Source organism: Odontesthes bonariensis, chromosome 21, assembly GCF_027942865.1.
Source record: "Odontesthes bonariensis isolate fOdoBon6 chromosome 21, fOdoBon6.hap1, whole genome shotgun sequence".
Classification (NCBI taxonomy): Eukaryota; Metazoa; Chordata; class Actinopteri; order Atheriniformes; family Atherinopsidae; genus Odontesthes; species Odontesthes bonariensis.
In genome coordinates this window covers 14,833,724-14,968,006 of record NC_134526.1, presented here as the reverse complement: position 1 = coordinate 14,968,006, position 134,283 = coordinate 14,833,724, and the positions used below count along the sequence as shown (strand labels likewise).

The window sequence follows — 134,283 nt, the reverse complement described above, 5'->3', positions numbered from 1 at the left end:
TATTTTCTTTTTCTTTTAAACTTTTTCTGTCATCTTCTAATGTCCTATAATTGGTAACATCCCACTCCTGACATCTATTTTTTAATGGAGTGGTTTTCTGCTGCGCTGGTAGTTGGTTGTTGTCTGATGTGAAGTTTGAAGGGTGTTGTGATATCAATTGCCTGAATGATCAAAGACATGGCTTCAAGTGATTGTTTGAATATTAGAACCTTGATTTACCGTCTTGTAATTTGAGCAGTTTTCAAAACCTCCATCTATAGTAATGTCTTCATATTACTGAAGTATTGGATTAACCTTCTCAGGTATAAAACTGGCTGCAGAACAAAACAGCTGGTAGTGCCATCTTCTATATATGGCTTTGTGTTTGTCTTTGACAGTTCACAGCAGAATTAGACTGTTGTTACATTCATTTTATTTAAAAAAGAGGAAATAAGTCCGTGTCGGGTCAGTGAATCGATACATACGCTTGGAGCAGCAAAGTTGCAGGCTCAGGCCATGTAGAAAGGTTGAAATGTGCTCTGCATTGAAATATGCAACTGATTAGATTAATAAAAACACAGAGTGAATGCCCAGCTTTAAGATTAAATGTGCTTTGCTGCAAAATGCAATGGTTGCTTGATGGAGATTACAACAACCTAAAGCTTATTTATTGTTAGTTGTTGCAAGTATTTAGCCTTTTACTGTTTTAACCATCCCTCACTGGCAGTTTGAGAGAGGCGTTTCTGATGCTATACAGTTGGATACTGCTACAGTGAAAAGCTAAGTGAGTATCTGAAATGTCCATTTTTTTTTCTTCCATCTGTTGCTGTTTCAAAAATGCAAAAAAAAAAAAAAAATGTTAATGGTTCCAAACAAAATTGTGGACACACACGGGATCACAGCTTGTAAGTTATTTTCATTGCCTGTTCAGGGTCTATCAACTCCTGTTTGTGTTGTTACTCATTCCATCAGCAAAAGGCTTTTAGTTTGTGAGAATGATGGTCCATCTTACAAACACTGCTCTTCTGAGATCCAGCCACATATTTTGTTGGACTGTGAGGTCCATCTCAAAACCTTTAACTTGTCTCTTTTCATGATGTTTGTGACATTCTTGTGAAAGCCGTCCTTTTTTCATCTACAGCGTTTCCTGCTTATCAGCCCATGTTTAGGTGGCCACATAGATATACGTTAAGTAACTAAATCTTATTAAAAAAATGCATTGTGTGGTGATGGCACTTAATCTAGTACAATGGAAAACAAGATTTTCCTCCCCTTATTTGATGACCAGGGTGTGCTGGTCAGGGGTTTTACATGCTCTTTTATGGGATCCAACGTCACGGATTGATCAAACTTGCTGCCCCCATCCCTTTTCAAACATCACAAAAAGAAACCAATAGTCTGATACATATTGACTGTTTGCTGCCCAACAGAGGTGTCCTCTTTTCTCTTTTTCTTTTAAAACGCTGAAGTCGACTTGTTGTTTTGTGTTTACTACACTGGTGGGAGTGTAATTTCCATGTTTTATTTACTGGCAGACTGTCAGAAAGTCAGCATGTAAATCAGCCCAAAACTCATTGATTGCATGTATTTATTTACCCTCCATCATTTATTCATGGTTTGCTTGTTTTTACCTTGTTGAACTACCAATATTAAGCACATATACAAAGTGGCCTGTCAGAGATGGCTTTAGAGTCTCATGGCTTACGGATTATGGGTTTAGGCTTTAAAAACTGTATCTATGTGGCCTGCTTAATGTTTGCTCAGCAACACAGAACACAAAACACACAGGCGGGGGACAGATGGCTGTGTAAGGACAAACACTGCAAGTGGCAAAAAAAGGAGAGGGAACATGAGAAAGCGGGGGATTGCTTTCCTGTGGCAGCAGCAGTGTGTTGCCATACACAACCTGAGACGCAGTCACAGACACAGAGCTTAGACACCTCCGGGCCGCAGCAACAAACCCTGCTCCATTACTGCGTTCCCTGCTGATAATCAATGTTTATGTTGAACGAAACAGAAGCATTGTTGAATATTGAAACTTGCCATGTGTTTTTGAGCTTTGTAATTGAGAAAGAGATTTGTAGATTATTCAGAAATGAAATATAGACGGACTTGTATCGAGCAAAACTGATTACAAGCAGTACACTGTTGGGCTTTGTAGTGTTTGGTGTGCAGTTTTATTTACCGTCAAGAACTGATTTATATTACATTGGAATGTCTGTGTAGTGACATAGCAATATGTGACCAACAACTTTGTGTGAATGTGAGCAAATAGTGAGAAATCAACAAAGGAAACTGAGATGAATGCTGCAATGGAGAGGGCTTTCTGGCTTAGACTTTCTGAAAACAGCCTCTGAGAAAATGGTCTGCCCACTTATTTCACATAAAGTGTGTTCCAGTAATAATCCCTTCAAATCACTGTCATGTTATGAACTCTAGGTGACAGTTTTGCACTCTGATACACAAACTCGCCACAGCTAAGTTGAACAGATCTGAGATCGGCCTCAAGGAGAACAACCTGAGAGAAGAAAACAACAGACCTTTGTTACATAGCAGGTATTAAAGAGGAGAGGGAGATGACATCCTCTTTGACTTTAATTTACTATGTGACAGAAGGGCAGGTCATGAAACACAACTTGTGTTGTTTATTCTGGAATTTGTTTTATGCTGTTACGAGAGTTTGAAATGATTGTTTTATTTTTAAGCCAAGAAACAGTTTGCAAAGCAAGCTTGATAATGTCCTGTATCTCAGCCTTATGAGTCCCACTGAATTACAGCGGTTGAAGGTCACCATGTGCACTGTATATCTGTGCGACCTCCATCCTCTCTGTTTAATCTTATATATGATTGCTCCACTGTAATTGTGTATGGATTATATGAAACCTGAGCAACAAAAGCAGCTCAGATCCAGAACTCTGCCTGAATGAATGGGCAAGGGATTTATGTTTAAATCCCAACAAATGTAAAATCTTTTAAACTATTTCTGCATGTAATGTAGATCTTTGCTTCTTTGTATTCAATCCTTTCCAAAGTTAAAACTCATTCATTCTTAAACTAATCCTTAGTTGGATAGCTGAACAGATATTTGACAGTAAGAAAGATCTTTTTAATGCATAGCCATGAGGTGGCAACACTCCTGAGTTCTTAGTAGGCCTTTAAAAAACCACAAACGTGTAGGAGCATTACTTAGCACAATCCTCATCTGCCTCCTTTCTCGTTTTTCAAGAGAGTTCATATGGAGAACTGCAACATTTAAGTGTCACTGCATACCTGAAAGGCTCAAATAACCATTTCTGTGGCTTTATGCCAACCCAGCAGGGGTCAAGACTCCTTTATGTCCAAATGTTGTAACCATTGCACATGTGCATTCTTACCCAACTCTTTCATTTTTCCTGACTTCCAGAAATATGATGGCGCACATACAAAGAAAGATGGATCGCAGCAGCTCTGGAGCCATCAAACAGAATGTTGGATCTGCTTTGTTAGAGACCTACATAATTAAACTGTGACACTAGTGGGGGGCTGGAACCATTATGAAGCCTTATGGCTGAGCTAAAATAAACTGACAAAACTGCAAGAATTTGTGTCTTTGCAGAAAAGCGTGTGAGCTGTTTGCAAGACATGTAACTCACAGCAATACTCATAAATCTGCATAGTACAAGACATTCTATACATTGGTAATTTGGTGCATGTGTGCAATTGAACTAATTACGTTAGATAGCTTTACTGAAAGGTCTTACACAGGTCAGTGCTTTTTATATGTGAGGTGCCCCTCCCATGTTTTGATAATGAATAGCCTTGTTTGTGCATGCAATCAGTTTCATAATATATAGCCTGTTGGACCACTAGGTGGGGTTTGTATTAAGATGACAGAGATGCCCCTCACTTGTTTCATTTTTGCCTCTAAATCTCCTTCAGTAAACACTTCATTTTTTTTCTTCATGCAGTCTCTGGATCTCCCGAGTCTCCTTTGGCACAAGCCATTTGCCTGCTTTCAGCCAGCTCCAAAGCATCTCCATCTCATACTGTGCCATGGGGGTAATGTAAGGTCATTTTTGTTGAAATCTGCCACAGATGGTTCATCATTAAGGTGAGAGGTGCAATGAAATATAGCCATGAGGTGTAACAGGCTGCGATTCATTCAAGGGTTACTCTGTATAGAAAACACTTTAAAGTCTCTTTCACTCAAAGCAGGATCTGTTGGCTCTTTGTTTCAACCTTCTACAAAGTTTTCACAGCAAAAAAGAAACATCAGAATATCCACTTTGTCACAGCCACTGCTGCTACTCCAGGGCCAGCTTAAGTGTTTCTTTTCTTTTCCTGGTTTTTCCTTCCACCAGCAGGAGGGGATGCCATGCTGCCCTGACACACCAGTTTTCTATTGTTTGTTAATTATTCTTTCTTCTATAAATATTTGGTTGCTTCCCTTTTTTCTGTGCCAGATTGTTTTTGCATTAACTGCGTTATCCTGGTCTTTCAGAGTCTTATCATCTTGTTTCATGTTTTTGGAATTTTGGATTGTTGGATTACGTCATCCTAAAATAAATATATTTTGGATTACCATCTACTTCACCTGTCACTGTGTATCCGCTCCGGGGTCCACACTTCTCATCAAACCGTGACAGAACAATCTGGCCATTATGGACTCCGCGGATCCAAAGTCTGTGCATCAGGCATTGGCGGCCCAGGGCGCCTTATTGGGGCAGCATGCCCAGGACCTCAGGGGCATAATGGATACGCTGGAGACTCTGAGTTCCAACGTCGCTGTTCTCTCTCTGAGGCTGGAACAAGGGCATCTTCAACCTGATCCATCCCCAGTAGCTGGTCCACCGGCGCCTTCACCTCCTCTCCGTGAGCCCCATCTCCCGACGCCAGAGCGCTACGCCGGGGATGTCGGAGCCTGCGGACCTTTTCTGCTCCAGTGTGCTCTGGTTTTTGAGCTGCAACCCCTGATGTATCAGTCCGACAGCGCCAAGGTGGCATACATCACCAGTCTCCTCACCGGACAGGCCGCGCAGTGGGCGTTGGCAATGTGGGAAGGCAACTCCCGGCTCTGCGCTTCCTACAAGCGTTTTGTGAATGAGATGCGAGGAGTTTTCGATCATCCCGTTCGGGGAAAGGAGGCTGGCGACCGACTACTCTCTCTACACCAAGGCTCCAGGTCAGTTGCAGAACATTCAATTGAATTCTCCACCCTAGCAACTGAGAGTGGCTGGGGTCAACCGGCCCTTATGGGAATTTTTTTTCGCTCTCTGAATGAGAGTCTAAAGGATGAAGTGGCTGCTCGTGATGAAACTGAGTCCCTGGCTGAATTAATAACCCTTGCACGTCGATTAGACAACCGCATGCGGGAGAGACGCCGGGAACGTGACCGAAGCCGCGCTGCTTCCTCGTTTTTCCCGTTTTGTGCTGCAGCCTCCAGACAAAGGGCGACCAGCTCTGTTCCAGAGGTGGTCCCTGCTCCTGTGGTCCAGGCCGCTCCGGTGGTCCAGTCGGCTCCTGAGCCTATGCAGCTGGGAGGGGCCAGATTAACCCCTGCTGAGCGCCAACGCAGGTTTCAGGGGAGACAGTGTCTTTATTGTGGCCAGCCAGGGCACAGACGCAACAACTGCCTGAGTCTCCCAAAAGCCTAGGTCCACCTGAGAAGGGGGATACCCAGGTGGGCCGAAGCCAAGTTTATGTTTCATCACCCCCTCGAACTCAATTATCCGCAGTGTTACTTTGTAACCATATGGAGGTGCCAATAAGACCTTTTGTTGACTCTGGGGCTGATGAGAACTTCATGGCTGAAGATTTTGTTAAAATGCATAATATTCCTGTGTTTTCACTTAATAAACCTCGCAATGCAAATGCTTTGGATGGTAGATTACTGTCTGTAATTACTCATCAAACTGTTCCATTATGTCTACGTATTTCTGGTAACCACCATGAGCTTATTAGTTTTTTCATCATGCCAGCTCCTCACACTCCTGTTGTTTTAGGTCTCCCCTGGCTTAAACTGCATAATCCACACATTGATTGGGCACGTAGCACCATTTTTAGTTGGAGTGTGGCATGCCACAGCAACTGCCTAAAGTCAGCAGTTCCTTTTTTGTTGTCTTCTGTAGCTCCTCCTATATCACCAGATCTTTCTGGGGTTCCCACATGCTATCATGACCTAGCTGAGGTATTTAGTAAACAGCGGGCTCTCTCTCTCCCTCCACACCGTCCCTATGACTGTGGAATTGACCTTCTTCCTGGGTCTCCACTTCCCTCTAGCCGTTTGTACAATCTGTCTCGTCCGGAGAGGGAAACGATGGAGAAGTACATTCAGGAGTCTCTGGCAGCTGGTGTAATTCGCCCCTCTTCCTCCCCGGTGGGCGCGGGTTTTTTCTTTGTTTCCAAAAAGGACAAAACCTTACGCCCCTGTATTGATTATCGTGGCCTCAACGCTATAACGATAAAAAATAAATATCCCTTACCACTTTTGGATTCTGCTTTCCACTCTCTTCACCAGTCCACAGTTTTCACTAAACTAGACCTACGTAATGCGTATCATCTTGTCCGCATTCGGGAGGGGGATGAGTGGAAGACGGCATTCAATACCCCTCTTGGCCATTTCGAATACTTGGTTATGCCTTTTGGTTTGACGAACGCCCCTGCTATTTTTCAATCCTTGGTTAATGATGTGCTCCGTGATTTGCTTAACCGTTTTGTTTTTGTTTACTTGGACGATATTTTGGTTTTTTCTCGTAACCAAGAGGAGCACTCCAGGCATGTGAGGTTAGTTCTCCAAAGACTGCTGGAGAACAGACTATTCGTTAAAGCCGAGAAATGCGAATTTCACGTTCAGTCTGTTTCATTTTTAGGCTTCATTATTGAGAGGGCACAGCTTCGCCCTGACCCAGTAAAGGTCCAGGCAGTGGCTGAATGGCCTGTGCCAGAGAACCGCAAACAGCTCCAACGTTTTCTTGGGTTTGCTAATTTCTACCGGCGCTTTATTAGAGATTTTAGTAAAGTAGCCATGCCCCTCACCCAACTCACCTCCACTTCTCGCCCATTTGCTTGGTCTACAGAGGCGGCACAGGCTTTCCAAGAACTCAAGACTCGGTTTTCTTCTGCACCAGTCCTCATTCACCCTGACCCCACGAAACAATTTGTTGTGGAGGTGGATGCCTCAAACAGTGGTGTGGGAGCGGTGCTCTCGCAACACTCTAACCAGCGATTACACCCCTGTGCCTACTTTTCTCGTCGTCTTTCCCCAGCAGAGCGTAATTACGACGTGGGTAATCGTGAGCTGTTGGCAGTCGTCCTAGCTTTGGAGGAGTGGAGGCACTGGCTGGAGGGATCTGAGACCCCCTTTTATTGTTTGGACCGACCACAAGAACCTGGCCTACCTTCAGAGTGCCAAGCGACTCAATTCTCGACAGGCTAGGTGGGCACTTTTTTTGGGTCGATTTAACTTGACCCTTTCTTACAGACCCGGTTCCCGTAATGGTAAACCTGATGCCTTATCCCGCCAAACAGAGAGCCAGCCATCCAATGATCCATCTGAGCCTGTTCTTCCGGCTAGCTGCTTTGTGGGAGCAGCCCATTGGGAGGTTGAGCGGCAGGTCAAGGAGGCCCTCTCTGGTAATCCGGGTCCTGGTAATGAGCCACCTAATTGCTTGTTTGTTCCCGAAGGTGTCAGATCTCAGGTATTACAGTGGGGGCATTCCTCCAACTTGGCCTGCCATCCTGGAGCTGCACGTACACTTGGGCTCATACGTCAGCGGTTCTGGTGGCCCACTCTAGGCCGTGACACCAAGGAGTTTGTGGCAGCCTGTTCCATCTGTGCCCGAGGTAAAGCCTCTCACCAACGACCTGCTGGTTTACTGAATCCTCTTCCTATCCCCACTAGACCATGGTCCCACATCGCACTAGATTTCATCAATGGATTGCCTCTGTCAGCAGGTAACACCACCATCCTGACTATTGTTGACCGTTTTTCTAAGGCTGTGCACTTTATTCCTTTAACCAAGCTCCCTTCTGCTCTTGAAACGGCTGAATTACTGGTTCAACATGTCTTTCGTCTCCACGGCATTCCAGTGGAGATGGTATCAGATCGGGGGCCTCAGTTCTCCTCCCAAGTCTGGCGAGCTTTTTGTGGTGCGTTGGGGGCAAGGGTGAGTCTATCATCCGGGTACCATCCTCAGACCAACGGCCAGACGGAGCGAGCCAACCAGGACCTGGAGGCCGCACTGAGATGTGTGTGTGCTCGTAACCCATCCTCCTGGAGTATTCAGTTACCGTGGGTGGAATACGCCCATAATTCTCTCTCCACATCTGCCACTGGTATGTCACCTTTCATGGTTATGTTTGGTTTTCAACCCCCATTATTCCCTTCCCAGGAGGATGAGGTCGCCGTCCCCTCGGTTCAGGAACACTTGCGACGGGTTCGCAGAGTGTGGCTGGAGGCCCGGGCCGCTTTAACTAGGTCCGCTGCCAGGAACCGCCGCCTGGCTGACCGCCGGCGTTCTCCCACACCCAATTATCAGCCTGGACAGATCCCACTGCTGTTCGCCTGAAACTCCCCAACTCCCTTAAAGTTCATCCCACTTTTCATGTCTCACTGTTAAAGCCAGTTTCCTCCTGCGCACTTGGCCCTCCTGCCGAGCCCCCTCCTCCCCCCCTGGTTGTGGATGGCCACCCTGCATTCGCAGTCAATCGGATTTTGGATGTGCGTCGACGTGGCAGAGGTTTTCGTTTTCTGGTGGACTGGGAGGGTTATGGGCCAGAGGAACGCTCTTGGGTTCCCCGCCGGTTCATTCTTGCCCCTTCCCTTATTTCCGATTTCTACAGGGCCCACCCTAACAAACCCGGCGCACCGCCAGGAGGCGGTTGTCGGAGGAGGGGTACTGTCACAGCCACTGCTGCTACTCCAGGGCCAGCTTAAGTGTTTCTTTTCTTTTCCTGGTTTTTCCTTCCACCAGCAGGAGGGGATGCCATGCTGCCCTGACACACCAGTTTTCTATTGTTTGTTAATTATTCTTTCTTCTATAAATATTTGGTTGCTTCCCTTTTTTCTGTGCCAGATTGTTTTTGCATTAACTGCGTTATCCTGGTCTTTCAGAGTCTTATCATCTTGTTTCATGTTTTTGCAATTTTGGATTGTTGGATTACGTCATCCTAAAATAAATATATTTTGGATTACCATCTACTTCACCTGTCACTGTGTATCCGCTCCGGGGTCCACACTTCTCATCAAACCGTGACACACTTCTCATTAAAATCTGTCATGACTGCATTTATCATCAAGATCCAAGCTCTCCCTGAAACCATTTTCCTTTCTGCATACAGTCTGATATTTCTGAGTTACGTTGGGTTACTTTCTCCTAAAGCTGTGTATATATTTGCATGTAGATATATATGTATATTTTGTTTGGACAGTGAAGCTTTTACCAATTTGTATTGTTCTCATTGCATCTCACAGAACTAATATAAAAGCATTTAGATGAAGCATTTTTAGGGGTTGTTTTATGTGTGCTTTTATTTACAAATTACTAACATTTCTAACAAGGTTATGTCAGAATAAAAAGTGGAATTTACCAACTGTATTTTTAGAATCGCTCAATTTAACTCCCCTTTTCTAAAATATTCAACAGATTAGATATAGAACATTAGATGTTTGTAACATTAGTAAAGGATTTTCAAACTTTTCAGAAAAGTCATTATTTATATTATATTGTGTATTTCTCAATTTTTGTCTCTCAGCTACTCATACTTATTGCTTAAAGCTGCAGTCTGCAACTCTTTTTCAAGCATAATGCCTGGAACTGTCCAGGGATTCTGAAAGTAGTACATTAAATACCCCAATACAAAAAAAAAAAGAGTTCTCTAGGTCCCCTATATGTCCTGCTAGGTCCCTCCAAAGCCAGCAGGTTTGTTTACAAAATTGCAGACCGGACCGGTTAAAGGTAACCAATCAGGTTACGAGCTGGGCTCTGCTGCCTGTCAATCACCGATTGTGCACGCGCGATACAAGGTAGGCTCGTCCCCACGCTTATTTATCTAGACCAGGGGTTCTCAACCTTTTGCAAGCGGGGCCCCCCCTAAGATGGTTCATTGCAGTTGGGCCCCCCCCCCCTCCTCCCGACCCCCCCCCCACCCCACCACCACCCTTCACGGCCCCACCCCCACGACACCACCTTAGATAGATAGATAGATAGATAGATAGATGGATAGATCGTTAGGCTATTATTTTCAGGCCCACATTATTATTATTATTATTATTATTATTATTATTATTATTATCAGTAGGGGTAGGTAGGCCTATCATTATTACTAGGCTATTGTTATAACTGGCAGTAGCACCAGACTTCTAATGTGAGCTTGCAGGCATTATTATTATCATTATTGTTGTTGTTGTTGTTATTATTATTATTATGGTTATTGTTATTGTTATTATTATCATTATTATTATTATTATTATTATTATCAGTAGTAGTAGTAGTAGTAGGCCTATTATCATTACTAGGCTATAGCTATATGATATGAGGTTACATGCTCTTATTATTATTATTATTATTATTATTATTATTATTATCAGTAGTAGTAGTAGTAGTAGGCCTATTATCATTACTAGGCTATAGCTATATGATATGAGGTTACATGCTCTTATTATTATTATTATTATTATTATTATTATTATTATCATCATCAGTAGGCCTATTAACATTACTAGGCTATTGCTATAACTGGGAATTGGCACTAGAACTCTGATATGAATTTATTCTTAATTATTATTATTACTAGGCTTAATAATAGGCATATCATCTGCATGTTTTACAGAAGCTTTAATGTGAGACCTGAGCCTGCTTTGCCTTGCAAAGATCCTCAATTCTTGGTGCAATGTTTGACAAACACAGCCTCAAATCATCCTCGATTTGTGCACGATTGCGGTATTTCGTCTTAAGTGCAGTCATTTTTGAGAATCCTGCCTCACACAAATATGTGGACGCGAAAGGGAGGAGAATCTTTAAGGCGACGTCACAGAGTTGAGGGTATTCCTGCATCAATGATGCCCAGAATGACGACAGAGGGCAGGAGGTAAAAAGTTCCCTCAGCCTACTGTCACTCTTCAGCTCAATAAGCTGTTCCTGCATATCAACTGGCAGTTCCTTTGCTGTGCACACAAATGGATCTCGAACCCACGCAAAAGAGCGATAATCCTCTTTAAAATGCGTTGCAAATTCTTTCCTCATTGCAGACAGGTGCTCCGACGCTGACTGAAACAGAGACGAGAAATTGTGTGACGTGCCTGCATCAGTGATGAAGTCTGCAAGGCTGGGGAACATGTCGCAGTTCCCTCGACTGATGCGGCCATGCCAGAGCTCAATTTTTTGTTTGAAGGCGTCCACTCTGTCTGCAAGGAGCAAAATATGAGTTTCGCGGCCTTGCAAAGATAGGTTGAGGCCATTCAAACGATCAAATATATCGACCAAATAGGACAGAGACGCAAGCCACATAGTGTCATCCAGATGCTTCGCCAGATCTGATTTGATATCTGTCAAAAAACACTTCACCTCCTCTCGCAACTCATACAACCGCTGTAACACCCGCCCCCTAGAGAGCCAGCGAACTTCAGTGTGCAGAAGCAGCTGTTCGTACCCTGAGCCCATCTCCTGGCAGAGGATCCCAAACAACCGAGAGTTTAGCGGCCGTGATTTAATAAGATTTATCATTTTCACGGCTTGGTTTAGCACGGACTCAAAGAGAACAGGCATTTTTTTGGCAGCTAATGCTTCGCGATGGACCATACAATGTGTCCATTTCACAAGAGGTGCTACATGCTGAACGCGAGCAGCTAGGCCACGCTCGCGGCCCGTCATTGCCCGTGCACCATCCGTGCATAGGCCAACGCATCGGTCCCAAGTCAAACCATTTTCACGGATAAAAATATCAAGAACATTGAACATGGCTTCTCCTGTAGTGTGCGACTGAAGAGGCCGGCAAAACAGGACGTCCTCCTCAATCGCCTTGTCCCGCAGATACCTGACATAGGTGAGGAGCTGTGCCTGCCCAGCAACGTCAGTGGATTCGTCCAGCTGCAGCGCGTAGTAGGGACTCTGTTTTATTAACTCTATGAGTTGCTCTCTGATGTCATTAGACATGTCTGAAATCCTCCTAGCTACTGTGTCATTGGACAGTGGTACTGCACCGAGTTTGGCAGCTGCACTATCCCCTATCATTATTCTGCACATGTCTTGCGCGGCCGGCAAAATGAGAGTCTCGGCAATTGTATGCGGTTTACCCAGTTTAGCTATTCTTTTAGCCACTACATACGATGCCTCCAAACACTGTTTAGACACAGTGCTCTGCACTGAAATGGTTGCCTGTTGCTGATGGAGGCCATCAAGCTTTCTTTTAAAATATTCTGCCGGTTTATCTTTAATGGCAGCATGTTTTGTTTCGAGGTGCCTTTTAAGTTTGCAAGGTTTCATGCTGTCGTTTGCCAGCACTTCGGCACACACGACACACTGAGGTCTCAGATCAGCCGTGACTGTAAATCCAAACTGCAAGTAAGCTTCGTCATATCTTCGAAGCTTTTTTGCAGCTGGTGGCGCGTCTGCCTTGTTGGCCCTAGAAATCTCTCCATTTTTGTTAGGCTAATTTGGAAGTGTGGATATGTTGAGAATCTGGGACTACTCAGACGGAACTTTTGTACGTTCCTTAATACAAGTGTTTAACAATTTTGCAGGCAATAAAGATTTTATTTTAAGATATAAGATTGTAGTGCGTGAGTGAGTGTATGAGTGTCTTTTGTCGCGTGTCATGTGTTGCAACACGGTTAAAAACCCTATTAGCTAAGTGCACGCCTAGCATTTAAAAAAAATAGCTAGGGCTGCGATTTGGATCATTTTTACAAAGGCTATTTGTGGTATTAGTCTTTAAAAAGACTGTTTATGTTTAGTAAAGTATATCGATATCAAGACTGATACCAGATAGACTAGCAAGAGCTGGCGCAAGTGAACTTGGCAAGAGACTAGACTAGAGTAGAGTGAAGCTTGACGTTTGTGTGCGGATGCTTATATAGGTTACGATACGTTACGTGACGTCGCAAGCTCAAAATACTACCCCCTGGTAAATTTGAAATGAAACTAGTCAAACAATAGTCCAACTTCTTGCATTTTCGAGGAGGGAATTTTCGTGATTTTTTTTTTTTTTTTCAGATTTTTTTTTCAGATTTTTTTTTTTTGCCCTCATCCTGTAGTCTACTCGCACCCCCCCGGGAGAGTGTCCGCGCCCCCCCAGGGGGGCGGGCCCCACCGGTTGAGAACCACTGATCTAGACTATTGAACTTCATTACGGGCCAATCTACTTACTGTGTCTTCCATGATCGCAAATGACAGGTGAGTTGATGAATGAGGAGTCGTGTACGAGCATCTGGCGTGCACATAGACGTGCACGAGTTCTCATGTGTTTTGATGGGGCGGGACAGGAAGTTGAATAACTTTTTATTTTTCGGTTAAAAAATAAGCATTTCTTGCATTTTGCGACTACGGAGGTCACCGTTTTCAACTTCAAGCGTTCTGATAGATCATGTAAACTCTTAAAATGCCAAAAATCAGGACTTTACGTATGACAACAACAAATCCTGCAGACTGCAGCTCTAAAACAACGACTGATCTATCCAAAGCATAAAACCAGTCCTATAACAGGACACTACCCAACAAGCATGTTTGAACGACTGGAATTCATATTAATTACCTCAATTGGTTTGGCTTTAAAACAAGCTTGAGTTTATTTCCTTTGTCTCTATGTTCTTGTAATCAAGCTTTCCCCTCTGGAGCTCTCGTTGCATGACCCTTTAACAGCTCTGACCCTAATCTCTTGACAGCAGCAGGTACAACTCGATTAAACTTTTATTTATTCATCTGCAGTCTATGCACCAGAATTGCAACATTCCGAATATATTTATCCCTCGGTTCAGGAGTCATGCACAGTTATCTTTTATTCAAATCTCTAAACACTCTGAGTTTCTTTTTATTAACCCAGTACCCTGCAGCGAAGCTGCTGAAAAGAAAACAGTCTCTCATATTCAAACAGAATTCTGAAACAATCTCAGATCTGCACAAATTTGGGTTAAAAAATAAATCAAAAAAATATAATTCTTTTAATTTCAATCTGAAAGACACATGTTGAACAACTGCACATAAGATAGTGATTCCTTTCGGTAGTAGTCACTAGAAAACACTTATTTTGCAAGCATCCATCCATAGTTAATACTAAAACTATAAAAATGCTTTGAGAATCAAAGAGACTGCAGGCTGATGCTCTACTGTTCCCTTTTCCTTGCAAATAAGAAATTATGTTAGTGACCTCTTTCAAGGCATGTTTTAACAGCTCTTAAGCATGTGATCAGCAATTAAATCACCCCTGCTGGGAGTAGGAAAACAAATCACTGTACTATATGCACATTTATATATATATATATATATATATATATATGTAAATAATTTGAAGATTCCACTTTGTCCTGTTTTATAAGCTTAATTAATTTGATTCTTATCGACTAAAGGAATTAATTGAACTTGATTCCTTATTCATTGTGTGTCTGTCAATGCAACAAATTGAACTAAACCTGAGTTCCGAGCTCCCTTTAATCAAACAAATTTTCTAATTATTTATTTTCCTCAAGTTATGTTTTGCAGCTGACACACAGACAACCAAAGGCTGAACAAAACGGAGTTATAATCTTATTTTACGATTGAAAATCAGAACAAACAACATCTTCAAAGCCAGCTACAACACCTTGAAGATGACTCACGGTTCTACAATGAACATATTTCTGCTGTGTTTTTGGTTGAATAATTTCCACCCTTTGGATGTAAAAAGTAGCAATGTTCTGATGAAACCCAGCGGAGTGCATTTGCAGACACAAATGTCTCGCTACCAGAATCCATTCTAATTGTCATTGCCATCATTCTAATGGTCCGATAAGTGATACATTTCATCCAAACAGTTTTCATACAGCACTCTGTGTGACCAGACTCAATGCCTCTGGATGCAGCATAATTTAGCTGAAAATGAAAGTGCATGGGTTTATTTTGGCTGTACCTGTTGAGAAGGATCATCTGTTTATAGGAGTCACCCTTGCATTTGTCACTGCACTCTGTGCTGTAAATCAACTTAGATGCACTCAGATAAAGTGATTGTTCATTAAAAGGAGTGCATCTGACTGGGAGCATTTCACTGCTATCATTAGAAATGTATGAATTCAAGTCCGTCCAACCCAAATAATATACTGCAGCCTTCCTGTCAGATTATCTACTAATATATATACAAAAAATCCATCGTTATTAGATACAGAGGGATGTTGCTACAAGCTATTAACATCCTGTCTTCCACTGAAAGACAGAGAAACCATCTTGAAACTGAATAAAAGTCGTTTATGCAAGCCCTCCTCACCAACATTTTACAGGTATTAATGACATTGGGTGCAACTCAAATGAGCTGAAAACAGCAAACTGAGATTTCTTTGTTCCTTTTAATGTTTTTGTGCTGCCTTTTGATCTATTAAGCTTTGGGGAACAAGTAATGATTTGTTCACATTAGAGCATAGCATCTTAATAGGTATGCACGTCAAACTGCAAAATTTGAGGCTCTTCTTTTTTTCTACAGTCATTGCTGAACAGCACTTATTTTTTTCACCATTTTTTTATGTTTGCTTTTTGTTTTTCACTTTTTCAGCCTTGATACAACATTAGAGTTTCAGTTTCCTAATGTACAGGATTTACTGTGTTCACTTATCACTCAATAGATCAGAAAAACAGAAAAACAAATATTAAGTCGTTATGTGGAACATATCAAAAGCCATAAGGACATTATCTAAATCTTAGTAGCTGTCATTAACTCACCCTAACACGGTAGTAAACAAAAAAAAAGATGGACCAAGACTGGGTTTCTTTACAAAAAAGGTTGACGTTTTCCTTTTTCTCTCTCTCTGAACGTTGAAGAGTTAACAGTGTGTTTCTCAACACTCCCTATGCGAGTGGAAGGGAGGCTTGATGAGAATTGCTTTCATTAGCACCTCCAGTCAGCTGTGTACCTGACAATCAATGTATGAGAAGCCATTCTCAGAAATATACAAACAGGCTCTTTGCCATCAGGGTAACACGACTTTGATTTGCAGGTTGCTGAAGATAAGGGATTCTGCCATTTCAATTTTTTCTCTTTCATTCAATTTACTCTCACTTAATAATTCTCCATTTTGACTGATGAATAGTTAGCAGCACAACAAAGCATTTGTATCAAGTGTGACAGAATAAGTTCTTAACTACTCTGTGTTATATTGTTATGAAATTTGTATCAATAAAATGGAAGTAATTAAACACTAAGCAATGTGTAGTCTTCTATTTCTCCCTTCATTGAAGGTATTAAGCTTGAACTTGGATCATGGTGCTTTGGTCACAGTGATTAAATTCATGCATGTCCCAGAATAACATCTAGCTTAGTGCTAAGCAGTTGCAACCAAAATATCTTCTACTTTTATCTGCTACTTCACACACTCACTATCTCCAACTAGCCGTCTCAACAATATGCTCGAGTACTTTAATAAATCAGCTATTTCTCTTGTAGGTTTTAAGCGTGATTAACAACAACATGCTGAATGAAATTGTATTCTGTGCACCCATCATTTTTAGTACAGGTATAATGCAACTGCACACATGCTAATTTCCATAATTATTTCAATGCTAAGCTCCACTAAAAAAAAACACTTCAGAGCATCTTTATCTCTCTTTTAGCTCACTCTCCCAGACAACGTATTTGATGTGGTGTCAGAGATAGTCCAAGTCTGGCATATTAAAGGAGCTGGTGATAACCACTCTGCATGAGCTCTTCAGCAGAGGCTAGGCATACATGTTTTGATGATGAGCAACAAGAAGAGCTGGGAAAAAGAGCTAAGCAAAGAAACATTAAAAAAGAGACAGGAGTAGATGGGTATGGTGAGAAAGTGTAATAAACTGCGGGCTGTATTGCCGATAATTCAGTGAGACTGTTGCTTGAAGGTGAAGGCTTTTGAGATTGAGGTTTCTTCAAATGTACACACATACACTGGGGGCATCTGAGATCATATATATTGCCTCCTTCAAATAACTCTGTCTCTAAACTATCTTTTTGATCAAATCACTCAATTAGGCTGTTCTATGCAATCTGCTTTTGAGCACAAGGGTTATAATTGATAGAGTACTTGTTCCCTTCCTTTCACAGAGCCTTCCCTGAGACTGATTTGATTCCCAGATTTAATTTGCATGTTAAATAAAGTGTCACCTTTAGAAGGAAAAAACATTTAATGAGACATCTCTTTGATCATTTAAACAAGAGAAGAAAAGACAAATAGATCCCATCTGTGTCAAGATCAGGTATCAACGTGGGTGAGAGATGTCAAGATGAGGTGCTAACATATTACAAATGGTATGTCTGTAGAGAATATCAGAAACAGGCACGATGTTGGTCTGCAATTTCCTGGTAATATCCTGTTATATCTCTTTTGCCTTCAGGAGGATTAAATTGTTGAATGATACTATGTAAACAGTTTGATTTGCCTTAATTCTCTTCACAGCATAGATGAATTGGTGTTGTTTCAACACATGACGTTATTGCCTCATAAATGTTGTGCATATTGATAAAGTTATCACTGTATGTTCTGTAGATGGTGGTACTATATATGTACAGTAGACCTCAAGCCTGATGATAGAAAGCTTCTAACACGTATTTGTACCACACTAAATTACTCATCTGTCAGTCTTAATAGGCACTAAATCCTCAGCCATTGATCTCATGCGTCATTTCTCAACAATCACCCCTGACTGAAATGTAGCATGGCAGAAAGTAAGTCACCCTATGAAAAACCAAACAATGAGTCATATCTCTTCCCTTTGAGTCAGTCAGTTTCAATATGGAGCCAATTTTGTGTTTGACTGTTTGTTTTGCTTGATAACCAGCAGGATTCGCTGGGAGGAGAAAAAAAAGTTCACAAGGTCAAGTTAAGGTCTCTCTCTCTATACAAATGCATCATCGATGGCACAATCTCAAGCACCTGTGTTGAATATTATCTTTTTTTGTCTTCTTTTGTGAGACACCAGACAGGCACAAAGGAAAGAGAGCAAACAGCACAATTCTAAATGTAACTGATGCCAAGGAAGCTCATGTTTACTGTGTGTGTGTTTCAATTACTTTAACCATCAGAACGAACCATTACATTCTATAACCTGGCTACTGCAGGTGTCTGCTGTACTCAAACATGTGCCATAATCCTTGCAGCAGTCTCCTTACTTTGCAGGGTCATCACTATGGTTGCTAAATGCCATATATGAACTTTTAGTCTTTCACAAGGACACCAGATCAGTTGGTGAGCAACAAGAAACTTCTCACCTCCCTCTATCCCTGTCGAGCCAGATGTCTCTCAGGGTAGACACACTGTACTGTGTCCTGTTATCTAAGTCCGTCAGAGACAGACGAGGCTGCACAAACTCTCGCACAGCATGAAGACCTCACAAGGTGCATAACTGTCCTCAAGTTATTTACGAAAAAATCAATAGCCATATACTTACCAATAAATCCAAAATTCATTCTTATTTTTCCATAGACATTCACGTGTATTAAAAGACACAAACAGATTATCATTTATAGAAAACAATTTAAGTCTTATTTCCTAATATAAGATTGTATTCTGTGATACCAATGTAATGGGATACAAAGATGATGGGAAATAATTTGTGTGCTACACATAATTAGTAGTCTGTTGGTTTAGGTAATTCTACCTGTAAGGTTCAGGGACATAAAGCTCTACTGGGGCAAATCCCCCCCCCCATTACTTAAACAACACCTCTTTTATACACTAAGTTACATTAAATTGTTTTGCTATGGCCCCAATTCCTAAAACTTCAGCTTGTATTTTAAATCAGATGAGTACAAAGAAAAAAATTAATAACTAAAAACAAAAAACTCCATTTCTTACTATTATATAATTTATCCCAAACTACTAGCTTGTCAAAACTCCCTACGTGAGATTTTACTGGGGCACACCTACGCCCTGGTTTATGCTTTTGCCTACCACCAGTCTATCTTGTCTGCCATCCAGACTTTAACATTGGGCGATCATGGAACCCGTGGACAACCCTATTTTTCAGCCCATTTATTGTCCAAACAGGCTTCACATATGAATGTTGGCTGGGCAGTTAATAATTCTGTTTTGCTGTGTTTTAAAGTGTCTATATGTCAATATGTCGCTATATCTTGTCACACTGCTCTTATCACGAAAGTACATAAAATTAGTATTTCTCGGACTCTTTGGACTTCTGCTTAGTTTTAGAACCACTCCTCTTACTTCCATATATCATTCTCACTGCTTATTACCCAAACATTTACTCTCATTTGGAGCTTCTTTTAAGTCATGCTAAAAGTGTTGCATATGGATGATAATATGAGCGCATCAGTCACTCCGCTGCTTTATCCCTCACTGAAATATATACATAGGGATTGGAGGAATTGCCATGGAAATTTATTCTAACATTCAGGGTCTCTGTGAATCTCACTGACCATGGTGGTCACCTAATAGCATTGGTTATATCCCACCCAGCTCAACCCTTATCAGCTCAACGTTATCCTTGAGATATGCTGTGAGCCCCTAATTGCTCCTGGTGGTTGGTAAATTGCTGTCCTCGGTGTGTGTTTCTGGAGAGCGAAAAAGAGCCCATTTTGAAGTGCACGGAATAAAAGTTCTTTATAAATTCAGAAAAATGATATCCTTACCACTTTGAACACTACCTGTTAAACACCAGCCTGTTAACTCTATCTCTGTGAGCATGTGGCACCTCTATATGTAACTTAAATCACTAATAATTTACCTAGTTTTTGTTTGATTCACTTTAACAGTCCATGTATCAGGGATATTAATTAAACAATATTATTATAACCAATCTCAGATTTCTCAATGCCCGTTTTTTTGCCTATTCAGGGTCATCGGGGGCTGTTTCTGTTGCCCCTGGATGCCCCAGATTTTGAGGACAACCATATATGCCTTCAGTCAAGCCACACTAGTTAACCTAATTAAAAACCATGCAGGCACATGAAGAGCATCCAAAAAATGAAAAAATATATGTCCAATTATTTTCCTTTGGGAAGAGAAGTGTTCTGAAGATGAGCTGCTGGTGGTTGATAGGATCAAGTACGAGATTTTGCAAGCAGCAGCAGAGCATCCAAACAGACAACTGGCCGCTGTGCTCATTGACCTGTGTGGGTACTTTCAGATGTCAGCCTCCTCTTTGCCTGAGTGGGTCACATCCTCCAGCTCACCAGTCAAATGAATCATGGCTAAATTGTATTGCCTGAGGTAAAGCAAAAATGATCCACAGAGAGGTGACACTGTACTGGCAAATGGAAACAGCAATATAAGAGGGATCAACCTGATAAATTCATCAAATTTGACACCACAATACACCGAGTACCACTTGAGGCACAGCGGTGGATATTAAAAATGTTGTTTACCTCTAATTCACCAAATTTGAAAACATCTCCTGCAAATTATGGAGGATATTGCCTTCGGATAAGCCTTAAAGGCTGTTTGTCTCACATAGCTGAATGATGCATTTGGCAAATGCCAGTAGACAACATCTGGACATTTTCATTCCATAAACCTCATCAAACATGCAATGACATTATCACCTATTCATGGTTTGTTTTGCCACTTTTCCTGATAATTACTTGGCAATTCTGCATGTGTGCAGGAGATGTGAGGTAGAGCTAAGTGTATGTGCTGTGTTGTGATTTTTGGTTGTTGATATAATTCGTTGCAAAGATTCTGTTTTTGAATTTGTTTCTCTAGAAACAGAATTACTTGCCAGCCTGTGCATTGTGCAGCTGCGCAAAACAAAAACAAAACAACCTAGCACAAGAACTTTTGGAAAGCAGAGACGTTTCAGCTCGTGAATTTTCCCACAATTCTTTGATAACACAGAAACAAACTTACATAATGTGAATATAATTCAATTTAGTTCACAATCACAATTTCTTTTTCATGAAATTCTTTGAGTGAAATATAACATTGACACATTGTTAAAAGTCACAGCTCAACATTGTATAGTTTCGGAGGAACTGCAAAGAGCCCAAACTGACCCAGAAGCCCAAATTTCTTCAGTCTGTAAAATGTGTCTGAGTACTGTACTGTGTCTCCCTGACTGTGTACAACAAAAATCAGGACAGACGCATGAAGACAGAAGCACGGGTCTTGCAGTCACATGGACACTTTAAATTGACAAGCTTTTTTAAGGATCATGATTTGATTTTGCTGTGAGTCTCAGTCTTAATGCAAAAAAAGTAATTTCCTTCAGATGCATTCCTGTGGGACATAACCTTTGCGCTCATCCACATGATTACAGTGTGAATATTTAAATCAGAGAAGACAATGGAAAAGACTGTGACTTCCCGGTTCTAGCTATGCCTCAGACAGTGTTTTCTGTCTGCGGGCATGTGACAACTTTGTAATTATCTAGCTAGCTATAAACTCAAATGCCAGACAAGAACTGAGGCTACATAAAGGCTGGCCATTAAAATAACACTCCTCATTAACTTCTATTGAATACCACAGGTCTGACCCATTGATCTATTCTTCCTGTGGATGAATTAGAAGCGAGAGCTAGCAGTTCTCTGATGATATTGTTAAGAAGAGCAATGCTTTGAAATAAATGCCGATGCCAGGATGCTAACGTGTGCAGAGGAGCAATGCAAACATAATGATGTGTAATGTTTTCTCTGGTCATCATTTTGGTATGATAACATATAAACATTTAATCATTTGTGCTAATATTGCAATTATTTGGCCATAATCCAAAATGTACACATTTATAGTCAATGCCAATCCTTCTTATATGTGATGTAAGTGGTCACCGAGGGCACCATATCCTGTCGCAAGTCAAATTTATCCCACCAGATGTTCGAAGTGAAGTATCAGAAACAACTAATAGAAGAAGACGTTAAATCAAGATAAAGGTAGTTATCTATTCTTTTGTGTGGCGTCTCTCTCCTCTCGTATCACTGTGCCATTGTCTGTGTAAGAACTTATGGGAGCAAAATAAGCTGTTTTTTTAGCCTCCTTGTTGCTTTCAGCTTTACATGATTTCTTTGTTTAATTCTATTAATGTAAAGGCCTATACAGTTTGCATTATCATCCATATCTTTTACAACATAGTTCACAGTTTAGGGGAAAATGAATACAGTTGTTTTGTTGAACATCTCTATATATTCATTTTCTACACAAAGACTTTGAGTCATCATATTTTGACTATGTTCATTTCATTCCGTGCACTGATTTTAGTGACATTCCAGCTCATCTTTAATGATTTTGCTTTGAAGAAAACAAACAAACCACAAAATATGTACATTTTACACTTCTACTATATTCATCATTTTGACATTTGTAAAATACAAAGATCTGTTTCCATTAAATTGATGAACCACTTTTCCTTTTTCTGTTTTTTCTTTGGGTTTTGAAAAGAATTAAGCAGTATATGTATTTCCTGCCAACAGTTTATAGAAAGAGTGAAAAAAAAAACATAAATAGCCGTTCAAGTGAAGGTTATGTCTTGAATAAAGATTCCAACATTTACTCAAACCCCACTCACCCGACCTCCACCGCCTCCTAAGTTTCCATGTAGCAGCTTGTGTGCTGGCTCATAAGACGCACATGTATACATGTTGCGGGGGTGTTTCGAGAAATGCTGATATGATTTCAGATTTGTGTGATTATTCAAAATTCCTATCCAGTAATTTAGCAGGAATTGTAATAAAACCAAACATTAGCCTTTGATGTTATTTGATTGGTATTCTTTAGTGCTTCATTAGACTTTTTAGGTATGTTCTCTTTGGAGGATTTGGAACATTTTAGGGTATTCAGTCTCCGTCTGGGTGCCAAATTGATCTGCAAAACAACAAACAGATTTCATTGCCATGCTAGCACGGGCATGACTATTTGCAACTCAATCTAACCATCTTTTCTCAAGGCCAATTTGCTTTTCCTACACAAGTCTGCAGAGAGCTGGAAGTCTTTTACAGCATGCAGTGAGTGATAGACTGGGTGAACTCAGGGCAGGTGTTCAAGGTTTCACTCAGACATGCCAGGCGCATAGATTCAACTTGAACTTGAAGGTTTGTGGGTCTTCCAAAGGGGAATTTGTTAATCAGACACTTCATTTCTAACATTTTAGTGAATTATCAAGCAACTCTTTTGTGCTTTTTCATTTTTAGTGTAAGATGTATCATGCACTTAAGAAATGAATTCACCCACTATGTGAAAATTCAAAACATAATAAATTCAAAACACACCGCCTTGAGATGACTTTAGTCAGGAACACTTTGTAATTTTTTTTGTAGAGTGGCTTGCAGAGGAGGCTGCAAAGATGGGCAGGTGAAGGACTTGGTTATGTCTGCACTGAGATATCCTTCGTTGAAAGTAAACTCAAGCCCAGGAGCAGGGCCGTCAACAACAGTTTTCACTACAAAAAAGATGAAAATCCAAAAATGATAAACAACAGAGAAGCACTGTTGAATCACAAAGACAACACCTGCAATGGGCAAACACTGTTGATGCACTTACAGAAATAGTTGAGATCACCTTCATTGATCCAGATCCTTATGTGAATGTCTGGATGGGACAAAAATAATGAACAAATGAGATTGAGAAAAGGTGTTCAGACAGGCCAAATCTCTGCTGGGTTTTAGCTGCCTGGGGCGGGTGAAACCCAGTAATGGTGGAGAGGAGGAATCATGGAATGTTATCATTATGGAAGGTTAAGTCTCTTCATCGCTTGTACGGCTGACAGATCGAGCCAACACAGCTAAGAGCAGCCCGCACCTCAGATTGTTCCACTTATACCTGAGATTGCTCTAAAGTGGCACCAAAACGCCATGAAAAAAAGGACCAATGCACAGAAGTAGTAGAACTATGTCCTGAAATTAGTCAGCTTTAAGATGGTGTGATACTAAGGGAGACATGTCCCGGCACCCCCTCACAAAATCTATAAGTTTGTACCAAAAAACAAGAGTTCTACATGAACTCATACCTTTGAACAATTTGAACAGAATCTTTTTCAAACTGATCAAAAATACCAACATGTGGATTTAACGTAGCAAGACGCATTTGCCTATAATTTGTGTGCGCCCACTTTCCATCAGCAATCCCTCACTTTTATGTTCCGCTGAAGCGACTGGAAAGTTTTATCAATAAACTCTGCACATTTAACAAAGAACTGTGGAGTAATTTGACAGAAGTGGCAGCAAGAAAATCAACACGGCTCAACAAGAGGTCCAGGCTTGAAATCGATGAAACAAATAGGAAAAAAAAGAAATTAAAGGGGAAAAGAAAGATGGTGGTTTTGGTTGAAGGATATTTACTTGGATCAATAGTCAGAGGATTAGAAAGGAAGAGTGCGATGGCTCGGGGCTGCATCTATTTCAGCTTTTCAAAGCCAGCTCTCCATGAAGTTGAGCCGTTGCTTTCAGTTTTTTGAAGTGAGTGTAGATCATGAATCGTAAGTAGTTTTCTTGAACGTGCTTTACAATGTTTCGCAGGAACGACCATGTGTTTATGTGAACAGTGATCTTGTGAGGATCACGGTTTCCACATTTTGGTACGTCATTCAGAATCTGACAGACGAGGACTTCTTGCAGCCTTTCAGAGGTGCTCTTCAGTTTTCCTTCCCGGAGATCTCATACTTATGTTGCAGAGTGCACTATGATGGTGTCAGTAATGATGGGCCATCAATGCGGTTTGGCTGCACAAGCAGAGATGTGTGATTAGCGCCCACACAGCAACAACACTTCTATCAAAGTCCACTGTTTGCATATACTTGCGCTTCAGATGTGGCTGCTGATAAACCAGCAAATAGATAGTCTCAACAAGATATAAATACAACAAATATTTTCAAGATACAGCCACTATAACTTATGATTAGCACAGTAATATTTCCTCGTTATGATATGGCCGTATTGAATCCAGAAATAAAAGATCTACGAGTAAGACTTTTGAGCAGGGTTATTTTCTTCTGGCAGACAGCTCTGGGAGCCCCACAGATATTTCTTGGAGATTTGTTCCATCTGGGGGCGCATATCACACAGCGTGATTTATGAGATTATAAACAAACTGGTCCCCCACTCTGTTTTTTAAGCTTCTGCACTGAATCAGAGGAGAGAGGGATGTATTTGTAGGAGTTGATGGATGCTCGTGATCTTCTGATCTGGGGAAACTGTCTAAATGTGGATTAACCTGTCACATAAAGATCCTCAGCCTGCAAGAGATTTCAGTGTTCACAACATTTTATTGTTCATCTATGCAGTTATTTAGATATTAATCTAGCATTTTTTTTTAAAATAAGTTGAATTCTGTTTCTAATGTTTATGAGAAACTTGAAAACTAAGCAGTAACAAACTTACCAAGAAACTCTTTAATCTTGGGCTTGACAGGCAATTATGCTGCAAATAAGCCCAGATGGCTGCTGGCGGTGGTGAGGCTGTTTTAACAGGCGCTTGTGGAGTCATTGCAGAGGTGGAGAATGTCAGTGTAGACGATGGCGGGAAAATAGAGAGAACCAATGAACCATATCTGTGAGGTTGATATGTACCTATTAATCTAGATTGAAAGTACTTATGTGGTACATTAGTAAAGAAGAAACTCAGACGTAAAAAAGCTAAACATATTAAGGAGTGATTGTTTTTATTCAATCTGTTCATTGAAATCTGTTCATTTGTTACGAAATGGTAAAACAGAACATGATCTTTTTATGAGTCATCCAGACACCCCTTAAATGATTCTTACTTATCAGATTATTGCAGACTCTTGTCTTTTTCCTTTTCAGATTTTTGTCTTTTTTGTGCATTCTTTTGTAAAGCATTACACAATCATCGGTTATGAGAGCGCAGAAGTAGTACAGTCCCTCTGATGACGGAGCAGCAGAAATAATTGGAGCTTCATCTAAAAAGGAAGTAGAGTGATGGAGTTAGTATTATAGAGGAAGATTAACTCACCTCTAGTACATCGAAAGTAATGACTAATGGAGTTCTCGCTACTCGTCACAACAATCCTACACGCAGATACAAAATATCCTAGAGAGATCCTTATGTGTGTTCTGTGTGCAAACAGGCATTAAGTTTCCCTCTGCTGAGTGGTGATGCCACCTACTGGATTAGTTGTGGTTGTACACCATTTTCAGAGCAGAAAACATCTGTTATCACGAAGGCTTTAAACTTTGAAATAAGGTTTTTAACTCATGCATGGCTGTCTAAACTCTGGAGATTGAAATGATCCGTCTTCTGAGCCGTCTTTAGTGGTTTCAATTTTGTTTTTTCAGGAGAGATTCCTATCATCTTCCCTTCCCGCAGCTGCCTCTAGACTTCTAAAGCGCTTCTTGGAATATTGATTCATTTTCAAACAAACTGAATTCCACCCATTGAATGGTGATGTTTTGACTAAAACTGATTAACTGATAGCATGAGGTGCCTAACAGGTGCTGGTTGTCAGTATCAAAACACCTGCATTTGACTCAGATTTCTTAAGAACCCTATTCCATGTTGTTCTCCAATGTCTGTGTCCATCTTGGCTATGCTGTATTTTTCTAAATGGAAAACCAAACTTTGAGGAACAAAGGGAGCACTGTGTCTGCTGGAGATATTCGTCACCTGTGGTAACACTATGATGTATTGGAGCTGGGATTACATGGGTTTAGGAATGCGAAAGTTGACAACTTGGACAAGATGGCTATTGTTGAGGGTAACACCTGAACTGGTTGTAGAGTTGGTAACTGAAGAGGGTGAGATGGAAAATATCTCATTTCAGGTCAGAAAACAACTCTGATAGATGTCCATAAGCATTTGATCTCATATTCTTGAAAAAAAGACAGCAAAAGAATGCTCTTTATGATAACATGGCAATAGTAGATTCCAGTGGTTTTTAATGTAGGTCACGCCAAATTTCTGTCAAAAGTCTTTTTCTTTTAGGTTTTGTATCTGTTTCAAGTAAGATTTAAAGTGTTCAACAGTAAACCCAATCATCAGCTTCAATGGTTGTCCCTTTCTTACCAGTTAATTCTATTTTCTTGCCTTTAACTCAGTCACTGTTATAAGTCTGAGTCAAAGACTCGCAAAACACTTCTTTCAGAAAAAGTGTGGCAGTAAAAAAAAAAAAAAAAACTATAACTATAACTGACAGTATAACAAAACACTCTTTTCAGATGCTGATGTTACAAGATGTTCCGATGTGAGAGCTTCTGTTAACAGGGCTCCGTTGGAGAGATCACTGGGGGGTCATATTTTTCAAACAAGAAACTTTAAGACCTCTGCTCTCACAGCTGTTACACAGAATCAGCTGTAAAAGATCCAGGTAGGGACTTTAAGAGCTGTGTGTGTTACTTCATTCTCAGTCCAGATGGGATGCATTAGGGAGTCGCCGTCTTGTAGCAACTTTGTTCTCTGTGTATTAGGTGGCCAACAGCTGGGAGTTTCAAATCTCTCTCTTCAAAAGCAAGAAAAACGTGGAATAACATTTGGAGGGTTGGGAATTCTTTTCACACGTGTCAGGTGCATGAAATGCAGGGCGGTGAGGGAATGTGACTAGAATAACTGGAAAGCAAGGGACCCCGTGGAATGCACAAGAACCCGCTGTTCAGCTGTGGAAAGGGGAGCCAGAGAAGGGGAAAAGTGTGGTTATGTGTGGCAGTGGTAATGCCTGGGGCAGGATAAAGTGTACACCGTCAGATTTAGAATGATTGCACTAATAAGTGAGAATACACTTCCATCACTTCTCCAGTCACTAATATGTGCTATTTTTCTGGTTGATAAGGTTCACAAATTTGCATATCTTGAAGGGATGTAAAAGCAGTGTGAGAAAGATTTATATTCTTCTCATCCATGCTACGCATTTAGAAATGCGAAATAGCAACAGTTATATCTGGTGGCTGGGTTGCATACAGGGGAAAAAGTCGCATACAAACTCTATGTGCAGAATAAGATGTCATATGAGTTGAGTATGAGATGGCAACTGGTATTGAAGATTACAAATTTTGAAAGTGAAATGTATCTGGGGCAGTGGACATGGAAAAAGGTGACCTAATCTTGATAGCCTTGTTTCTGCTCAAGATTTGCAGAGTGAGGCTGCTCTTATATCACAAATATAGTTTTGTCTATTGTAGTTTTGATAATGCAGATTAAAGTTTGATTAACAAAGTTTAGTCATCCAGTCGGACATAGCATTTCAATGCATATGGAGCCTGTTCACATTTATTCTAAGCAGCTCGTGGTGCATCAACAGTCGATGCTTTGAGTTTGTTGAATGGCTTAACATCATCAGATAGTCAGGTGGTTACACTGCGCATGGAATCATCATCATCATTAGTAGCAGTGGGCTTTAGCCTGTTGTCCATCCCTTGTCCTTAATATCTGCTCACTATTGAGTCCACATCTTTGTCTTTTCACATGAAAAGCATCTTGTTTTATTTCAAGATTTTGAAGGACCTGTGAAACCAGGAGTCCATTTGACCCGTTTAAATATATCAATAGGACTGTTTTTACGCTGTGATGAGCTTTACCCTGGTAGTGCTTTAAGACTTTATTAAGAGGTAAAGCCTGACATACATAATAAACTTTGTATTTTAAAGGCAGTGTTCACTTATCCAGTTGGGAAATTAAATATATTTCCAATAATCACTACATGAACAGCTGGATTTCTCATATGAGTGCATGGGTACATTGGCATGTCATTGTGTATTAATATTTTCTACAATAAGCATTTGCTTGTGAGTGGCTCCACGGTGCATTGTAGTTATTAAAGTCAGTAAGAAAGGAGTCTTTGTCACAGCCATCATCTAAACCCAGCCATCCTGTGCCAGAGAGCCCAACTCATTTTTACCACTGCATTCCTGGGCTGTTTGGTAAGCCCATAGGGGTCCTTTTCCATCTCTCCACCTCCCCCCATCCGCTCCCTTTTGTCTGGATCTCTATCCATCTTCATTTGAGTTCTGATGGGAGCATTAGTTTTACACACACGTTTCAATCACTTCAGAAGATTTACTTTCTGGGAACATACAACCACTAACTCCCTAATAGTTACCTAAATTCAGTCTTACCTTGCACTTCAAGCCTTCACGCTTCAAAGTAACAGCTACGCTGTGGCGATTTTTCCGTATGTTCCCAAAAGGAGGGCAGTTCTCACTCTGTCAAATGAACACACACATTTAATATGATGTCTTGTGCAAAAGTTGTATTGTATCTCTTATATTCAAGACAGGGACATAGTTTATTCCTTATTCCCTAACCCTAACAGAAACAAAACAATCTTAATTTAAATGTATAAATTTCATTTTAATAGCAGGTTCGTTTCCTTAATTAGTCCCTTGAAGGGGTTTCATACATCTGTATCTTATGTTCTCTTTACTTTGTTTTATTTAACTTAGCATTAAATTCTTTGAACATTTTCAACAGTTATGGTCTAATCTTTATACACATCATCATCATCATCCTCCACAAACTTGGCTGTAAAGTTCTTTCCCTGCCCCTTGTCTTTTATGATATGGGCCAGCAACAATGTCCTCTCTTTTTTGAAAACATTTCTAAGTTCTAAGCTCTACACTGATGTTGAAGACTGAAAAGTATGAGTCATTTTATACCTTATCTATCTGCTTTGCTCACAGCCCTTACAGATGGCCATTTTTTCAACACAGGCAGACAAATAACGCTACGCTTTGAGTGAATACTGATTAGCTGAATGTAGGCCTCACTCGGCTACAGCCAGAAGGGGTCAACGGCAACCAACTCCACAACAAAGAAGATGAAGCACCAGAAACTATAAATAGCAAAGTAGCACTGGTGGGAAGTTCAGACAACAGCTGCACTGGACAATCTTCATCATTTTAACACTGAAGACTCATTCACACTAAAAGAGTTTAAACCTACATTTTCATATCCCTAACGAATATTGGAGGTTGCAGAAAGAAATGCTCTAGATCTGAGGCTAATCTGTGGCTGAAACGAAGGCCACTGATCACTTTGTGTGAAAGCTCCAAAGAAGTGATATGCGAGGCTCGGAGATGCCTCCTGTACCTGACTGTATATCTGGTATGTTTGATATTCTGGAGCAGTCGGTGGAGGAGTTGTGACTGTGAGTGAGCCATCAGCAAGGACTACAGCTAATGAGAACGCAAGAGACAGGGTCAGGTGACACATGGTTGGGGATCAACCTGGACAAGGACAATAGATAAGCAAACAACAATATGAAGGCGCGCAGCTGTTCTCAGGAAAAACAGTATAATACAGTAGACTTTGTTGGTTAGTTAGTCAGTTTGTCAGGTGGTGTGAAACCACCCAAGCTTCCTTGAAGTTTCCCTGCGTGCAGGATCATGACTCAAGATGCCGTGGAGAGAATCTGTCACTTCCTCCTGATTAACCAGGAGAGCAAAACTGACAGAATCAACAAAAATCTGCTTGTGGTTTGTATATTGTAGCATTAGAATAAAGAACGATACTTGTCCAGTGCAGCAATAGGACCTCACTGAAAGTCTTGAAGTCTAAACAAGGTTTTAGTTTCACTCCGCCACGAAGCAGATTTTTGTCCACTTGGTCTTTTTCATCGCAGGTCAAAGGTAAAGGAGCAAAAACAGCGCTAACACAACTCAGAGCCACCTACATCTCAGATTGTTCCACATAATTACGAGACCTTCCCTCCCTCTGTGTCAGGAGAAGAGACAACTATAAAATCCATGAAGTGGAACATTCGGAACTGATGTGATGATCAAAATTTGTGCAGCACAGTGTGCTCCAAGCTCTGGAGGGACAGTTAAGGGGATGGATTTGATGCTGTAATCAGTTGCTGTCTTCTCATCCACATCATGCTCTCAGTTTGTACTGTCTCTTTAACTGTCTAGTGTGTTGCTCCCCACATTGTTTTAATGGCTAATAAACAAACAATCCATTCATTGGATAGCCAGACTTTCCAAGAAACTCGACCATATGTTCATGCATTCTTTCAGTGAAAGAGCCTATTTGTGGTTGCATTTTTTCCAGTTTCCCATATTTTACTCTCTTCTGTCATCTCTCAAACATTTTCAGTTTTTCTTCCTTCATTTCTCCTCTTTACTTTATGTGTGTTTCTCACCAAAAACCTATCTGATAAAATATCATATGGGCAGAGAGCCGGACTGCATTGTCCGCAACCTCTTTAACAAAGATTAGATGGGAGATTTCATGAAAAAGCCATATAGATTATGCAGGTGGTTGGTGGCAGAAATCTGGACTCTTTTCTAGAAAGCTTTTGAATATCTGAAATGAAATCATAGACAACAAACAATGGAAGTGATGTTAGATTGTTCTTGCTTCAAAATGTTATCCATCTGACTCTATTGTCAAACAGTACTTTATTCATGGGCTTGTAGAACCACTCTACTTTGATATTGTGGTTACCATGCTTTGTTTGATGTTTTCTTTGTAGGCAGGGATGCAAACAGCATGTGTACATCTTCACTTTGGTTGGAGTTGTCGATCAAGTTAATGACGGCGATAACTGTGACTAATCATCCCATTTCAAGCTGCAGGTGGAAGTTCAGCACATTAACTCTAACTTCTGCCAGTATTCCCTTTAATCTGACAGCATCTGACAGATCTTAAGATTTCATCTTACCCGGTACAAATCTTTTCGGATCTCATAGTTTAATATGATCATGTAGTTAATCGTGGGCTGGATTTTAGGGCATTTTTCCTGTCTCAGCATGCTGATGGTCTGGTCAAGCTTGAACATATATGGAAGGCAGGCTTGTGACTCCACAGCTATTCTCTAGTGTTTATGTTGGCAGAGTATTCCTCACTGTTTGATCTGTTTTGTCACCCTGCCCTGTCATATCACACCTTTTCAGCTGTGTATGCCCAGTTTGTCCCACAAATGACCTGAATACTGAACAAAGAGGTTGTGTCACCTGTCTTTAGGGATAGGGGAGAAATAATGGGCAAATTCCAAATTAGTTGTCTGTTTCAGAGTAAAGAGACTTAGGGAGCCAGTCTGCGTGTGTATTTTACTTAATTCCACCATTACAATACATTTCATACAGTAATCTTATGTTAGATCACATTGCATATGTTTCACTTGAGTTATTTAGTTTGTTATCATTCCCATATTTGGGTGTTTCTTAGCCTGAATCGGTAGTGTGTGTTTGTCTAAGAGCTGGTGACAGATTTTCTGGTTTTAACTACGTCACTGTTTAAGAATTAGTACCTTTCAAGTTGTGTCTGCAATAACCTCTTTACCGTATGTGAGAAATTCAGCCTGATCTTGTGAAATAGCATTTAAATAACGTGCCAAGTCATACTGCATAACATGTACTGTAAATGGGATGACATTCTGACCTGCACTTTTTCCTAATTGTAACCATTTTCTGTGACATTTTAACTTCATAAAATGTCACTCAAAAAGCTTATGATGCATATGAATGACACACAGAAGAGGCGAGCAATGTTTTTTGTACGCATCACCTTCAGAATATGTTAAATAGTTTATGTTTTGTGTCATGTTTTATCAAACAGGTTTTACCTTTCAGTCACTTTTTGATAAAAAAAAAGAGAAATGTCTCCCTTCCTTTTTCCTCCCAGTATGTGTTCACATAAACAGATTACAGATAAATACTTTCCCCCATGGATGCTTCTTGGATATTACTAAACATAATTCTTCTAATGAGACATTTCTGTAAACTTCCAAAACTTTCAATACACATTCTGTACCACAGCGAGTAATGTGTTATGCCTCTTTTACCTCAGAGCCTTGGAAACACAGAGTGGCTCAGTTCCCTTGACTGCAGGTGCACATTTTATGGACACCTGCTGTGAGCTTAGAAAATGTTGAACTCTGTGGCTGATCAACACTGGAATGCCTTCATCAGACTTGGAACTAATTACAGACTGTACATTTCTCTTAACCAGTTAAGTCACATGCAGATCATTACATTGACCGAATGTTTGAGAACAAGACAAATGTTTGCTTTTTTTCTTTTTCCCAGAACATATTTGACGTTTCCTTGTCTTAACTGGTCAAAGGAGTGAAATGTTTCTGAGTTCAAGCCCCAGCCCTAACCTCAGCTTCAACCCCTCGACAGTTTAGCGAGCAGGACAGCAAAGCGGGCCGACCCAACCTTCCCAGAACGAGAAAACTTTAAATCTAAATGTTATTCTTCTGGGTCCTCAAAGGATACATTGTGTTGGGATCCAGAAAGACATACCAGGCTGTGAAAGAGGCTCTTTCTTGTTTTCTGCCCATTGGCCCCCTCCCAGTCTCTCCGGGGCGGCCTGTCTCTCTCTGACAACAGCTGCTTACTGCTTGTGGAGGCCGGGGGTGAGCGGCGCAGCTCCAGACATCTGTAGGCCCTGAGCTTGGGCCGCCTAGGTCTCTCTTTCTTTTTCACACACACATACATTGGAGCCCACAGTCTGCCCAGCACAAAGAACTACATTCATCCCACTCGTACAGCCTTTACCGGTGAAGAGGGTGCCTGGAGCTCCCAAACTCTCACTCTTTTCTGCCCCCTGTACCTCCTTCTATATCTCCTGTCATCCTCCCAGATAGACGGTACCTTCTCAAACTCCCCTCAACTTTGATGAAGTGAATATTCCTCCATGCAGGTCCTCATATTGTCATAATGCTTTAGGATCACGAACTATGAAATGCAGTGATTGCAACAGGTGTCATTTAGCTGGGACACGGTCTCCATTTCCATTGGAGGTACACGTCTTTGGCTTCCAGCTGCATCTAAATGTGGTTGTCTTCTAGAAATACATGGGAAAGTTTAAGCATACAACTTTATGCATCCCTCCGTGTGCATTTTACCTCCTAACCCTGTGAACAGGCATTCCACTGCTGAGAGCTTGCTGACTAAGTTCACAAAGGGATACTGAGAGAGGCCAGAGCGAACAGAGATCCTTTTGTACAAAATGAATGTGGCCATGAGAAGTTTGAGAGCAGCGTGGTTTGGGAAACATCACAAAGTTGCTTTTTAAGAGCAACTTTCCCCCTCGTTGGAAATCATGTCCTTATAACACCAAAGACCAAATTGGCCATAAGTCAGATCAATTTCATTTGACAGAGCTATCACCGCAACTACATAACATCAGTGTGAGAAGTTAACAAAAAAATGTTTAAGTGATGCATCTAAGTCAGCTTTTGGCATAATTATTCTCATTTAAAATATGTATAATGACTCAACACAGTTTTTAGTTGTCAGGGAAATCATCACCTCATCATTACGGCCTTTGTTTAAACCTTGAGTCATTATGTTTCTGTCCTGAAGAGTCCATGAGTGACATTACTTTACAGCGTTGAGCTCTGAATGCTGGCGCTCTGAATGCTGTTGCTTTCTGGTCAGTGGGTTTCGCAGCCACTCTCACATTTGTAAATGTGTCCCACTGGACTTATGAATCGAACCATTCCATTGTATTTATGTCACTGAACACTTTTCTTGGACTTTTCAATGCTAGCACTGGACTTGCTAAAATATAACCCTTTTTGTTTTAAGTGCAAACAAACTGCCACAGTTTTCTGTTTGTTTTATGTCATATTTTCTTTTCCCTTCCCATTTAATTCAGCTGAACTGTTGACATGGGAGCTGACATGAGAGCTGCTAGTAATAACAAAAGGCAAACGGTGTTGCAATGTTATCACTGTATTGTTTGTGCAGTACACTTAAAGGTGATTTGCTTTTTCAGCTCTCTCAAACCATCCCTTAATTGTCCCTGAACAAAATGGTTAGTGGTTGTTCCTCATATGACCTAAAGGTGGCAGATGACTATAGCCTGTCAAATCTGCGGCTCAGCTGTGGTTGTTTTAGCTGGATGGCACCAAAAACCATCATTTGTTTCAAACTCCATGAGGTCTGACTTGCTGGAGTTATTAAACCTAAAGTTATTAAAGCCTTTATCACTTTGAGGACACATTGCCTCTATCCTGTGCACACATCTGCAAGAGAACTTTTGTTCACTCTTCTACAGTTACAGTGGTTCACTAGTAAATTAAACCTTTAATAACTTTAAATAACTGTCAAACTGCACTCTCCCAAACATAAAATTCACTTTTTTGGCTGTGGATAGAAATAATTGAACGAAATCACAAATGTCTGAATCACAAATGTATGTGCTCACAAAACCTGACACAGACCAGAACACACGATTTACATCAGCATGTTCTGATCTACATATAATAAGTTTTTAGTCATGTCCTATAGCTCAGCAACTAAATCCATCCAGGCTCAGTACACTCATGCAGGCACACAGTCAATGCAAAGCAGAACTTGGCTGCTCATCTGCTTCTGATTAGTGACGACATGAGCAATACCAAATGGGAGATATAGATCTCATTCCTCCGCAGACAAAGCCTCATTCATTGGCAGAGAGCTCAGATGTGGGAAGATGATTTCTGTAGCTTGGACTTGAGCCCGTCCACTCCTTCTGGGTTTCATGTTATCCTGTGAGCAGGGGGTTGTAACAAATGTGTTTGGAGTGATACAGGGATGTAGATGCAGGGGATGGACATTTGCACAGTGTTCTGTATTGCTGCCTGAGGAGCATAGACAGAGGTTTGTTTCCATTAGACAGAGAAGAGAATGCAGCCAAATCTCATCTGATGAGTGACTGATGGGAGACATTGTAAAACATTCTTATTGAAGTACATTCACTTAAAAACTGAACAAATTTTCCAAGTCATTAAAGACAAGGAGATCCTTCAAAATGAACAACACAAGGAAACAACTTGTCTTCTTTATCTTTTCTATTTGCATGTCAGTATATGTGTTCTGGATCACTTACAGGATATTAACAATCTTGTTTACTAATGTTGTGTTTGACAAGTTATTATATTATATATATATAGACATATCCTTGTTAGATGTGAAGGTGATGGTACTCTTCTACATAACTACAATGTTCAAAATGTTTGAATTATTTACATTTACAATGGTCAATTTAAATGATTACCTTTATGCAGAACAGGCTGTCAGTTGTACAGTATGTCTGTATTGCAAAATTTGCAGTGGGCCTTGCTTTCATCAGTTTTTAGGGGCACAATTGAAGGTCACTGTTGCTTTCCCACTCTTTTCTCTGGCTCTTCTTTTATTGTGTTCACTTCAGCATCTTCCCATTAAGTCTACCACTGCACTTGACTTGCTGCTAAAAATAGCATCATCAGGGTGTTACCTGTCAGTGTCTGTCGTCAACGCTGGCCTGGCGACTGACAGGTGACGATGGCCAGTCAGTGATGCAGACAGTTCAGATAAGTGGATTACCTTAAATATCGCCAAACTAAACCCAAGTCCCGACCCAAATTATGTCCATTCGTCCCAAGCAAATTTTACTGTCAAAATCTGAATCAAAACTGCCCAATCTGGCAAGACTGTTCAGTAGGGACTTTGAGCTCCACTAGAAATGACTAAAATTTAGAAAAAAAAAAAGATTAATAGACATAAGAAAATCCTCCTTCCACAGCACACTTTTAGAAACAAATGTACGTACCGTAGCCAACATCACGCCACACTCCAAATCCATTTAAGGTCACATTGTGCTGTTTAAATAAATTATGATTATCACCTCAGCAGAACAAAGGTTGAAAAGCTCTTTACAGCTCCTGCCCATGTTTTTATAATGTCCTATTGTGACTCTTGATACCGTAGCTAAATACTAAAGGATACATATTATGTCCTTTTTTTCACAAGCTGACATAATTTCCTGAGGTCTTGATGAAAATGATGTCAAAATAGCACAGATTAAATTACGTTTCAATTAAAGCAAATTATTTTACACAGTGGAGTGACAAACTCAACTCCACTCTGCCCCTTTCTTCCTGTAGTAACCCTTGAAGCACATTGATACAGTATGAGGAAGCATATCATAAATAGCATGAGGGCTTAAACCACACACTCGACTGAAATACTTAGAAAATAGTTTTTTATTAATGCTTACATAACGCTGTGCAGTTGGACCATGGCCAGCTGAAAGGTTAGCGATCACTCTTTTTTACACAGTCTTGTCTGGAGTCACATGTCGAACAGCCCAAGTTGTTAAAATGCTTATTACAGAACATAACGACTGTTGGCTTGTTGATAATGTCGTTCAGAACTCGTAATTCCTCTGTCCAAAAAAACTCTAGACATCATTGTTGCTCTGTTCGTCTGTGTTTTAAATGTTTAGCAGCTAACACTTAGAGCTGCTGTTAATATGGTCAACTTTTCACTGATGTTTTTTTTTGTAACTGTGGTTCCATATTGATGTTACATTTACTGACAAATGGGAAATCAGAATGTCTGACATGATTGTTAACAAAAAAGAATTTAATAACATCAATAACAAGTCAGACATCCTTGTTAGGATATACTGTATAACGTAGACCATAATAGGCTAATTTATTTATGTTAAGTGAACTATAGCTAATAATGAGATAAGATGTTGATATTAAAGCAAAAAAATTAGAAAAGAGTTTCAACTTCTCACTTCTGAGGCACAGTGAAAGCAGCATCATCTGAAGTTGAAGCTAAGTGGAGATATTGAGAAAAGGGGCTCAATAACCATGTGAAGGGACCTAAGTTTCCCCTGCAGATCTGAACAATTCACTGAAGGTCACATTTTCAGATCTATGGAGCTCAAAATAAAATGCTTGGATTGTGTTTTTTTCTGACGTTTTAAGTTGGTACTGACTTCAAAAAGTGAAATATTTGCTCTCAATCACAGAAAAGAGTGATTTGTCCATGATCTGTCCCCACTAAATGTTAATAAAAGACTGAATAATAAAGAATGAACACAATTCTATTGTTGAAATGTTAATCTTATTTCTCCATCTTTAATCACACAATATTATTATATACAGTATCCTTGCTTTTTGGATTGGATATTCATTGGTTGTAGAGGTTGTTGACCTATGGTTCATCTCGATGCTCACAGTTGTTCAGTCCTCACAGTTGTGCAATATCATCGCTTTCACAAAACTCTTAAACAATACAATCTACACAGAGACTTGCACCACCGGAGGGCTTTCTCAATCCTGTTCCCTTTGCTTGTTAACTTTGCAGTTTTCTCTCCACTGTCAGGAAAGAGAACAATCCACTCAGCATGTTTGAGGGTAAAATCCTCATAAAGTCAAGTCCCAAGTTTATGATTAGATACACATTTCTGACACATTTCTGCTGTGAACCTCAACCTCATAAAATATTTCACCTGACTGACTAGGGTGTGTGAGTTCTTACTATCTCAATAGGTTCTTAGATTAACAAAACAAACAAATGAGTGTCTTCATGTGTAAGCAAGAGGAACAGATTACTTAGTGTTTCTCAGTGTTATTTCTGCTAACATGCAATGCAGTGGCGACTGCTGAGTTTTAAAGCAGGGGAAGCCCATGTTACGCGTTCAGGGTTGTAGTGGCTCGTGCCATCCCAAAGCAGAAGATAGCGAAGTTAAAAAGAATTAGTTATAACATATCTGTGTCTAGTATGACAAGTATGCCCAGCAAATACACAGAAAGAAGGTATAGACTTTGAAAATTCACACAGCAAGGCCAAAATCAAGTATGATCGAATCTAAGGCCTGTAAATGGCTGGATCTGTGGCTGGATCAGAATCTGTGGAGCATTTTTCCCTGTCATAATGAATACTTAGAGTTTGATGGTGGTGGTAAGTATTCTTAAAAAAGGTAACATTTGTGAATGGGCTGCATGAACTCTGGAAAAAAACAACTAAAAGTATTACAGCACTTTCACAGACAACCAGTCTCTTTCGTATCCGCTTTGGGAATGAAGTTCCAGCGTGCTTCTACCCGCTTAAAAATTCGGCTGCACAGTTTGTCATGATGGACAAACACTAACTCCAATCATCCCGACACAGTCCCTCATATTGACACGCCCATGTCTAATCTACCCCCAGAGACGCCGAGCAGCCTCGGAAGTGATGAGTTTTTGTCGATTTAGCCAATGATGACCTAGAATTGTAGAAAAAAACTAAACTCTCCCGCCCCCTCCTGAAGCCGGGCAGCCCTCGGCACGGAAGCCTGGCTGTTAGTGGTGGCTTCATAACATGATTTCCTCAGTGAACGGCAGCGATTTCAGAACAAATCACTTCATTAAGCTACAGGACAACATGTTGTAGTTATGAAAGTAAATGCAGTATTGGGCATATCTTATGTTTTGTGAATAACTGTTTTATCGTCAATTTAACATTGAAGATGTAGCAATTTCGCCAGAGAATGGGAGAGGCTGTCCGGCTTCCCGTGTTGTCTCTGAATAGCCGCGGCTGATGCAATGTGATGTTGCGTCATGATGACTGAGGCATACGATGCCGTCCAGAACACAAAGGAACTGGCAACAACTTCACTGATTCAATTTCTTTTACACATTTTATAAAATTTATCCAAACGTATTCTTGAACAAGTCAGTATTTTGCAGTTCCTTGTATATGATGTAACATTACATCTGGTCTGTTGTGTATTTTTAGTTATTGTTGTGATTGCAATTTTTGTACTTATATATCTTTCATTATTTTGAAAGTTACATTTTGAGTGCATATTTCTGGTAATTATTCAAATCAGGGTCAAAGGGGAGCTTAAGCCTATCCCTGCCAGAGATAGTGCCAACACAGAGACAAACAAGGCAAAAATACATGTACACAAACACTCACTCGTAGGGTCACTTTGGAGTTACAAATTAACCTAACATGCATGTTATTGGATGGACAGGAAAAAGATGCAAACTTCTGTCCAACAGGAATCCAAACGTCCTTGAATGAATATCCCAAGCTGTAAGTCTCATCGTTGTAAATTCCAATAATGTATGTGTTAACTTTTTGAAATTCAGATATTGATTGTTGTCTTTCCTTATTTTCCAACCTCATGATATTTCCTTTATGTGTGACACTGAAGGACCAACTTTTTTGGAAACCATTAGTTTTTCCTCAGTCGCTTTGGTAAAATTCTCGAATCATCCTTGCCATTTGCAAAACAGTATGCCATTTCTCAAAACTATTTGGACAAATAGCAAAACACCATGGATGACCTGCAAAAGCCACTCTTGCTCAAAATCCTTAGTTCATCTCTCAAAACTAAATATCTGTGTCAATGAACATGTCAGTGCCATCAGAATGTCAAGTCCTTGTGTCATTATGTACGGATAAGACAGTCAAATTGCTTAGTCATGTTGTCAATATAACAGTGTACTCTGGAGGGATGTTCTGATGTAAACTATGGCTAAGTTTTGATGACAATTATTGTAATTTACACCTTAGTGTATGTGTGAGATTGATTACAAGAGACAAGATTCACAATTACCCTTTTACTGTTTGTAATTTGTACAAAAAAGAAAAGACAGCACTGCATAGCACAAAGAAAAAGTAGAAATGTGAACCTACAATCTAGTAAGGGAAAACTGTACATACAGTGCTGTAGGAATTACAGTGCAGACAGTCTTCCTAGACCTGTTGACGTTCCTGTCTGTTGGGCCACATATTCTCATCCACGTCACATTGAATATTATCTCTTGCGATGCAGCGTGGAAAGAATCTTCTTGAGTGTCTTATCCAGCCTCTGCAGGCATCTGCTGTGATGTCCTCACACGCCGCATCCATGGCAGCCAGAAGGATAATTTGTGTATGTGGCTGGCGATCATACACTTTCCAACGCCACGCAGAGAAAAACTCTTCAATGGGGTTAAGGAATGGGGAGTAGGGTGGGAGGAACTCCATCAGCATCCTATTGTGAGCTGCAAACCATTGCCTGACGATGTTTGAGCGATGGAAGCTGACATTGTTACAAATTACCACATGCTTTGGCAAGTCATCTCCAATCTGACCTCTCTCATGTTCAGGGATGAGATCCCTGTAAAGAGCGTCTAAAAAGGTGACTAGACGGTCTGTGTTATATGGACCAATAAGGGGAATATGCGTTAGCACATCATTTTCTGAGATGGCAGCACCCATTGTTATGTTCCCGCCCCGTTGGCCTGGCACATCAACTGTCGCTCTGTGCCCGATGATATTTCGCCCACGCCTTCTGCGTTTTGTGAGGTTGAAGCCAGCCTCATCCATGTAGATGAAGCTGTGCGGTGGCTCGCTTGCTTCCAGTTCCATTATACGCTATATCCAGAATACACAAAATTAGTTTTATGAGTTACATGCATTTTCATTTTGATAAGGTTACATCAAATGTATACAGCACATATTGCATCTTCTTTTCTACAGCCATAGCAAATGTGTAAAGGTCACACTTACTGTACTGTATATCACTATGCAATGTTGTACTGTTTACCGTGAAGTACGGCTACTGTATGCTCATACATGTTTTACCTGTACATAATGGTAGCGCAGCTCCTTCACTCTTTCTTCATTTCTTTCAAAGGGAACAGTGTACAGCTGTTTCATATGCATTTGGTGTCTTTTCAGTACCCTGTCAATTGTTGAGATGCTGACTGTTTGGATGTTTGCAAAGATGTTGTTGTCCTCTATAATGGCACTCTGTATCTCCCTAAGTCTTATGGCATTGTTCTCTATAACCATGGTGCAAATGGCCTCCTCCTGTTCAGGTGTGAAAAGGGGCCCTCTGCCACCCCTGTGAAGTTGTCTTGCAGTCCTATGTGGAAACAATATAGCAATGCAAAACACAAAATTGAGTAAGATAAAATGTCACTGTATGAAGTATACTTACTTATATTGTAATGTGGAATACTGTTACATTGTATGAAGCATTACAGAACAGTGCCTATTGTTGGATTACATACCTGTTCTTTCGACGAAAAGTCTGAACGATTGAGGACACAGTTGTTCTGCCAACATTTGGCTGCACCCTTCGACCAGCCTCTGCCATTGTAAGCCCATGATTGACAACATGGTCCACAAGGGTGGCTCTGATCTCATCTGGAACGCGCATATGTCCTCGGCCTCTTCTGCCTCTTCCTCTGTTCTGCCTCACAACTCCTCCGCCACGCAACCTCACTCCTCCTCCTCCTCCTCCTCCTCCTCCTCCTCCTCCTCCTCCTCCTCCTCCTCCTCCTCCTCCTCCTCCTCCTCCTCCTCCTCCTCCTCCTCCTCCTCCTCCTCTTCCTCTGTGGCTGTTGGCCCCGTCTAATTCCTTCCATTGTCAGACATTGAAACATTGTGTCGTGCTCCAGCTATATATATATTTGTCAGTTGATTGGTCGTTAGAGAAAGTCAACATTCACCTGGGAGCAATTTACCAATTCAGGACAGATTTTGAACAAAAGTCTAATGGAAATGTATAGAAATATGCTTGACATATTATGACAACTTGTTCAACCATTTTGCATGTAAAGACCTATACGATGAACTAATGCCTTAATGTTGTGGGGGGTGAGACTATTCAACAGAGACCTGTACAATACATTTTGATCAACATGACAAAAGCAATTGATAATGTAGGAAACAGCAGAGAATTGTACATAATCATGTGCATGGATGTGCCAAAGCATTGGCAACTTGCTGAAAGAAATGAGAAACTGCTTGTTTGATGTGCACAAGTGACACAATGATGTGACAATTGAACACGTAGTTTTGAGAATTGCAACTCTGATCTGAGAATTGTCCAAAAGCGACTGAGAAAAACTGTAAACTGTATTTCAATCTCATTATTTAGTGTTTCTCATGTTGTTTTGTATGTACTGTACTCCAAAACAATTTCAAAATCTACTCAAGTAGTGTTGGTTCCTAAAGATGATTAAATGGTAAGTGAAAAGGAAATATATGCAGAGTGAAAAGGAAAGGAAACAGGAAAATGATGGGAAAGTGACTTTTGAAGTTGGTACTGACTTCAAAAACTGAAATATTTGATATCAATCACAGAAAAAAGTGATTTTTCCATGATCTGTCCCCCATAAATGTTAATTAAAGACTTAATAATAAAGAATGAACACAATTTTAGGTGTTAACCTTTTGAAATTCAGATACTGATTGTTGTCTCTCCTTATTTTCCAACCTCATGACCTTTCCTTTATGTGTTACACTGAAGGACCAAGTTTATTGGAAACCATTAAACTGTATTTCAATCTCATTATTTAGTGTTTCTCATGTTGTTTTGTATGTACTGTACTCCAAAACAATTTAAAAATCTACCCAAGTAATGTTGGTTCGTAAAGATGATTAAATGGTAAGTGAAAAGGAAATATATGCAGAGTGAAAAGGAAAGGAAACAGGAAAACGATGGGAAATTGATCCCAATTTGGTCTGAACTCCCAGGTCTCATCATTTAAAGCCATTTGGCTTTTAACAACACTTAAAATAAGTGTATTATTATAGTCAGAGCCTCTAATGCATGGGCTCAGTGCAGTGTCCTTGAGTTCTTACTCATACCTATCTCTTGTATGTCATTTAAAAAAAACAATGGATGACATCATTGTGGCTATGCTCATTTTTCATTTGCGGTAAATGGTATTAGGTTATCAATTCTAAAGGACACTTTCGGCATGTTATAGCGAAGTCAGGTAGTTAGGGGAAAAGTGGTAGTGTTTTACATCCTGGGTACTAAAGCTCAAATACTTACTCGGGAATTTGCCCAGGCTGGAGAGAGCTAGGGGGTGGTGTCAGTAGGACAGTACCACAGCTGTTTGTAAAATGGCATGTCTTACAGTATTAACAGTTTATGAGAGATTGGAGTTAGACAGTTAAGTGTCTGAGGTGTTTCAGTAACACTATGACAATAAGTCTCAGATTTATTATAAAACAAACTAACAAAAGCTGCAATTTCACAGCTATTATAGGTCATGGATGTTAAACAGGTTTTTTTCAAGTTGTGAGTTGTCATGAGATCTGGCTATTTCAACTGTCTGGATGTATAATTGTTAAATGGACTCCAGGCTCAGGTTTTTTTTTTTTTCTGATAGATAAGTGATGGAGATAGAAATCACCGAACAGTAGGTTGTACTGTCAATTACTGATGGGAATGTATTGAGCTGGAGGGTGCTTGTCTCTATTTGCATGTCTCAGTCTATTTTCATCCTTATTTAAGTGGCAACTATTGAAGCCAAAGCAGGAAGCTCGTGGTGTAGCAAGTCAACTCAACAAGATACGAGTCCAGCACCGCCAGGTTTTCTGTAATCTGCAAAAACAAGCAAATATTTTGGGCTTTTCTCTCCTGGGCACTCCCCTCCCTCTGCACCGCATGGAGTAGGGTTCATTTGAAAGCCACTGTTTGTTAAGGCTTTAGCGGTTAGTAAGTGCTTCCTTTGTTTGGTGGGAGCACGGAGACGGGGGTTAATATCTCCCAGGGAGCACATACAAAGGGGTCCTTCAGCTCCCCTGGCCGGAGAGGGGTGGCTAGATGAATGAGGCCAGGCCGCGGGGCAAAGGTGCCAGGGAGGGCACACGAGGTTGGGTGAAGTCCATGGGGGCAGGAGGCAGGATAGAGTTCGGCAGGTCACAGGGTATTAGAATAGTGGAGGTGAACCGAGACTCTGCAGGGGGTAAGTGACTAGAAGTGATAGTATTTACGTGTAGTATCAAGGGTTGTAATAGTGACGCGAGGCTGGAGTGGAGTTACCATCAGTGTGCATTTGCGCTAAAACAAAGCAGTAACTGAGTGATTATGACTTTTAGACATTCCTTTGGTGTGTTTGCAGAGCAGAATAGCTTTATGCCAACTGGTGGGGGTTTGGGGATATGAAGCATTAGCTGCGTTTGGAATTGCTCCCCCAGGATCCTGTGGTTTGTGTGGTTCCAAAGGCCAGGTGCCACAGGTGGAAGTACAGTTGTTAAAGGGGAAAGCAGTAATGCCCAAAACAGAGAGACCATTCATGTGATGACAGTCAAAATAATGTCTAATGCCATCCACACGTCCCCCTGAGACACAAAGGAAGTGACAGATGAAAGGAGTAAAATGTATGTTATTCAATAAACTGGATTAAAAATGATACAGATGTAAAAGTTACCACATGAGAAAGCATCCAATTAAGAGTAATAGTATTGACATTAAAAAGAATCATAAGAAAAGAGTTTGCTCAGCCAGTGTCAATACTCTTTAAACTTTAAATGATTCTTTTCATATGATTCCTATATTGTTACAACTCCCTAAAGCTCTTTGCAACATGCAGAGGTATACTTGTGTGTGTGTGTGTGTGTGAGAGAGAGAGATGTGCAGAATTTCCCAAAAGTGTTTAAATGTGATGGGTAAAGGTTGCACGATGGAGAACAATGGGATTTCTGTGATCCTTTTGGATCGAATTTTATATCCATGGGAGTTGGTTAAGTGCTTTGGATTGCAACATTTGTTGGCACAGCTCATGATACAGATAAAACTAAGGGAGAACCTGGACATGGGGAATAAATCTAATATTCTGAATCGGGATTTGGCAGAAATAAACTTTTTCCAGGTACTGGTATGGAGAGGATCAGAAACAATATTGTTATTATTTTCTAAAGTGCTTCAATCCTTTCTGGTATTCATATAGAATTCCAGAGTGCTACAGTATAATCCTTTTTAAATGGGGTGTGTCCATCACTGTGTATCTGCTTAGTTTTACCTTTCGTGAAAGGCTCGATCCTTCACATCTCATATTAGTTTGAACAAATGCTTATTGTGATGTCTCCATCTCTTCCTTCGTCAAAAACCTGCCAAGAAGAAGGAGAGATGTGTTTCATTGAGCTCAAATTTTCCCACAGAACTCCGACTGGATTCCTGCTGCGTCTTAACAAACCAATGGTCTCTTTGTGCCTGTCCATCCGAGATGCTCTCTCCCCTGAACACTGTCCTCTCTGTACCCGGTAACCAACTATCATTTCTTATCCTGTCTGTCCCCTATGTCAGCCTCATCTAAATCTCAGTGAGTCCACTGGTCATCTCTCTTTAAGAGGAAGGGTTTAGTATATATAGAGTTGTGCTTCATGTGCACTGTGACTGAGGAGTTTCATTGGAGCCCAAACACAAGACAACTAGAGCAAAGCAGGGGGGTACATGTTTTCCAAGAAAGGATTATTAGTACTTATATTGTGTGTTTTTAACAGGGCTGCAGTCAAAAATGTATCAGCACTGGGATGCAAGGTCACTGTGTGTTTTGATTAAATGTAATGCAATTCAATCCTATTTATGTAGCATCATTTCATACTAAAAACTCATAATTAGAAACCCGACAATTCCCTCAGCAGTGCTATAAAACTGTAAAAGGATCAAAGTAATTATGAACAGTCACTATTTGGCTTTTTTTAGTCTTTCTTAAAAAAAATTGATTCTTCAGGTCTTCTGTATTATACCGCCACCTAAGAAGGCATCCATGACTGGCTTGCCATTATATTATCATTCTCCGTTTACATCATGATAATCGCTGCCATCTTAAGCCAAAAAGGTGAATCTCCTCTACTTAACTCAGGTATGGACTGCATTTGGTATTCCATGTTCTGTGTAATATTAAAGAATCTGTAACAGTAAGTGAACTGCATGAATGTCAAGCTACTTGAAATAATTAGTGGAAAAAGCTTGTTTTGCATGTTTCACGTGAGCATTTTTGAAGGGAATGTTGTTCGAAAAACATACTGTTTAAATAAAAGAGCTCCTTTAAAAGCTTAAATAAAATGTGGGGATTTTGGGGATGGGTCGTATTTTACCTTGTATTTCAGGGTTGAAAAAAACAATTGATTGTATCTGCAGCTATATAGGTTTCTGACTTCCTGTCCAACTCATGTATTTAGCAGATAGAAGCTTCTGAAACATGCCACACACTTCTGGTGGAATCACAAGTATTGTCTAAGAGTGAACTCAGTGATCCGAGAATATTTTCCATGCAGTCTCATCCCTGCATGTAGTTTTCCACAGAAAAGTCTTTTAACATATTTTATATATTCAACTTAAATCATGAATAATTTATTTCCATACAAATATCAGAATTAGCTTTTTTACAATTTCAAAATGGCTGTAATAGATAAAGATTTCCACATACAACATAGAATAAAATGCTGAAGAATTAGATTTCCTACAGTGGAATTTCACCATTTTATATGAATATCAGGAGGAACTTAATCCAATTCTTGGATTCTTGATAAATCACTTGGTAAAGAATCGAATTACAGATCACTTATCAGTGAAAGCCAAACTCATATTCTTGATCACGATGAACGATTTACTGCTAGCGTCCAACTTGACAAACAAAGTTGCTGAGCTCACTTAAACTCAACTATATTTCTCTTTCCGTCTGCATTTTTACTATTCATCACGTGCTCTTCATCTGTCGAGTTACAAGTAAAGTAAGTGTTAAAAGTACCACTGATGATGAGATGTCTATCTATCTATCTATCTATCTATCTATCTATCTATCTATCTATCTATCTATCTATCTATCTATCTATCTATCTATCTATCTATCTATCCATAAACATGCTAATTTGTTAACAGAATCAATAATGTCCCCACTTTCATCATTTGACATTCTCTTCAGGGAAATCAAGGAAGTCAAAAACAGCCATTATTATCAAGTTGCCCTACCAGTCACTAACCGAAAATCTACTTTCCCTCTTAACCTTCTTCCTGTCCCCATTCCTTTTGACCCTTTTTATATATTCCTGTAACTGCTGAACATTTCCCCCCCACTTTTTAATGGCAGCATTATCCTCTAAATGATCTCATACAGTCCTAACAGCTTTAGATTCGGTGTTTCGGCTCTGATTCAAAGCAGTTCTGTGAAAGAATAATATTTATTCTGTCAAATCCCCCTCTCCACCTCAACACATTCCCCAGCCTACAGAGCTGTAAGAGCGTGCCAACAATAGCACCCCTCCCTTCTTCCCTCTGTCCCCAACCGCCCATTCTGCTTTCTCCCTGCATGTCAGCAGAATGGGTGGCAGGTGTTTGTGTAAAATACTATGCCAGTGGGATATGAAGTACATATATGACTGTTCTCAAAAAGGAGTTTGAATTTTGGATACCTTGTTGGGAATGTTACTGTTGACAAGAACGCTATTGTCCTCTGAGGATAACACAGGATCTCCAAGGCCCGAGATTTCACAGCTGTGGATAGAGTGTAGAGACTGTTAGAGTCTGTTGGGTAAAATGGTGATGAAAAGTACCATTAGGTTTGACTGTTTTGCTTGACTAAATTAATTTCCTCCAGGTCCAACAGTTAAATTCAATGAGTCATGTGCAATGGACTTCTTTGTTTTTAATTTGTGTCAAACTGCATCTTGCTGCAGAGAACTTTGACATATTGCAGCTCAACAAAATCTAGAAAAAATCCTCAAATCCTGTAACATCTTGCTACAAATTGTTTAAACCAGCTCTTTCACTGACTTTCATGCTGACTGTATCAAAGCCGGTTAAAAACTATAACAAGACCGTTTGCCACAACTTCCAAACCTTTTAAATCTGTCACTGCCAGCACTGCAATTGAATCTTGTAAATTACAATACTGTGTATAAGTCAGAAGTAGGAATGTCATTCCCAGAAAGTGCGGACCAAACGTGGCACTTTGTTGTCTGACAAAGCATGATCTTATGAGAGATGTTTTCTGGATGAATATGGTTTTCCCCTTCATTCCTGTGGTCAGAATTGCCTGGCACTGTCAAGTGGAGCATGTAACTATCCGTTTTAGAGTAGGAATCCAGCATGCTGCCAGGATGAAGTAAACAACTTTGAAAATCAGATACACATGTCCTCATCCTCTCTTGGTTTGAGGAATTTTCAGTTTCATCAAACAAGGTTTGCCCAGAATCACTTTTCATCCAGTACACAGACTTCAGTTTGTCAGTGACTGAAAAATGAGTGAGGTCATCAGCTCTGTGGTCAGGGGAGGAAAGAGGGAACAAGGAGAGTGAGTTCACCATGACCTGTTCCTGCCCTGCGGCCCAGGATTTTGGTTTGGGGTTTTGAGCTGGGACACATGAGAGTTCGGCCGGAGCAGCGTTGCACTTTCCTCAGCTCTTGGCTCTTTCATTGTACAAGTTGTGATCTATGCTACATATAAAGGAACCATTGTTGATGCCTCTCCTTTTTCTTTAGTTCCAGCCTGTGCTCTCTCATTAAAGAAGCATCTCTTTACGAGAATTTACATGAAAAGCTTAATCTCTTGCCCAAGTTCTTATAACCCGTTTACACAAATAAAATAATCTGTATGGATGTTTTATTTTTTTAAATGCATGTAAATACTCTCATACAAGGTTGTTATTTTTTTTGCCCCCATTGCCAGTAGCAACAATGTTCCTCTCAGTGAGGTAAAGGCTATGCGCATAATCATAGAACTGGAGCTGTGTCCAGTGACTAGTAGCCTACATCCTTCTAAATGAATAACCCTTTAGGCTGCTACAAAAGGAAGGGGTGACCCTGCACTGCATCACTGCACACTATAGCAGATGACAATTTCATGAGCTAAGCATGACTTTTTGAAACAAATGGTTTATTACTTAATATTGGACTGCAGCTGTCAGCCAGATAAGGAGTTAGCCTCCAGCCGCTGTGCTAACAGATAAAAGAGATCCCTTTTTTTCTTTGGGTTACAGTTTTCAGTTTCAGAGCCTTCACACAAGCCACTTTCATCAGTAATAGTGTGATATCGAAAGAAAAAGTGAGTTGAGCCCACTCTGGCAGCCCAGAGCGCACCACACTCAACAAAGATTATGTGTCGCCCAGCTGTTATATTTTTACATCACTTTCAATCTGACTTTGTTTCACAATCCCCTCCCATTTCAAGTAAAATATTTCAGTGGGCTATTCTTCCAATGAGAAAGAGACTTTAGTGTGTACAGTCTTCCCTGAGTGCAATATCATGTGAGAAAAACAAACTGCAAGATGAGGACCACACTGTGCTCAAGTGTCATAACAGGACAGGGAAGATGCAATGTCTAGACCTTGGCTAAACAAAACTTGTGTAATTAGCCACCTCTAGTCATCCCCATGATTTGGCAAGGGTGTTTAGCACAAAGAGCTTGATCACAGCTGGAGGAGCAGGGTGGGGTTTAAGCAGGAGTCTGAGCAGAAATGAGGACCTAAGCTGGATTAGAGTGATGAAACTCATAGAGGAGTGCATGGGCTTTTGTCCAGCCTCTAGATTTACTATGTTTTTACAACTATTTTGAAGATTTATATGGATTATACCAATCCGCTTAATTCTTTTTTTTTCTTGCCCTCCGTATGATGCATACCCAAACACTCACCAAGTCACAGACCATTTTCTCACACCTATCACCCTAACTACGCAGCTCCCTTCTTTTGTTTGACTCCTCCTTCCCATCTCCATCTTTCCTCTCCCACTCTTCTCGTCTCCTTTGCTCTCTGGGGCTGTAAAGCCCTTCCGTGACTAGCTGTCATTAATCTTCCCTCTCCAGGGGCAGGATCTTGACTGCGTGCCAGGAAGCGCTCATACAAAGCCAAGACAGCTATCCAAAAACAGAGCTGCTTTTCTTGTTCCCAGAGCACCACGTAGCTTACACTCATGCTCCTGCGGCCCTCAGGGCAACGCTGCTGCACACAACAAAGGAATGACTCTGTGCGCAGCCTACAACATCACACCTAACATCCATACTTACACTCCTTTCCAAACACATGCATGCATGCTGCCTGCCTGGCATGTATGAGACCCATCTCTATTTAACCATCTCACTCTGACTAAACCTTTGCGCTTTTAAAGTAAATTTTGGATCAATGCTCCTAATAATCAAGTTGATTATTGAATCAATGATTGAATCAACTTCTCAATCATCTTATCTATTTTGTGTGTGTGCATGAGAACTTTGCCACTGAACAAATTGTCAGTATCTTCTTTCATTCACTCTCATTGGTGCATGTGGCTGTAACAGCAACCACAGTAGCTTCCAGTAGGGAAAAAAAAATTTAATAGTTACAATAGGTACATGAGTCAGTCAACCGCTGTTGACATTTGAGTGTGATATGATCAAACTGCACACACCTATGTTGTATAGCAGTACTGTTTACAGGCAGAAATAGTGATAGCAAACATGCCTATTTTTTTAGGTGACAAATACAGCTTAATCTGTAAACCAGCTCATTGTTTTTTGCTTTCATTTTTCTTTTATTCGTATTATTTTGCTGTATGAAATATTTGAACATCTCACTGTGTATGTTATTGTTAGAATTCATATTCAAGAGCAACAGCTGTGTGTTGCATTGTTTTTCTGTCTCTGTCAGTGGCCTGGATGACCGTTCAGGTAGGTGAGCCAGAGTTCACCTGCCTGACTGAGGTTCAGTAGGTGAACAAAACCTCTCCGTCATCCTCAGTGTGTTGGCAGCAGACTCTGGACTTTGTGTTGTGGACAGTAAATCTCACGTAGTCCACGGGGTAAAAGAATGAGAAGTAATCTCAACATTTGCCTGTAATAAAAGTATTTGCCCTTCACAATCATAAAGAGCTACTGTGGGGTTTTGTTGGCGCTATAAATGTCAGAAGAGATGAGAGAGTGGGAGTGTGTAGCAACACCTTTTGTGTGCAATCCTCTGTGAGTCTGTTGTCTTCATGTGTGTGAACATATCTATCTCAGGGGCTGTTGCTTATGAATAGGTTATATCTTTCTTTGTTATCTCATTGCAATATTTTTTTCAGAACCTGTGCCCTCTTGTTTCCCCTTTGCCGTCAAAAGAGAAACTATGTACAGTAAATAGCATTAAGGGGCCAAACAGCCACAGGTGCACTGCTGTATCTCTTCCTAACAAGAAGTGCTCCATTCAGCCCTCATCAATCCACATAAAAAACACACATACTTTACCCCCCAGAACACATCATACAAACTCTGAAACCCACCACAACATACTTCTTAACTTACCCACTTCCCTTTGCCCTCAGATCCTTTGGAGCTCCTCCACTTCAGTCTAGCCAGGACCGCCATGCTTCCTCTCAAGCATTCACCCAATCAGTGATCCAAAACCAGGAACTTTATGCAGAATCCGAACTTTTGACAAAATAAACACAAGATAATCTTGATGTTGTTTTAGTTCTGTAAAACCTTAGGCTATTTGAGGCTTTGTTTTTGCTCAAACCAGCATAGTCCCGCTATATGGGTGCACAGTAATGGGCTGTGGATGTGCTGCAAATGGTAAAAAAAATGCTGCAAAGTAGCTGTAGCTTGCAGATATGCAGGCATACCCCCCGAAGAAAAAGGGGTGGTGTGTAAAATGATTTGCTTTATCTCATTAACCAATATTGTATTCACAATAGAACATAAAAAAACATATCAGATGTTAAAAGTGAGACATTTCACTATTAAAAGAAAATGAGATCTTGAATTTGATAGCAGCAGCAACGAAGGTTATTGCACAAAGCTAACCAGGAAGTGACCAAAGTCTTTTAGCAGAGTGCTGCACAGTTATTAGGCGTATGTCCCTTAGAAGTGAAAAAGCTGTTGTCATAATGGGCTTGAACTCGCGTCACAAACGCATGAAAGGTCTGTGCATTACTGGAGCATCCAGCCTCCCCTCCTACATTGTTAGCTGGCTTCTTTCAGGAAACTTTTGAGAATGACCTCAGCAATAAAGTGGAAACGTTCATATGAGTAATATCTCCCTAATGCCATTTCTAAGGAAGGTCGTTTACAGAACAATGAGTTATGAGTCATATTTACTGGTATGAACAAACAAGCTATACCACTTCATTAATAGGAGAACCTTTTATTATATTTACAGTATATTGTTAATGTGGCATAGATAATGCAGATAATATAAGTAGAAGTAGGTACACACCTGCCCAAAACAATGCTAAGGATAATGCAGACAGTTGTTTTTTTTTGTTCATACAATGAGTCATATGTGTCCTACACTGTTCAGCTTAATCTTTTTAAATATTTTTTTGTTGTATTTATTTTTTTGTAGGCATAACTAAGTGGCACATAATCAGCATTGGTCATGTTAAAAGTTTTCACTATTCCTTCTGTCGTCATCTCAGGATATTAATATTATCTTCACGTACAATTAGTGGTGACAGAAATGATAGAGACTTATGAGAATATGACGTGGAGCTCAGGGAGACCTATATCCCCCAGAACAGAAAAACTTTACATTTAGTTTTGTATCATGATGGTCCTGCGCTGAGGTAACAAAGTAGGTGTGTAAATCGTTCCATCATAGTAATAGCTGGTTGACTTATTTACTATAAAGATGATAAGCCTTGTGTTGTTATTTTATTAAGGGACTTGCAAATGAAAACAATTCAGCTATTTAAACACAAGTTTTTGTCCCTTACCTAAAGCCAACAGCCAGTCAGTCATATTTCACTGTGCTTGCCTGGAGGGAAAATATATTAACCTGCCATGGCTGTCACGCTAGCTTACTGTTGAGTGAGTCAGCATCAGCCAGAGAAGTTGGACCTCAGCATACTGTTCTCACACATCAAAAGTCAAGTTAAATCGACTTTATACTCTGGGCCTCTGTAGCATTGCCAGTGCTGTTCAGAAGAATCTGCCAGAGGACAAAACATAAGCAAAATGTTTTGAAGTGTAACCTCATTTTGTTGGCAGGTGCCCTAAATAAATAATGACAGAGGAGGAGTTAAGGCTAATGATACTGGATTAGCCAGTCAGATAAATTGTTTATCGTTCCTTTGAAGTGGTTGATGGATATGTTACACATAAGTGTTTGTTCTTAGCACAGAGTTAAACACAAAAGGAATTGCCCTTTTAGATTTTGCACAACTGTAGTCACAACTTAAGGTAGCATCTGGTACATACAAAAAAAAGGAGGATCACATAAATAGTTACAGTCAGACCCTGAGGGTGGAACAGCTTTCTGATTTCTGACAGTGGTAAATCAAATAAGAAATGAGGGTAAATGAAGTCCTTTGTTGCTTAATTAAATGCTAAACTGTTTTCAGCATTCACTGTTGATGATGATTATGACTCAACTTCTTTTTGAAATGCAACATTATTATTAGATTTTATCATATAACTATTAAATGAGCCAGAGGTAGACATGTTAATTACAAACTTTTTTCAGATATTTACTCTGATAATGGGAGCAAATTAACACACTAATCTACAAATTAGAGCAAACACTGACCTTAACGTTTATATGTCTACATCTATGGTTTTGCATCAATATACCAAGACTTAAAAAAAAAATATGCTTTTTCATTGTTTTTCTTTTATTAGTGGTTTGTTGTTGATATTTTTACTCAATTCAAAGCTGCTGTTCTTTTCTCTGCCAAAGCGTGCCAAGAAGAAGCCTTTGTATTCCAGCTGAACCCTATCATTAACTGGCTCGGCTGTGGGAAGGGCAGTTCACAAACTGCTGTCTGACATAACCAAAGAGAAAGTGACACAGCTGCTGTGCCCTACGCCCCAGTCCCACCTGTTTACCTCTGCCAGTGTGACTGAATAACAATTTTTCTTTAAACGAAATGTCAAAGCAATTGAAAGCATGTCAAAACAAAGGTAACGAGGAGCTCTGCGCTTTAAAAAACCCCAAAAAACCCACAAAAAACTCGTAAAAACTTAAACAAACTTCCAACTTAAAAAAGGCATCATCAGAAATCACATATCATGGATGCATACTTAAATATTACACTATCAAATTGATTTAGGTCATGAAAAGGAGTTAGAAAAGTTATAAATTTACAGGATGACTTGTTTCACCATTATGTTACCACATTGTCTGTCCACAAACACACCTTGGAGAGTGAGGAAGGACAAGCAGCTCTTTCACAGCTCCAACCCAACTGTCACACCTTATATCCAGGGCATCTGCTGGCCTTAGAAACAAAGGCAATTGTTCCCGATGAGAGCATGGAGGGACAGAGATGAACTGAGTGTGAAACAATAGACACAGACAAATGGCAAAGGTTAAGTTACAGGAGGGTTGGAGGACTTTAAAGGTTTGTGTAAATTGAGTATTTGGATCTGAGGGTTTGCGCCTACAAATGTTTGAGACTGTAAGAAGTATCCCTTTATTCTTTCACATCAGTTGGTTCATATTCCCAATCAAACAGCCCCTTTGTCACAGTGTTTCGTCCGAGCACAGCCGAACAGTGCGCTGCATTGACGAGACGCAGACAGATTATCTTGTTTGAATAGCTTTTCCAGAGCAGCAGAGAGGCCAGTATAACAATAGGTAACTTGTTGTAGGCACAACAAATCTAATATTCATTTAACATAGCCTTGTTGTAGGCTACCGTGGGGGCTGCTCACGTTGGTACAGTAACTGTTTGTATTTGCATAATACACTTCACCTCAGCAGGGCTGCTAATTGGGCCGGTTGGACGGAGCCAAAAGCCTCTGATGAAAGAGAGCAGCAGGCGCAATTATTATAGGAGACAACAATGTAGGGATTGAAATAATTTCTTTTGTGGCTGAATTGGACAATTCTCTCCTCTCTAACACGGTGACTTTTCATGACACAAATGATGGAGGTGACTCAGCCAAACTTGAAGCATAGAATGTAGTCTTGCAGACCAACTGTTATCATGAGAATCTTGAAGTTTGACAGGAAAAAGGCAAACTGTTTGATAACCACGCATTCTGAATTTATCTGTGATTATCCTGTTCCAACTGTCAGTAACCCCCATGTTTCAGGTACTCTTTAGTATGTGTACAGACATGCAAAAGTTGCTGGGTTTTGTGTGTGTGAGACTCAGAATATGGAAAAAAATAAAAATAAAAATCTCTTTCTACGTATATGTTAATTATTAGTGAAGTCATTAATGCTACTAGACATGCACAAAGCTTTAGTTTTTCTCTGCTTAGACATGAAGGACACCCATGGTGTGTCAGAACCTGTCAGACCACCCCTCAGTTTCAGAGTTGGTGCTGGAGTACAGCTTGAAGGGTGTGCGTGACAGAGGTTGGCAGTGGTAACAGAGCTGGCATCCATAGACAGGATTTGGACTTGTTTTATTACCTTCCCCCAGAGTTCAACATCTGTTAGATCACAATCACTCACATGCACCAATAAATGTTTTGCATGTTATTCACACATAGATCTGTGTATTTGTTAAAGTTGTAAACCATCTAGGAGCAACAATGAATCTGCAAACTAAAAGCTGTAAGAAGTTATAATTGATTAAAAAAGTATGTTGGTTTTGGAAGTTATGAATTAGAGAACATGCTGGAAGAAGCCAACATATACCAATGACTAATCAAGTTAGACCTAAAAATACGATATATATTTTCAGTTGTATCTTACAAAAATGTCCTGCTTTTGCACATCGAGTTTCCTTTGGTATATAGGAACATCTGTTTTTTTTGTATTCTAAATAGAGGTTAAGAAAACGCTCGGGATGTGTGTCCATCCCCTCGAGGACATATCGGAACACGTGGTCACAGCATTATTTAAGAACAATATATCCTTACCCAGAACAATTAAGTCTAATGTCTTGATGCAGTTCAATGCAGTTTGATACAGTTCTTAACATTTGTTCATGCATTTGATTTTAATTAGTATCACGGGGGAAGGTTTAGCTGCCTTCAAATACATCCAGGGGAGATTGTGCCATGTAATTTTGTTACTTCATCATACAGAAAAGAAATTATTCAGTTGTTTTTGTGTGTGTGTAGTGTAGTGAAAGACAAATTAATCAATACATTTTTTTTGTGTCCCACCTTGATATGAACCTTCTGTCTTAATTCAGCCTCCTTGCTGAGAAAGTCAATATCATTTCACTCGTTCATGTTGTGTTGCAGCTTTTGTTTTGGGACTTTTGTATTGTGTTGACCCTTTTGGGTCACCGTAAAGAATAGTTCTTGTGCAAGTCCAACCAAACCAGACTTTTTAAATCCAGGTAAACATTTACATAAAAATTTAAAATTCTCAAAGCTGGATTATCACACCCAGATAATGTAGGTGGGAATGTAATTACTCTTGTATACAAATGCATTCAGCTCGACTCAAATTAACCCAGGTGGTCTGCAAATGCCACAGAGTTACTGTCCAGGAGACAACAATGGAACAGAAGAAAAAGAAAAAGATAGTAACAACAAAGGATTATCCAAAGGGGTATCTAAAGGGCTCATCTTTAGCAAAAAAAACAGTATCACATAAGTGTATATTAATACATCTGAATTCTCATTAAAGTTACTTTAATTTACATACTTTTTCAAGCTCTGTTATCAGATTGAAATTGTGACCGAAAAGCAGCCCATTAAGACTACATATCAACTCGTAGTCCCTTTAAGCATTTTCAGACTGTCACTCATCATCAGAAAGAAGTTGTTTTGTTGCATTTAGCAGAAATAGGATAACTTTGAAAGCATCTGCTCACTTGCTGTTTCTGCTGCTAAGGCTTGTTTTGCTATTTTGCTGCCATCTGTGATCCCTGAGACCGTTCAGACCCTTTATCACGTAGGAAGGGGTACTCGCTGCTACATGTGCAACCACATTAGATTGCTGCATTTTCCACTTTGCTTCACAAAAGGCAATTGCATTGGGATCAGAATGTGCTGATCATGGCTGGATTTTCTCTGATCCACAAGACTTGGGACTTGCAGTAATAGAGCGTGATCTGATCAAGACTGGCCGAGCTTATAAAATTTTTTATAATGAGTTCAATTTTAAAATTATTAATGAATCAAATATAATCCCACTTTCTAACTCTGTTCTGGGTACCTATAGCAGTAAGTGTACAGTGTAGTAGAGTCAAATAGAGAAGTGTTGTGTTTCTGATTACATTCTTGAGTCCTTTGAGCTCCAAAGAAACTCTCCTGTTGACGTGGATTCAGTAGATGCTTGTAGTCACGCAATGTAGATGTCTATGGTCTATATTTCTTTTTTTTTACTTTTTCTTTCTTTCTTTTTTTTTCTTTTTAACCCATCATGACAAAATAATGGCATTGCCGTTTCCAGGCTTGGCAACATTTCAAATAGTTACAACTGGTATAATTATTGGTTGAAATAAATAGCATGGAGCCACAGTGACCCAGAAGGTTCAAATTCAGTTACACAATAGAAAAGCTCAAAGTGTGTTAAGGTGCCATTAAATCCTGACTGTGGGTGAATTGCTGTTTCCAGGCAAGCAGAAAAAGAGCAGTGACTGTGGAGAAACTTCATAACCTCCTTGGGAAACAGGTGCTGAGTCAGTGGGGAGAGGAATGTCAGAAGAATGGAGAGGGAAGGGTAGCATGTCTGTCTGTATGTGGGTGAGAGAGAGTGCGTGAAGCGAATGTGCAATGTATGTGTGAGAGAGTGTGAGTAATAGTGAGTGGAAGCCAGCAAGCCGAGGAGAGAACAAGGGGAGGAGACTCTCTCGGGATTGCGTGCGGACATCAAATGTTTACCTGTAACAAAAAGAAAGGGGAAGGTGTAGAAGGCAGAAAAGGAGAGGAAAAAAAACGCCCGTGGTTTACAGGGGTGGGCGGGGACCCAAAGCCTGAAGCATGAGCTTCGCACGCAACTTAACAATACTACCTTTATGAAGACTGTATTGCATTAGTCAGTGAGCACACACACACACACACACACACACACACACACACCTTTTCGTAAGATATCACACACGAGCACACAAATACATACACCATGGAATTTAACCGGAATAAATGACTGAATGATGGAATTTCTAATGAAAAAAGGCTTTGTGATGTGTTGAAAATTAGATCAAAGACAGTCTGGCTATTTTTTGGCAACACATTATACACAAAATAACTGACCCCATCTGTGAAACAGCTGGAATTTCTGTTTGACAGAAGGGGTACTTGTGTCCATCCAAGCTCAGCCCAGAACTAAAACTTCTGAAAGCAGATGTTTCACATTCCCTCCTATGCCAAAATCTCCCCGTGGTTGCCCTCTTCATTTTTCATCATAACTGGCCCACAAATCAAGAAAATGAGAGTCAACGTTTGTTGTGGAAACCGCAGAGAGCCCGGGTAATTTACCAACAGACACTCTTTCTTTCTTTGTGGGTCTCTCTTGTATTATCTATCTCTCATCCACATTATCGTGGCTCTCAATCTCAAGGTTGCCTTATCTAAACTGAGAATAAAGAGTCTGGAAAAACCTGGGCTGCTGCAGGGCTGATAATGGATTGCTAAGAAAAGTTGTGTTTATTTTAAGAATATTGTGCTTTCTGTAATGGGCCGGTAACGCCTCTGAATCATCTTTCTCTGTGATTATCAAGCAATAATTTCTAGTTTTTAAATTTTATCTTTTCTTTTCCCTTTAGAGATCATGTCTTTTAAATCCTTTTTAATATTCATGGGCATGCAACATACAGTATACTGATACTGACATACACAACATTTGTGCTATTGCAGCCCTCTTTTTTTTAATTGGATGTACAATCTGTTAGCTAAAACTAATTGGCAGCTAGCGTGTAACATCCAGAGTTTTTGGGATTTATCCCATGGCGCCTGAGGTCAGCACAATATGTGTACTATAAATAATTTGGCCATTTAAGCCATGTGATTGTGTGAGCAGATAGACAGCGAGCGAGCGAGCTACATACACACTGAGATCAGGGCTTCCTCTCTTGTGAGTGTCTGCCGTCAGAGCGAAGTTACAATAGGGAGCATTGTTCAGCTGGCAGGCCCCTGCGTGCCGGCTCCCCCCTCCATACCTGAGCACAGAGACAGGTGTATTTCTCCCAGTCACGCATAGCCCTGTCACACTCCCAGCTCCTGACACACCGCTTGCCACCAAGATCACACACACACACACAGCAAGAAAATCTTCCAGGAATACACAGAAAGTTTTTGGTTTTCACATGTTTTCCACTTTTTGTCATGTTTCAAATTCTTCTAAAATTACTTTAATTATTTTGTTCCTCCTCAGCCAGCACAAAATACTCCTTAGTTACAAAGAAAAAATGGCTGATTTAACCAAAATATCCAATATGGACTGTGATTATACCTTCTTTTGGTACCTTTTACACAAGTTTGACAACTTAAGCATAAAGGTTTGATTGAGGGAGTGCTGCACTGGTGGTCCTTCTGTATAGTTGTACCATTTCCATAAAAGAATTGTGGATGTTATTCATTGGGACCAATGTCTCCTTGGTTACCTGTCTTAATAAGATTATACTGATGACTCAGTTGGGCTAAAAAGCTATATTCAGAAAGTCTGTTGAAAGTTCCAAACTTCTGTTGTAGCAATATTCTTCTATCTTCAACTTGGAAGGTTCTTACATCTTTCTGTTTGCACTATATACTTACTTGCTAAGTACAGATAACAACAATATTCCTCACAATGGTTCCCTTGTTTGGACAAATTTATTTATACCTTTTCCTAATTTGATTTTCAACCTTTAACTAATATGCATCTTTCAAAGAGTGACAAAGGCAGAATTTATGCCAACATTCAACATTTGTATGCAGAACTGTACACTCACTGCTGCATAAACTTTTTGTAGATGATTAGGCTTCAGAATGTGATGTTCGAACAGTAAGGTTTATTCTTTGACAAATAAAACCAATAAAACAAGTAGCCTGCAGGTTTAAAAAAAAAGAAATTCACGATTACACCACTGTAACACTCCAGGAAGGGTGTGTTTGTCCAAATGAACTCTCCCCTCTTAACCAGTGTAAGAGTGTATATTAGAGATGAAGAAGGAATGAGTCATGCATGTCAGTGTTATTGTACAAATAGTCAAGGGCAAAAGTTAATTAATTTACCCTTAAGTGAGAAAACATGTTTGAATAAACATTAGATTCCTAGTTACAATTTGACTTCTCAATGTAGAATCAGAGGAGAAAGACCTGAAGAAGGTAAGAGATAAACGGAGATGACAAGGAATGAAGGAAGTTAATTCACCAAAGTGTTTATGGTTTGCTGAATAGAATAAGCAGTTGGAGGGGGCTTGTGTCATTGATTACATGGTTTGCTTTGAAAGATTCTCTCTCTTTCCTAGATATGACTCCCTGAGGTGCTGGAAGGAATCCAGCTCTATCAGTCTCATAGCTCAAGAGGATTAGCTCTTTATCCTGGGTGCTTCTATAGAAAAGAGGTGCACGGCACATTATGGCTTATTATCTAAAACAGGCACAAGCCATTTTTTTTTACCAGCTTTCACATGAGAAATCTTCCCCCACGTTACTCGGAACTCATTTAGCTTCACTTACCCAATTCCACAGCGAGGCCAAAAAAAGGACATAACTCTGCATGTTGGTTTTTCATAGAATTACATCAGCTGCCAACATGGAACATAACCTCAGGTTTCCTGGCTGATATTTACCAATTCATTCCCAGGCGGATGTGGAGGTAATAACACCAATGAAAAGTGGGAAAGTGAGAAAATAAGGAGGGGTAATCGAGTATGGTAGGCTAGCAAGCTTGTGCTGTCTGTTGTGCCAGCAAAACTGCATGCATTTATTGGGTAATTCTTATTGTTGTCTCATATACCCTTTCTGTGACATCATTAACAACCATCCCTCTACCTCTAGCTCATAATGCACTTCACACCATACTATATGTAGTCTTATGGGTGGTAAAGGTAGGGTAGGAGATCCTGGATTTTGAGTCCAGCGAAGCTGCATTTTGAAAATACACAGGTAAAAAGTCCCAACCCTTTTCTTCACTTTCCCCCGAAGCCACGCCTCTAGAGTACATGAATGCGCACGAGCACGAAGGTGCACGAGCGCTGTTCTGACAGCAAGCATCGATCGTTGCCGTATTTAGTATTTAGCTTATGCTAACTATACGTTTAATAATGCTAGGTGCTAGCCAAGCTGGCTGTAGTTTAGCTTCCTGCCAAGCTTCGTTCACGGAGCAGGGTACGCGCACAGGGGAAAGGAGGGGGGGGAAGCAGATTGCAGTTTGATAGATGGCATCAGAATCCAATCATTGTGAACGGTCCGTTCACAATGATTGGATACTGTTTTTCCTAGATTGCACGTTCTAGAGGCCACTAAAACTTTTCATATTTGTGTCAAAACTTTTAATTAATTGGTTGCAATGAGGGTGTGAAGAGTATTTCAAGCAATATGTAAAAAAAATGTTCCAGAAAAAGATCCCCTACCCCGCCTTTAAATAATGCAACCCTCTCTGTCTTTCGTTCTCATAGGCTCTTGTTCTCTATCCTGCCACTGAAGCCTGTGCACTCAGAGCCACATAAGGAAACATTTGTTCCCAGTCTGTTTGAATGGAGCCTTGTGTTGGAGGTAGTCAAAGAGATACAAGGGGATAGGACATCCAAACAGTCCAACACAAAACTTCTGCTCTGAAGCCCCTCTGTGTCTGAGTTGGGTCAGTAATGAATGTGCTCTACTCTTAATCACTCTCAGAGCACACACTGGAGATACGACAGACTCAATTGTCCTCAAAGTTTTTTTTAATGTCAAAAGGCGGTTAACTAAAGTCATTGCTTCTTGTAAATATTAGTTTCACGACCAACATCCGACAGTAAATTTCCATTTATTGTGAATTTTACAGTCGTCCAATTGTAGATGTATTCTAAAAATGTTCTTTTTGCTATTACCAATGATCTAAAGCCTCTCTGCACTCACTCAAGTTCACTTCCCCCAGATTTTCTGATGCATTCCTCTTTTACCTCCCATCTGTTTGAGCACACTTTAGAATGGTTTTGTGTTCTCTGGATATGATTACCATCGTCAAACCAGTCTGGAAATCATTTGTGTGCACATTAGCACATACCTACATGCACTTACAGATACATGCGGGCGAACGCATATTTGCAGACACATGCGTAAACACATGGGCATGCCTACAAGCTCATGCATTATGTGCATGTTTGGAAAAAATGTCTTGTCATGTCCTATGGCTCTGCCGTGAGGCTTATTGATTGTTCAGATTGAAAGCAGAGGGAAATTCTGGCTCCATTATTTGCATTCGTCACATAATTTTAGATAAAAGACAACTACCCTGTAATTACCCTGAAAAGATAACTGCCTGTTCTAATACTTTAGTTCAGTCTTGATTCCTGATTGCAGTCTCGATTTCTTACTTGAAATGAGCAAGTAAGAACATTTTTGGAAGAAGCGAGATCAACACAGTGAACCACATAAAAATGTTTAACTCTCCTTTTCTTTCTTTCTTTTTTTTTTCTCAAAAGGAAAAGAAAACCCTTCACACAGCAGCGGTGGCTTAGGAATGCGAGACAGGAATGCTGTTGAGTTACTATAAAGGGGGTTTGATCACTGAAAACAATGTCTTTGTTTTTTCATCTCCAGCTCTAGTCACGCAATGCTGTGTGCACAAACCTCCAGCAACTTTTCAACCCCTGCACACAGGAAAGCCAAGTACCTGCAATTAACAGAATCGCGTGCAATTCAGGTACTCATGGACTGCACTGGAGCTCAGCCAAAGGAGTTAAGAAAAAGGTGGAGTGGAGCTTCACCTGCTTCTGTGAAGATGTCATCTCAGCTGCTCAAATTGTGTAGAAATTATGTAGAAATTTTAAATTCTAAATTCACTTAAGCTGTTTCTGAGTTTTGGAGAATATTTGCATTTTTGTCTACAGATTATTACAGTTAATATTACAAAATAAAGTTAAAGAGAGTAAACTTTGACCTAAACAAATTACTTATGTATGTATACATATATATGTATATATAAAAGTCAAAGTTTACTCTCTTTAACTTTATTTTGTCTCACCTATGTTATCATTGAGGATAGAATGCACCCACAATAGTTTTAGTATTATATTAGTAAACATGCTGTATGTATCTTCTTTTAAAACACTTCAGAGTGTGACAGATGAATATATCTTTGCAAATATTGATGGGACTTTTGACCTTGGTGAACACTAAATATGCAAACAATTAACTCTACTTGACCATGACTCAGTCTCCGCAGCAGATGGTAAGTTGAGTTATTTTATTGTTTTAAAATCTTTGAATCTGCACTCCGATCCTTGAAATCCAGTTCTAGTTTTATTCTTAAGTTTAAGGGAAGCTATGATGCCAGAAATACAAGCAAGCCTGGAGGTAGTTAAGACATGAAAGTGTGGTAAGAAAGACAAGAGATTCATTCATGGGAAGGTGATTCAAGGCACTGACATCGCTGTATCTCTACATGGCGACAGATGATCATTATTACTCACACACACCGACTACAGGGCTCACACGCAACCTGGAATCAGTCCAGCAGATGATGAGTGATTGCAATTTCCATTCTTGGCATAATAACTGTTACATTATGGGAACAAAAGAAGATTTTTAAAGAAAAAAATGAAGAAGATTGAGATAAACATATTTGGCTTTGATAATGAAATTGCATGTAACATAAATCTCAGATCAAACTATTCATAATGCCAGTAACCGTTTTTTTTTTATAATATAAAGTTAGGTCTTTTGTAATCAAGCAAAAACCTGAAAATTAAATTAAATAAAACATGCACTGTGACCAAACTACATACTACACTACAAGTCTTCTTTGCCACAATAGTACCTTCTGATAGTTTTCGTCCTTCTTCTTTTTATCATTTCTCTATAAAGGTTTTGCTCTTGTGTTATGTTCCTAATTCTCACGTTTGGCACCAACAGTGATGAACTACACCTCCCACAATGCCTTGCGCGGCTGCGTTTGCTGAAAGCAGCATGTGTTGCGCTGCTCCTCTCCAACTATGGCTCATTGAGGTTGCTGCTCTTCACAGGGGAGTATCATAACAGCAGAGACGCTTTCTGGAACTGCAGCGGAGACCATCACCGCACCGGACTTTAAGGAATCAGCATCTTTCATTTATCATCGGAAAGAACTACCTTGACTGACTTGTAACAAAATAACTCAAGGATTCTTTTAACGCATTTAAAGGATTAAATAACTACCAAAGTTTCAGCGCTGACACATGTGGAGAAGTTATCATTTTTGCATAAACCCGATCGCGATGGCAGAAGCCGATGGATTCAAAACTCAACCTATGGATCGTTTGGTGTATCAGGATTATTCTGTCCGGGATGAGTGGTGTCTGTTCCTTCTTCAGCCCTGCTGTTGGACAAGTTGGTTGACAAACAGTCGAGTCTCTCGGGATACTTGGGAGACACGCGTGGTCAACAGTGGCCACTACGAGAAATGATCAGTGCTATATTACACATTTTGGGAATCCTTATCCTATGTGTTGTTATGGAATTTGGTTTGGCAAAGGGAAAGATCAAGACCAAGACCAAGAATATTATGGAATATATTTTGAAAGCTGCGCTCAACGGATGTCCAGGGATTTGGATTACATCAATGTGATTCTCTTGAATCAGCAGGTGTGTAGAAAACACGAATTCTCCAAGACCTTTTGTTTTTTTCAGAAAGAAAGATTATTAGTCAATGCAGGTTCATATCCAAGATTGTCAGTTTTGGCCAAAGGTTCTGTCGTTATCTCCCTAACACACCCATTTGGGCTATATCATCTCTACCAAATTGCGCTTTACAGTCAAATTCTAACATTGAACTGCTTTGGATAACAATATCCCTTTCTTCTCATCGCCAGTGGAGATTTGCACATTTTACATTAAAAACAACCTCGTCAGATTCCCCTTAAACCATATTTAGGTTAACCTATTCAGAGAATGACCATGCTGATCCATTGCTCTACAATCATTAATTTTGGGCATCTCTCAATCTCAAAATTGCCTCAAAAATGACTTCCTTAAATGTCAGACTGCCCAATGCTTGAATTCTAAACGTTACACCTTGTAAATTGTCAGCATGCACCTGCAGTGCCAGGTGTCCACAACTCACTCACAGAGCAATAACCTGTCACAAGCTGCCAAAGATCGTGCTCAGCTAATATAAACGCACAGTGTGAGTCCAGTGTCCATAAAAAGCAACATGTTGTCCTGCCACCTCTGGTACAGTGGTTCCATTCAGGTGACAGCAAAGCGGTTTGAACTGCGGTGCCCTCTGGATGGCCCATCCTGTGAAGCAGCTGTCATTTCTTCTGGTTGCCTCCACCTGACACATGGTGTGTGTGTGTGTGTGTGTGAGGTGTCAAATCTACTCTGCATTTAACTCTCAGAAGGGTTGGAATTGGACCCGTTGGTGCATTTGATCATGGAATGGGTGAAGCATACAGTCTCGAGGAAGTGAGAGAAGTGTGTGTTGCTTTTTTTGCGAGTACGCATGTTCGGTGACATAGTGGCGTTGCAGTCGTAGGAAGTGTGTATTCATGCAGCTTAATATGATGGAGCTTCCACCTTCTTTCTACTCCTTTCAGCTCTCACTTGTCAATTCCATATACTTCCTTAGCATTAAAGAATTCCATCTACTGTTGGGACATGGCATGGAGTCCAGCTCTATGTGTGCATACAGTGCTGAGCACTGGCGGCGGACCCCCTAAAACTCACCACCACCCCACACCCCTTCTATTAAAAATCTTCTCCAAACAAGACCCCCTTTCTCCACTGAAGAGGGACCCTCTGTCTAATGCCAAGTGACTCTCATGGCCAGCATTGACGGTGGGACACTTGCTTCACAAAAGGAGCTGAAGTGTCAAATAAACTCGGTCAGAGCCCCCGACACACAAGAATTCCTTTATCTGGCACCCTGGGAGGCAGACAAAGACAGACTTTGTGTCAGTGAGCAGGCTTTGACTAAACACAGGGACTTTTTTTGCTCTTCTCCTCAAAACTTCTGCCTCTTCTTCCTCCTCCTCCTTTTGGCGTTTAAACGGCAGAGCGGGAACGTGTGTTGATGTGACCTTGCCTGCCCAGCGCACAGCCAAAATCACTCCTGCGCTCTGTAAGATCCTTGAAAACTCCCTTGTAATGCTCATGCGCCCACTGATAGACATAAAAGAAGACAAATCGATAAATGTACTTTCTTTCTCTACCTGCGTTTATCCACAGCTTAGAATGGTGAAGGTGGAATTTGCTCTCTCGCAGGACTGAGTATGCTGGCTGTGCTGTTACATGATATGCTTGTGGTGAACCGCAGCAGAGAAACATACACACCAGGGCAAGACTTAAAAACTCTGCTTTTATTTTACTCAACCTTTTTGGAGGAACTTTCTTATTACGAGCATTTTTTTGTGAATGTAGATTGATTTGTATTCTCATCTTTATTACACTTGTCAAGAACAAAACGAGCCGATATTGCAAGTTCTATGTTGTTTGATCTTTGCAAGTTGCAGATGATGTTTGTATGCTAGTATTTGTAAGTCCCTGCAAATTATACATGCATATAGTCCTTATTGTCTGGCACTTGAAATTAAAATTCAATCCTACAATAATGCAACAGTTCACTGGCCCTAAGTTAGAGCTGGATTTACCGAGTGATACATATGTGCATCAGGCCCTCAGGCGTGCTAATACAGGCCAAAACAGAGAGCAATACTCCCCAGCTTAGTACTTTGGGTAAACAGATAGAGTTGCTGTGGTCGAGCGTGTTAATGGTGTGTTTATGAGCTTAAGTTGAGTGGTGATTTATCATGTCCAAACTCGAGGCCTAACTCGGGTCCCTGACTTTGATCGAGCCCGTAAGGTGACAACGGTGCCTGAGCAGCATGACCTTGTGGTGAACCGAGGCTCTGTGTAATGACCATTTTTGACCAATTAAGGGAAAAGTTTGGAAAATGAGTTACCCTCAGTTTTTGTATCAAATAAGCCCTCAGAATTGCTTTATCTCATCTGCAAAAAAAAAAGTCCTCTTTCCATCATTATTGTCAGACAACATCGTAATGACCTCCGTGAAAAATGTCAGACTGTTTAAAAAAAAAAAAGAAAATGGGTATCTCTGCATATAGAGCAGCATTTACGCTCAGCTTGAGTGTGTTTAGAATGGGCTGTAAAGTTTGTCTAAACAGGAGAACTGTCATTTATTAGTAGTGGAGGAACAATGGGGAGCTTGTCTCTGGGGTGGTGGGTGCCGGAGGGGGGCCAGAGGGGGCCGGTGGAGCCAGGGGAGGGTGGCCTGAGATTGGGCAGCAGCCTCTGACCAAGAACAAGCCCCTGTCTGATGAAGAGAACTGCTGACCCTTCCTGAGTAAAATGGCACCTTTGTTTCGAGGTGTATGTGTTTGTGCCTATGTGTTTATATGTGTGTGAAAGGGAGAAGGAGAGAGGTTTTGAAAAGCTGGAAACGCTTTTCAAGAGTGTTTTTTTTTTTGTGTGATTTTTCCCTCCATTTATGATTGCTCTTAGTTTAACTTTTGAAATGTGGTTTTCATTATTTAGTGGAGAATTAAGTATTCACCTGACTTATAAACTATTTTGTGAGCAGTTGTCTTTTTTTTTTTCATCTGCTTGGATTTTTTACATTTCATAGAGGAAATGCAAATTGTGTAGAAACTCAAATTTTACACATCATATAATCCCTTTAAGAGCTGTGTCCAGATGTCCCACCAAGGTTTTTTTTTATTTTATTTCTATCATTATTCTTTAAACTGATCATTGTGGCGATATTGCCACACAAAAGCAATACTCTAATGCTGACACCAGACCACCGCTTTGGACTAATTAGCCATTTTGTTTATTCCTTGCCACAGTTGTGGCAGTGTGGTCCCCTCTCTAATGATGCTCATGAGGAAGAGGTGCTTTGTTCAAATGTTGGATTAAAGACAATGAAGGAAATGAGGAAGGTGAGAAGAGGGGGGTAAATGCTGGTAAGTAATGGCAGCGGATAGCTGTTTTCCTGTTGGGAAACAACAACTTAAGAGAGTGAATGTGTGTATATTTGGATCAGGAGGGTGTAATGCTGGTTGGGGAGTTATCAGGAAGTTGGAGGCTGAGACAGACGGCCTGTGCTTCAGTGAGAGTGTGGCAGGGAGCATGAGTGAGGGTTCTTCAGTTATGCCTCTGGGTCTGACACTTAAAACCTGTCCTTTTTTATAAAGCTTCCTCCTACCTTCCTGCACCTGGTGCTCGGACTTTTTCTTTTTTTTTCTCTCACTTACAATGCAGCTATGTAGTCCACGGGGTCCACTACAATAATGAAATCAGATTTACCGTAAGCTTTAATTTTGCTTAACCTACCCTTACTAAAGATTCACGTTTGAGCACAATCCCTCTGAATGCTACAGAGATGGATAAAACCATAGAAGTATAAGGGAAGGATGGGTGCTCCTACCCAGCATGCCCTTGACCCTGGCCCACCACAAGTGTGCAAAGCAGAGGGCAAACAGTGAAAACACACAGCACAGGGACATCTTTGTCAGCCCAGACAGCATTGCACTCAGAAGTCTGCGCTCACACCTCTCTACAGGGACACTATGGCTCTGCAGAAGTGGAGTGATGTAATGCTATAAATTCTATGCTTCTGAAATTAAGACTGGAATGTACGCAGGTGAGGAGGCCGCAGTCATGTGTTCAGCGTAGATGTTTACCTTGTGGCTGAGGGTCGACTCAATATGTACTGTAATCAGTTTGATTCATTGTAACTCTTCATGTTTTTGGTGCATGTACATTTTAAGCATCCCGTTGTCTGGAGTGGACTTTCAGGTCTGTCCTTAACCGAGCCTTGCATGCAAAGAAAATCACCATGATCTAGTTTTTTGCAATGCTTTAAATTCCAAACATGGTTTTCACAGCCTGTGCGCACTAGTTTTTTTTTTTCCCAGCTCCTGTTTTGGAGGGAAAATACCTCTTTATGTCTGGCCCTCACAAATGTCACATTCCACTGAACCTGTGACCACGTTCGGCCTTTATTTTATTTGATATGGATCACCATGGCAGCCTCACTGTATTCTAGCCAGTCACACCTACATAAGTAAGCCATCCACATTAAGTTCACTCTTTAATTCCTCCTCTTTTAACTTTGTTACTAGTGGGGATTATAAAGGAGATTTAAATTGTGAAGAGGAGCATGACATTTCCTGTGTTACCTACTGGGGAAACATTAGACCACCAAACTCCTCCTTACATGTGTGTTTAGCCCTTCACCTTTGAGTGAGATTAAGCCAGTTTTAGCACTTTTTAAAAGAAAGTATTATTTAAGGCTAAATTTGGCTGAGTCACAATCCTTTCTCCTTAAAAAGAGTAGCAAAGGTTGATTATTCAATACCTCTGCCCGCTCTGGATGGTGGAAACTAAATGATCATGTCACATTAAAATCTGATTGAGAGGCAGATGCTCATATGTTTAAGGCTGTCAAGCTGTTAAAGTGAGTCCCTGAGCTTCTGACATAAATGGAGGAGAAATGGCTGTCAGTGTCCCTTAGACACGAATGAGCATACACAGCAGCACAATTTTACAAGAGTTAAAATAACTGGAAGCTCAGTTAAAAACAGTATTTTTTTTTTTTTTACAAGATGATGACAGTGAGAAACCATAGCTATGATGTAGTGTAGACTTTAGTTATATCCTTTTTTTTCCTAGTTGATCTTAAGCATTTCTAAGCCTCTGCTGCCCTCTTGTGGACAATGTATGCAACAACCAATGTTACTCGTCTACAATTCCTCCATTTGGCCTCTTGTCCGTGTTGTGCAAGCATGTATAACTATATTCGGGGCAAATAGGATCTATTTTGGTCGATTATGTGTGTTAACAGCAGTAAAAATTTTAATGCGAAGAATGTCAGTCATGCTTGAGTTTGCCAAAAAATTAGAAAAATATTAAATTAACTGGAGGCCTTTGAAGGAAAAAAAACTAATGTAAAGTCACTGAGAATATGATTTAAAAATTCTGTTTCAATATTTAAATTTACATTGATATTAAGACTTACATTAATATTTTGCTTAGCAAAATAAATCATTTACCAAGCAAATGATCCGGCTTTGCTTCTGTTGGTCAGGTTCAGCAGGGTTCTGGTGACTGTCTGAACGCTGACTAATCTGGTCTTTCCATCAACAGATTGTTTCAAGATACATTCCGTAGCTACGGTGGCCGACACGTGCAAACGCGTTGCAAACAGCAAAACAAATCCAACAGTAAAACACATGCAAGAGAGAACTGCTGCAAGTTAAAGGGATAGTTTGCCTCTTTTGACATGAAGCTGTATGACATCCCATATTAGCAATATCATTTATGAACATTTTCTTACCCCCTGCTGCGTCCTGTGAGCCGAGTTCCAGCCTCGTTTTGGCGTTGATGAAGCTAGTCCGGCTAGTTGGCTGGGGTCGCAAAAATAAAGCATCTTGCGTCTCAAAACAACATGCGTTCAAAAGAGTAATACATTTGCATCACAAAATCGTTATCCAGAAAAAGTCAGACCTCACAATCGCTTGGCGCTATTTCTCTCTACCTTCGTATCACTACGGGCTGTGTAAACTATGCAGACCGAAGAGCAGACCGAGCACTCCCCTGCTTCCGAGCAGTAAAGACTGTAACAGATGCGGCTATCGGCAGGTGGCTGTACGCATTGATATGAAGGGAGGCAAAAATAGCGCCAAGCGATTGTGAGGTCTGACTTTTTCTGGATGAATGATTTTGTGATGCAAATGTATTACTCTTTTGAATGCATATTACTTTGAGAAGCAAGACGCTTTATTTTTGCGACCCCAGCCAACTAGCCTTCGTCAACGTCAAAACGAGGCTGGAACTCGGCTCACAGGATGCAGCGGGGGGTAAGAAAATGTTCATAAATGATATTGCTAATATAGGATGTCATACAGCTTCATGTCAAAAGAGGCGAACTATCCCTTTAACTCAAAACACAACGGAAGTTCGCCAGACCACTAGTTGGGGGTCTCGACCATAGACATATAAAGAACATGTATTGTTATTATTATAATATCTTTATAATGTCTATGGTCGACCTTTGGGAAAGGGGATCGTCTATGGTCGATCTCCCATAGTCGATCCCCTAATAGACAGGGCCTATCCCACACAGGTCGAACTTCCGTTGTGTTTTTCTCTCTTGCATGTGTTTTGAAGTTTGCAGCGCGTTTCTCTCGTGCATGTGTTTTGGATTTGTTTTGCCGTTTGCAATGCGTTTCCATGTGTCGGCCACAGTACTTCTCCCCCTGATGGCACAGGCATAGTCCAAGCTGACGATGCCAGAATTAATCAGGCTCAAATTTAAAAAAGTTGTTAAGGGGGTGTCAGACATCATTTCACACATTAGCTACCACGGAGTCCGGACCCTAACTCCACTGAGAATCTTTGGGATGTGCTGAAGAAGATTTTACAAAGCGGTGCAGAAATGTACAGAAATGAATGTTTTAACATCAGATAAGCTCATGCCAACAATGCTACAGCAAATACATGCTGTGTTCTAAGCTAAAGGTGGACAAACAACATGTAAGACCGTGTGACTTTTTTTCTTTTTTGGTCAGGCAGTTTGTTATTGCAATAAATTACAAATAAATAAATTAATCAAAAAGGAATCTAATTGCTGGCCCAAAATTATATTCAGTTATTATATTAACTTAAGATGTACAACTCCTCAAACATTTTTAAAGATCTCCAAAAAGAGTGGATAATTGGTTATAGAATTTGGTCATAGCAAAGTTACCCTGTAAATGCTTCCCTAAAGTTAATTAAATTCAACATTAAAACAGCATATGCTATTGTTTTGTTATTTGTTATTACTAATTTCTATGATAAACTCTATGTTCAGTGATTGCATGCTTTAGACATTCAAACATCATCGGTACAACTAAAAGAGGGAAAAAACACCTTAGACTGACCAATTTTATCAAAACACTTAAACTGTTTCTTCTTTTTTTTAAGTAAGAATTGATAAAACACACACAGGTCAAACCAGGTTAAGAAAAGCTAATATCTGTTCAAGTGTATGTTGCGGTAAAGTTAAGTAGATTCAGTGCCTTGGGTTTGTAACTAAAACCAGTCAGACATTAGATACCACATCCTGGAGGTTGGAGTTTTTTTTTTCTTCTTTAAATATATTTTCTTCAGTTTGCCACTAGAGGTCCCAGTTGGATCGTTTTCTTGTGACTTACTGCCTGTATCATTTATCCATCCATTCATTCTCTATAAATGCTTTATCCTGTTCATGGTCACAGAGGCTTGGAGCCAATCCAAACCCTGTCTTTAAGCGAGTAGCTGGGTGCACCCTGGACAGACTGCAAGTACAACAGTGAGATAAACTACCATACATGCTCTTAGTAAGACCTATTGTCAGTTTAGAATATCCAGATCACCTAACATGCATGTGTCTGGACTTTGGGAGGAAACCGATGCAGGCAAAAGCAGAATAATAAGAGCACCCCTCACAGAAATGACAGAGCTGGGATTTGAGCCAGCTGAGAGGTGACAGTGCAAATCACTGGATCATTGTGCTGCCCTTTCTCATACTTTTTCAAAGTGTGACACAAAAGAGGCTTTACTGTAAAGTGTTGTTGTCTCCCCCCCCCCCCCCCCCCCCCCCCTTTTTTTTTTTTTTCCAGTGGAGCTTTATGTCACATGCTTCACATTTTGAGGAGACCATTTTAACTTTGCAATGCTGATTTTACTGGGCTTCCTTATTAGATTTCAGCTTGGCAAATTACAGCAGGGTTTCATTCTTTTCCTCGTGTGTGTCCTGATTGGCTACAGCTTTAGTTTGATTCTACAGCCGTTTACATTCAGTTATAGAATTTACAATTGGTCTGGTAGGTATTGTGCATGCATCTAACTTCTCACTACTTTGCATTGACAAATGCTTTGAGAATTTTAAGCATAATCTTCTTGTATCTGTCTTGTTTCTGTGAGAGTTTCTTCACAGTTTGCTTGTTTGATGTCTTATCTCTTATTTGAACTTTTAAGTTGGTATTTTAAATTAAGTTTAAATTCACAAAGCTTGTATGCAACACATTTAGTGGCACAATGGGTAGTCTTAACTTTGACCACTAGATGGTAATGTGGTAACGTGAGACATAGACTCCCCTCTTGAAAATAAGTTCTACTTTGCTTGTTACGGTAACCCTGTGATCTATGGAGTAATGGATGTAGATTGGCATTATTATCTTCTTATTGCCCCTCATTCTAACTCATCTCCCTTTGAAGATCAAAGCGGCCGTGTGCCTCTGTGTGTACCGACACTGATAAAACCAATAAAGTCAACTGTTCACTTTGTACATCTGTCTGTCTTGACCCTTTCCCAGACTTACAAGTGGAAATGCTGTTGAACCGGCAGAGTCAACTGTTCAGCATTTTAGACTAATTTCTGCATACAAGTCTGGATAAGGTGAATATCTTTTACAAAGTTTGGGATATGCTTTAAAAAACGGTTTGGCAATTTGGTTCAAAACTTGGTATTCACAGTTCAAATGCAGTACAAAACTGACAGACCGTCGTCAACGGCCAGTCTGGTTGTTGGCTGATTGAATCCTGATTAGTAATAGTTAAACTATCGAGACATCCTGATGCTTTTGAGTACTTGGTCAGCTTTGGTACACTCAGGTGAACTTCAGAGAGAATGAATGAAACTGGGATACAGGTGGCTTGGTAAAGGAGCGGGTGTGGCGGCTTTTGATTGGGTGACTGTAATAGCACGAGTACAATGCCAGGTTGCTTCATAGATTTCAGTTCCCACAGGTGTTCTGTATATATGTGTCAGTGCCAGTTCAACTACAAGGCCAAGACAAACTGTTCTTCTATTAGAATTGTTATTGTTTCAAATATTTAAAAAAAAAAAAGGAAAAAACCTTTCAAAGAGAGAAATAATCTGTGTTCAGAGATGTCTTTAACCACGACAAATTTGATCTCTTTGTAACCACTGTTGAAACATGACAGTTGATTACTTCTTCTCCTGATTCAGTTCTTTTCAACCCTGATTGGCCAAACTCTCACACGGTTTGTTTTCTCACACATTTTGCTTGCGACATTGTTGAAGTTTTCTCTAATAGCAAATCAGATTGGAGAGTATGTAGTTATTCAGGTTTCTACCAGTTGGAGATTAAGGGAAGGAGTTTCATGGGGGAAAAAAAGTTGTAATCATGGGCGAGTCACCTTGTATTTGCATGTGCTCTCAGTTCATGCATCTACGCTATATTTCAAATGTGTGCATGTGCAGTGAGATATTTATTAGTATAGGTTAAACGCATTTATCCATAAGCACAGTATGCGTGTGTTACATGCGCAGCTGCACCTCTTGCTCTGGCACAAGTCCATGTCAAGTTGTACATAATCTATAGCTAATCAGTATTTGTCACTTAGGGGACTTTAGCCACCTTTTAGAAGGTTGTACACAAAGAAAGGCGTGCACGGCCTTCTGCATAACTGCTAACTGCTCCTCCACAACCCTGTTATCTACTGGCCGCTTTCTTACCATTGCCAAGATGTGATTCCAACATGTTGTCTTATCAGAGTGGTTGATCATTATTATTTGCTCCTGTTTTTTTTTCTTTTTTTCTTTTTATCCTTAGTATTTTCAGTGGAAGTTTGCTTTCAGGTCTTAGTACTGCCCAGCTTCAGTTGCATCCAAATTCAGTTTCAGACCAACAGTTACTAATCCACAACACACACGAAAGATTGCCACACTGCTCTCAGCTTTATCTTTTCCATCTCTACCAAGCTCTTCATAATGAGTCTTCTCTTCATAATAATCAATCACTGAAATCCTTCTGCTGCATTTGATAACAGCTACTGCGGGTTAGCTGAGCTGAGAACCTGACCGGGCGTGTTCAGAGCAGCCAGGCAATGGCTCACAGAAGAGAACCATGTTTTTTCCTCAAGCTATTTATTGCACACAATATGTGAGGGCAAGTGAAGGTGGAGCTTTGGTAGAGATACGGAGGAGGAAGTCTGTAGTATGTTTTTAAGTGTACAGTGTGTCTGGATAGTCAGTGGCCCAGATAAACCTCAGTCTGCTGTGCAAGTTAATCATTAATGCTGGACTTCACTGTCTTTCTGCACTTTGTAGGTGGGCAAAGCTTTAGGAAAACATTTGTTCATTAGCTGCATTTTTCAGATTTTGAACCTTTGAATGGTGGCACCTACATTAAACACATTTTGCAGCTGTGCAGTAAAGCATTAAATGGCGAGCCTTTCTCTGCAACTTTATTATTACTGTGCGTCTTTGCTGCCCGCTGTTGATGTTAACGGGGTGCTGTTAGCGGCAGCAGCTCCTTTACGGGCCTTTCTCAGTGTAGTTTGTGCACTCTTTCATCTTTCCACTGGGTTACCTCCACAGCAACACAATGTCCCAGTGGGTAACAGGCAATCACAAAATTTGGAACATGTGCTGCTCCCCTTAACGGGTGCTGTAGTTTTCAATCAGCAGCAGCCTAAATGTTGTGCACGTGTGTTGGTGTGTGAACAGCTGTAGAAAGCCTGACTTTTAATGTAGTTTCCGTGGTTATATGTGCATGCAGCCACCAGCCAATGACCACAAAAAACAGATTAGCAGTGATGCATGGCTGTTGTGAACTTGGTTGTCAGTGTGGTGTAAGGTGAGGAGTTTGGGTGAGGTTGGGCTCATGTTTATGTGTGTTCCTCCTTTAGTTTTCTTAGCCAGCACTCCTCCACTGTAAATTCTGCCAGGAGAATCTTCAGACATCTGTCTCGTTCCCTCTCTGTCACACACAAACGCAAACGCAATTGCCCGTTCACCTTCTCGGTCAATCCCCAACTCTGTACAAGCTGCAACATGAAATCCAAATCCTCTGTCCTACAGTGTGTGCATACAAAAACAGGAAACACAACAGTGACATTTTGCAGATTCATGTAATGAGCTAGTGAAGTCAGGGAGGTATGTTGATGTATCAATGCCAAGGAACATATTCATGTTCTTAAACATGTTCCTAAAGCAGGCTATTATTCAGAGGTATGACAGAGGGCCAGGTGGTCTTGATAGAGGGAAAAAAAGAGATTAAGGACACTAAGGTGAGACTGGACTTTTCTGGTCCTCCCAGAACTGTGGCGCCATGCAACAGACCAACTGGCCTGAGCTTTAGTCTGTTTGAGAGGAGGGGCAGAGAGCAGATTGTAGAAACAGTTTGGAAAATGTGAGTGAGATGGTGCGGGACCTGGTGGCTGCAGATGGCAAGCTTTCCTCCTTCCAGCTGCCAGCTTATCGACTTTAATGATGATGGCCAGTCCCTCTGCCCCCTGGGTCTCCGTGTCCTTCATGCCTGCCAAGGCAACAGGAATGGCAATGGTGCACCAATAAAGCTCCACATGGTACTGATTGAGAGCTTTTAAACTACCTTTCTGTAACCCCCCTTCACTCATTTGCTGAATAAGGAGGATCAAAGCAATTGGAAGCATGTTTGATAGTATTTATGCCTAAAAGGCTTTGCTCACAGAAATTGCTTTTGTTGATTTATATATAGCACAGCATTGTGAAAGTAAGTTATTTTCTGATCAGCAGTTTGTCATTCGAACATGTTTTCATGAATAAAGCCTTTAGTGTGGGGCTTTGCAGTACAAAACTGTACCTACTGTAATAAGACGAATGGGAACCCACTTTTCCTATTACCTCGTCTGCCCCCCTGTCCTCCCATCTTTGACCAAGCTTATTTGGAGGGAGCCATAGGGTCAGCATTCATTTAGGAGTCGGATATGAACAGGCATTAAAAAGCAGCGTGGTCTTAATTAGCCAAAGTTGCTCAGATGTTTGGTGTGATTGTGTAATGCTTCTATTTCAGTGAGCGCATGCTGTGTTAGGCCACCATGGTAGTCACCTAACCCTAGTTTTATTGCCTTCTGCAATGTCACAACGTTGATGAGGCGAGACAAGCTGAGATTATTCGCACTGAGGCAGAAGAACAGTTACGGTGACATTAATGACTGCTTACTGTTTGTTTCCCTGAGAAAAGGGTAAACACAGCTTTTGCAGAACTTGCTGCATCATCTTACCAAGGTCTCCAATGAGGGCCTGTGCGTTTCTGTATTTCAGAACTAGTGATAAAGACTTCCTCATCCACAGTTCTCCTGATTTATGTGAAGCATGCCACACTGATTATTAAACCAACATAAAGTTCTTGCTCATTTTCCATAGAACCACCTATACCTCTGCTGTACAGGGAAGCAGTGACATTTGGCCAGGTCATAAAGAAGCTATCAAAGCCATAAAAAACACCTCATGATGTCTGGGTTTCTGTAGCCAGGCTATTAAGCTGTAAAGTCTCCACTGTAAAAATCTCAATTGAACTGATATAGTTAAGGAGAGCACAGCAAAGATGAAACAAACCTTACTGAGCCATATTTTCATAATCCTAAAGTGGGCTTGGTTTTTACCGGTAAGCACACAGGAAAATTCTTTGAATTCCCCGGCCTCACACCCTCACTCTACTTTTGCCGCCTGGCAGCCAATACTTCTGGGTACATGGGCTTTTTTTGTTGCACGTTTGACGTCATAGAGGGTTCAATTAGCTCTTGAAATGAGCGAGTTGTTGCTTTTCTTGTTCCAGTTTAAAAACGTATTATACTTTATAGCTTGTACGTTGGACTTAATATGTAGATAAGGAAGATCAGTATGGGGAAATGCACTTTTAACCTTGCACACACTCACACACAGACTCACACTAATACTTGGATCCTGTGTAGGTGGGCCAGATCACACTGTCTGACCATACAGGAAGCCATCCAAAAGTTTGGACGCATGGCTCCTCCGCCCTTTTCCTTTGTCCTTCATCTCCTCTATCTATCTTTCTATAATTGTGTCCCAGACCCAGACATGTCCATAAATAAACGGGGTCTCTCCCTCCACAACCAGACCCAAGCCATGTTTATGTTCAGGCTTGTACTGGGGGGGGCCATCTGGACCATTGGGCCTGCCTCACCACTTTTCTCCGAGCTCAGGTGGACTCAAGATGTGCCGCTAGGAGCTACTTCATGGACTAACGCAGGCTTAAGACACAGACAGTGAGTCGCAGGAGATATGTTTTTGAAAAGTTTTATTGAAGATTAAACAATCCTTGACCAAAGTTCCACAGATTTTGTTTTAACACACTGTGATGTGTTAAAAGAAGTGGAAAAACCCAGACTCTGCCATGCCTTCAGAGGGTTTCAAGTCTTATATCTGTATCCTTTCGTGTATGATTGATTTTTTTTTTCTTCTTCTTTTTTTTCTTCTAAATACTCTATGGTTGTTTCATGTTGTCCTCCCTCTTTTTCAAAATTTACCCATTTGATAAATTTCTTTCATAATTACTCCAGAGCACAAACTGTACTTCTCAGTCAGGACGCATGATCTTTTGGTTCCTACTTTGCTCTTATGCAAACGGACAGTAGAGGAGATTTTTGGTTTATTTACGTTAGCTGGATGTGGTCTCCTAGTCTTCATTTCATTTGGTTCAGGAGCCAGGCTATTAAAACTAATGAACACTTATTACCCCGAGTTGGATCCTGAGCTCTTTGCTAAACATCCCTTCTGTAGCTGTTTGTTTTACTTGTACCTGATTATTCAAACAGAGCAGTAAAACATGTGGCTGAGCCTTTGCCTCTGGTCTTTACAGGTTGTCCAATAAATAGTCTGATCTGCGATATGTGATGGGACGGCCAAACATGGGTGGCCTTAGCTTTTCTTTATTGATCATCTTGGACTTAACCCAGCATTTTTAATGCATGCACTACGCAGTGTGTTGAATTATGCAACAAGTGTTGCAAGAGCTCACATGCTGTCATTGTTTAAAAAAACAAAACTGTTAAATGCTCAGCACATAGTGGTTTTTATTATTTTTTATGTCCCTTGTCCTGTTGTGAGGAATGACAGACTTCGTATGCTCAAGACATCTGCTTTGCAAATGTGAGCGGCACATGGAGCTTATGATTCCTCAGAGCTCAACACTTTAGATGTATCGTGATGTTTAATACTGCCAACGAATATTGTGTTTTGATTCCTGAGATTTTATTGCAGCATTTAAAAGTGCATTCTATTTACTCCGTCCAAGAACATACAGCTGGGGCTTCTTTTCTATTTTTAATATTATTCTTTTTACAAGTTTGTACTTGAGTGTTTTTTTTTTTTTTTTTTTGTTTACAGCTTTAAATCTGCCATCAGTTTCACCTTATGATCTTTCTCTTGTGGTTTCAACACCACCAGTATTTGCTTGTTTGATGGCTTTGTAATTGTTTGCTGATCACCAGGTGTCAGATTGAAGATTATAGCGCCTACTGACAGATGCGTTTGAGTAGCTACATAAAAAGTGTGTGTGCGAATGACCATGTGCTTGTTTGTGCGTGTTTGTCTTCACAACAGACAGAGTTGGTGTATGGAACATGAAAGTGTATGCTTGTCCCGCTGCGACCTTTGTGCTGCATAAATCAGTCTGAATAGCTCGACTGATGTTGAGGGAAGGAAGGAGCCCTTTCTTGTGACTCCTCTCCCGACGCTTGTGGTTTTTAACGTGATATGTGCACATGGAAAGCATGGTCAAATAAACAGCGTGTAAAGTTTCTCATGTCTGTACCAATCTGTCAAAAAGAGATGGAGCTCGGCTTTCCTCCCCCTCCTCCCTTGCTGCATCGCCCTCACCCATCCCCTCCCACTGCACTGCCGCCCCTGTCATCTCCAGGTGGAATTTCCCTGGAGTGAGAGTTGCTTTTTTTTCTATTTGTTTTAACCTAATTAGATAATGTGAGAAGGCATGACGCTCAATGGCTCCTTTGTTTGTAAAATAGAAGATAATACAAATGTGCACCTTTCAGGAATGGGGTGAGGGAGGAGACAGAATGGAGTGATAAACCTGAAAACGAGAGGCAGAACGAGAGGACTGAAACCCTCTCCTGTCTGCTTTTCTGTGAGTGGCGTTACCTGTTCACCTCTGAGCAGGAAGCATATCAGCCTTTTCTGCTGAAACCTTATATGGTGAAATTAAAAGGTAGGGCTTCATGTGCTGCTATGTCTGGGTCAGAGCAATAGTTCTAACGCTCTTGTATTACATTTCACTTAACATGCTATCATTGTAAAAATCTGTAATTAAATATAGAAGGCAAGGCACCACACCTATAAATCTAGCACGATTATAAAGGCCTGTGCTGGCTTGATACTTGGTCTCCACCTAAGTTAGTGGTACAGCTGGCACCATCTTAGTGTGTGTGTGTGTGTGTGTGTGTGTGTGTGTGTGTTTGCAGGCTAAAGACTATATCAGTCCCTGTTGTACTTGCTTTAGTCACTCTACAGCTTTTCTCAAAAGACTGGAGATCTCCCAGCAGCATGCAACCTTTTACAACTTTACTTTTCTTGCTTTTACTGAAATTTATAGGTCATAGCGACTCGGCGCATAATAGAAAGAACCGATTAGCGCATTAAGGGACGATGCCACGACGCAATACTTAACCCTGGGCAGCTGGGTAATACAATGAAGCAGATAGCATGAGAGATGTAGGCCAAGTATTGTGGGGCTCATTAAAGACGGGTCTATTGAAAGAGTTTGAGGTTTTTAGCTCAAACTACTGAGAATGTCTCAGCTGTAGCTACTGGTGGAGGAAATACTGGATCCTCGCTGCAGGGGCCTTCCTCTGTTCTCTCATAGAGAGAGGGTGCCTCCGAAGTGCCTGATAGCGAACGTTTTTCTTGGATACCTCTCAAAGTCATTCCTTCTACTTCCCACACATCTGAAGATGTATTTTTATCATAGAACAGATGACAGGGGTAATCCTTTGGTGTCTTGCCACCCCCAACTGACCGTTTACTTCCTCTTTGTGTTTTGCTTTCCCTCGCTTTCTTTACCCCCTCTTATCAGCTAATCCCTCACTGCATAGAGCGGTCAATTAAGAGGCTTAGCTGATAGAAAACGAGACCATTTTGGATGCATGGAATGTGTGAAAACGCAATGAAAAGGGGGGTTGTGACTGGCCCTCCAAGCAGAGAAAAGAAGGAAATTGAGCTTTTTTTGGTGGAATTAATTTCCTAAACAGCAGTCTTTGTCGCCTCTGAGAGGTTAGACACAACCTTTGAATACTGGAAGAAGGACTCAGTTGAGAAATTTCACATCCCCAGCTCATTTTGTTGCACAACTGGTTTCAATCAGAGAATTTCAGACGTCATGATCAAACACTTTTGCAACTGTAACATTGCATTGCATTGGCCTTAGCATTCCTGTACTTTGGCATGGATGCAGAAAAAAAAACAAAAAAAAACATGGGAACGTTGTGCACAGCAAACGCACATGTGCACTCGGTTTTTGATCTGCTTACTAAGATTAGACAGAAATGACCAGGATTATGACTCTGCAAATTGCTCGGCTATAATAATCCTTAGATTTGTGGTTTTAAAGCTTAAGGCCATTTGCTTTTGTGTGATTCAGGAAAATGTGTTTCACAAGACTAGGTTGACTGTAGAGGTCCTGTTCTGTCAGCTGTAAGCTGCCACAAATATGTTTTAAGGTATACCTGTACATGTAAGCCACGCTCACTTTCAGATAAAGAATGACAAATTTCCTCGACCCTCAAATGGCCCTTTTTTCAAAGTCAGTTGTTCTGTATTTCTGGCTTTGCTATTCTAAAGGTACACAGGACTGGAACTGATGTTGACAAATGGCCAGAATATTTTTCTTGCCACTCTTAAACCAAAGAATTCAAACTTTACACGTGAGCCTCAGCTGTACACGTACATATAATCCAATTTAAGTTGAATGAGTGGCAGGCCTTTTCTGTATGTGAAGTTTGAGATTCAGCTGGGGGTGAAAGAAATGCTCTCTGTGTACAAAACATAAATGAGATGTGCTGTGCAACAGAGTCTACGCTGTGCTACTCAGGGAGGAGAGAAGATGAGGAGAGGGAAAGGTGGGGGTAATTGCCACATTAAGGGGAAGGAATTCAAAATAAATTTAATCTCCCAATCCCTTTCACCCCCCCGGAGAGGTTTACAGTGAACATGCTCTGTCTTGTTATGAGGCACAAGGAGAGTACAGAAAGAGGGGAAAGGGAGATGTGGAGCAAAAAGTTCGAGGTCCTGATCTAGATAATGGACTGGCTACACCAGGACGAACTTCAGTGCAAAGGTTCACTCTGATGAGTGTTGGCTCATGTGCATAAACTTGAAAGTCCTCTCTGCCAAGACCAGATTTTAATGTACTCCTTTCTCCCAGTACTTATCCCACAGTACCTCATGCCAGTTGAGCATATGAGCATCGCGTCATCACTGTCAGGCACATCTTCAAGACAAAGGAGGTTAATCGCAGGAGGAATGTGGGCATTAAAACTTGAAATTCGCAGGTTACCAGATCAGAAGGGATGGCTGGACACTTGCTGAGACCTAAATCCCTCTCACTTGATGACTTGCTAACCCATTTTTTCACCAGCTGGGGAAAATAGCTCCAGGTGAGCAGACTGCACAAAGCCACGGCGAGGCTGCGTCAGCTTGTGAGAAGCAGAAGTGCTACTGAAGGCCTGCTGGATATTGCTTTGTGTCATTGTGTGGCTTAGCCCCTGACTAGGACATATGGTGCCCTGTACTTTTATAATGTAATCATTCCCCCTCCTGCAACAACACTGTTAAAACTTTCTGCATGCTGGGGCAAGAATTCAGTCAAAGGTCCTGCTGGCCCAGACACAGCAGAGCATAAACAATGGAGCTTAGGCCTTGGCAACACACATGGCACACACACCGCTCCATAAATCTATTGTCATTACTAAAAATAGTTTTATATTACACAATGTGTGCAGTATTTCCCTGTGGTAATCCCTTTTATCACATAGTATTTTAAAGTTGGTGTGCAAAACTTAAGGAGATCTATTGTCAGCATAATACAGCATGACTATGTCACGAAACCTTCGTATTTTCATTCATTTAGAGCTGGACATTTATATCTAAAGATGCTACAGATCCTTCTGCTATGTTTCTGATATCAGGACAGCTGATATCGCTGCCCATCTTTCGCCGCAGGCTGAAAACCCACCTCTTCAGGAAACACTACCCAGATCCCCCTCTTAGGACATCACCTGCTCCGTCCTAGTTCCTTACGCACTTATTGTTTCCTCCACCACTGGCACCCTCTATATTTTCATTACCCCCTACCCGAACCAGGGTTTGAATCCCATTCCTACTTTTCTTACCTTTTTTATTTCTTCCCCTACCCGAACCAGGGTTTGCATCCCCACCCCACTGTGACTGGTGTGCAGTTGGTGAGAGGCTGAGGTACCTGACTTATCGCACTTACTCTAGCACTAGTTTTGCTCTTAGCTGTTTGGTTTTGGAAGGAAATGCACTCATGATTTCTTGTGACCTGAAGTTCTTTTGCCTACCGATGTTGAACGCACTTATTGTAAGTCGCTTTGGTTAAAAGCATCTGCAAAATGACCGTAATGTAATGTTTCTGCCGTGTTCAATGGCATTTTTCAACTTGAGGACGTAAGGGGAAATCAAACCATGGCTCTAGAGTGCTCCTTTCATGTTTTTCTTGAACTTTTGAGGTTACTCAGTTGGTTGCAATCTGCAGTTGATGCTGCTTGCGGCACAAGTTCCTCCACACTAGACATGAAAACAATTAGTTCAAACTAGGGTCAATGGTGCCTCCATGTAGGTCCTTTGCTGTAGTTTTATATGCGTTGTGTGTTTACTTGGCCAAATGTAATCTGTGGTTTTCCCAGGTGACTCATCTTCCACTCTCAAGGAGGGACAGGGAGGTTAGTAAGGGTAGTTTCATCCAGGAGCAGTTTAAGTAACATTGATCTCTCAGATGGTAAAGGTAATTAAGAGGGTTTTACAAACCTATAATTATTGCCTCTCTCCATTCATCACCCATATATAGCCAGTCTGTCACACTAGCAGAAAATGTTTATGTGCTAAAAAAGGAGGAAGTCACTTCTCCCCTTTAGTACAGTCCACTCAGCTTGATGTCATTTAATTATCCACCACTGTGTTTGAAAAATACTTCCTGTAGAAATGAAGAAATGTCACCTAACCTGCCGCCACAGCACGGGAGGATTGACAGCATGATTGCATGGGATTGTTTCTGCGGCGTCCCCACCATCTCATTAGGGAAACACCAGCCTGGATTTCAGGGTGCTGACAGGCTGATTTTGTGTGATGTGTTACCCCGTGCATTGACATGCCATCCCCTCAGCTGCCGGGTGAACACTACACCCTGTGTTGATGGGGACGGCAGGCCAACAGATCAGGTTTCCAGCAGAAGCAGGAAGTGAGAATTGGAGGGTTCCTGCTACCAGGCCCCTTCTTTCCTCCAAGTTCTACATAGAGATAAACTGAAACCATGTGTGTTCTCACCCTGTGGACCTTCACATGCAGCCGGTCTGGCTGCCTGGTTGGCAAGTGATGTGGTCTTCCTAACAACATGTGATCTCAGGAAATATTTAGCCCCTCCTTCTTGCCATTGTTTTTTGAATCCCCCCTCTGTGTAACTCCACAGGGGTCTCTTGGGGGAAGTGGTAAGTGATTCTTCTCTGTGTCCGGACTCTGGAGATACACCCCCTCCCTTTTTAAAGCTTTCAGTCAAGGTTAGGCACACGATGGATGTGATTGGGGAAGTACAGTAGTCTGTCCCCAGGCCCACAGGTCATTTCCTGCTGCCACGGGTTAACTAGGAGCAGATTAAGAAAAATGGCTTAAACTCACACTGACAATGAAGGAATTTAGTCTCTGTTAATTACACATAGCTCAACAGTAATCACATAAACTGATTGTTTTTGTTGATAGTATTAGTGAAGCAAGAGAAAAATATCCCCTTCGAAAAAGTAATAATAATGTTTTTATGATGTCTTACACATTTGCCTGTTGAAAAATGTTTCTGCTGATTCTCCTTTAAATTATTTAAATGCCTCATCGATTTGTATTAAGTCTTTGCCAGTGACTGTGTTTGCAGTGAAGGCTTTTCTAAGTATTAAGATTGTGTTCAGTGCCATCACTCACAATCTGTCAGTCAGGACATGCTTGGGCATGGGAATACCCTTGGGTTGAGGTATTTATGTTGATGGAAAGTGAGGGTGTATGAGGCTGATTAGGTAAAATACCTGTCTTTTCTCTCAATCCTTTCAATTCAAAATGATTGTTTACAGAGAACACTCTGATGAAGGGATAATCTGTCAAAAATATACAGTATGTCTTCCTTTGACTCATTTTCCCTGATACTGAGTTCTGTTGCTCTTACATTTTCTACAAAGAAAACGTCCACTTTGCGTAAAACTGACTACACATGAAAAATAGAATCTAAAGTGGCTAAATAAAACTGCAGGGATGGGATGCTGTGCAGCCTTTTTGCTTCCCCTGTCAAGCTTTCTGTGAGATATTGCTTGGGTCTTGCTCCTGCCTCGTTCCTCTCCTCTGTCTCATGTGAAAGTCAGCCCTGACCCACCTCCCGCAACCCATTTTTCTCCCAATGAGACATGCATTGTAGGGACACCTGTGGGCTTCCATTTCCACCGAGGGGGTTGAGGGTTGGGGGCGTGGTAGCATTGCGGGCTTTTAATCGAGACGCGTTGACTAATCGCCCAAGGATTAGCCTCTTAGACAAGGCCTCTTTCATTCTGATGCTCGGTATAGTGCAAAGACTCGTGGAGACGGAGAAGGCGGGAGAGTAAACTTTTAGGGGGCATGGGGGGGGGGGGGAGAAGAGTGTTGCAGATGGCATACTGTACCTGGGTGTGCTTTGTTTGATCATGTCTGAGCCCTCTGCATGTACACACAACACACACACACATATATCCTGAGGCTGGATCTTTTCCCAGTTCTCTAGCTGGAGACAACTCTGCATATTTCTCACAGCAGTCACATTCTGAGGCTGCACCATTAATAAAGTGGAATACCCCAGCAAGCAGTAAGAAATCTAAATGCAGGGTTTGTTTTGAGCAACAAAAGTCCTGCACTATCATGCATCTGTGTGCTAAACTCAAGCTCTGACAAAGATTGAGTTTAGCATGCCATGAATTGTTTGTTTAAGTGTTTTTGCAAGTGAGCTGTGGACTTGTATATTGTTATATGTAAATGAAGCAGGAAGACACTGTTGGGGCTCTGTGGCAAAATTCGGCTCTGATGTTGCCCAGACCCCTCTGATGTGTATTTAAGGGTTTGATGAGGTCATTTGTAACACACAGTACATACACTCACATAAGCAAGTCAAATGTACATTTAAGGGCACAGATTTAATGCAGAAAGAGAGAAGTAAGCCTTGCATTTCTGAAAACCAGATTTGAGATGATTTCTGCAAGATCTGCAAGGCAAGGTATAGCAATGGATCACTTAGTTGACTACACTAGAAGGGACTTTAATCAATGTACTGGAGAGAAAGATGTACAGAAGATGTTTGGGTTAAGCAATATGCCCTCATTTCCCCATTGTGAGGCAAGGAATCGGACTGCACAGCTTCAAACCACTAAAAGGCTTTAAACTATGTAATTTTTAACTAAGTATTCAGTCTACTCCTCAGGATCGTTAAGCAAACAGTTTTAACACAAGTTTCAGATAAAATATATATATATATTTTTTTAATTATTTAAAAATTTTATTTTTTTACTTATAATAATGCATGTCGCACAGGAATGGTCTGTCATTTCCAGGTTATTGCAAGAGAATGTGTTTGATATCCTTTGTAATCTGCTTTTGATCTGATGTTTTGTTAAGGATTCTCCATTTGCACAGTTGGCCTCTAAAGCTTGACAGTTTCAGGTTTCAGACACCTAACAGAGCAACATGTTACAAACTAAGCCATCTCTGAATAGAACATGCTACAGAGCAAGCATAGGCCCAAGACAACCCTTGTAGTATGACAAAGGACAAACGAGGGCAAACATTACTCAGATTCATGTCTTTTTCAAATGCTCCTGTCGGGTTAGCACGTTCCTGAGGTCTTCTATTGTTCCTCAGATGAACCCTGACTGAAGGGTGTGTTTGCACTGAGCCCCCTTTAACCAATAGGCTGTCAGACTGTTTCCTTGTGTCTGATTTGTCACAGTGACACCCTTTGTAAAAGTTGTGCGTGTGTCTGTGGCAGGTAAGCATTGTCGGCATGAAAAAATACTTTTTTCTCCCAATGAGAAATTATATATTTAGTGGTTTTACCAATGTGTGCTTTCAAAGAAACATGGATGAAGAAACGAGCAAAGGGAAGATGTCAAAAATAATTACTCGACTCCTAGACTCTAGAAGGCTTCTTTTCTTTGTTGAGTTTCTTCATTCAACTTTTCAGATTTTGTTTCTATGAATTGTAGACTCTCAAATTGGCCTGTTGTTTGTCTAGCCACAGGAGCAGCACGGAAGTGACTGCCAACCTAGCTCTGCAAGTTGTATGCTGTTTCGCTCAACTAGTGTGGAAATGATAACAAAGGAAATAAATTAAATAGCACTAAAGCATTTGCGGTCTGGGAGATAGAAAGGTGAGACATACCTTACAGAGAAGGGGAGGTGCAAGGTAGAAGCTGAGGCTGCAGGATATGAATAGGTGTGTGTGTGTCGGTTTATGTGTGTCTGTTAAAAGGCAGTGTTTACGAAGCACAGCGCTGGGAACTAAGTGTTTGGCCCTCCAGGTGTGTGTGCCGGTGGTTGTTAGGGCTTGTGAGGCCCGCTGCGGAGGCGGCTACGTGACAGTGCTAATGATAGGTTGTGGCGGGTGAAGACATGAGTGTGTGTGTGAGTTGCTGAAGGCAAGTGTTAGCTTGGCTCCCCGTAAAATACACATACACACACATACACAAGCCTCTGCACACAGTCAACAATGTACCATGTATCAGACCTCACATCCCACACAGCACAAGCAATTAGACACATGACATCAGGACGAGTGAGCACTTGCCAAGTGAGGAGGGCCAAGTTCTTCAAGTCGGGGTCAGATAATCCTCAACCAACCAGTTGTGTGGAAAATGCAGGCACTCAAACTAGGTGACAGAGGGGTCAAGTGCAGGTTGAGCTGTTATTTGACAGAAAGAGAGTCAAGTGCCTCCAGTCTGTCCCTGGCCTGTTAACTTAACTATGTGTTTAGCTATTTTGTGGTGCATTAGACACTCAAGTCCAATCGGAGTATGTATTCGTTGTTTTGTTTGTGCACATGAGAACAGTTCAATCATAATCACTAAAAAGAAAAAAAAAGAAAAATCTCGATGCATGGAAGTGAAAATCATATGACAGCCAAAATCACAAGAAACTAAAGTCTTCGTTCCATAGTCTACAAAAGTAATTTGTTTATCTGTTTTTAACTGAAGCCCTGTCTCACATGTAATCTTTAATCTTTAGAGCAACCTAAACAAACAAAATAGTAATATGCTGCTAAATTTAGGATACCTGAACAAATTGTGACTTCACTTCTCTAATGTCTCTAAAATAGTTTGCCTCCTCAGGAAGTCTCTGATCAGCATCCCGAACACAGGGGGATGCACGAGTTCAGATCTGCAGATGTTTAAATTAGCCTTTTGTTTTCTGACAAACACATACCTGGATTTCATTTAATGGGATAGTTGTTGCAATACATTTTCCTTTCATTTACATAATGTTAATTTTCCTCCTTGACAAAGATTCTTATTGTTGTGGCTTGCAGCAAGGCCTTGCATCTCTGAAGTAGATCCGGCTGTGGCTCGTCGCCGCATGCAGAAAAGCTCTCAAGAGGACCTTTTCAGTACCGTTGAATTCCGCAGTGCCCTTACCGCTCTTGCCGCATCCGTTTACCCCGTTTTGCATTTGTCAGTTTTACGATACCACAATATTTAAAAAAGAAGAGAGGAGGAAATGAGACAACAGGCTAGCTATTGTCTTGTCTCACACAGAATTTTCTCAGAACCACCCATTTCTGATTCAAAACTTTGATTTGTGGTTTGAGTTGGTTGAGCTGCCTGTTCTTTATGTCAAGATGACTCTTAAACATGGCAGCTATCTCTTAAAAGTAAGACAGATAGATATTGTTTGATTTTTGATTGATTTTTAGTCAAGTTTCCAGTCAACAAAATGGCAACGTTCCACATTTTACACGCAGGGGCAAAGTAATACAAATCGTAATCTGTGACAGATGAACAGTGGGGGGAAAAAAAAGTTTGGTTTTGAAGCTTTTGTCCACATGGATCAGATACTATTGTCAGGTCTTTGTGAGATATTCTTTTTTTTTTATATTAGATTTTCTACTCTGAATGATACTCTAATGGGCTAAGATCAAAGACGTCAAGAGGATATTTCCTGCCGTCTGAGAGCTTAGTGCTGGTTCAAAGAAATCCAGCTGTTGACAGCAGCTGCTCTACTCAGGAGCTCTGACTCTGCCTTACAGAAGCTGCAGCTTTAGTTGGTCCCCCACAGTATATCAGCATACATCTCCCCACGCACTGCAGTCGAGGCTTGACGCTTTAGACAACATTAAGCTGTCTGGAGAGGTACCAAGATGTCAGTTTACCAGTTTTGACTCTTGTTGTTTCTCTTCAGTTAATTTCTTTCCCATCCAGAATTGACAGTAGCCAGAGGCTTCTTCAGTGCTCATGTTCTTCACTTTTTTTAATAAATGTATTTTTTTTGGCAGAGGAACAATGCTTTAGTTTAGACAGTGCATTCCTGATTATTGACTCTGTGGTATGGAGAAGGATTTGTAAGTGCCTTGGCTTTCTAATTCTTCAGTGTTGGTTCATGAGCAACACCTGGGTGTAACCATGACGACTGGCATCACAATGAACAGTGATCTCGTCACCAACCGGTTTGACAGAGAGTCTCTGATGGCACTTGTGCAAGGAGGGTCACTTAAGAGAGAAGACTGAAATGTTTGCTTGACAGTGCTGGACGTGGCATGTAAAGGTGTTTCTCAGTTTTAAAGGTTGAACTGCCTCTACTCATTGAAATGTTTTATTTTTCCCAAGTTTCTGTCCTAGACTTGCAGCAGAAATAATTGTATAGGGTGTAAACGTTGGTTTATAGTTTCTGGAAGAGGAGCTCGTCCCATTCTGTCAAGGCCGATTACCTGTGTGTGTGGCTGGCCCTCATGTGGTCTGTGGGGAGATGTCCTGATAGCTGGGACTGAGGCAGCATTGTTCACTTACAAGTAGTCTGCTGAGGGTCTCCAAATGACCTGCTCCTCACTCTTATCGGCAGGAGCCCATAGGACCCGTATCAAACATCCTGGAAAAGACTTCCACTGACATCATGGTGTTCAGAGTCCACTCTGGTTTTGATTCTTGGGAATCTGCAGCTTAATTTTGCAATTATTATAAATAACGAAACATACGTTTTGAATATGAATACAAATCTAGCAATTGAAATTAAATTGAGCATGTAGGACTGCAATAGGGGTTTTAGAAAGACATACAGTTCAGTTTTAATAAGTGTTAGACTACAGAAATGATTCAATAGTCTTATCTCCCTGAGGACAAGACACAGATATCAAATGCTTTTTAGACATTGTAATGACTGATTTGACATTGAACTACCTTCTTAGTGTAAGTTTGGTGTTTTTCCATGGAGGAGAGCTTGATTGAGTGTGATAAAATGCAGTCTGTCAGTTTTTTGTTTTTTTTTCTCATCAACAAATCAAAACGTTTTAACTATGTGGCATGTTGGTAGGGGTTTCATGGTAACTAATTCAACTTGGTGTATAAGCATTCTAAAATGCATAACTCAGGATTTGTTATCTATTTATACTTGCATTGGAGCACCTAGTACATTACTTATTCTAGCATTAAAAAATCTGGCTCATTGTTATCACCTCAGTATCAAAGCAAAAACCTTTAGGATAGGCAGAAATTAATGTCTGTTCAGAAGAGAAACGGCGAATACGGACGCTTAATCTGAAAAAGTATCAATTTTTCCGAATGTGGTTGATATTTAGCACATTCTACATTCCTGATGTCCAGTTAGAGTGGATATTGCTTTGGTGGCCAGACAGCGGAGAAATACGCCAACTGAGGGGAAAACCCATCAGTTTGGAGCCTATCTGAGTCACTGCATGTTTCCAGCTGATTCACTGTGAGCTTACCTGTTGTTTATAGTTAAAATAATGATTTCCTCTGGTGTTTTTATTGAACATGTGTGCAGGTGTTTCAACCTCAAGTCATTTTTAAGAGCAATTGCAATCCAATGAAAAATAAGTAATTCACACATTTTATCCGTTGACTTACTATTCTTGATAAATAATGAGTGGAAAGCAAAGCAGTGGCATGTTGTAGTAGAAATTATTTGACTCCACAGAAATGAATTCAGGGGCGTAATATAATGGCTCTCTGCCTTAATGTGGGACAGTCAAAGCTGCCTCAGTCACACGTCTTCATAATGCTCTGGTGTTATCATTTCTTCTATGTAGATTTTAGATAAAATGAGTTTAAACTTCATTGTCATTGTATACGTCACAGATACAGGCAAGAAAATGCAAATTGCATCTCACCAGAAGTGCATAGGCATAACTGTAGTATAATATATATATATATATGTACACACCGAAGTGCAGGTATATAATACATGTGCGCATGAAGGCCTATTGCGACGGGTATGTACAGTGTGCTATAACTATATGGTAAATATAATTATACAGTATGTCCAGTGGTGCAGACTGCACAGTTATACACATATCCATAATTGCCATCACCCAACAATCCATTGGACACATTTCTTAACTTGAAATCAACAGTTAACCACTATTTGTCCTTAATTTAGGAATGTAAGCTTTAACTCAACAAGTTCTACTTGTATGTGTAAAACTGTAAATATTTTCTGTTGTTATTTTTTTGGTTTATGGATGACATAAAACGATTTCACCATGAGGCAGACGACGTGACTCAGGCTAATTGGAATATTCATTACTGTAACATTTTTATGCAACACTGGCTCCGATAAGATGGGTTGAAGTAGTGAAAAAAGGCACTCGACCGACCTGCCTCAGATCTGAGATGCTCCTTTGTTTAAGACGTATGCAGAGCATTCAGACCCAGAGATGGTCACGAGAGAGCAGGTGTGGGCAGCTGCCAAAATTAGAACTTCATTTGCGAAAGAAAAACAAACATGAAAAGTTCTTCCTGTTAGGTGAGATGTCAAACGGACTCAATGACACTGAAAATGTGGGCGGAGTGGTGTTTAGTGCCTGTTAGATGGCTTTCAATAAACAGGAATTACGATGATTTGTAACGCTCAATGACTTTGGTTTGCTGTGTTTCACTATCGAATTATATTCTGCTGGCTTGATTGGAGCGGGTTTAGTTTAAGAAGAGAGGCTTTGTCTTTTAACATTAATGGATGACATAGCTGCAACATGTAGTTATTTTTTTTTTATCACTGTGATGTTACACATAATGTGACTTGAAGGAAAAACGAAATTTTTTTCCTGTAAGAATTTTTCTACATGTCCTTCTTTTATCCTTGTTGTCTGATTGATGTGTTCGCCTCGTGATGCTAACGAGGAGGTTTGTGTTATTTTATTTTTTTCTGAGGGCTCATGCCAATATGCGCGTTGAGACGATGGCTTTTTTGGTAACAAAATTCCCCTGCCAATAATGAAGTGTTACGGGCTTTAACTATGGAGTGCGGTGTGCAGCGTGGGAAGTTTGGTGAACTTCCTGACCCTACGCACCACCACAGCACATTGCCCCTCATCACGTGATAAAGGAATGTTCCTCATCTTTTGTTTTAACATCCATGGCACTCATGGAGTTGAGAGCAATTTTGCATAATATGGAATGATCACTTGCTTGGCATTTTGCCCTTCCATTTTCCTCCAAGGTTATTCTCAAGCAGGATTTGTGGGCAGCTCTCTCCTGCATCTTTTAAATCACTTCAAGCGCTACTGAAGCCTTTTTCAACCATAGCGGGCACCTTAATCTAATGGCATCATTTGGGCCTGCACAGTTCGAGAGAATCGCCCCCCTTTTTTTCTTTGCTTAGGGTTTTGTGAACAGAGGAAAACAAAAGGCTGGCCCAGTGAAGCGCATCTCTGCTGGCGGGCTGAATAGAGGGGCCTCTTTCATGGCTGTTTATGAGCACCTCTCTTCAAAAACACACATACAAATCACATCCAGTTCTCCCAGTGGCTCCTCTGATACACGGGTGATGGCAGTGAGGGGAGGGAAGGAGAAGGGGCTGAAATCCTGTGGTGACTCTCTCCTATTTTCTTTTTCCACTTGGTCTATTTTCACCCTGTATCACGATAACTTTGTCTTATCTGTCACTTTCTCTCTCAGTTTCTATCAAGTTACATTAGAGCAAATTTGGCCTTTCTGATGAAAAATATTATTGAGCCATTATGATCCGGACTGACGTGTGCTTTGTTTTTATCTTTCAAGGCTGGAGTGACACACATCGTATCAGCATTTTCAAGACAACCTAACTATTTAAGTTTTTAAAGAATATTGATGAACACAAGGGGCAAAGTCAGTTAGTGACAATAAAAGCTGAAGATTGAACTTATTGACTATTTTTACTTCATGTTTCGCATGGGTTAAACTGTTATGTATATATAAATATAACAGAATCTGGACAGAAAACAGGACCATTATATGGTCTTCTGTCTTCTTGTCCATCACTGTTTCCTGTAGCTCAAGGTGATTTTTAAAATTGACACTTTAGTCTGTTTCCAAAATAGTTAGGGTGCTGAGTGTTTTAACTTCTGGATGCAGCGATAAACTGTGCTCAAAGAGGGTTTTCAGCCCATGCAATGATTCCATGACATAATCAGGTTTTTAATGCATGTCATTGTCGATGATCGCGGCCTTTCAATAAAGGTTTTCAGGGTAGTTTCTCATATACAGATATTTTAGTGGATTCTCTGAATAACTTAAATCTAATATATTCTGGAGATTAATTCTTAATCCTAATTAAACCTAATTATTTGCTAATTTCTATAGATAAACCTTTTTTTTTTTTTTTTAAGTTTTGAACTATATCACAATATCTTACTGTAACATCTAAATCTAAAGCTTCAGCTCAATCACTGACTAGTTCCTGGTTCTTTACCTAATGACAGTAGTTTTGCGCTGCTTCACCTTTTTGGCATTATTGGTTGAACTATTATCTTTCTACAGTTTTTCAAATTACATAATGCAGTTTGGATCATTTTTAATTATCTGCAGACTGTTTTCCATTGACATGTTACAGAGTCCTAACTTTTGTGGAAACGGCTTTCTATTCATTTTGACATGCACACTTGGAGAAAATCAGGAATTAGCCACATATAAGCAACTGAAATTCATGTTTTGTGTTCACGTCAGTCGTGACTTGAACTGTGAATGAATTATCAAAATATAGCACTTGTGCTTTCTTTCATGTGTTCCTTTGTTATAACTATATGTTTCAGCTCCATAGATATCATGATAAAAGAGCATCATATCAATTAAACTGCGGGCAACACACAAACATTTGCTATTGCACATAGACTAAGACTCCCTCTGTGATCAGAGATGAGGGTTAGAGAGACTGATGACCTCTTGACAAATTACAAGTCACCCCGCCATGAGGCAGCTCTTCTCGTAACAACCTTTTCCGTTCTATGTCATATCTTGTTCAACAGGTAGGGTTTGATGGACGGGAGGAATGCAGGCTGAGAGATTTGTTTTGTAATGGCAACCCATTCTTTGGGTGTTCTTAAGCAAACACAGTGGTGCTATGTCCTGTTTTTACGGGTTTCTCGCGTCACTGTTCAAACTTTCAAACAGGCTGGTCCCCAAGAGTACATGAAAGAGAGCAAACAGTGCTCTAATACTTCACCACTCTGACCTTCTGCTAACTTGATACATACAAATAGACAAACACACACACCTTTTACCAGTGCAGATCACAAGGGTGTGAGAAATGTACATTTTGATCCAGAATGAAGCAACAAAAGTACATGTAATGTTAAATCACCAAAGCCTCTGAGGGTAAATTATATGAGCATATAGACCCAATGTTAAACCACAATTTAGCAATATTGGCTTTAGTTAACAACTCTAACAGTACCTTAAAATATCATAAATGATAATCTTTTAGTTATTATTAGTGAAGGATTTTCAGTTGTCTTGATGTGAGGGGGGAAAAAAAAGATTATTTGATGCCACACAGCTCTCATAAACACGGGTGGTGGGTGCTATGTGCCATATTTGAGAGGCATACGAGTGCCCCTTTTCAGCTCCATATGCCGACCTAATTGAGTGCTGCTTTATTGCGTATAGGTCAAATGCTTGGAAAAATGGTGGGAATACTGTGGGAAAATTTGAAAGCGCACAGAATGATGGATTTTCAAGTGCTCCCCTAATTCTAACAAAATGTAATGAAACAGTACGATGTCTATTTTTATTAATAGCAATGGAAAAATATAGAGGAAAAATGTAGCGCTCCTTGGTTGGTGCACACTGGTGCTTCTCAGGCTGTTTCAATTTATATAAGTATGTGCGAAGTAGTGAGGTGTGCATGTGTTTGACTTGTGTGTGTCACTGCAGTCAGTCTTTACAATACTCCCTAAGTCCCTGGCATGTTTTCCTTTTATACAGACATACTGTAGAGGAAGCAAACAACACCTACTGCTTCTATAGATCTTTCTACGATCCTCTCTTTTTTGTTCCCTTTTTTTTCCCCTCTTGCTTTAAATCTGTCTCTGATATACAAGGCATTCCTTTGTGGTTGTGTAACATGATTTGGGGCAAACAGAAACAGCAACTGAGACAGAGAGACAGAATGAGAGTGAGAGAAAATGGTTTGTCTTGCTGGGTTTCATGTCCTACAGTGCGCTCATATTTCTCGGCCCGCTTCACAGTGGTGGTTAGCTGGCTTATTGTCAAAGTCCTCCGCTATTTCTGTCATGCGTGGACTGCCTTAATCTCTCCTGTGTACTGTAAACCGCACCTAATGACATCGCACACGATAAAAGCAAACATCTTAATAACTGCCTACCTCATTATCAGGTGACTTTGGAGAAAACGAGTGGTTCAGCCTGAACAATACCTGTGGCTCATGTGGAAGACAGAAAAACAAGATAACCCGCTAATTTGACGTCTTTCAAAGAGAAAATACCTCTGTGTTCTTATTTGATCAATATGAGAAATGAAAAGAATTACTTGTGATTTCTTTAAATTGAACGGTGCTGGTGAATCTTGCATTGTGGCATAGTTTTCTGCAGTTCATACAGAAACTGTCCACAGAAACCAGAGGAAGGTGCAGGATTAAATGTAGCATGTTGCTCTAGAGGGTGCTGTTTACTGAGGGAATATGCTTTCCTCCCCCTTCTCTTCCCTGTAGCTCTCCTTAAAAGACAACTTTATGCTTAGAAAGAAAAAAAGAATAGCATTTAACGTTTACTATTGATTAAAGAAATCCAAAATGTTTTCATTTAATCAAATTTTTGCAGCCGTTGCTGTCGCGGGCATTTTCACATCAGACTGAACTCTCAAGGAATCAAGAGACCAATCATAAAATCAGTCGGACACAGGTTTCTATCTCTCTGATGAAGAATGTGTGGTAATGTTCCACGAGGCTTCTTTGACATGACATCAGCCGAAGCAGTCCCACCATGTGTGTCATCCTCACCTGTGTGTCCACAGTAACGCACACACAAGCATACAGATGTTTACACAGGTTTCACACAGCCAACAAGAGGAAATGATGAGCTGTCAGTCAGACACCCGCTGGTAGAAGTGAGACGGGGACGAATCTGTCGGCGGCGATGGCTACACCTGTGCTGCCTGCGATTTCCTGCGGCAGTTATGCAGTGTGTAATCCCTAACATCGCCCGTGTTTGTGCTTGTGTTTTAGTAACAGGCCAGATTCTTGCATGCTTTTGAGCTTAGATGGGACTTCTGCTTCACTTACTTTCATCTTGCCCAGGGGCATCCTCCCCAGCCTGCCACACACGTGCTCATCCTCTGCATGTATGGATACTGTAAACTCATATATTAGCCCCAATGCTAGTGTCATACTTAATTCACTGTCTGTACACTTTCTGAGTTAAGTACTCGTACAGACTCATTTAATGAGAAGGCTCTAGTTTTTAAGCTTATTATGTAAAACGCAATTCTCTTCTATATTTAGAGAACAGAAAACTTCTTTTCTCTTGTTTTGGACCCGGAGATTTATAATAGGATCATTTTCAGGAAATGTTGAATTTTGACAAGTTCGTATTTGAGGAGGTCTTTTTTCTGTTGTTTTATATGGTTAGTGTTTCGTCATGAGTGACGCTGACTTCACCACTGAGGTCATAAATGGGGAGGAGAAACTTTCGATGCCAGAGACTGAACTCACTTTTTTTTATTTTAGTGAATATGCTAAATTTAGACATCGACCGCTGCCAAAAATTTGTCCCAAGCTCCCTGAATGACACACCTTTCGAGAAGTGACGCTTAACATCTGCTATTTTTATCATAATCATGCTTGTTTTTGTTCCTTTCTTTTTCTCCTTTTTCTAACACTGTGAACATTCTGTTTTTCATGTATAAGATTTGTTGGGTGGATCATTTTTGAGAGAATCCTAATTCCCGCTAAAGGAAGGACATACTTTAAGCAGTGTTTATGAAAGCACTCTTCTCTGACGTGGGTAGAAGAAGCGAACCAGTAAATGGTCCTCTCTGCTCACACACCCTCTGTACACTGCTGCCCACTGAAAGGTCTGCTGTAATGGTGGCATTTCTACCCTTCGAAGTTTTGCCGGCCAATTGGATAATGGGATTTGGTTTGCCATTCCAGAGAGCAAACCAAGCTGTGACAGTGCATAAAGTTAAAATGAAAACTTCTGCTGACTGAGACAAAACATGACACTACGTAAAGTCTGGCCCAGTATAAGTAGAGTATTGAAGGCTTGCGGTTTTTCATCTGTATGATGTGATCCACCCGTTGCTCATCTGTTATTTCTGTCTTCAATCTGTCATGGACGGCACTCTGCTCCACTCTAAAGCGGTCAGTGCCTTATAAACTGGTCCTTTTCTGCAATGAGCTATTTTTCACTCATACATCATGTTACCCACTTTCCCCACGGAATCAGTAAAGTATTTTGGATTCTGATTGTTACATGTTCTAATACTGTTTCACCTAAAGTAACATCCCAGGGTGAATAAAGACTGAAGCATTCTTTGGTATAGCTTTGGAATACTACTGTATAATCAGTGTGTGAAATGACATTTGTCTTTTTTTTTCACAGTGAAGGAATCCACATTCTTGGAATGAGATGTCAGTCTTTAATTGCCTCCCAGGGATCTTCTGGTAAGTTTATGTGATTCTAAAGACACAGCTAATCATCTCAGTGTGCTTGTGGTGTTTCATCATTAAAGTTGTCTCTTGTAAACCTTTTTCTGTGTGGAACATGCTAAACCATGTGTTCTCATAGGGCTATTGCAGATATTATAGAGTGATGTTATGTTCTTCTACAAGCTTTTGTGTTCAGTCAGTCGTGTTTAGCTCTGCAGCTTTGTGGCTCACCCAGATGTGCAAAATGTTCTGTAACAGTGGAAAAATGCCAGAGACATATTGTGTTACTGTGGTTCAGGCTTATAAAACTGATGCAACTCCTACTTTTACTGTTGGCACAACTGGTAGCCAAATCCTGTTAACTATTTAACTTAACACGAGGAACTGGAACAGAATTTACTGGGTTATGTTTGTTGTGGTGTACTTGAAAGATTGTTCTTATCCTCAAAATGGCATCTTTACACAAATCATCTAATTACTTCGCTTTCCAAGGCTACAGCCATCAATACTGTTTTGTACTGTAGCCTGCAGTGCTCTGTTTGCTTAGCCACTCTCCCACAACCCATCATGCCCCCTCCCTTCCCCACTGGTAGCCCCTAACCCTCACTCGCAGTTTCAGCTGGTCCACCCTCTACCAACCAGTGTGTGCCTGTCAGTGTGTCACCCCAGGGTAATGCCCCTCTCTCAGCCCCTTGGGGCCCTTTTGCCTCCGTAGCACTCCATGTTTGCCCAATCATTTGGGATCCGGATACGTTGATGAATTGTTAACTACAGCAGGTCAGCAAGTGCCCCCCAGCCCTCTCTGCTTTCCTTCAACCTGCTGTTGATTCATCTCCAAGGAAATCGAACAGGAATTTTTTTTTCCTCATGTGATCACTGGCAGCCAGCTTCACCACCACTCTTTTGCCGCCATTGCTTGCTCTTCTTTCTATCTTCTCTACTTCTGAGTGTCCAATCAAAAGGCAGTTGAGGGAGGCCACATGGTTAGTAAGTGTTGACTGTGCATCCCACTATGTATAGTGGTGCTGTCTAAGGAGTTCTGTTGGAAAGATAATCTAGTCAACAGTTATTTCCTGACCCACAATTGTGCAGCCATTTCCAATCTACACATAATCAGATATGTTTTAAGGAGGTTATATTATATGTAAGGTCAGTTTTAAAGATGAAAGATCGTAGTTTCATGCGGTCTACACTTGTTGACAAGCCCCAATATATGCAAGTCTGTGTGTCGATATGTGTGTATGTGTGGGCCACATTTCTTATTAGCTTTGGGCAGGTGAGTGTTTACCTACCTGTCTCCCTTTATGAGATCAGTGTTTGCTCAAGGAATGCACCACGTCCGATTTGTCATTGACTATTATTGTTCAACTCATCCAACTGGTGCCTTGAGGTTGAGTTGTTATGCCCTGGCAAGTGAGAAATGTGTGCTTTTCTTTGACTATTCCTCTTTGGCTCAGTTTATTTGCCCATGTTCTTGAATAGTGACTTGGGGAGGATAAATACGGATGAGGAGTCCAGATCTATATCAAGAAAGGTAATTATTCATCAAGTCGTGGGCCGTGGCTCAGTGGTTAGAGTCAGTCGTCCAATAACCGGAAGGTTGGCAGGTTCGATTCCCACTCTCGCCCCTCAAAAATTGGTGGAACTGACAGCTGGAGGGGTGTCAGTCCACCTCCTTGTCATGGAGGCACCGTACCCCCATGCTCCCCTGGTGCTGCAAATGGCTGCCCACTGCTCCAGGTTGGTATCTGTCTCTGAGTGTGTGACCCTGTGCATGCGCATGTGTGTGTCAACAGGTGCCAACCTGGATGGATTAAAAGCAGAGGACAAATTTCATGTGTATGCATGTATGCATGACCAATAAATCTGATCTGATCTGATCTGAAGTAACTTAATCAAGTTGAATGTGACCAATTTGAGAGAATCGGTCCCTTACCCCTTTAGTTTCGATCTGTTACCACATGCAAAGCTCCTGTTTTGGACCTTCGTCAGCTGAGATAGAAAATGACAAAAGTCATCAACCTTCAATTATGCATCATGCATCATGCAAATTGAAGTTGGAAGAAAAGAAATGATATGACGCACTTTTGCAGGACGCACTCTAACAAGGCACATCTTGTGGATGCAGACGAACTCCGATGAGCAAAGTTGGCTCCTTTTATTTTGTGCAAATGAAAAAGCTTCAGTGCATTAATTCCTCCTGCTGCACTTGAGTGGTTAAGAACCATGACACACATTATGCACTGTTTACATGCTTATTTGATCTATTTTTGGGAAGTTTTAATCTGTCTCTCTCTCTCTATCTATATATGTATATAGTAATATTGTGGTATTTGGTTTGGATATTTGTGTCATAATGTGTACATTAGTGTCTATTTTTTTTAAAAGTATTAGAGTTTACATGCCTGTTTTGTGTGGCTGTCGTCCTGTGCCATGTTCTGGGTGGTCCTCATGGCTGGTTTGATCGTAATCCCCCTGTCCCATAAATCAGTGTCCAGGCTCTGGCCGGGAACTGATGCTGTGTGCCTCACTGGAGCGAGGGGCTTGAGGCACTAAGCCGAGACCCCAGCCGCTGCCTTGCCCTGGCCTGGCCACACGTCAGCTCTCCACACCACCTTTAAAATAACTCGTCATGCATGGCTGACTTTGGGAAATGGCCTCAGCTCCAAGTTCATACGAGCCACTGACAATATAAGGCACAGTAGAAATGGAGGGCACCATAAGATATAGTTTCATGACTCCCAATTTCCAGGTTTTCTAAAGTTTCTACATATTATTATGCAAATATGTTTCCTAGTAGTACAGTTTGTTTTTTCTGACTGGTGGCTAACCCTGTGTGACTTTGATAGCCTTTCACGGACCTGCTCTCAATTCAAATGTTTCTACCTGATTGAAAGTGCTAAGATTAAAGTCATCTTTGTCTTTGTAGGGTATCTACCTCTCTCTGAGAATGAGAAGTGAGGATGAAGGCCTGTCCAAGCTGTCTGGCTTGCATACAGCTCTCTGCTGAGCTTTTATCTAGGGAGATTGCTTGGTACTCTATCCAGACCCGACTCCAAGGGAGTGCATAGTCCTGAGACCTGTGGCATTAATAATGATAATACTGTTTGGAATAATAACAGTCAATTCTAGCCAATAGCGGAGAGAAACAGGAGGCACGGAGTAGCGGAATACAAAAGAAAGCAAGATGAAAGGCTGAAAGGTGGGCCTGTGCACCTCTCTCACTCTCATGTGGGGACTGATGGAACCTATATCAACATGTTCACATACAAACAGTGCTGAGTGGGACCCTATGCCAATTTTGACCCTCAGAGCTATGACGCAGCCGTACAATTTGTTCTTTTGTCTGCCATGATCACAGAGGGAGACTAGTGACTTGTCTTTCCTTTTATTTTTCTCTTTTTTTCTCTCTCTTGTTGCCTGTCTTTTCATTCTATCTATTCTCCATGGCATTCTGTGATTGCAATTTAGTTTGAAGAGCAGGTGGTCTTTTTTGAATCTGACAGTGCTTTTGGCTCCCACCTCTGGCGTGTGAGGTTTTCAGTTGGAGTCAGTCATGTAGGCTGGGATTAGATGGGTGGAAAAGGAAGAGGTCCAGTCAGAGTTTTGGTAGTGGCAACCTCAACGCCCTGCAGTCAGTACCATGCAGAGTGCTGCTTGAAAGAGTTATTTTGTTGCTTAAGCTCCCAGCCGCACCCCAGATGGCTTTTGTGCTGGCCAAGGACTTGCTTCTAGGGTCAGAGTTAAAGGAGCAGAGTCCCTCAGGCCTAGAAAGTCCCCGGGCCCAGCAGGTATTGCACTGTCGGTCGAGACAAAGTGAGAAAGCAAAACGTTACCATACACTTTTTCATCTAGAATCTGAACAGTAGACCGAAACAAAATAGGTGGATTAGAGCGAAAGACCGACTTTCTTTCCTAGCGCACCCACAAACACACATACAGAGTCAGATTAAGGCCACTAAATATCCACCCATGTTGAGAACTAGTGAAGCCTTTCAACTGATGTCACATAGTACAAAGGAGAGAAGATGGGGAAACATTCTCTGTATGCATTCCCAGTGGAGGATTGTTCTCTTCCACAATTTTTTTTTATTGCAAAATATTACAACCTGTCTTCACTGCTCACCTTTGATCTAACGTTTAATTAAGTTGTGCTAATTAAGCAATCCTGTCACTCCTTGAGGGAATTTATGGCCCATTCTGTTATCTGTCCAGCATTCCTTTGCAATATCTCCATGGTGACAACCAGACAAACAATCAATATTTTGTCAGTAATTCTGAACAGGTGAGCTGCTCTGCTGTCATTCAGAAGCTGACTCATTTAAAAGATAGCAATAACAAATGATGCAGCTTATGTAAAACTACAATAATTTTTTAAAAAGCAGGTACGCTCCCCTGTCCGTTTTTCTGTCCATCTTTTTCTGAATATCTCTCAAAAATTCTAATATGAGTCAGTCACTTGAGACCATTAAGGCGAATCATCACCTTACAGAATAAGGTTAACAAGAAAGCCACGTCAGAGTGAATAATGGAGTGGTAACAGTGTGGCCAGAATATCAGGCTGTGGTCTTAGTGGTCTGATCTCTAAATCAAATTAGAAGGAGTGATTTGGTTAGACTGCTCTGTTAGCCATTTTGGGTTTGTCCCCCAAGTGTTTATCATGGAGGTTTCACAAGTGGCCATTCTGATAAACAGCAGGGATTGGATCCAGACCCTGCTGGGTTCTAGCTGGAGCCCTGGGGCTGGTAACCACACAGGCCGGGAATGTTAGTCATTTGTTTATTATTGACGATATTTGCCTGCTCCTAATCCTTGGCAGGATTAGCCGAATTAGATGTGTTCCTCATCCTACCATTTTCCACTCTTGCAGTCCCTGACATTTACATGCGGACATGCACATATGTATGCAGTGGTATGCTCTTTGGCTTTGATGCGTCAGTTCGTGTGTTATTTTACACGTGTCGCTGAAGGATGTTTGTAATCAGGATAGGTTGACAGATATACCCACTCACTCCGTCCCATTTAATGCTGTGATCGGGGTCAGTGGGAAAACTATGTTTGGTGACTAATATTTTTTAAGCCATGCCAAGGCATCTTGTGTTGTGGTTGTGCTTGAGGCTGAAAGAGTGTTTAGATCTAGCAAATCAAGGGTCCAGAGGAGCTTTTTGGTCATTTATTTTTTTCAAATGGAAACACTCTGAGAGCCCTGTAGGAAACAATTAATCAAAGAAACTGAATGTCAGTGTGGCGTCACTGGAATCGGAAACTACTGATATAATGAGAGAAGAGAAAGTGGTACTTGTGTGCCCGTTCTATGTGTCATGAAACCATGGCTGAGAGTCACCTGGATCGGAGAATGAGAAGGGCTTACTGAGGGTTTACTGAGCAGGGTGAACTTACTCAGTGTGACCTTTTTAGGGCCAATCCCGATCACTGCATAAATCTGTTTCCAGTTTCAAAACACGACCACGCACATGCTCATTAACATGCCATACTCTTTCACCCACACAGTGTTTTTGTGGGTGAGAAGGTCCTGCAAATCTGCACAAACACCCTGCACACAATTCCTGGTGCCCAATTCCTCCCACAAACATACACAGAAGTAGATAAACCAGAGCTGCAAGACTGACAGACACATAACATGTAATTATGCAAGTTTATGTGAGGCCAAAAGGTTAAGAATGATGGATCTTAATTTTCTGGAATACTCATGTTAAACTTGTCTTGGTGAGAGTCCCAACTCACTGGGTAGAACTAAGCGTACTAGACTTTGTATATTGCAAAGCCAAGTCGGCCTCATGTTATCGGCGATGCATTTGAATCAAGTCTGTTCATTTTCACATTGAGACTAAAATACATTGTAGCGTATTTGGACGTGTAAAAAAAGTTTGATTTCTCTGAGGTCAAAACTTGACATTCTGTGTATAAATCTTAGACATTCAAATAAAAAAACCAAAAAACATTTTCTTAATAATTTTCTGACTGCTCATTTAAAGTTCAGCAAACCCACAAATACTCTACATCCCTCAAACCACTCGGCAGAGATACTAATGTTGGGTGTGACTGGCGGAATGAATGTTCAACCCTCCCTCTACATCCTTCTTTGCCCTGTACAGAAAGTCTTTTTACTTGCTGCACATGTAGGCTCTTCAACCACAGCAGTCACAGCTGAACTACATGTGGTGTTGGTTAATTGGCAGTTTTTGGTAAGTGCAGATATGCTTCACTATGCATATCTTCCTCAATGTCCCTTGCACTGCTTGCCTTTTTAGAGTGTCCTTTAATTGGCTGCACAGTCACAGTCTCCTGCTTTAACTGTCCCCTGTGGTACCTGAATGTGGCCTGTTTGACCCTGAGGCCCTGGGGTGAAAACCAAGTATTCGACAGCATTCGCTAATGGCCATAAGTCATTTTTTTTTAGTCTAATCTTTTCTTTGTTTTTCCCATAACTTCATTTTTCATTGCTTAAAATGAGCTTTGAAGGTGATTGGGACACTATTGGGCCTATGAAAGCAAAATCTGCTCAGTTTCAACACCTTTTCATAACCCTTAATATAGTTTTAGTTTAATGTGACTGTCCGTCAGCTTCCTTCAGGCAGCTCTGTCAACGTTGTCTGCCTCCTCAGGTCCAAAGAAAGTCTTTAAATTTGGGCTCTAGAGGATTCTGGCTGGCTCTTTTAATACATCTGACCATGCCTTCTTCCTACACACCAGCCTGCTACCAACTGGGCCGCAAAAGACCTGAGAATACTGTGATCCCAACATGGGGTGTATAGTTTAGGCTCCGGCTTTGCTACACTTTAATCTGCATCCCTTTTAACCACAATGGGAAACATGTGCTTACTCTGTGTAGGGTACAGGCCCACCATAGGAGAGGCTGTTTACCTTTGCTCTAAAACTAACATTTCACAGCTCCTGTAACCACTCCTGGCCTCTACTTCCACTGGCCGCTGAGTTAAAAAGGTGATAGAGGATCATTGGGTGGCGTATTTGAGACATCATCACAATTTTTTTTCTTTTTCTACGAAACTCAGTCTTGTAAAACTTATTTTTTTTCACAGTAACTAAATGAGAACGATTGGGTTGTCTGTTTTTCTGTCGTTAAATAGTTGCTTCACATCATTTTATTATTTTCTTGAGATCTCAGTCCAAAAGTGGGTCAGCATATGACTCTGGTAAATGCACCTTTTTGCTGTTTGGGTAGGAGATAAACTAGATTTTTATAAACAACAGAATTCGGCATAAAGCATGTATTTCAAGATGTGTGATTATATTGATATCATCTTCTACATTATATGTCTCCCATCTTGGTTATTAACACTGGCACTAAAGTTTCTGTTTTACAGCACTCTGTACATCTATACATCATCATTATAACACATAAGTAATGTTAGATAATATTCACATGGCACATCACATTTTCCTTGCATGAACTCATGCAAACATTGGAACTCAACATAACTGAATCAGTTGGAGCCCTGAGCTTGTTTCCCTCTGACAGTCCAGTTGAGGTATATCGGGAGACAGCAAGCATTACTCAGTAAGTTGTGAAATGGATTCACTCCAGAAAACTTTGCTCCACAGTTATCATCTTGGAGGTGTAAGCACTATTGTCAGTGGTCTCATTTCGGATTATTAACTTTGGACTTTATTTGCATACTGATGGGCATTCTGTAGATTCACCAGGGACATTTTAGAAACACTTTGTTGGGTCATGTGCAGACTATGCTACGTTCGGTGTCATTACAGGAAAAAGACTGTTATTATATTTGTCATTATGTGCTTAGAATTCAAGATATTTCAGTCTTTTTAATTTTTTTGGTCTAACCTCTAATTGCCCAGTAACAAATGCTTTGCAGCCTGGTACCGGTCTGTGGCCTGCTGTTTGGGGACCCCTGATCGAAAATATCATTGGCAGCACTGCCACATAATTGTACCATATTTCCTTAAATAAAACCGGGATCCATTTAAAAGCAGAGCTCATTGCAGTGGCCAGGGTTGGGGTTGACATGAACAAAAAGAGACTGCCCCCAACAGAGTTGATTGATGAAGAAAGGAAAGCAAGGTAAAGTGAAAAGGATAAGTGTATCTGTCATTAAAGTGTGCAAAACCAAGACCAAAAGTTTTAGTTTATACCATTTTTTGTCTTGTATTTCAATGAAATTAACGTGATGTTTTAGACATGTTGTTGCACTTGTTTAAGTGTTTGTCAGGGCGGGCATTTGATACCTTAATTCTGAACCATTCAGAACAATTCAGTAAGCTGCTTCATATGGAATGCATGCACATCCTGTACAATAGAAGGTCTGCTAAAAAAACTGAATTTCTTTCTATTAAATTAAATCTGCTAAATTGCTTGTTCATTTTTTATTTTTTTTTTTTTTTTTTTTTCAATTTCCTGGCACACAGTGCCATCTCTGTCTGCATACCACAGGAAAAGTTTAACTTTTTAGAGCATTCAAAGTCAATTCTGGAGAGAAAAAAGAAAAATGTCGGAGGAAATATGTTTTTTTTTTTTTTTTTTACATTTTTGCCCAAAACATGTTGAAATAGCTGTACAGTAACTCATTGTATGCAATGCTGTATGGTTTATGTGGAGTACAATTTGAGGTGACTAGTTCCAAACTCCCAGTGCTCCCAGTGCTGTGCAACTGAATCAGATTCTGGCCTCCACAGGTGTGGCAGGTGATCTGAGGGTTGAGTGAGCTCTTCCGAGGGTAACAAAAGCCTAAGCTTCCCGTGTTGCCCTGCCCGTTCTGCCCTTTCCTGTCGTCTTATCTGAGCATCCAGTGCAATCTAACCCAGGGCGCGGTACCTCTGCTCCTCCATTCTCCATGCTGCTGGTCTCCATTGCTGGTCTTCTCAGATATCACTGTGAAGACAGAATGACCCCGCTTGAGCTGAACTTGAGTTGGACTGACTGACAGAGTCCTGACACCCCATTGAGGACACAGTCATCTTAGCTTCCAGCCACCCACAACTTCCCACCCATTGACCTCTGCAGCACTAAGGGCAAAGGCGGCACAGACATTGAGCTACACAGCACACCTAGGAAGGATTTCAGTCATTATAATGGATACAGTCACAGCAGTGATGGTGTTTCCACAGCCTATGGCTGAAGTACTTCACGTTCCTTTGAAATTTATAAGGATAATGAGATTTGGTTGTTGGTTAGGCCAGAGCGGCAGTCTGATGTAGAATATTCTGATAACCAGAGCGATGACTTAATGTACATCCTGTAGGGATGGATTGTGCTTTCTGGGTTTGATTAAGCAAATTAGTCCACCAACAGGAAGCAAAACAGCTCGTTTCACACTGTGACTTGAAAGTCTCAAAGCAAAAAAACTTTGCTATTCATTCACAGAAACTCAAAAAAGTTCAGCACCACATAGGCACCACAGACGCTAACAATATTCAAGTATTTGCACACTTAGAATGTTTAATTGTTCTGCTGCTCTTTGCTCATTCAGCTCTCCATGTACATATGTATCCACTAAATAAATCATTCAATGGAATGATTAAGCTTAACATGAAATCCCCATCTGAGGCAAATTTGACACAGATTTCAAGGCATTTTCCTGTTTTTTAATATATCAGTGCTTGGTAACCTGAATAGGATTTGAATAATTTGTGAATCATGTATCATTTGCATTCCGACCAAATGCACCATAAACATGTTTCCACATGTGCTCATTCCACAGCAGAACTGCCAAACAGCAGTTGAAACAACGCTGCTGAGAGGAAGCTTATCACAGCCCTCCACGATTTTCCTTGAGAAAGAAACAATTTGCTTTTCAAGGGAATTTCTGGCTTTTGCTACATAAATTTTAGTTGACAGTGCATTGTTGGTTAATGCTTTACATTTGTCAAATCTTTTGATTATTATTTTTTTTTTTCAGCTAGTACTGCCCATCTTAGCTGATACTGGCAGTTTGTGTACATTCACGCAGACAGGAGAGCTTCTGGGACAAAATCTGATTAGCCTGAGTGGTGTGTGTATGAGTGTTGTGGGGACATGAGCCCAGAGCTTTAAATGTGGGTGTGTACTTGCAGGCCTCAGCTCAGCTCAGAGATGTAATCTGATTTGCAGAAGGGAATGGGTCGTTTCACATGACTGGTTTAAAGGACCGCTGGCGCAAGGTTGTGCCAGTGTCCCCGACTGGTTTGTGTGTACGTGTATTTCTATGCATGTGTGCTTGTCGCTTGTGTGTATACACCATTTATTTGTTTTCACAGAGCTCACTGTAGAAATATGAGTGTTTGTTGGTGTAGGCTAAATAGAGAGGTGTTGAAGTTTTTGGTGCGGTTGAGCAAACCAGACTGCTGCATTTATTTCGTTGTCCTTGGTTTTAGCTAAGATTTGTTTGGGAAAGACTTTGTGAAGTAAGGCCACTGCTAATTAACAGTCAATTACACATATGGAATAAAGCTCAGCTTCAGTCTCTGATGCAGTATTTGTTTGTAACTTTCTGTTTACACATCTCTTAGAAGCAGAGCTTTATTTTGAACTAATGGACCATCAGAATTTATATCAAATAATTGAAATCATCCTAGAGCCTCAAAAGCCTTAAGAAAACCTCTAGGATCAAATTTCCTCAACGCTTTTACTCTTAATCCTCTTGTTTTTTTTTTTGCTTTGTTTGTTGATGTTTTTGTGGGGGATTTTTTTCTTTCTTTCTCTCTGATGTAGAAAGCGGTCTCTCATGTGATTTTCATTGGAGATTGACCGGAGGAAACGACCACAGTTTGTGTGCCGGAGTGCGTTTTTTTTTTTTTTTTTTTTTTTTTCATCTGGCCTTGTTAATAAATACAGGTTGTTTCCCATCTTAGGGTCATCAGTTGTGGTTGTGACGTAAGCGACTGGAAATAAACTAGGAACTATAAGTGATGATGTTTGCAGCCGCATTCACGACTGTTTACGGGTCCCTCTACAAGCTTGTTTAAATATAAGCTGCTCTTCGGTGAGAGACATGATTTCCTTGTGTCCGTGCTTGTCGATTCTGAAAGACTCAAAAGTGTGTGTGTTCAGTGTTTGTGTGTTTTCTGTCCCGTCCGTGTGTGGAGAGCTCATAAGCAGGATGATACAGCGAGCAGGAAGCTCTGATCCCATCAGGCGTGTCAGCAGGGGCAGTTTTTCATAAGGTAGTAATCTCGCCACACAAAGGGGTGTCCAATATTAGAGAGAGCCCCTACCCTTGAGCTAATCAAGACCTGACCAACCCTTCTCCTGGCTCACCAACTCTCTAAACATTACCTCATCTGGAGGCTTAGCTTAGCCACATGCAACTCCAGCCTTCTGGTGTACATGATAACTCACTTAGCACAGTATGATAGCTTGAAAAAAAGAAAAGAGAAGCGGAAATATAAGAAAGGATATAAAAGAAGTGAGACCAGCACGTAACTACCTATGGTGCCTGGTGCCAGGGAAAGGTATTTTAAAAGGGAGAGGAAAGAAAGAATCATTTTACCAAGTCTTCCAGAAACTCTGTGAAGCAATTTCCCAGTATTCAGTTTCTCTCCCCACCGTCCTGTTATTGCTGTTTTCCCCTCAACTCTTGGAGCTTTCAACCTGAAAGGAGGTTTTTTAGTTCAGGCTTTGTGTCACTCGGAAACAGTGCATTTGTTGCCAAGGTAACAGGTCTGGGTGAGAGAAACTCGGAGGCAGGGAGCACCTTTGTCTGTGAGTGGATGAAGAGGGACCTGAGCTGTCATTTGACCATAGAGTGCAGCTTCAGTCTGAAACATATTTGCATCCCACTGACAGGTTTTTCTTGATCCAGTATCTACCTGAACCTGTTGCCCTTATAAAATAAACCAGCACACCAAATAAATTTTAAATGGTTTACTGGAAAAGCCACTTTGAGTGCCTACATTCTCTTAATCTGCCAAGTTTTTGCAGAACTCCCATAAAACTGTAGATTTACATAAAACAGAGTTGGTTGAGCAAACTTGCAAGTTTAAGTTTGACTTTTCTTTTTTTTTTATGTTCTCCGAAGATTCACTTTATGAGAGTATATATTTGGGTGTTTGAAGTGACTACCAACTCAAGAACCCTGAAAAAAAACACAACTTTGGGGCACATTGTTTGGGGCTGCCTATGTTTGAAAATGTCAGTGACATTGGAACAATTCAGTGAACCTTTAAAAATTGTAGGGTACTATTACATTGCAGTCCAAAGAAGAATTATCCAGCCTTCCCATCTTTACTTTCACTGACAAATTAACATTATTCTGCATTTGCTGCACTTCTGTTGTTGGATATCAGAACTCTTTCTCCCTTCCTTTTTTTAACAGTAAATTCTCATCAGTAGTTCTGTAGTTCAGTTAATTGAGAAAAAAGATGAGCCAATAATGTTCTACCAGTGCTTTGTTTTACGTTTTAAATTCATGGAGACGAAAAATTCTGTGTTTGCTTTGTAAGCTACCATTTACATGACTTAAAATGTAGAAGTTAAGGGTTGATGAACCTCATCTAGTAGGAATTCTGACTTCCAGTGGGAGTTTTCTTGTTTTTTTCCAGTTGAAAGTTGTACATTCCAATTCAATTGTTATTGAATGGAACATCAAAAGGGATATACAAATCCAAAACCAGAACCTACCACTGCTAAAACAAACTTCTTCATCAAATCTGAAAAAGAGCATGGAGGGATGGACTGAGGTTTTTCCAATCTATATGTGACAGAATACTGAGGTGATTGGTTCATTACTGCCCCTCAGGAGGCTCAAAAAAGTGTTTTGGCTTGAGTAAAAAGGACATAATCAGTCTACTTCTACTCTAAGAGTCAGCACATTTACATGCAGTTGAGCTATGGTTACAGCTTGACTTTGACATTTAATTGGACCACCGTCGTTGTCCCAGTATACATTGATGGGGGGGGGGGGGGGGGGGTCAAGTTATTAACTGAAGTATGTCCACCGCCATGACACTGTGTACTGTGTGATAAAACTTTCTTTATATTCTACCTTTTTTTTTGGTCTGAGATCATCAAACATGTAAGTATAGCCGAATTCACTGCTAAGTTGTCTTTTTGTAACCTGAATGGTGATTCTATCAGATGATGCTCTGGTTATAAATTCAGAATGTTATTAGAGTAGAGAAACAGTCTGAAAATGCTATAAGTAAGGTAGAGTACAAGGTAGCCTGAGTCTTGGTCATCGTTTCAGACACATTTAACCGACTGACAAAAGAACCTGTTATAAATTGAAACTGAAATACTGTTTTCAAAAGAAGATGCAAAACGACAGAATGGCGGCACATGTCAAGAACGCCCTAGCTGAGTGTATAGCAGTGATTTTATTCACAAATGCATTATCTGGGTGTGTTGGTCTGACTTTGAGAAGCTCCATTTTTATCATTTTGGTGAGACTGAGTTGTATACATGGACTTTAAAAGTCTGTTTATGGTTATACTAACACAATAATTTAAAATCTTTTTTGTCTAGCGTCATGTAAACATGCTGTGATTTGATAAAGTAGTTGAGAGCAGAACTTAAATTATAGATAAACTCAGACAAATCAAAGTGCATGTTGCTCTCCAGAGGACTTACTGACATATCTGCTGAAGCAACTATCATCATTCTTGATAGAAAACCAAGTGAAAGAGTATCCTTTTTATGGATGTATTGCTTTCTTGCTAGATGACATGTATGATTATTAAAATGAAAAACAATCTACAGTCAAAACTATCAGGTTAAAATGAGCTCAAAACAGTGACAGTTTGCAAATGATTCTTGAATCATTGAGTTTAGAGTGGCCTTGAATCCCGCCTGGGACACAACGTTCTTTAATTGAATTTCCTTCTTCAAACTATTCCAAGTGACGGGGGCAGAAGGCCAGGAAGTTTTTTTTCCCCCTGTCTCTGTGCTGAGACTGGGGACAGACAGCAGACATGTGACTTATGATCTTCAAATTGGAAGATGAGCTCCATTTAATTATGTTGAAAAAGTACGATAGCAGCCTGTCCATAATGGCCTTAATGTAAGGCTGAAACAGGCCTCTTTAACTCAAACCCATTTAGTTTTTCTCAAGTGTGAATGGAATGTGTTAGCAAACCTTGGAAAACTTCAGTATCACCTTTAAAATAGCAACAATTCTAAACTTACTGGAAAATCTGACAGCGGTATTTTCTTTTTTCAATGATATTATATTATATATCACTTTATTTTTTGTAAAGACTTCATCATTTTAGAGTCATTGGGGTTATATATGAGTTTTTATATGAGGGAAATTCACCTGCGCTGACTGAAATTATTACTAAAATTAGTAAAATAACTCTTTACTTGAATTCTACATCTATACATTTAGTTTTAATGCACCAAATACTGGCAAAGAAGCTTCTGTGCTATTGACGGATTATCGTCCTGGCTCCTTTTTTTTTCTTCCTACACAGTGTTGAGGAAAGCAGTGCTCAGAATGCCATTATCATGCGGAGGTGTATGTCAAAACCGTAGCTCTGTCTCTGCATTCTGTCAAGCAAGAAAGGGAAGAAGTGGCAGAGACGCAAATCCTTGCCAGCGATTTCTCAGTAGTTTTCTGAGTAGGCTGACCTGTGAATAGAGCGATGGGCTGAACAGTCGAATCGTTCTGGGCTTTGGGAATGAGGCACAGGTGGCCTGACATAAAGGCTGCTGTGAGGACTACTGCCCAGATAATCAGCTTTTTTTTCAGTCTCAGAGTAATAAACTGTTTTCTATCTGTCGAGAGCCTCAAGCAAATGAATTAATCACCTCTACTGCTGAGTCTGCTGGTTCTTATTTATTTCACTTCTAGAAATGATCCACAACAACTTTGTTTTGTTTATAAAGTCAGAAAAGGAAAAAAATTAGAAAAGGAGTAAATTATTTAGCATCAGACATCTTACATAGATTAGCCGTTGAAAATGAGAACTGTATGAGTCTTCTGTTTTTGTGCCACAGCAAGAGATTTTGTAGCATGACGTGTTTGAGGTAATTATCCCTTCTTGACATGGCACGTCCTGCACTGTGTCTACTGCACAACAGATTGCTGAGCTACAATTCTGAAAAAAAAATAGCCTAGATCATACACCCCTAGTCTGACCTGCTGCGAGAAAAGATTAAACATAGAGAAAGAGAAATGTGCTTTTCTACCTGCCCTCTATGACTTCTGTAATAAAATTATAATCTCTATTAAAACATGGTATACACGAACCAGTTTATTAAACTAGGAAACTCTTTTAATGACCCAGTTGTAAATTGAGGAGACATTTGCACTATTTTCATGTCATAATCTGACTAGCACATAATTTCATGCATATTTGAGATGTATTGGTGCCAACTGTGTATGTTAATTCCTGATTATTTAAACAGTTCACATGTGTTTGAAAAAAGTAAAAAAATAAATGTAGCATGTTATCACTGTGCAATTTTTGTGCTTTTTGTTTTTGGTATGGCACCATGCTGTGGACTTTTACCACAATTCTTTACTGTTAAGTGTTCAACTGAATGCTGTTAATTGATACTCAAAGCTGAGGAAGCATAGAGAAAACAGTCTACAATATATGACCAGCTGGCTGAGGCCCAGAGGCTGACCCAAAACTTGCCGGCGGGATTGAATCTCCAAACTGGCCTGGAAACCACTGAAGATGTGAGGATCTAGATTCTAGAGGAAGTCCCTGAAAGCATTAAGGGTTAAGCATCTCTGTTTCCCTTGGTTCAATTATAGTACAACCCTGGGGTGGACGAAGCAGTTTGGAGAATAGATTCATGGAATGATGCATAATCTCCAACTGTTTGTCTTTAAAGGGAGATGTTTTCATTTTATTTTTCAGATCATTTTTTGTCCTGTTATTTTTCATTGTATGTTAGAGACTGTGCATTAATTCAAGTTTCAACAGCGATGGCCTAGATTAAATTTGACTCCTCTTTTTTTCTTCTTTTATGTTCACCCATGAATGTGCCTCTTTCTGAGTCATCCTATTTCCACATCTTTTATCTTTTTCAGATGATCTCAGCTGGGCACCAAGAAGAGGCAGACTAATGGAAACATTATCTCCACAGATTTAACAGGTAGGGATGACTGTGTTTTCTGTTTGATCATCACTGAGTGGATAATGTGATCTCTCACACACACACTGCAGTCTTATTATGAATGATGAGAACTGTTGTAAACAACCAGAGTATTTTGAGTTTACTGATCAGAGGTGGTAGCACATCTATATCAGAGATTTGATCAGGGTGTTGGCACTGGATCTGCGCCCATATTCAATTTTTTTCCTGATTTTGTAACCAAAGTCATGACAGCCCGGTAAAGAATGCAATGGCATAGAGATATCACTTCAAACACAACTTCTGTCAGGAACCTCAGATCCTTTCAGTGGAACTGAATGAAGATATGCTTTGATGGCCCACCACGGAGTCGGTGGCCTTCAAAGAAACCTGTTGATGGGGTTTTGCAGGAGAGCCAGAAGCCTGAATGAGAGGTACTGTATAAGTGTGCCTCTCAGGGTGGCCTTGGTTGCTCTCAATGGAGGTCAAACACGATTGACCCCTAGATGAGTAGTCATTTTCTTTAGATTTTAGGCTCACATTATCTCTTTTTCTTCCCATCAAACTGGTTCTCTCATTGAAGGGGAACTGTGCATAGATGGCAGGGTGCCAGCAGACAGGTACAGTAGATGTGCTGATGGGGGAAGGCGATAGGGGCCGGCCTTAGTTGCAGCTCAAGGCACAGAAAGACATACACGGGCAGGCTGAGACTGCGAGGCAGGTTGGGACCTGGTTCTGTGCGCTGACGCTGCTCTGCTGGCTGTGCTCCAAAGTGAGGCACAGGAAAGAAACGTGGGAAGGGAAAATGCAGAGTGGAGGCCAAGAGAATAGATCTAGAAAAAGAAGTTAAAAGAAAAGGGTAGATAATGGCAAATAATGTTGTCAAAAAGCATAGAGTGGTTGTAGTTTATGCCAGTGGAAGCAGGCTGTTAAGAGATGATGTGAGGTGCAGTTGAAGGGACACGAACAGAGACCGTGAGAGTGAGGTCACATCCTGTGCGCTGGTGGGACGTGACTCCTCACAGGTAAGCCAACTCAGAGGTGCAGACAAGCCGAAAGAAGATGAGATATAGTGATGGATGACTACTTATCCTCTGACACGTTGTTCCTTCCCCGGGCATAGAACAGGCGGGACAAGCCGGTCTCACCACTATGCTGCCATGACGACTGCAGGGTTGAGTGGTTGGTGTGCGGGGGTGGACAGCATAATGTCATTTTGTGGGAGGCTGCATGAGCAAGCACAGGTAGAAGTCTGGGTAGTCAAAAGGCCACCTACCTGCATTATCTCATCGGGAGATAGGCTGATGATTAAAAAGAGAAGTTGTAGACAAATTAACACCTGGTTTGTCTTCTTTTTCAGATGATTTTGTTTCACACAGTGTTGTACATGTTTTTATCTAAAATCTTTGAAATGCAAATTCTTTTCAAATCAGGATTTAATTTTATTTTTTTTTTAAACATTTTGGCTTGGAAATTTGAAACCACAAAGCTGTCAGCAAAAGAAACAAAGCAAATCTGTATTTGACCAGCTCTCGTAATGTGATCATTTCAGTTTTGGATGAGGCCCTATCAAGCTAGCTGATCTGCAACTTCTCCGTGCCATTTTGAAGGCCATGAGCCTTTTTATTTGGAAACTTGGTGAATGCAGCCAAATCTGTTCTGCTTAGAAAATCACTTGAGTAGGCATTTGTGTTGATTAACTTTGCTGTTTTATAAATGTATTATTTTTACTAAGTGCTTTGGATATTTATCCTACCATACACCCAAAGAAAAAGTATGCTAGAAAAGATTATATACATCTAATGTTCTTTAAATGGGCATGAGCAATGTGTCGATGTTCAAGCAAGTGCTTTTTGGCTCCCATCACTCATTAGTTTCTGTATTATGTTTCTAGGATCACACTAAATCCTAGTTTGGACTACGGACCAGCACCTCCTGCAGCAGATGTTTGCTCCTGGCATGACTGCTGACAGAATGAGCTCCATCACTGACAGTGTAGCTCTCAGGATTCAGCCAGGAGCTTGAAGCTGGAAAAGCTGTGACCTAAACTCAGCAGGACAGAGGAGTGTTTTCTCCTGCTCAAACATTGTGGAACAGATCGTTCAGTGTCTGGAGAAGCGCTCATAGGAAAATCTATGTGATGAATGCACATTTGCCAAAGTTACCTCGACTATCTACATATTGTTTTACTTTTTCTGAGTTGAACCCGGGATATATTTTCCTGTAAATACATCTGCTCTTGATTTCCAGTGGTCATTCATGCTGTAGCTCATCCACTGTGGCTGTAACATTGACTCTGGAGACAATATCCCCAAGTGCTGGAACTATTAATGGAACATCATCAGATGGTATATTCATTCTCCAGGTCTATTTTTACAGACTGAAGGCAGTGCTTCACCTGTGCACTAACTTGAGCTTTATCTAATAAAGAACAAAATAAAGTTTTCCACTTTGTAAAATGAAAATGCTTCTGATCCTGATCCTGCAGGATGATCATTTCGTCAATGAAAATGTGCTTCCATCTTTCAGTTCCAGTTACAAAGGAGCCATTGTCATCAAGGTGTTGAAAGCAAACCAAATCCCTCCCATTGAAGCTACATTTCTCTCTGACACATTGGCAACCTGTTTATGTGGGCTGATGATTGTGTCAGGCTGAGCATTCTGATCATGATTTTTATCTTCATGATGTTGTGTCTGTCAAAATCTGCTTAAAGAAATAAAAACATTTATCTAAGCTGCTGTCTGTTTGTCTTCTCATTCCAGCTGCAAGTTGACGTGAATAATAACCATTGAGATGATGTCATATTTGTTATCTGGGTACAGATCTGTTCCTGCTGTTCCGGTTCAAGTCATACATGTTTCAGTTGGGCTAGTTTGTCACAATCATAATTTATGAAATGGAGACAAAGTCATAATGAAGACTCCTGGTGGTTTTTGAGCTGTTGTTTGGAAGCCTTGAGTTTGGTATTCGGCCTCCCTATCTTGGAGCAGGAAGAAACCAGTTTTAGAGTAGCTAGCTGGAGAGGGATCCTTGAAACCTGATTGGGAAAAAAGTATGTGTACTCGAGGAGAAATGTCAAATAAATGATAGAATGAATCTACTTAATGCCACTAAGTAAAGATGTTTACTTCACACAAATTATTGTGTTGTTAGTCCAACTGAAACCGGACTTTTAAATTCATCTAAACGTCATAGTTTGCTGGAAATGGAACGAAATCGAACTTCTCCAGATTAGACTAATGCAACCAAATAGTAGAGTTCCTGCATCACTCCTGCATCTATGCACTCACCTTGACCTACATGGCCCCAGGTGCTCTGCACATGCTGCAAAGTTCCATCTTTTTGTGAAAAGAGTAAAATAAAGCTGCTCTCTCTAATATTTTCCTTTGTCAGACAGCTAATTCAGATAGAAATTGAGACAATTAAGTACAATAAGTACAATAAATCTATGTTTCAACTTGTGGACGCTCAAAGCATTTCCAGACTGTCGCTCCGCTGACTTTATAACCATAGCATCATCTGACAAAATCATCTTTCAAGTAACCTAAAGACTATGTCCATGCAGTGAATTCAGCTACACTTACATTTACGATGATCTGCCACAGACAAAGTTATAAGCGTCACAATAACTCACAGTTTCTCACACAATTCACTGCATTGCGGTGTCAGACTTACTTAGCCTAGTCAAGTTGTGACTGGAGCTCAACGTAACATTACATGTAATCATGCTGAACGACTTATGGAAGAAATGTACTATCTTTGCATTTCACAAGACAGGTTTGAATATGCAGCCATCAGCTTTATTTTGCTGTAATGCATTTCTGCATCAGCGTTATTTATATCTCTGTCTGAATATAGTCTCAGGGAACTAGCTGGAGTTGTATCAGTTTCTTTACTAATTCCTGTTTCGATTATAAAAAAGTATAAAATGAAAATGGAACAATGTGACATTTACTTGTAGATAAACATTTGTGATTCACAACATAATTTAGTTTCATCACAAAGACTTTTTTGTCTTTTAATAAATTATGACAAGATGGAAAATGATGTTCCCCTGCTGAGTTCATTTCTGCAAACTCTGCGTATAATGTTGACACATAAGTTCTTAATGTCACTGTCTAGGTCAACGTGAGTCAGATTGTAGGGATTTTTTAACAATTCTGGGGATAAAATCCCCACAGGGTGCTTTCTTTCTGTAGAAAGCCATGACAGTGTACATTACAATTACATACATTGTTTTCAATTTGTCTGGATGAGTTTGGCAATTCAGCAGTGACTTACCATTCAAATACCGTTCACTGTCAATTTCAGCTCAGAATGGGTGGGAGCTAGGGCCCCAGTGGGGGTTGGGACGTGGGGCAGAAGTGTGTAACAGTGGAGTTTCGACGCATGCAATTATTCCTTGAGGGGTTGCGTATTGTTTTCTTTCTCTCAGCAATAAAACAAAGGGAACTGTGATGGGTTCCACTGAAGTTTGATTGGGCTTTTATTCTAGTTCTGACAAGTTTTTCAAAGCATGATAGGGATTATATTGCGAATCAGATGTGAGGGGGACAAGGTCAATGCAATATGAAAAAAGAATCAGGGAGTAAAGACCCCCTTTGCTGATAGTTTGGAAGTTGAGCTTCATGACATCTTTATGGCCCTGCTCATGGTCAACAACATTAGCATGTCCACAATGCACTTTTCTGTTTGTCTGCCTCCCCCGCTTTTTTCTCCCCTCGTTTTTTCTCACACACTTACACATATACACAGTTCTGGAGGGAAAAAAATGACCTCTCTGCGGCGCTCAATTCACTGCACTTGTATAGCCTTGAAAGGACCGGCTCAACAAAAGGTGACATAATTTTCTCAGGGTTTGATTGGCCCCCTCCACACCACAAGATGACATCATGTAGCCCCCGCCGCAACACACTAACACCACCACCAGCACCATCATACACCCCCCCCCCCCCCCCATCTGCCCCCAACTCTATGTTCTTGGATGCTGGGTTGTCAAGACGACAGAGCTAAGCCCGCACTGTGGGGCAGGACTTGGCAGTATATAGCAACTTGGCCGTCCATAATGAGCTCAGGCAGCGTCTTTCTTGTGTTTGTGGTAAACAGTCTTGGGAAATGACATGGTGAGATGGGGAGAAGGGGAGGCGTGTAGAAGACTGTCTCAGATATAATGATGGGATATTTTTCATTTCAACATTTCTTGATGTATCTTTCTCCGTGGAAAAAAAGTACTCCAGCTGGAAACCCTATAAGTCATAAACTGATCATGTCAGCCAATAGATTTTTCCTATCTGTTAAGCTTCATATTGTATCACTTTCTTAAAGTTCAAGAAGGAGTGTGTGTGTTTTTTAATGGAGGATGCTACATTTACAGTTTTTTTTGAATACTTAAAATTCAAACGTGTAATGTTCATATTAATAGAAATATTTTTAGTATATTAATTGTCAATTTTAACTAAGCTTTATGTTAGCTTTCTAAATGTCAGATATGAAAGCAAATGAATGTTTCCATGGAGAAAGTACACCCACCTATTTGGAAAAAGGAGCAATAATTAGGGTGGTCCTCATTTAATTGTTTTCTGACTTAAAGTAACAAATGCTGAGTTCTCCCACAGTTTCATAGCTGGAAGAGCTGCCACTGGCTGCAGACATCGGCTCTTCGCAACCTGTGACCCAGACTCATAACTGCCACTTTTCATCGTGGTGCACATCCAGGACCATTCCAGGCTGCGAGCACCAGTATCACACACATACAAATGGCCACTTCCCCTTGGAATTGTCATTAATGAGGATAATTTGAAGTGAGGTTGACATACAGTCCAGAGCCAAACCTTTTTGGTTCCAAACACTCCTGCAGCACAGACGCCTTTGAGAACGCTCCAAACCATTTCCTCAAATTGGAGCTGTAGCCAAAGAAAAAAAAAGACAGAATTACCACTTGGTTTTGGAGTAGCTCCATGTTTCAGTTTATTGTCATATATTGCATTAAAGAGTTTTGTGTGATGCAATGTAGTGATTGTGTATATATTCCACTGGTTTGAATTGGGAGCATGTGATGGTTTTCTCCTGTCGCTCCTTCAGAACTACTCTCTGTCTCTATCTTGTCCATCATGCCGAGTCTTTTACCCACTGAAGTGCTCCTCTTTTCAGCTTTCATGCTCTCTCTTTTTTTCTTCCCTGTGCTGTGATGTGATTAACTGTGGTGTAGTGGGTAGGCCCCTCCTTGGACTTCCTCAGAAGAGAGCATAGCTTTAGTGGGTTTTGAGCTTGGATGAGCATTGACTGGGTATCGGTTACCACTGGCTTGCTAAGGATGCGTGGGCTCCCAATGACCATGACGTCGATCCACTCAGCTCCACTTGCACAGGAGAAATGGTGGGAATTTGCGACTTTGCCTTTACTCTGTATTTTCCACAATTGTTCTTTATGAAGGCAATCTGTTTTCCAACAGGTTTTCACTTTCTAATGTGTCATGGGATTTACCTTGACTTTATTGTGACTGTATTTTTCCAAGCAAGAACTTTATCAATGAATCTGCTGCAAATTGACTTTGACGTTAAGGTTATGTGTTTCCCAAAATTCATAAAACACGCAGCGGCATTTCTGGTTTATTCATGGTGACAGCCATGATTGGCAAGGTGACATAGATGAGGGAGTTGCATGGCAAACCATCCCTCAGTCTCACCCTCTCCATCCCTCGCCTCTGTCACTCTGTCTTAATCCTCATTGAGAGGGAGAAGGGAAGCAGGAGAGGATGAGGAGGAGGGGAGCAACACTACAGGCCAAAGGCTCCACTGACATCCATGGGAATCTGCAGATCCATTCAGTGGCAATTATCAGCATCAATGCAGAGAGGCAGTGGCAAGGCGAGGGGTGGGGGCAAGGGGGTGTGGGAGAGTTTTGGGGGTGGGGTTTGCAATAATAAAGGGGGCTGGGGGAGGTTCTGCCCAACGTGGAAATAATGGTGTATCAGGAGAACCAATAGGTTGCGGGGAGAGTGAAAGTGAAAGAGGCGGTGATGTAGAAAGTGATGTGGGTTTACTCCTAATTACGGTAAAGATGACGAGAGCTTGACCTTATGAGCAAGCACATTTTGATTCAGAGACGCATTTCCCTTTTCACTGGATCTCATGTTTGTTGAAGTTTTCAAAGGAAAAGGTATACTTATAGACCTGATCATGGACACCGTGATTACCTTTTTAAACTGTTGGATTTCTGATTTATTTACAGCACTGCTGTTGATCATTGTCCTTCAAAATCCACATCTAACTAAAGTATACAGTTACATTTTTTCATAGATATGTGACAGAGTAAAATAATTCATATATATATATATATATTTCCATCCTGTGTGAAATGAAGTGGCAAAGTAAATGATCTCAAGTCCAGGATGCCAGCCCTCTGACCCACCCGCCCCATCCCCTACATCATACATCACTCTGACAAGCCATTTCACTCCTGGATTCAGAATTCAGGCTGAGAGACCACCTCAAACACACTGTGTTGTCCCCGCTTGGTGAGAACGTCACTCCCATTCCGCTGAACACCACTTTTGAACTTTGGCCAAGAAAGAGAGCCAAATCTGTCCGACAGGGGAAATTATGACAAATGATTTATATTCTTTCTCTTTTTTTCTACTGAAAATCAGAAATTTTCCAGCAGAGGGAGATTCACCACAGCAGCCTCAGTGGCCTGACCTTTACTGACTGTCAAAGAGAAGCAACCGCATTTAGATGGAAGACTCTAAAACTTTTAGAGGTGTGTTCTGCTCATTTCTTCTTTCTGTGAAAAAAAGATCAAGTCAAAGGTCAGGTCAGCCCTTGTCCTGGTCGTTTGGTGATATTTTGGAGTTTACCTCGGAAAACACTGTCAGCTGAAGATGTCTCATTATGTTTCTGGTGAATTTAGATAGGTGGTGTCAACTTGTCAACAGCGGGGATTAATGATATCTTAGTGCAAAGCTGTCAAAATGAAGCATTATAGTGCAGGTAGATATTAAAAGTAAGTGCTCGTAATTAAAATGAAAAGTCTTATAAGCCGATGTAAAAGTGTAAATGATGTAAAAAAAAAAATAGTGGAGAAAGTTTTCACATGTTTTTAAAGCTCTCTGTCTTTCTTAAGTGTTATAAAAATGTATTAAAAGTGCCAAAGGTAAAAATAGTGTATTGCTATTGTACATTGCATTGTCACATTATTATCTTTCATGTTACAATATAAACATGGGAAATAAAAAAAAATTCAGAGTGGATTAATCTGCTAATTGTTTTGTGCTTCATTGACTGGTTGTTTGTATGTTACAAATCAAATGAATGTTGTGAACAATTGTGAGAAATGTGAGTAAAGCTGTCACAAGTGCTCTTTAAAGTTGAGAAGTATAACCAACAGATCAACGGCACTTGTGTAAAGTATTAGTTTACTTCACTTCTGAACATTTCAGACAGTTCACAGTTTCTTACATGTTTATTATGCAAGAGTTTATGTAAAGTAACAAGGGAACAGTTTCCTCTGTTATGTGATGGAGCTGAAGAAATACAGTGGCTTGAGAAGAAGAGACACAAGTAGCAGTAGTATACATTTAAGTTTCAAAACAGCACTAACAGATTGCCTCAATACTCTTAACAGCCTGTATTTTCTGAAATGTTTAGTACATCACAGATTTGTTTAGATGTCTAAGACTGCAGAGAAAGCTTACATATTTGTTTGATGCTGCTGCTGCAAAACCATATGAAGAGTGTCCTCTGTTTTTCACCCATTATTCATAGCACTTAACATTTCACATACTGTAACATGCACATACTGTGCAATACCTTATACAAAGCCAGTGTATCCAGTCACGGTATCTCTCCATTGCTATGTTTATAATTTTGAACCTTACTTTAACCAGGGAAATATAACTCCTGAGATTCCATTTTCTGTCCGAAATAGTTACACAAAAGCACACAAGATACATATATGCATTAAATAAGTGGTCTGCATGCATGGACATATCGGAGAGAATAAGCTAAAGAAACATAATTCTATAAACAATACAACAAAAGAAACATAAAACATAAGAATCATGAATTGGGGGGCAGTTATGCTCAGTTTTAGCATTTGCCGCCAGATGTGCCTGTGCACACTGTGCAGTTTGATGATTTCTGATATCAGTGGTTAAAGCAGGTCCAGTCACGGTATTTTGCTTTTAGTTGTTTTGAGGTTTATTACAAAGTATGTCACTATCTCATTATTCTAAGCACTGGACAGTATGACAGTGTGCTACCTCCCACACTGCAGGAATCCTTTGGTCGGGGAAAGCAGTGACCCCTTGACACCCACACACACAAAGTTCCTTTTTACATGCAGCACTTGAATTTCGTTTCCTGATGTGTAAAGTTGGCACAGGGGTGAGGAACAACAAAAACTCACACGGCCACCTATCACAACAATAGCTCAAACTAGACAGCGGTGCTGTGTCACCAATGTAGCATCATTGTGAGCAGCTTGATGTGTACATTTAGTTTAATCTTATTCCTGCTGAAGTTTAAACAGATAGTTCCTATTTCACAAACTCGTTCTCACAGTGAGGCATGTATCTTAGATAGCCAATCGTTGGGCCAGATAAGAGCTGTCATTCCTGTGTCTAGGCTGGTCGATAGCCATCAGCTCCAAGGGTAGTGAGCCTTTGTTTACACAGCCAGTGAGGCCCTCAGCACCAACACACACTGAATCAACTGCTTCACCCCACTGCAAATGCATCTGCGCCATGATAACTGTGGGACAGCAGTATTTCCACATACCAAAGAAAACCATCCAATCCTTTCCCGCCTTCTTTGAGGGACCATGGTGAGCTCTTAAAAGCTTATATAATATGCCTAAAAGATAGAAGCTAAATTAAATTAAATACTAACACATTGCTTTTAGTAAGACTCATATCCATCTGATTCATGGTGGATAATCCTGGATGCACAGATATCAAAATAACATGACCCAAATTTAGTACTGCTTTTATCTGGAAACAAAAGATGTTCAAAATACTGCTGACTCAGGGTCTTTTTTCCCTTGTGTTTGTATTTCAAAGGCAGCTTTGTCCCGTTCATCCTGCTTGAAATGTAGCCCGGAAAGTTGATGTTGCGTGATCTTATCAATGAGCCCGAGAATATTTATTTCCTTGCCAGAAATTCTAAATGCTTCCTACTTCTTCGAACGCTCTCAGATCAAAACCATTCATATTTCTTCATAATACCCAAGGTTCATTAGCAAAATGAACAACGCACTAGATGATTATCAAATTTGCGCTTTATTTCCCACAATTGAATAATGGACCCTTCTTTTCATGCCATCATAGTTTGTTTACAAATGTTTATTTTCACATACAAATGAAGTTGTAGAGTCCATAAGTTATCTTTAACCAGGTGACAATGAAAAAAGAAAAGGCAAAAACTGGTGTAAGCTCCAAATATAAAGCAAATGAATAAGGAAAATGGTGCAGAGGAGCCTTTTTTAACAACTGGTTTTGTCTTTCTATAACATAATTATAGAGCAGTATTCCTAGAATGTATCTAAAAATGTCTGGACCCAACTCAACAAGTCCATTTGCAAAAGCATCAGAGTAATTTATCTGAGCTCCTCTTTAGTATTTAGTTTCAGTAAACAGTGTTTATCCATTCAAACGGAATAGTGTCTGCTTTGAGAAAAGCCTTTTTCCCGTTTGTTGGAGTTCTGGAGTGAAATGCAGCAGTAACATCTGTCAGTGGTAACCTCCATGTGTTTGAGAAAAAAACTGGGGGCCGTGTGTCACACACCCCACTCAGAAAGTGTAGTTACGAGACTCTTGTGCCAAAATGCTTATTATAGTCATTGTCATTCTGTTTATTTCTCACCTTGAGAACATGCAGGGACCTCTATTTGTGCATTCAATGGTTTGTTTGTGTGTTTCTGTCAGGCATGTAAGCATGGCATGACTAAGTTCTTTCTTTAAAGTCTCATTGTTCTCATGACCGGGTAAATAGCGTTCTCATGATGAATCCTCCTGAGACTGACAATTACAAAACTATCCCATCTCCACCTGAAACTTGAATGATGGCTGTGCTGATGAGTGTAATCTGATCAGGCCCAGTTTCTCATGAATACATTGATTATAATGTCTGAATATAACTCAATAATAGGATGAAAATAATACTTAATTCTCTCTATTTCTTAATTTCTGTTCTGTGAGAAAGCAGAATACTTACCACTGAATTAGTCTATTTACTCTATCCGTTGTGCAAACTTTACTCAACTCTGAAAGACTAAATCAATTCAATCTGATCCTGATAATGAGCTTTTGCTTAAGGTGTACTGAGAATAATACTATAATAATAACACCCCTTACATCAGTCTTTCCTGTTTTGAAAGTGTCTTCACGCATTTCACGCACCCCCTGTATCCATTTAAGTCATCTGGGAACTCCCCTAAGAAAGGGAGAGCAAGAGATTAGGCAGTATAATAGAAAGAGGGAAGTGATAGTGACTTGGTGGTGCAGACAGGGGAAACAGTCGGCTAAGCTATCTGTAGAATCCCTCCAGCACTGCGTGTACTCAGCTCTTCTTTATACATTTGAGTTACTTAGCAAGGCACTGGACTTGGGTGTGAAGCTGTGGCTTCATAGCTGGAGCCAAACTTCGCATATCACATGATTAGTGTGATGGCCGTAATGATAGTGGTGGGGGTTATCAAGAGGTTATGAGTGGCTGAGGAAGAGCCAGAGTTTATTGCCACTGGGGGGACCGCAATGTTTTTCAGATTTCACATCTAGATCTATTTCAGAAATTGGTATAATTTAAAACCATTTAAAGATATTATTTCACATTACTACAGGAAAGTGATAAAACCTAAACTTTTATGGGAGGAATAGCTTCAAATGAACATTAAAAACTGCTTACTGTGATTGATTACAAACAGAGAGAGTGGGATGGATGGGAGTGAAATAGTGTTCTGGGACTGGTGCACATCCTGTCAGCTGAGCTCTCTCTGTACTTCTCCCTCCATCTTTCCCTCAGCTGCTCCTCTTAACAGCTGGTGCTCTCAACTGCTGCAGGGTGATGTGTGGGTTAAAAAGTCTCTCTTCTGAGTCTCCAGTTGAATTGGAGCTCAGCCTGGAGTGGTGCTCTGGGGTTACCTGACCTTTTGGCCCCCAGGTTAACCTCTCAGCTTCATCTTTCCCCTGGGCCAAACCCAATGCCATACTGAACACATTAACCCACTGACCCCCTGTGTCCTGCTTACTGACACACAGGACACTTCATTTTCACTCTGTGGTAACAACAGGTATTATCATACTTCCCAAAGGTGCTTATTTGCTAATAGCATAAAACTTATAAAAGGTTAGGTGTGACGAAACATAAGTTGAGAAAGAAAGTAACCCTCTGCATGTGACCAAAACATTTATAGGATGCTTACCCTTAATGAACCAGGGCAGGTCAGGACACATTTGTACTAAAAACAGGCTCAAAGTCTGTACAGCTAGAATTAGCTGTATGTGCTCAGCACACACTGATTGAGGTTGAAGGCTGAGTTTCCAAGGCATCAGGCAGCAGGGCTGCCAGGCTGGTCAGGTGGGGGGCTCAAGGGTAGGTGACTGCCACAGGGTAGCACCACTTCTCCCTCAGCCCCTGATCTGCCCAGCATGCACAGGGCTTAGGGGCAAAATCTGGGGATTATCTCCACTGCACTTCCACCTCTACCACCCACTGGCTCCTGATAATGTAACGCCATACTTCACGTCCTCCCTCTTTTCTAACCTGCAGACAGGACGCCCACGTGCAGGTACCATTTTCTTGTCAGTTCCCAATGTATTGGCTCAATCCATGCTCCTGCAGCATTTTACATGCTAATTTGTTATACCCGATCAGCATTTAACTCCCACAACCAAACAGTTTGTGTATTTTCAGCTCAATCCTTGATTTATAATTGTACTTGAATACATTAACTTTATTGTTCTTTATTATGTAAAGTTCCAAGTAACAGAAAAGAAACAATGCACATTTTCATGTTCTTTCTAATTCCCTCACCTACACACTCATTCTTCACTCACTGATCAACTCAAACAGCCTTCGCAAAGAGACATACCGAAGAGTGACATGCAGAGATAAGAAAGTCATATTATGACTGTACTAAAAGACGGAGTATTTATGGCATAGAATAAGAGTAGATGCCGTTTCTGTTATGTATAACCCAACTGGATCTAAATGCTCTCCTAAGTCTAGTTATATTTGTGCTTGCATGAACAAGTACTATTTTATTTGCCTTCTTGTGATTGTATGTAGCTGCAAAGCACTTTAAATTGCCTTGTATTGTGCTCTACAAATAAACTTGCCTTGCCTTGCCACTTCTATCGTCTTACAATTTGAGCACAGGTCTGTGTCTTTCATGATTGGACACATCCTTTGGTTTGTGGAAGTATTAAAGACAGATTCTTGTTGCAAAAAATGTCAGAGGGAACCAAAGGCCTCTACCTTGCCCTTACCCTCAGTTGGGCTTCTCTCCACAGGACACTGCTTAAAAAGGAAGCTTATGTTTAATTTCCTCATCACTCACAGCCTACTGTGCTCTATTTTTCTCTAGATTCTTTTATTGTGCCTCTTGCTTCTCTGTCTGCCCTGAGCATTAAAGATGTGACTGTACCTCCTTAGAAACTCACTCACTGAGGAGCTGCTTCTCTCTCCTGATGTCATATAAAAGTGCTGACGAGATTTTTGTCTTTTTGCTGAAAAACAAACAGCCGAATAAGATGGCTACTGATAGAAACACCACATCAAATCAGCCCTCACAATCGGATGACAACAGTTAGCCTGTGGTTGACCCTGCTTGGCTGCAACAAAAAGTTGGAAAGATAAAAAACAAAGGATGTGTCAAACATATAACATTAAATGATACAGATCTAGTTTGGAAGAGAATGAATAACAACAATTCAGGAAATCACCTTAAAAGAGAAAAGAGATTCTTCTCCAGTGATTCATTTTTGGTGCCGTTGGAGTTTACTCATGCCTGTGTTCAAGAGGTTTACACCGGTGATTTGTGTCTGATCCAATTGCTGCAACTTGGTGTGGTGACATACTTTTTTTAAGCTAAAGTGAGGGCCATGTGTGCCATTTTTATTTCTTTGCGTTCTGTTGCTTATATAAATTGATATAAAAAAAAAAAAGATTACAGTCATACTGAAATTGCAGAGCAGCTTTGTACTGTCTCTCGTGTTCAGGTTTAGACAAGCTCAGTGTGCTAAAATGTCCTCCAAGAAAGTGGATATGTGGTGACATGTTATCTCATTGCTTCCTGCGGCACGCCCTGGCTCATTCTCAGGGGTAGAGGTTGCAGCTTGTGTGTATGTATGTACCTACATGCTCATGTGTCTTAATGGAGGGTGGAAGGGTACGGAGCATAGTCAACAAATCAAGGGCCTGATGCCAGATGAGATAATGACAAAGACTTTTGGGTCATTTGGCAATAGTAGCTGTCAAAGCAATGATGTCATAATTGTGGCTGCTATCTAGAACCACTGGTTTCACGGAAGGTCATTGCTTTAGTTTGAGAGGAAAACAAAATAGAGGAGGAAGGAGAGATAAAGATTAGAAGGTGCTCAAAAGGTGCACGTGGAGAGGAGTTTATGTAAGTGTATGCATATGGGAGGGGCTGTGATGGACGTGGTTTGGAAGGGATTACGTGTTATTTACCTTTTCCTTGGTATGCGCTTGTGCATATAGCATACGGCATATCTACATGCAGAACATGGTGGTAGATCATAGCATACAGTATAGAAGTTTTATCATAATAACCCCCCCGTCCCCTTGGCTCGGCCTCTGTAAACCATTTTGCAGGCACGTAGCCACTGTGCCCCTCCCTTCACCTGTCCATCTCTGCAAGCATATTGGCCATGCAAGTGTGTGGAGACCATACTTGCCTGCATGATTGAATACCAACACCTGACAGACTGTTAAAGGCACAATGCCTGTTTGGGAATTACAAGCATCAAAGCAGCAGCTGTGTAACTTTACTTTCAATTCCCCATATAATTTAATCTGCCAAAGACTACAGATATGTAAAACATTTAGAGCAACAGCTCAAATCAAAAGTCGTGTTTACTCTGCTTCCTAATTTTCATCAGGAGCATGTGTATAGCAGTCCTCAGACAGAATAAGGAAGTATTGTGGGTAATACAGGAAGTTCAGACAAAGATCTTTAATCCACTGGTTCAGCAAGATCAGGATTTATAAAAAAAATACAACAAATTAATCTTGACTGGTTCCAGGTTTTGCATTCCTTGTCATATTAATCTTGTATTTACTGCCCTAGTGGTTGGCAGTGAGTGTTGAGCAATCTCTTGTTCAAAGCTTACAGTAGACTTAACAAGACAAAACAAATTCAGCCCATATGAACTTAGATTCATAGCACTACGACTGACAGGTAGATATAATAAATGAATGAAGGAGCATGTTTGAACATGGGTTTGCACAATTAAAGCACATTACTTTTATGATAAAGTTTAGGCCTTTGAGGGAGGACTGCCTGCAGTTTGAGGTGAAACCAAAGGTCTTGCAGACTAGGTGGGCCTACTGTGTTAGCTTAGCTCTAACGACACCTGGGACTGTTTAGCATCCTGGCTAGAGCTAGATAGAGCTGCTGGAGAAAGTTCAGCTCTGTGGGAGAGGAGTAAAAGAGAGAAGGAGCTTTTTAATGTAAGCATGGCGTGAATGCTGCCATATGTCCCCTGTCAAACATACAAATCAATTCACACATAATGTCTCACTCAGTCTATATCATGTACAATGTCACTGGCATGGTTCACAAGTAATATAAGATAACAGAAATAAAAGAGAAATATGAAATTAAATCTGGACAAAGAAAAATGATTATAAGTAGGTGGCTTGTACAAATCACATGAAATTTTGGAAAAAAAAAAAGATTCAATCCATAATGAGTTACGCACAGGTGTTTTGACAAGGCATAATCATATCAACTGTATTTTCCCTTTGACTTCATACTTTGCCCATAACACCCTCACTGTGGGCAGTGTTGAATTCAAGGTTCAACATTACGTGTTCCATCCTATTCATTAATCAAATATTTGTTTTCATTGTAATTTTTCTTTTCTTTCTCGTGTGTCTTTCAGCAGGATGTATTCTATCACCACTTCAGTTTATCCACTAAGGGTACTGTTTCGTTATCCCTTCCACTTGCTCTCCCATACAGTTTTACATTTCATCTTGGTGCAGGGTTAGAGAAGTGGTTCCACCAATAGCCAGTTGGCTGTGATCCTTGTTCTGGCTCCAGTTTCTGCACCATTACTGCAGCATGCCAGCTCCAGTCCTTTTGCAGACTAAGGATTTGGGTCAGAAAGAGGTTTTTTTTCTTGCTTCAGACACAATTATACCAGAGACCAGGGTAAGCCCTCTTTGTCAGATAGGGCAATGTTCTGCCGCGTCTAGCAAAGAGTTTTGACCTGACGAGACGACCGCAAGCACTTGGCCGGCTCAGACTCTTTTTTTGGGCTTCAATCCTACCACCATGTTCTGTGCTCCATTTGGGTTTTCTTGATCTGTCCCAAACAAAACCACAAAAGTGGAGCAGTCTGATGCAGTGAGAACAGCGAACAGCTCTACCACTTCGAAGAGCAGTGAGGTCATAGACTGCTAGCCCCAGCCTAACACTTGGCATGCTGCATGGGAACTGTTTTTGAATCTCTCTCAGCATCCTTACCTCCAATCCCTTCTTCTTCTCCTTCTGTTCCCATTCGTCCTCTCTATCATCTAGTTTCCTTTCAGGAAACTGACTTCTTAACACCTCATCATCCTGCAATCTTCTGGTCTATGAGAAGAGACATGGAAACATATGGTATCTATATCATGCTTATATATTTCTCATCTCTGAATCTTTTCCAATCCCATCCATGCATGTTGCACCAGCTCTCCCACAAAATATTGGTGTTGTCTGCATCTTGGCATTATAAGATGGTGCCATGACATGAGGTGTCAGCAAAATAACATCACTGCCAAATGTCTGTACGGAAAAACTTTTCTATTTGGGTACTATTACATTTCACAGAAGGGTATCAGCTCTGGAGCCAAACCTCTCGCTGTATAAGAAGGCACCAAATCCCATATGTTTCTTCTTCATTGTCTTGTAAATGAACCTTTTTTTTAGGATCAACTTCATAGAGCCATTGAATCACAGCAATTTACTGGATGGTAATGATGTTGGTGTACATAATGACAAGCAATGGTAAATAAAAAAGATGAGAATGTTAGATTTTCTTTCACAAGTGCCAGGCAGTGACTTGAACACAGAGGACCTTTACACTTCCACAGCTTGCTTACTGCCTGGGCAGGCACGTTTTCTGGTACCATTTTTGGAACATCCCTCTGTTTTTCAAACTGTGCTGAACTTTTGTTCATGATGAGACATGCAAGTCTTGAGAACATTTTGCTTGTCAGTCACACATTACCTTGTTCTAACACCTTCACAGACACAAAGGTGCCAGTATTGTTTCTATAATGCTCCCTGTACTTGGGGTTTGATTCTATTTTACAGTGTGAGAGAGAGAGAGATGAAAAAAACTCACTTCCTGAATCAGAACGTGTCATGTTTCTGTCTCACACAAACAGCCCCTTGTCTCCATGTGCAATTTACCTGTCCTGTAGCCATAAGGGTTGTTGTTCCCCTTCGCTTCGTCAGGGCACAGAGCACAGTTCACTGGGAGGACAGGCTTACATAGATGTTGTCTTGGTGATGCGCAAAAACTTGAACATGAAACAAGATTCAAGTTATGAGATGTCTTGTATGCACTAACGAAACTACTCACACACACACTATCAGAACACAAAACTAGTTGTTGTTAATATGGTGATTGCAAGATAGACTTAATCTACTTATATATATGTAAGTCAAATATTCAGGGCTGCAGTTTGTGGCCTAATGGTAAATGTTGTGCTGCTTGGCCTTGTTTAGTGCCACAGTTGTGCCCCACCCTGCTTTGACTGCCTACTGTGTCGAAGGCCTTAGGCCAAATGCAATAAAAAAAGTGTAAGAATATACAGTACACTGCTCAGACTTGTTTGACCTGTCACTGTAGCTGGAAAGTATCACTCAAAAAAAAAAAGAATTCTTAGTCCCTCTCTATCTGATAGCTGTGTGAAATGTGTTTATTTGTGTTTGCTCATTGCAGGAGCTGGTATGCATGTGTGAGTGATTGGGAGAAATGAAGTGTGATTGTGCACTGTCCTAGTTCTGGATGCTGGCAAAGGGCAACAAGAGTATTCTAAGTATTTTGACAATTGAGGCTTGTGAACAGATTGGATCCAGCAAGCTTTCCAATGCCCTTTCATGCTTTGCAATGTAACCATTTTATTGTGCATCACTTGAAAAGCCTCGCTATGAATCTGTCATCAGATTGCAGTCGTTCCAAATCTCACTACCGACTTTATTATCCCATCGCCTTAGAAATTAAAAAGGAAATTAAGAGGGGAAAGAGAATGAGATGAAAGAACTTGGATGGGGGAAGCCAACATTTTATGGTGTTATCCTGCCTGTAAAAGAAAACTGGTGATGATTTCACACTGGTGGAAAATTATTACACAATTTAGCTCCAGCATGATAATTCTCAAGAATTTCAGAACAAATTTAGAACAATGCAGACTTCAATATACAGCTGTAGTTAAGGGTTACCAGAAGCTCATTACAAGTCTGTAACTTTGATTTCTGTATCATTTGAACCGATGTAGAAACTAAGAAGCAAAGGAGTGGTTCTCTGAGTTGATTAGATACTCTTAGAATCCTGAAGTTGTGAATGTGATTGGCTGGCACTCTGTCCAGGGTCGACACTGCATTAAACCCACTGTCAGTCTTTTTTTAACACCTTAGACACAACCAGCTCATGGACATGCATTATTTGTGCAGCGAGAGTGTTGTACACTGTATACACAATGAATGCATGGATGTGAAGAAATTCTGTGATTTACGGAACCTAATCCACACCGAACTCAGCCTTACCTTCTACTTTGTCTCACATCAGTTTTGGGACTTTCACAAGGTTACACAGGGTTATTGACTTCTGATTCAGTGTCGTGACACATCAACACATCGGCAGGTGTATTACATCATCTGTGTTATTCAATTCAATTCAATTCAGTTTAATTTATATAGCGCCAAATCACAAAAAAAAGTCATCTCAAGGCACTTCAATGATACAGTCCAATTTAAGCCAATAAGAGTCCAATTCATTGTAATCATAATCTAATCCAATCAAATCCAATTAATTAAATTCAAAATTAGTCCAATTCATAAATACAGAGCCAATTCAAAAACAATTTCCTAGCTAAGGAAACCAACAGATTGCACCAAAACTTCTCTTCGGTCCAATTTCCCATCCTGAGCATCCATGAGGCAACTGTGGAGAGAAACGAATCCCTTTTAACAGGAAGAAACCTCTGGCAGAACCAGACTCAGAAGGGTGGCCATCTGCCTCAACCAGCTGGGGTTTGAGAAGACAGAAAAGAGGGGACAAAAAGCATCATGACACCATTCAAAAGGACACCTGTTGAGACATGAAAACACAAGTTAATAATAATATGACAATAATGTCAAATGAGAAATTAAACTGGGGGAAAAAAGAGACCAAAGTGAGGAAAGGTGTGACATAAGAGGCCCCCCAGCAGTCCAGGCCTATAGCAGCTTAACTATGGGA

The 134,283-nt window shown here is 40.6% G+C and overlaps 1 long non-coding RNA gene across 1 annotated transcript; it reads left to right on the top strand.

The window, feature by feature from the left end:
- The first annotated feature begins 63,478 nt into the window (after window positions 1-63,478).
- LOC142371245 (uncharacterized) lies at window positions 63,479-117,295 on the top strand. The gene is made up of 5 exons (XR_012767995.1): window positions 63,479-63,648; window positions 64,332-65,039; window positions 98,540-98,601; window positions 114,546-114,610; window positions 116,484-117,295. It is a non-coding gene; the product is annotated as an uncharacterized LOC142371245 (long non-coding RNA).
- Window positions 117,296-134,283: the final 16,988 nt, after the last annotated feature.